At 39.1% G+C, this 144,179-nt stretch overlaps 1 long non-coding RNA gene across 2 annotated transcripts; it reads right to left on the bottom strand.

The window, feature by feature from the left end:
- Positions 1 to 62,259: 62,259 nt before the first annotated feature.
- Positions 62,260 to 130,229, bottom strand: LOC149124657 (uncharacterized). 2 transcript variants are annotated; one of them, XR_016213754.1, is made up of 3 exons: positions 129,841 to 130,228; positions 66,375 to 66,509; positions 62,260 to 62,454 (listed from the first exon to the last, which is right to left on the bottom strand). It is a non-coding gene; the product is annotated as an uncharacterized LOC149124657 (long non-coding RNA). The 2 variants fall into 2 exon arrangements; XR_016213755.1 differs by lacking the exon at positions 62,260 to 62,454 and adding an exon at positions 64,407 to 64,575 and having other exon boundaries at positions 129,841 to 130,229.
- Between the last annotated feature and the right edge of the window lie 13,950 nt (positions 130,230 to 144,179).

Genomic DNA, 144,179 nt, shown 5'->3' with positions numbered 1-144,179 from the left:
AAACAATGACAGAAAGCCAGAATTGGAGCAAGCCAACAGCTGTGCCCTGATTGAAAAAGACCATTCCTTCCGTGTCTTGAACTCCATATTCCAGCCTCAAATTGAAAGCTCACATCAGAAAATTCATGACAAACCATGATAAATACGAAAAATGTGAAAACAGCCAAAGAAACGGAAGAGTCCTTTGTGATATTGGCTTGATTTAGTCCCCAGGAAACAGGCTGTTTCCAGATTCATCCACCCCTCCCAGCTGACTGGCTTTGGAAAACTAATTCAATGCACCTGAAAATCGCTGGCAAACTTGATGTGGGGGAATTAATTATCGTTCCCCTCTGCAAAAGGGTTCCATTTCTTTTTCCAAGACACAAAAACTCATGTTGGTCGTGCTGCCTCTTGAATTCTAAGCATGACAGGCTAATTTGTTGTGTTTTTTATTTCATAATGGATCCGCTGTTTAAACTCTGGTTTGTATTGCGTGAGAATACAAAATTTGGGAAGGAAGAAGGCAAAACCAACTCAGACCCAGAAATCATTTAGGAAATTGCCGCTCAAGAAACCAAAAGTCGGCTGAGGCACCCAAAACAATGACAGAAAGCCAGAATTGGAGCAAGCCAACAGCTGTGCCCTGATTGAAAAAGACCATTCCTTCCGTGTCTTGAACTCCATATTCCAGCCTCAAAAGGAAAGCTCACATCAGAAAATTCATGACAAACCATGATAAATACGAAGAATGTGAAGAAAGCCAAAGAAACGGAAGAGTCCCTTGTGATATTGGCTTGATTTAGTCCCAAGGAAACAGGCTGTTTCCAGATTCATCCACCCCTCCCAGCTGACTGGCTTTGGAAAACTAATTCAATGCACCTGAAAATCGCTGGCAAACTTGATTTGGGGGAATTCATTATCGTTCCCCTCTGCAAAAGGGGTCCATTTCTTTTTCCAAAACACAAAAACTCATGTGGGTCGTGCTGCCTCTAGAATTCTAAGCATGACACGCTAATTTGTTGTGTTTTCAATTTCATAATGGATCTGCTGTCTAAACTATGCTTTGTATTGCGTCAGAATACAAAATTTGGGAAGGAAGAAGGCAAAACCAACTCAGACCCAGAAATCATTTAGGAAATTGCCGCTCAAGAAACCAAAAGTCGGCTGAGGCACCCAAAACCATGACAGAAAGCCAGAATTGGAGCAAGCCAACAGCTGTGCCCTGATTGAAAAAGACCATTCCTTCCGTGTCTTGAACTCCCTATTCCAGCCTCAAAAGGAAAGCTCACATCAGAAAATTCATGAAAAACCATGAAGAATACGAAAAATGTGAAAAAAGTCAAAGAAACGGAAGAGTCCTTTTTGATATTGGCTTGATTTAGTCACAAGGAAACAGGCTGTTTGCAGATTCATCCACCCCTCCCAGCTGACTGGCTTTGGAAAACTCATTCAATGCACCTGAAAATCGCTGGCAAACTTGATTTGGGGGAATTAATTATCGTTCCCCTCTGCAAAAGGGTTCCATTTCTATTTCCAAGACACAAAAACTCATGTGGGTCGTGCTGCCTCTAGAATTCTAAGCATGACAGGCTAATTTGTTGTGTTGTTTTTTTCATAATGGATCCGCTGTCTAAACTCTGGTTTGTATTGCGTCAAAATACAAAATTTGGGAAGGAAGAAGGCAAAACCAACTCAGACCCAGAAATCATTTAGGAAATTGCCGCTCAAGAAACCAAAAGTCGGCTGAGGCACCCAAAACCATGACAGAAAGCCAGAATTGGAGCAAGCCAACAGCTGTGCCCTGATTGAAAAAGACCATTCCTTCCGTGTCTTGAACTCCCTATTCCAGCCTCAAAAGGAAAGCTCACATCAGAAAATTCATGACAAACCATGATAAACACGAAAAATGTGAAAAAAGCCAACGAAACGGAAGAGTCCTTTGTGATATTGGCTTGATTTAATCACAAGGAAAGCGGCTGTTTCCAGATTCATCCACCCCTCCCAGCTGACTGGCTTTGGAAAACTCATTCAATGCACCTGAAAATCGCTGGCAAACTTGATTTGGGGAAATTAATTATCGTTCCCCGCTGCAAAAGGGGTCCATTTCTTTTTCCAAAACACAAAAACTCATGTGGGTCATGCTGCCTCTCTAATTCTAAGCATGACAGGCTAATTTGTTGTGTTGTTTATTTCATAATGGATTCGCTGTCTATTGCGTGAGAATGCAAAATTTGGGAAGGAAGAAGGCAAAGCCAACTCAGACCCAGAAATCATTTAGGAAATTGCCTCTCAAGAAACCAACTGTCGGCTGAGGCACCCAAAACCATGACAGAAAGCCAGAATTGGAGCAAGCCAACAGCTGTGCCCTGATTGAAAAAGACCATTCCTTCCGTGTCTTGAACTCCCTATTCCAGCCTCAAAATGAAAGCTCACATCAGAAAATTCATGACAAACCATGATAAATGTGAAAAATGTGAAAACAGCCAAAGAAACGGAAGAGTCCTTTGTGATATTGGCTTGATTTAGTCACAAGGAAACAGGCTGTTTCCAGATTCATCCACCCCTCCCAGCTGACTGGCTTTGGAAAACTAATTCAATGCACCTGAAAATCGCTGGCAAACTTGAATTGGGGGAATTAATTATCGTTCCCCTCTGCAAAAGGGTTCCATTTCTGTTTCCAAGACACAAAAACTCATGTGGGTCGTGCTGCCTCTAGAATTCTAAGCATGACAGGCTAATTTGTTGTGTTTTTTATTTCATAATGGATCCGCTGTCTAAACTCTGGTTTGTATTTTGTCAAAATACAAAATTTGGGAAGGAAGAAGGCAAAACCAACTCAGACCCAGAAATCATTTAGGAAATTGCCGCTCAAGAAACCAAAAGTCGGCTGAGGCACCCAAAACAATGACAGAAAGCCAGAATTGGAGCAAGCCAACAGCTGTGCCCTGATTGAAAAAGACCATTCCTTCCGTGTCTTGAACTCCATATTCCAGCCTCAAAATGAAAGCTCACATCAGAAAATTCATGACAAACCATGAAGAATACGAAAAATGTGAAAAAAGCTAAAGAAACGGAAGAGTCCTTTTTGATATTGGCTTCATTTAATCACAAGGAAAGCGGCTGTTTCCAGATTCATCCACCCCTCCCAGCTGACTGGCTTTGGAAAACTAATTCAATGCACCTGAAAATCGCTGGCAAACTTGATTTGGGGAAATTAATTATCGTTCCCCTCTGCAAAAGGGTTCCATTTCTTTTTCCAAAACACAAAAACTCATGTGGGTCGTGCTGCCTCTAGAATTCTAAGCATGACAAGCTAATTTGTTGTGTTTTTTATTTCATAATGGATCCGCTGTCTAAACTCTGGTTTCTATTGCGTCAGAATACAAAATTTGGGAAGGAAGAAGGCAAAACCAACTCAGACCCAGAAATCATTTCGGAAATTGCCGCTCAAGAAACCAAAAGTCGGCTGAGGCACCCAAAACAATGACAGAAAGCCAGAATTGGAGCAAGCCAACAGCTGTGCCCTGATTGAAAAAGACCATTCCTTCCATGTTTGAACTCCATATTCCAGCCTCAAAATGAAAGCTCACATCAGAAAATTCATGACAAACCATGATAAATACGAAAAATGTGAAAACAGCCAAAGAAACGGAAGAGTCCTTTGTGATATTGGCTTGATTTAGTCCCAAGGAAACAGGCTGTTTCCAGATGCATCCACCCCTCCCAGCTGACTGGCTTTGGAAAACTAATTCAATGCACCTGAAAATCCCTGGCAAAACTTGATTTGGGGGAATTAATTATCGGTCCCCTCTGCAAAAGGGGTCCATTTCTTTTTCCAAAACACAAAAACTCATGTGGGTCGTGCTGCCTCTAGAATTCTAAGCATGACAGGCTAATTTGTTGTGTTTTTTATTTCATAATGGATCCGCTGTCTAAACTCTGGTTTGTATTGCATCAGAATACAAAATTTGGGAAGGAAGAAGGCAAAACCAACTCAGACCCAGAAATCATTTAGGAAATTGCCGCTCTAGAAACCGAAAGTCGGCTGAGACCCATAAAACAATGAGAGAAAGCCAGAATTGGAGCAAGCCAACAGCTGTGCCCTGACTAAAAAAGACCATTCCTTCCGTGTCTTGAACTCCCTATTCCAGCATCAAAATGAAAGCTCACATCAGAAAATTCATGACAAACCATGATAAATACGAACAATGTGAAAAAAGCCAAAGAAACGGAAGAGTCCTTTTTGATATTGGCTTGATTTAGTCACAAGGAAACAGGCTGTTTCCAGATTCATCCACCCCTCCCAGCTGACTGGCTTTGGAAAACTAATTCAATGCACCTGAAAATCGCTGGCAAACTTGATTTGGGGGAATTAATTTTCGTTCCCCTCTGCAAAAGGGTTCCATTTCTTTTTCCAAAACACAAAAACTCATGTTGGTCGTGCTGCCTCTAGAATTCTAAGCATGACAGGCTAATTTGTTGTTTTTTATTTCATAATGGATCCCCTGTCTAAACTCTGGTTTGTATTGCGTCAGAATACAAAATTTGGGAAGGAAGAAGGCAAAACCAACTCAGACCCAGAAATCATTTAGGAAATTGCCGCTCAAGAAACCAAAAGTCGGCTGAGGCACCCAAAACAATGACAGAAAGCCAGAATTGGAGCAAGCCAACAGCTGTGCCCTGACTGAAAAAGACCATTCCTTCTGTGTCTTGAACTCCATATTCCAGCCTCACAATGAAGGCTGACATCAGAAAATTCATGACAAACCATTATAAATACGAAAAATGTGAAAACAGCCAACGAAACGGAAGAGTCCTTTTTGATATTGGCTTGATTTAGTCACAAGGAAACAGGCTGTTTCCAGATTCATCCACCCCTCCCACCTGACTGGCTTTGGAAAACTCATTCAAGGCACCTGAAAATCCCTGGCAAACTTGATTTGGGGGAATTAATTTTCGTTCCCCTCTGCAAAAGGGTTCCATTTCTTTTTGCAAAACACAAAAACTCCTGTTGGTCGTGCTGCCTCTAGAATTCTAAGCATGACACGCTAATTTGTTGTGTTTTTTATTTCATAATGGATCCGCTGTCTAAACTCTGGTTTGTATTGCGTCAAAATACAAAATTTGGGAAGGAAGAAGGCAAAACCAACTCAGACCCAGAAATCATTTAGGAAATTGCCGCTCAAGAAACCAAAAGTCGGCTGAGGCACCCCAAACAATGACAGAAAGCCAGAATTGGAGCAAGCCAACAACTGTGCCCTGATTGAAAAAGACCATTCCTTCCGTGTCTTGAACTCCCTATTCCAGCCTCAAAAGGAAAGCTCACATCAGAAAATTCATGACAAACCATGATAAATACGAACAATGTGAAAAAGCCAAAGAAACGGAAGAGTCCTTTTTGATATTGGCTTGATTTAGTCCCAAGGAAACAGGCTGTTTCCAGATTCATCCACCCCTCCCAGCTGACTGGCTTTGGAAAACTAATTCAATGCACCTGAAAATCGCTGGCAAACTTGATGTGGGGGAATTAATTATCGTTCCCCTCTGCAAAAGGGTTCCATTTCTTCTTCCAAGACACAAAAACGCATGTTGGTCGTGCTGCCTCTAGAATTCTAAGCATGACACGCTAATTTGTTGTGTTTTTTATTTCATAATGGATCCGCTGTTTAAACTCTGGTTTGTATTGCGTGAGAATACAAAATTTGGGAAGGAAGAAGGCAAAACCAACTCAGACCCAGAAATCATTTAGGAAATTGCCGCTCAAGAAACCAAAAGTCAGCTGAGGCACCCAAAACAATGACAGAAAGCCAGAATTGGAGCAAGCCAACAGCTGTGCCCTGATTGAAAAAGACCATTCCTTCCGTGTCTTGAACTCCATATTCCAGCCTCAAATTGAAAGCTCACATCAGAAAATTCATGACAAACCATGATAAATACGAAAAATGTGAAAACAGCCAAAGAAACGGAAGAGTCCTTTGTGATATTGGCTTGATTTAGTCCCAAGGAAACAGGCTGTTTCCAGATTCATCCACCCCTCCCAGCTGACTGGCTTTGGAAAACTAATTCAATGCACCTGAAAATCGCTGGCAAACTTGATTTGGGGGAATTAATTACCGTTCCCCTCTGCAAAAGGGTTCCATTTCTTTTTCCAAGACACAAAAACTCATGTTGGTCGTGCTGCCTCTAGAATTCTAAGCATGACAGGCTAATTTGTTGTGTTGTTTTTTTCATAATGGATCCGCTGTCTAAACTCTGGTTTGTATTGCGTCAAAATACAAAATGTGGGAAGGAAGAAGGCAAAACCAACTCAGACCCAGAAATCATTTAGGAAATTGCCGCTCAAGAAACCAAAAGTCGGCTGAGGCACCCAAAACAATGACAGAAAGCCAGAATTGGAGCAAGCCAACAGCTGTGCCCTGATTGAAAAAGACCATTCCTTCCGTGTCTTGAACTCCATATTCCAGCCTCAAAAGGAAAGCTCACATCAGAAAATTCATGACAAACCATGATAAACACGAAAAATGTGAAAAAAGCCAAAGAAACGGAAGAGTCCTTTTTGATATTGGCTTGATTTAATCACAAAGAAAGCGGCTGTTTCCAGATTCATCCACCCCTCCCAGCTGACTGGCTTTGGAAAACTAATTCAATGCACCTGAAAATCACTGGCAAACTTGATTTGGGGGAATTCATTATCGGTCCCCTCTGCAAAAGGGTTCCATTTCTTTTTCCAAAACACAGAAACTCATGTTGGTCCTGCTGCCTCTAGAATTCTAAGCATGACAGGCAAATTTGTTGTGTTGTTTATTTCATAATGGATCCACTGTATAACTCTGGTTTGTATTGCGTGAGAATGCAAAATTTGGGAAGGAAGAAGGCAAAACCAACTCAGACCCAGAAATCATTTAGGAAATTGCCGCTCAAGAAACCAAAAGTCGGCTGAGGCACCCCAAACAATGACAGAAAGCCAGAATTGGAGCAAGCCAACAACTGTGCCCTGATTGAAAAAGACCATTTCTTCCGTGTCTTGAACTCCCTATTCCAGCCTCAAAAGGAAAGCTCACATCAGAAAATTCATGACAAACCATGATAAATACGAACAATGTGAAAAAGCCAAAGAAACGGAAGAGTCCTTTTTGATATTGGCTTGATTTAGTCCCAAGGAAACAGGCTGTTTCCAGATTCATCCACCCCTCCCAGCTGACTGGCTTTGGAAAACTAATTCAATGCACCTGAAAATCGCTGGCAAACTTGATGTGGGGGAATTAATTATCGTTCCCCTCTGCAAAAGGGTTCCATTTCTTCTTCCAAGACACAAAAACGCATGTTGGTCGTGCTGCCTCTAGAATTCTAAGCATGACACGCTAATTTGTTGTGTTTTTTATTTCATAATGGATCCGCTGTTTAAACTCTGGTTTGTATTGCGTGAGAATACAAAATTTGGGAAGGAAGAAGGCAAAACCAACTCAGACCCAGAAATCATTTAGGAAATTGCCGCTCAAGAAACCAAAAGTCGGCTGAGGCACCCAAAACAATGACAGAAAGCCAGAATTGGAGCAAGCCAACAGCTGTGCCCTGATTGAAAAAGACCATTCCTTCCGTGTCTTGAACTCCATATTCCAGCCTCAAATTGAAAGCTCACATCAGAAAATTCATGACAAACCATGATAAATACGAAAAATGTGAAAACAGCCAAAGAAACGGAAGAGTCCTTTGTGATATTGGCTTGATTTAGTCCCAAGGAAACAGGCTGTTTCCAGATTCATCCACCCCTCCCAGCTGACTGGCTTTGGAAAACTAATTCAATGCACCTGAAAATCGCTGGCAAACTTGATGTGGGGGAATTAATTATCGTTCCCCTCTGCAAAAGTGTTCCATTTCTTCTTCCAAGACACAAAAACTCATGTTGGTCGTGCTGCCTCTTGAATTCTAAGCATGACAGGCTAATTTGTTGTGTTTTTTATTTCATAATGGATCCGCTGTTTAAACTCTGGTTTGTATTGCGTGAGAATACAAAATTTGGGAAGGAAGAAGGCAAAACCAACTCAGACCCAGAAATCATTTAGGAAATTGCCGCTCAAGAAACCAAAAGTCGGCTGAGGCACCCAAAACAATGACAGAAAGCCAGAATTGGAGCAAGCCAACAGCTGTGCCCTGATTGAAAAAGACCATTCCTTCCGTGTCTTGAACTCCATATTCCAGCCTCAAAAGGAAAGCTCACATCAGAAAATTCATGACAAACCATGATAAATACGAAGAATGTGAAGAAAGCCAAAGAAACGGAAGAGTCCCTTGTGATATTGGCTTGATTTAGTCACAAGGAAACAGGCTGTTTCCAGATTCATCCACCCCTCCCAGCTGACTGGCTTTGGAAAACTAATTCAATGCACCTGAAAATCGCTGGCAAACTTGATTTGGGGGAATTCATTATCGTTCCCCTCTGCAAAAGGGGTCCATTTCTTTTTCCAAAACACAAAAACTCATGTTGGTCGTGCTGCCTCTAGAATTCTAAGCATGACACGCTAATTTGTTGTGTTTTCAATTTCATAATGGATCTGCTGTCTAAACTATGCTTTGTATTGCGTCAGAATACAAAATTTGGGAAGGAAGAAGGCAAAACCAACTCAGACCCAGAAATCATTTAGGAAATTGCCGCTCAAGAAACCAAAAGTCGGCTGAGGCACCCAAAACCATGACAGAAAGCCAGAATTGGAGCAAGCCAACAGCTGTGCCCTGATTGAAAAAGACCATTCCTTCCGTGTCTTGAACTCCCTATTCCAGCCTCAAAAGGAAAGCTGACATCAGAAAATTCATGACAAACCATGATAAATACGAAAAATGTGAAAAAAGTCAAAGAAACGGAAGAGTCCTTTTTGATATTGGCTTGATTTAGTCACAAGGAAACAGGCTGTTTGCAGATTCATCCACCCCTCCCAGCTGACTGGCTTTGGAAAACTCATTCAATGCACCTGAAAATCGCTGGCAAACTTGATTTGGGGGAATTAATTATCGTTCCCCTCTGCAAAAGGGTTCCATTTCTTTTTCCAAGACACAAAAACTCATGTGGGTCGTGCTGCCTCTAGAATTCTAAGCATGACAGGCTAATTTGTTGTGTTTTTTATTTCATAATGGATCCGCTGTCTAAACTCTGGTTTGTATTGCGTCAAAATACAAAATTTGGGAAGGAAGAAGGCAAAACCAACTCAGACCCAGAAATCATTTAGGAAATTGCCGCTCAAGAAACCAAAAGTCGGCTGAGGCACCCAAAACAATGACAGAAAGCCAGAATTGGAGCAAGCCAACAGCTGTGCCCTGATTGAAAAAGACCATTCCTTCCGTGTCTTGAACTCCATATTCCAGCCTCAAAAGGAAAGCTCACATCAGAAAATTCATGACAAACCATGATAAACACGAAAAATGTGAAAAAAGCCAACGAAACGGAAGAGTCCTTTGTGATATTGGCTTGATTTAATCACAAGGAAAGCGGCTGTTTCCAGATTCATCCACCCCTCCCAGCTGACTGGCTTTGGAAAACTAATTCAATGCACCTGAAAATCGCTGGCAAACTTGATTTGGGGAAATTAATTATCGTTCCCCTCTGCAAAAGGGGTCCATTTCTTTTTCCAAAACACAAAAACTCATGTGGGTCGTGCTGCCTCTAGAATTCTAAGCATGACAGGCTAATTTGTTGTGTTTTTTATTTCATAATGGATCCGCTGTCTAAACTCTGGTTTGTATTTTGTCAAAATACAAAATTTGGGAAGGAAGAAGGCAAAACCAACTCAGACCCAGAAATCATTTAGGAAATTGCCGCTCAAGAAACCAAAAGTCGGCTGAGGCACCCAAAACAATGACAGAAAGCCAGAATTGGAGCAAGCCAACAGCTGTGCCCTGATTGAAAAAGACCATTCCTTCCGTGTCTTGAACTCCATATTCCAGCCTCAAAATGAAAGCTCACATCAGAAAATTCATGACAAACCATGAAGAATACGAAAAATGTGAAAAAAGCTAAAGAAACGGAAGAGTCCTTTTTGATATTGGCTTCATTTAATCACAAGGAAAGCGGCTGTTTCCAGATTCATCCACCCCTCCCAGCTGACTGGCTTTGGAAAACTAATTCAATGCACCTGAAAATCGCTGGCAAACTTGATTTGGGGAAATTAATTATCGTTCCCCTCTGCAAAAGGGTTCCATTTCTTTTTCCAAAACACAAAAACTCATGTGGGTCGTGCTGCCTCTCGAATTCTAAGCATGACAAGCTAATTTGTTGTGTTTTTTATTTCATAATGGATCCGCTGTCTAAACTCTGGTTTCTATTGCGTCAGAATACAAAATTTGGGAAGGAAGAAGGCAAAACCAACTCAGACCCAGAAATCATTTCGGAAATTGCCGCTCAAGAAACCAAAAGTCGGCTGAGGCACCCAAAACAATGAGAGAAAGCCAGAATTGGAGCAAGCCAACAGCTGTGCCCTGATTGAAAAAGACCATTCCTTCCATGTTTGAACTCCATATTCCAGCCTCAAAATGAAAGCTCACATCAGAAAATTCATGACAAACCATGATAAATACGAAAAATGTGAAAACAGCCAAAGAAACGGAAGAGTCCTTTGTGATATTGGCTTGATTTAGTCCCAAGGAAACAGGCTGTTTCCAGATGCATCCACCCCTCCCAGCTGACTGGCTTTGGAAAACTAATTCAATGCACCTGAAAATCCCTGGCAAAACTTGATTTGGGGGAATTAATTATCGGTCCCCTCTGCAAAAGGGGTCCATTTCTTTTTCCAAAACACAAAAACTCATGTGGGTCGTGCTGCCTCTAGAATTCTAAGCATGACAGGCTAATTTGTTGTGTTTTTTATTTCATAATGGATCCGCTGTCTAAACTCTGGTTTGTATTGCATCAGAATACAAAATTTGGGAAGGAAGAAGGCAAAACCAACTCAGACCCAGAAATCATTTAGGAAATTGCCGCTCTAGAAACCGAAAGTCGGCTGAGACCCATAAAACAATGAGAGAAAGCCAGAATTGGAGCATGCCAACAGCTGTGCCCTGACTAAAAAAGACCATTCCTTCCGTGTCTTGAACTCCCTATTCCAGCCTCAAAATGAAAGCTCACATCAGAAAATTCATGACAAACCATGATAAATACGAACAATGTGAAAAAAGCCAAAGAAACGGAAGAGTCCTTTTTGATATTGGCTTGATTTAGTCACAAGGAAACAGGCTGTTTCCAGATTCATCCACCCCTCCCAGCTGACTGGCTTTGGAAAACTAATTCAATGCACCTGAAAATCGCTGGCAAACTTGATTTGGGGGAATTAATTTTCGTTCCCCTCTGCAAAAGGGTTCCATTTCTTTTTCCAAAACACAAAAACTCATGTTGGTCGTGCTGCCTCTAGAATTCTAAGCATGACAGGCTAATTTGTTGTGTTTTTTATTTCATAATGGATCCCCTGTCTAAACTCTGGTTTGTATTGCGTCAGAATACAAAATTTGGGAAGGAAGAAGGCAAAACCAACTCAGACCCAGAAATCATTTAGGAAATTGCCGCTCAAGAAACCAAAAGTCGGCTGAGGCACCCAAAACAATGACAGAAAGCCAGAATTGGAGCAAGCCAACAGCTGTGCCCTGACTGAAAAAGACCATTCCTTCTGTGTCTTGAACTCCATATTCCAGCCTCACAATGAAGGCTGACATCAGAAAATTCATGACAAACCATGATAAATACGAAAAATGTGAAAACAGCCAACGAAACGGAAGAGTCCTTTTTGATATTGGCTTGATTTAGTCACAAGGAAACAGGCTGTTTCCAGATTCATCCACCCCTCCCACCTGACTGGCTTTGGAAAACTCATTCAAGGCACCTGAAAATCCCTGGCAAACTTGATTTGGGGGAATTAATTTTCGTTCCCCTCTGCAAAAGGGTTCCATTTCTTTTTGCAAAACACAAAAACTCATGTTGGTCGTGCTGCCTCTAGAATTCTAAGCATGACAGGCTAATTTGTTGTGTTTTTTATTTCATAATGGATCCGCTGTCTAAACTCTTGTTTGTATTGTGTCAGAATACAAAATTTGGGAAGGAAGAAGGCAAAACCAACTCAGACCCAGAAATCATTTAGGAAATTGCTGCTCTAGAAACCAAAAGTCGGCTGAGACCCATAAAACAATGACAGAAAACCAGAATTGGAGCAAGCCAACAGCTGTGCCCTGACTGAAAAAGACCATTCCTTCCGTGTCTTGAACTCCATATTCTAGTCTCAAAATGAAAGCTCACATCAGAAAATTCATGACAAACCATGATAAATACGAACAATGTGAAAAAAGGGAAAGAAACGGAAGAGTCCTTTTTGATATTGGCTTGATTTAGTCACAAGGAAACAGGCTGTTTCCAGATTCATCCACCCCTCCCAGCTGATTGGCTTTGGAAAACTCATTCAATGCACCTGAAAATCGCTGGCAAACTTGATTTGGGGGAATTAATTTTCGTTCCCCTCTGCAAAAGGGTTCCATTTCTTTTTCCAAAACACAGACTCTCATGTTGGTAGTGCTGCCTCTAGAATTCTAAGCATGACAGGCTAATTTGTTGTGTTTTTTATTTCATAATGGATCCGCTGTCTAAACTCTTGTTTGTATTGCGTCAGAATACAAAATTTGGGAAGGAAGAAGGTTAAACCAACTCAGACCCAAAAATCATTTAGGAAATTGCCGCTCTAGAAACCAAAAGTCGGCTGAGGCACCCAAAACAATGACAGAAAGCCAGAATTGGAGCAAGCCAACAGCTGTGCCCTGATTGAAAAAGACCATTCCTTCCGTGTCTTGAACTCCATATTCCAGCCTCAAAATGAAAGCTCACATCAGAAAATTCATGACAAACCATGATAAATACGAAAAATGTGAAAAAAGCCAAAGAAACGGAATAGTCCTTTTTGATATTGGCTTGATTTAGTCACAAGGAAACAGGCTGTTTCCAGATTCATCCACCCCTCCCAGCTGACTGGTTTTGGAAAACTAATTCAATGCACCTGAAAATGGCTCGCAAACTTGATTTGGGGGAATTAATTTTCGTTCCCCTCTGCAAAAGGGTTCCATTTCTTTTTCCAAAACACAAAAACTCATGTTGGTCGTGCTGCCTCTAGAATTCTAAGCATAACATGCTAATTTGTTGTGTTTTTTATTTCATAATGGATCCGCTGTCAAAACTCTTGTTTGTATTGCGTCAGAATACAAAATTTGGGAAGGAAGAAGGCAAAACCAACTCAGACCCAGAAATCATTTAGGAAGTTGCCGCTCAAGAAACCAAATGTCGGCTGAGAGCCATAAAACAATGACAGAAAGCCAGAATTGGAGCAAGCCAACAGCTGTGCCCTGATTGAAAAAGACCATTCCTTCCGTGTCTTGAACTCCATATTCCAGCCTCAAAATGAAAGCTCACATCAGAAAATTCATGACAAACCATGATAAATACGAAAAATGTGAAAAAAGCCAAAGAAACGGAAGAGTCCTTTTTGATATTAGCTTGATTTAGTCACAAGGAAACAGGCTGTTTCCGGATTCATCCACCCCTCCCAGCTGACTGGCTTTGGAAAACTCATTCAATGCACCTGAAAATCGCTGGCAAACTTGATTTGGGGGAATTAATTTTCGTTCCCCTCTGCAAAAGGGTTCCATTTCTTTTTCCAAAATACAAAAACTCATGTGGGTCGTGCTGCCTCTTGAATTCTAAGCATGACAGGCTAATTTCTTGTGTTTTTTATTTCATAATGGATCCGCTGTCTAAACTCTGGTTTGTATTGCGTCAGAATACAAAATTTGGGAAGGAAGAAGGCAAAACCAACTCAGACCCAGAAATCATTTAGGAAATTGCCGCTCTAGAAACCAAAAGTCGGCTGAGAGCCATAAAACAATGACAGAAAACCAGAATTGGAGCAAGCCAACAGCTGTGCCCTGACTGAAAAAGACCATTCCTTCCGTGTCTTGAACTCCATATTCCAGCCTCAAAATGAAAGCTCACATCAGAAAATTCATGACAAACCATGATAAATACGAACAATGTGAAAAAAGCCAAAGAAACGGAAGAGTCCTTTTTGATATTGGCTTGATTTAGTCACAAGGAAACAGGCTGTTTCCAGATTCATCCACCCCTCCCAGCTGACTGGCTTTGGAAAACTAATACAATGCACCTGAAAATCATTGGCAAACTTGATTTGGGGGAATTAATTATCGGTCCCCTCTGCAAAAGGGTTCCATTTCTTTTTCCAAAACACAAAAACTCATGTTGGTCGTGCTGCCTCTAGAATTCTAAGCATGACACGCTAATTTGTTGTGTTTTTTATTTCATAATGGATCAGCTGTCTAAACTCTGGTTTGTATTGCGTCAGAATACAAAATTTGGGAAGGAAGAAGGCAAAACCAACTCAGACCCAGAAATCATTTAGGAAATTGCCGCTCAAGAAACCAAAAGTCGTCTGAGGCACCCAAAACAATGAAAGAAAGCCAGAATTGGAGCAAGCCAACAGCTGTGCCCTGATTGAAAAAGACCATTCCTTCCGTGTCTTGAACTCCATATTCCAGCCTCAAAATGAAAGCTCACATCAGAAAATTCATGACAAACCATGATAAATACGAAAAATGTGAAAACAGCCAACGAAACGGAAGAGTCCTTTTTGATATTGGCTTGATATAGTCACAAGGAAACAGGCTGTTTCCAGATTCATCCACCCCTCCCAGCTGACTGGCTTTGGAAAACTAAATTAATGCACCTGAAAATCGCTGGCAAACTTGATTTGGGGGAATTAATTTTCGTTCCCCTCTGCAAAAGGGTTCCATTTCTTTTTCCAAAACACAAAAACTCATGTTGGTCGTGCTGCCTCTAGAATTCTAAGCATGACAGGCTAATTTGTTGTGTTTTTTATTTCATAATGGATCCGCTGTCTAAACTCTTGTTTGTATTGTGTCAGAATACAAAATTTGGGAAGGAAGAAGGCAAAACCAACTCAGACCCAGAAATCATTTAGGAAATTGCTGCTCTAGAAACCAAAAGTCGGCTGAGACCCATAAAACAATGACAGAAAACCAGAATTGGAGCAAGCCAACAGCTGTGCCCTGACTGAAAAAGACCATTCCTTCCGTGTCTTGAACTCCATATTCTAGTCTCAAAATGAAAGCTCACATCAGAAAATTCATGACAAACCATGATAAATACGAACAATGTGAAAAAAGCCAAAGAAACGGAAGAGTCCTTTTTGATATTGGCTTGATTTAGTCACAAGGAAACAGGCTGTTTCCAGATTCATCCACCCCTCCCAGCTGACTGGCTTTGGAAAACTCATTCAATGCACCTGAAAATCACTGGCAAACTTGATTTGGGGGAATTAATTTTCGTTCCCCTCTGCAAAAGGGTTCCATTTCTTTTTCCAAAACACAGACTCTCATGTTGGTAGTGCTGCCTCTAGAATTCTAAGCATGACAGGCTAATTTGTTGTGTTTTTTATTTCATAATGGATCCGCTGTCTAAACTCTTGTTTGTATTGCGTCAGAATACAAAATTTGGGAAGGAAGAAGGTTAAACCAACTCAGACCCAAAAATCATTTAGGAAATTGCCGCTCTAGAAACCAAAAGTCGGCTGAGGCACCCAAAACAATGACAGAAAGCCAGAATTGGAGCAAGCCAACAGCTGTGCCCTGATTGAAAAAGACCATTCCTTCCGTGTCTTGAACTCCATATTCCAGCCTCAAAATGAAAGCTCACATCAGAAAATTCATGACAAACCATGATAAATACGAACAATGTGAAAAAAGCCAAAGAAACGGAAGAGTCCTTTTTGATATTGGCTTGATTTAGTCACAAGGAAACAGGCTGTTTCCAGATTCATCCACGCCTCCCAGCTGACTGGTTTTGGAAAACTAATTCAATGCACCTGAAAATGGCTCGCAAACTTGATTTGGGGGAATTAATTTTCGTTCCCCTCTGCAAAAGGGTTCCATTTCTTTTTCCAAAACACAAAAACTCATGTTGGTCGTGCTGCCTCTAGAATTCTAAGCATAACATGCTAATTTGTTGTGTTTTTTATTTCATAATGGATCCGCTGTCAAAACTCTTGTTTGTATTGCGTCAGAATACAAAATTTGGGAAGGAAGAAGGCAAAACCAACTCAGACCCAGAAATCATTTAGGAAGTTGCCGCTCAAGAAACCAAATGTCGGCTGAGACCCATAAAACAATGACAGAAAGCCAGAATTGGAGCAAGCCAACAGCTGTGCCCTGATTGAAAAAGACCATTCCTTCCGTGTCTTGAACTCCATATTCCAGCCTCAAAATGAAAGCTCACATCAGAAAATTCATGACAAACCATGATAAATACGAAAAATGTGAAAAAAGCCAAAGAAACGGAAGAGTCCTTTTTGATATTAGCTTGATTTAGTCACAAGGAAACAGTCTGTTTCCGGATTCATCCACCCCTCCCAGCTGACTGGCTTTGGAAAACTCATTCAATGCACCTGAAAATCGCTGGCAAACTTGATTTGGGGGAATTAATTTTCGTTCCCCTCTGCAAAAGGGTTCCATTTCTTTTTCCAAAATACAAAAACTCATGTGGGTCGTGCTGCCTCTTGAATTCTAAGCATGACAGGCTAATTTCTTGTGTTTTTTATTTCATAATGGATCCGCTGTCTAAACTCTGGCTTCTATTGCGTCAGAATACAAAATTTGGGAAGGAAGAAGGCAAAACCAACTCAGACCCAGAAATCATTTAGGAAATTGCCGCTCTAGAAACCAAAAGTCGGCTGAGAGCCATAAAACAATGACAGAAAACCAGAATTGGAGCAAGCCAACAGCTGTGCCCTGACTGAAAAAGACCATTCCTTCCGTGTCTTGAACTCCATATTCCAGCCTCAAAATGAAAGCTCACATCAGAAAATTCATGACAAACCATGATAAATACGAACAATGTGAAAAAAGCCAAAGAAACGGAAGAGTCCTTTTTGATATTGGCTTGATTTAGTCACAAGGAAACAGGCTGTTTCCAGATTCATCCACCCCTCCCAGCTGACTGGCTTTGGAAAAGTAATTCAATGCACCTGAAAATCGCTGGCAAACCTGATTTGGGAGAATTAATTATCGTTCCCCTCTGCAAAAGGGTTCCATTTCTTTTTCCAAAACACAAAAACTCATGTTGGTCTTGCTGCCTCTAGAATTCTAAGCATGACAGGCTAATTTGTTGTGTTTTTTATTTCATAATGGATCCGCTGTCTAAACTCTGGTTTGTATTGCGTCAGAATACAAAATTTGGGAAGGAAGAAGGCAAAACCAACTCAGACCCAGAAATCATTTAGGAAATTGCCGCTCAAGAAACCAAAAGTCGGCTGAGGCACCCAAAACAATGACAGAAAGCCAGAATTGGAGCAAGCCAACAGCTGTGCCCTGATTGAAAAAGACCATTCCTTCCGTGTCTTGAACTCCATATTCCAGCCTCAAAATGAAAGCCCACATCAGAAAATTCATGACAAACCATGATAAATACGAACATTGTGAAAAAAGCCAAAGAAACGGAAGAGTCCTTTTTGATATTGGCTTGATTTAGTCACAAGGAAACAGGCTGTTTCCAGATTCATCCACCCCTCCCAGCTGACTGGCTTTGGAAAACTAATTCAATGCACCTGAAAATCGCAGGCAAACTTGATTTGGGGGAATTAATTTTCGTTCCCCTCTGCAAAAGGGTTCCATTTCTTTTTCCAAAACACAAAAACTCATGTTGGTCGTGCTGCCTCTAGAATTCTAAGCATGACATGCTAATTTGTTGTGTTTTTTATTTCATAATGGATCCGCTGTCTAAACTCTTGTTTGTATTGCGTCAGAATACAAAATTTGGGAAGGAAGAAGGCAAAACCAACTCAGACCCAGAAATCATTTAGGAAATTGCCGCTCAAGAAACCAAAAGTCGGCTGAGGCACCCAAAACAATGACAGAAAGCCAGAATTGGAGCAAGCCAACAGCTGTGCCCTGATTGAAAAAGACCATTCCTTCCGTGTCTTGAACTCCCTATTCCAGCCTCAAAAGGAAAGCTCACATCAGAAAATTCATGACAAACCATGATAAATACGAAAAATGTGAAAAAAGCCAAAGAAACGAAAGAGTCCTTTTTGATATTGGCTTGATTTAGTCACAAGGAAACAGGCTGTTTCCAGATTCATCCACCCCTCCCAGCTGACTGGCTTTGGAAAACTAATTAAATCCACCTGAAAATCGCTGGCAAACTTGATTTGGTTGAATTAATTATTGTTCCCCTCTGCAAAAGGGTTCCATTTCTTTTTCCAAAACACAAAAACTCATGTTGGTCGTGCTGCCTCTTGAATTCTAAGCATGACAGGCTAATTTGTTGTGTTTTTTATTTCATAATGGATCCACTGTCTAAACTCTTGTTTGTATTGCGTCAGAATACAAAATTTGGGAAGGAAGAAGGCAAAACCAACTCAGACCCAGAAATCATTTAGGAAATTGCCGCTCAAGAAACCAAAAGTCGGCTGAGACCTATAAAACAATGAGAGAAAGCCAGAATTGGAGCAAGCCAACAGCTGTACCCTGATTGAAAAAGACCATTCCTTCCGTGTCTTGAACTCCAAATTCCAGACTCAAAATTAAAGCTCACATCAGAAAATTCATGACAAACCATGATAAATACGAACAATGTGAAAACAGCCAAAGAAATGGAAGAGTCCTTTTTGATATTGGCTTGATTTAGTCACAAGGAAACAGGCTGTTTCCAGATTCATCCACCCCTCCCAGCTGACTGGCTTTGGAAAACTAATTGAATTCACCTGAAAATCACTGTCAAATTTGATTTGGGGGAATTAATTATCGTTCCCCTCTGCAAAAGGGTTCCATTTCTTTTTCCAAAACACAAAAACTCATGTTGGTCGTGCTGCCTCTAGAATTCTAAGCATGACAGGCTAATTTGTTGTGTTTTTTATTTCATAATGGATCCGCTGTCTAAACTCTTGTTTGTATTGCGTCAGAATACAAAATTTGGGAAGGAAGAAGGCAAAACCAACTCAGACCCAGAAATCATTTAGGAAATTGCCGCTCTAGAAACCAAAAGTCGGCTGAGAGCCATAAAACAATGACAGAAAACCAGAATTGGAGCAAGCCAACAGCTGTGCCCTGACTGAAAAAGACCATTCCTTCCGTGTCTTGAACTCCATATTCCAGCCTCAAAATGAAAGCTCACATCAGAAAATTCATGACAAACCATGATAAATACGAACAATGTGAAAAAAGCCAAAGAAACGGAAGAGTCCTTTTTGATATTGGCTTGATTTAGTCACAAGGAAACAGGCTGTTTCCAGATTCATCCACCCCTCCTAGCTGACTGGCTTTGGAAAACTAATACAATGCACCTGAAAATCGTTGGCAATCTTGATTTGGGGGAATTAATTATCGGTCCCCTCTGCAAAAGGGTTCCATTTCTTTTTCCAAAACACAAAAACTCATGTTGGTCGTGCTGCCTCTCGAATTCTAAGCATGACAGGCTAATTTGTTGTGTTTTTTATTTCATAATGGATCCGCTGTCTAAACTCTTGTTTGTATTGTGTCAGAATACAAAATTTGGGAAGGAAGAAGGCAAAACCAACTCAGACCCAGAAATCATTTAGGAAATTGCCGCTCAAGAAACCAAAAGTCGTCTGAGGCACCCAAAACAATGAAAGAAAGCCAGAATTGGAGCAAGCCAACAGCTGTGCCCTGATTGAAAAAGACCATTCCTTCCGTGTCTTGAACTCCATATTCCAGCCTCAAAATGAAAGCCCACATCAGAAAATTCATGACAAACCATGATAAATACGAACATTGTGAAAAAAGACAAAGAAACGGAAGAGTCCTTTTTGATATTGGCTTGATTTACTCACAAGGAAACAGGCTGTTTCCAGATTCATCCACCCCTCCCAGGTGACTGGCTTTGGAAAACTCATTCAATGCACCTGAAAATCGCAGGCAAACTTGATGTGGGGGAATTAATTTTCGTTCCCCTCTGCAAAAGGGTTCCATTTCTTTTTGCAAATCAAAAAACTCATGTTGGTCGTGCTGCCTCTAGAATTCTAAGCATGACACGCTAATTTGTTGTGTTTTTTATTTCATAATGGATCCGCTGTCTAAACTCTTGTTTGTATTGCGTCAGAATACATTTTTGGGAAGGAAGAAGGCAAAACCAACTCAGACCCAGAAATCATTTAGGAAATAGACGCTCAAGATCCAAAAGTCGGCTGAGGCACCCAAAACAATGACAGAAAGCCAGAATTGGAGCAAGCCAACAGCTGTGCCCTGATTGAAAAAGACCATTCCTTCCGTGTCTTGAACTCCATATTCCAGCCTCAAAATGAAAGCTCACATCACAAAATTCAAGACAAACCATGATAAATACGAACAATGTGAAAAAAGCCAAAGAAACGAAAGAGTCCTTTTTGATATTGGCTTGATTTAGTCACAAGGAAACAGGCTGTTTCCAGATTCATCCACCCCTCCCAGCTGACTGGTTTTGGAAAACTAATTCAATGCACCTGAAAATGGCTCGCAAACTTGATTTAGGGGAATTAATTATCGTTCCCCTCTGCAAAAGGGTTCCATTTCTTTTTCCAAAACACAAAAACTCATGTTGGTCGTGCTGCCTCTTGAATTCTAAGCATGACAGGCTAATTTGTTGTGTTTTTTATTTCATAATGGATCCGCTGTCTAAACTCTTGTTTGTATTGCGTCAGAATACAAAATTTGGGAAGGAAGAAGGCAAAACCAACTCAGACCCAGAAATCATTTAGGAAATTGCCGCTCTAGAAACCAAAAGTCAGCTGAGACCCATAAAACAATGACAGAAAGCCAGAATTGGAGCAAGCCAACAGCTGTGCCCTGATTGAAAAAGACCATTCCTTCCGTGTCTTGAACTCCATATTCCAGCCTCAAAATGAAAGCTCACATCAGAAAATTCATGACAAACCATGATAAATACGAAAAATGTGAAAAAAGCCAAAGAAACGGAAGAGTCCTTTTTGATATTGGCTTGATGTAGTCACAAGGAAACAGGCTGTTTCCAGATTCATTAACCCCTCACAGCTGACTGGCTTTGGAAAACTCATTCAATGCACCTGAAAATCCCTGGCAAACTTGATTTGGGGGAATTAATTATCGTTCCCCTCTGCAAAAGGGTTCCATTTCATTTTCCAAAACACAAAAACTCATGTTGGTCGTGCTGCCTTTCGAATTCTAAGCATGACATGCTAATTTGTTGTGTTTTATATTTCATAATGGATCCGCTGTCTAAACTCTTGTTTGTATTGCGTCAGAATACAAAATTTGGGAAGGAAGAAGGCAAAACCAACTCAGACCCAGAAATCATTTAGGAAATTGCTGCTCAAGAAACCAAAAGTCGGCTGAGGCACCCAAAACAATGAGAGAAAGCCAGAATTGGAGCAAGCCAACAGCTGTGCCCTGATTGAAAAAGACCATTCCTTCCGTGTCTTGAACTCCATATTCCAGCCTCAAAATGAAAGCTCACATCAGAAAATTCATGACAAACCATGATAAATACGAACAATGTGAAAACAGCCAAAGAAATGGAAGAGTCCTTTTTGATATTGGCTTGATTTAGTCACAAGGAAACAGGCTGTTTCCAGATTCATCCACACCTCCCAGCTGACTGGATTTGGAAAACTCATTCAATGCACCTGAAAATCCCTGGCAAACTTGATTTGGGGGAATTAATTTTCGTTCCCCTCTGCAAAAGGGTTCCATTTCTTTTTCCAAAACACAAAAACTCATGTTGGTCGTGCTGCCTCTAGAATTCTAAGCATGACAGGCTAATTTGTTGTGTTTTTTATTTCATAATGGATCCGCTGTCTAAACTCTTGTTTGTATTGCGTCAGAATACAAAATTTGGGAAGGAAGAAGGCAAAACCAACTCAGACCCAAAAATCATTTAGGAAATTGCTGCTCAAGAAACCAAAAGTCGGCTGAGGCACCCAAAACAATGAGAGAAAGCCAGAATTGGAGCAAGCCAACAGCTGTGCCCTGATTGAAAAAGACCATTCCTTCCGTGTCTTGAACTCCATATTCCAGCCTCAAAATGAAAGCTCACATCAGAAAATTCATGACAAACCATGATAAATACGAACAATGTGAAAAAGCCAAAGAAACGGAAGAGTCCTTTTTGATATTGGCTTGATTTAGTCACAAGGAAACAGGCTGTTTCCAGATTGATCCACCCCTCCCAGCTGACTGGCTTTGGAAAACTAATTCAATGCACCTGAAAATCGCTGGCAAAACTTGATTTGGGGGAATTAATGATCGTTCCCCTCTGCAAAAGGGTTCCATTTCTTTTTCCAAAACACAAAAACTCATGTTGGTCGTGCTGCCGCTAGAATTCTAAGCATGACATACTAATTTGTTGTGTTTTTTATTTCATAATGGATCCGCTGTCTAAACTCTGGCTTCTATTGCGTCAGAATACAAAATTTGGGAAGGAAGAAGGCAAAACCAACTCAGACCCAGAAATCATTTAGGAAATTGATGCTCAAGAAACCAAAAGTCAGCTGAGGCACCCAAAACAATGACAGAAAGCCAGAATTGGAGCAAGCCAACAGCTGTGCCCTGATTGAAAAAGACCATTCCTTCCGTGTCTTGAACTCCATATTCCAGCCTCAAAATGAAAGCTCACATCAGAAAATTCATGACCAACCATGATGAATACGAACAATGTGAAAAAAGCCAAAGAAACAGAAGAGTCCTTTTTGATATTGGCTTGATTTAGTCACAAGGAAACAGGCTGTTTCCAGATTCATCCACCCCTGCCAGCTGACTGACTTTGGAAAACTAATTCAATGCACTTGAAAATCGCTGGCAAACTTGATTTGGGGGAATTAATTTTCGTTCCCCTCTGCAAAAGGGTTCCATTTCTTTTTCCAAAACACAAAAACTCATGTTGGTCTTGCTGCCTATAGAATTCTAAGCATGACAGGCTAATTTGTTGTGTTTTTTATTTCATAATGGATCCGCTGTCTAAACTCTGGTTTGTATTGCGTCAGAATACAAAATTTGGGAAAAAGAAGGCAAAACCAACTCAGACCCAGAAATCATTTAGGAAATTGCCGCTCTAGAAACCAAAAGTCGGCTGAGGCACCCAAAACAATGACAGAAAGCCAGAATTGGAGCAAGCCAACAGCTGTGCCCTGATTGAAAAAGACCATTCCTTCCGTGTCTTGAACTCCATATTCCAGCCTCAAAATGAAAGCTCACATTAGAAAATTTATTGAAAACCATGATAAATAACAAAAAAGCCAAAGAAATGCAAGAGTCCTTTATGATATTAGGCTTGATTTAGTAACAAAGAAACCGGCTGTTTCCGGATTCATCCACCCCTCCCAGCTGACTGGCTTTGGAAAACTCATTCAATGCACCTGAAAATCCCTGGCAAACTTGATTTGGGGGAACTAATTTTCGTTCCCCTCTGCAAAAGGGTTCCATTTCTTTTTCCAAAACACAAAAACTCATGTTGGTCGTGCTGCCTCTAGAATTCTAAGCATGACACGCTAATTTGTTGTGTTTTTTATTTCATAATGGATCCGCTGTCTAAACTCTTGTTTGTATTGCGTCAGAATACAAAATTTGGGAAGGAAGAAGGCAAAACCAACACAGACCCAAAAATCATTTAGGAAATTGCCGCTCTAGAAACCAAAAGTCGGCTGAGGCACCCAAAACAATGAGAGAAAGCCAGAATTGGAGCAAGCCAACAGCTGTGCCCTGATTGAAAAAGACCATTCCTTCCGTGTCTTGAACTCCATATTCCAGCCTCAAACTGAAAGCTCACATCAGAAAATTCATGACAAACCATGATAAATACGAACAATGTGAAAACAGCCAAAGAAACGGAATAGTCCTTTGTGATATTGGCTTGATTTAGTCACAAGGAAACAGGCTGTTTCCAGATTCATCCACCCCTCCCAGCTGACTGGCTTTGGAAAACTAATTCAAGGCACCTGAAAATCCCTGGCAAACTTGATTTGGGGGAATTAATTTTCGTTCCCCTCTGCAAAAGGGTTCCATTTCTTTTTCCAAAACACAAAAACTCATGTTGGTCGTGCTGCCTCTAGAATTCTAAGCATGACACGCTAATTTGTTGTGTTTTTTATTTCATAATGGATCCGCTGTCTAAACTCTGGCTTCTATTGCGTCAGAATACAAAATTTGGGAAGGAAGAAGGCAAAACCAACTCAGACCCAGAAGTCATTTAGGAAATTGCTGCTCAAGAAACCAAAAGTCGGCTGAGGCACCCAAAACAATGAGAGAAAGCCAGAATTGGAGCAAGCCAACAGCTGTGCCCTGATTGAAAAAGACCATTCCTTCCGTGTCTTGAACTCCATATTCCAGCCTCAAACTGAAAGCTGACATCAGAAAATTCATGACAAACCATGATAAATACGAAAAATGTGAAAAAAGCCAAAGAAACGGAAGAGTCCTTTTTGATATTGGCTTGATTTAGTCACAAGGAAACAGGCTGTTTCGAGATTCATCCACTCCTCCCAGCTGACTGACTTTGGAAAACTCATTCAATGCACCTGAAAATCGCTGGCAAACTTGATTTGGGGGAATTAATTATCGTTCCCCTCTGCAAAAGGGTTCCATTTATTTTTCCAAAACACAAAAACTCATGTTGGTCGTGCTGCCTCTAGAATTCTAAGCATGACACGCTAATTTGTTGTGTTTTTTAATTCATAATGGATCCGCAGTCTAAACTCTTGTTTGTATTGCGTCAGAATACAAAATTTGGGAAGGAAGAAGGCAAAACCAACTCAGACCCAGAAATCATTTAGGAAATTGCCGCTCAAGAAACCAAAAGTCGGCTGAGGCACCCAAAACAATGACAGAAAGCCAGAATTGGAGCAAGCCAACAGCTGTGCCCTGATTGAAAAAGACCATTCCTTCCGTGTCTTCAACTCCCTATTCCAGCCTCAAAATCAAAGCTCACATTAGAAAATTTATTGAAAACCATGATAAATAACAAAAAAGCCAAAGAAATGCAAGAGTCCTTTATGATATTAGGCTTGATTTAGTAACAAAGAAACCGGCTGTTTCTGGATTCATCCACCCCTCCCAGCTGACTGGCTTTGGAAAACTCATTCAATGCACCTGAAAATCCCTGGAAAACTTGATTTGGGGGAATTAATTTTCGTTCCCCTCTGCAAAAGGGTTCCATTTCTTTTTCCAAAACACAAAAACTCATGTGGGTCGTGCTGCCTCTAGAATTCTAAGCATGACAGGCTAATTTGTTGTGTTTTTTATTTCATAATGGATCCGCTGTCTAAACTCTGGTTTGTATTGCGTCAGAATACAAAATTGTGGAAGGAAGAAGGCAAAACCAACTCAGACCCAGAAATCATTTAGGAAATTGCCGCTCTAGAAACCAAAAGTCGTCTGAGGCACCCAAAACAATGACAGAAAGCCAGAATTGGAGCAAGCCAACAGCTGTGTCCTGATTGAAAAAGACCATTCCTTCCGTGTCTTGAACTCCATATTCCAGCCTCAAAATCAAAGCTCACATCAGAAAATTCATGACAAACCATGATAAATACGAAAAATGTGAAAAAAGCCCAAGAAACGGAAGAGTCCTTTTTGATATTGGCTTGATTTAGTCACAAGGAAACAGGCTGTTTCCAGATTCATCCACCCCTCCCAGCTGACTGACTTTGGAAAACTTATTCAATGCACTTGAAAATCACTGGCAAACTTGATTTGGGGGAATTAATTTTCGTTCCCCTCTGCAAAAGGGTTCCATTTCTTTTTCCAAAACACAAAAACTCATGTTGGTCATGCTGCCTCTAGAATTCTAAGCATGACAGGCTAATTTGTTGTGTTTTTTATTTCATAATGGATCCGCTGTCTAAACTCTGGTTTGTATTGCGTCAGAATACAAAATTTGGGAAGGAAGAAGGCAAAACCAACTCAGACCCAGAAATCATTTAGGAAATTGCCGCTCTAGAAACCAAAAGTCGGCTGAGACCCATAAAACAATGACAGAAAGCCAGAATTGGAGCAAGCCAACAGCTGTGCCCTGATTGAAAAAGACCATTCCTTCCGTGTCTTGAACTCCATATTCCAGCCTCAAAATCAAAGCTCACATTAGAAAATTTATTGAAAACCATGATAAATAACAAAAAAGCCAAAGAAATGCAAGAGTCCTTTATGATATTAGGCTTGATTTAGTAACAAATAAACCGGCTGTTTCCGGATTCATCCACCCCTCCCAGCTGACTGGCTTTGGAAAACTCATTCAATGCACCTGAAAATCCCTGGCAAACTTGATTTGGGGGAATTAATTTTCGTTCCCCTCTGCAAAAGGGTTCCATTTCTTTTTCCAAAACACAAAAACTCATGTGGGTCGTGCTGCCTCTAGAATTCTAAGCATGACAGGCTAATTTGTTGTGTTTTTTATTTCATAATGGATCCGCTGTCTAAACTCTGGTTTGTATTGCGTCAGAATACAAAATTGTGGAAGGAAGAAGGCAAAACCAACTCAGACCCAGAAATCATTTAGGAAATTGCCGCTCTAGAAACCAAAAGTCGGCTGAGGCACCCAAAACAATGACAGAAAGCCAGAATTGGAGCAAGCCAACAGCTGTGTCCTGATTGAAAAAGACCATTCCTTCCGTGTCTTGAACTCCATATTCCAGCCTCAAAATGAAAGCTCACATCAGAAAATTCATGACAAACCATGATAAATACGAAAAATGTGAAAAAAGCCCAAGAAACGGAAGAGTCCTTTTTGATATTGGCTTGATTTAGTCACAAGGAAACAGGCTGTTTCCAGATTCATCCACCCCTCCCAGCTGACTGACTTTGGAAAACTAATTCAATGCACTTGAAAATCGCTGGCAAACTTGATTTGGGGGAATTAATTTTCGTTCCCCTCTGCAAAAGGGTTCCATTTCTTTTTCCAAAACACAAAAACTCATGTTGGTCATGCTGCCTCTAGAATTCTAAGCATGACACGCTAATTTGTTGTGTTTTTTATTTCATAATGGATCCGCTGTCTAAACTCTGGTTTGTATTGCGTCAGAATACAAAATTTGGGAAGGAAGAAGGCAAAACCAACTCAGACCCAGAAATCATTTAGGAAATTGCCGCTCTAGAAACCAAAAGTCGGCTGAGACCCATAAAACAATGACAGAAAGCCAGAATTGGAGCAAGCCAACAGCTGTGCCCTGATTGAAAAAGACCATTCCTTCCGTGTCTTGAACTCCATATGCCAGCCTCAAAATCAAAGCTCACATTAGAAAATTTATTGAAAACCATGATAAATAACAAAAAAGCCAAAGAAATGCAAGAGTCCTTTATGATATTAGGCTTGATTTAGTAACAAATAAACCGGCTGTTTCCGGATTCATCCACCCCTCCCAGCTGACTGGCTTTGGAAAACTAATTCAATGCACCTGAAAATCGCTGGCAAACTTGATTTGGGGGAATTAATTTTCGTTCCCCTCTGCAAAAGGGTTCCATTTCTTTTTCCAAAACACAAAAACTCATGTGGGTCGTGCTGCCTCTAGAATTCTAAGCATGACAGGCTAATTTGTTGTGTTTTTTATTTCATAATGGATCCGCTGTCTAAACTCTGGTTTGTATTGCGTGAGAATACAAAATTTGGGAAGGAAGAAGGCAAAACCAACTCAGACCCAGAAATCATTTAGGAAATTGCCGCTCTAGAAACCAAAAGTCGGCTGAGGCACCCAAAACAATGACAGAAAGCCAGAATTGGAGCAAGCCAACAGCTGTGTCCTGATTGAAAAAGACCATTCCTTCCGTGTCTTGAACTCCATATTCCAGCCTCAAAATCAAAGCTCACATCAGAAAATTCATGACAAACCATGATAAATACGAAAAATGTGAAAAAAGCCCAAGAAACGGAAGAGTCCTTTTTGATATTGGCTTGATTTAGTCACAAGGAAACAGGCTGTTTCCAGATTCATCCACCCCTCCCAGCTGACTGACTTTGGAAAACTAATTCAATGCACTTGAAAATCGCTGGCAAACTTGATTTGGGGGAATTAATTTTCGTTCCCCTCTGCAAAAGGGTTCCATTTCTTTTTCCAAAACACAAAAACTCATGTTGGTCATGCTGCCTCTAGAATTCTAAGCATGACAGGCTAATTTGTTGTGTTTTTTATTTCATAATGGATCCGCTGTCTAAACTCTGGTTTGTATTGCGTCAGAATACAAAATTTGGGAAGGAAGAAGGCAAAACCAACTCAGACCCAGAAATCATTTAGGAAATTGCCGCTCTAGAAACCAAAAGTCGGCTGAGACCCATAAAACAATGACAGAAAGCCAGAATTGGAGCAAGCCAACAGCTGTGCCCTGATTGAAAAAGACCATTCCTTCCGTGTCTTGAACTCCATATGCCAGCCTCAAAATCAAAGCTCACATTAGAAAATTTATTGAAAACCATGATAAATAACAAAAAAGCCAAAGAAATGCAAGAGTCCTTTATGATATTAGGCTTGATTTAGTAACAAATAAACCGGCTGTTTCCGGATTCATCCACCCCTCCCAGCTGACTGGCTTTGGAAAACTAATTCAATGCACCTGAAAATCGCTGGCAAACTTGATTTGGGGGAATTAATTTTCGTTCCCCTCTGCAAAAGGGTTCCATTTCTTTTTCCAAAACACAAAAACTCATGTGGGTCGTGCTGCCTCTAGAATTCTAAGCATGACAGGCTAATTTGTTGTGTTTTTTATTTCATAATGGATCCGCTGTCTAAACTCTGGTTTGTATTGCGTGAGAATACAAAATTTGGGAAGGAAGAAGGCAAAACCAACTCAGACCCAGAAATCATTTAGGAAATTGCTGCTCAATAAACCAAAAGTTGGCTGAGGCACCCAAAACAATGACAGAAAGCCAGAATTGGAGCAAGCCAACAGCTGTGCCCTGATTGAAAAAGACCATTCCTTCCGTGTCTTGAACTCCATATTCCAGCCTCAAAATGAAAGCTCACATCAGAAAATTCATGACAAACCATGATAAATACGAACAATGTGAAAAAAGCCAAAGAAACGGAAGAGTCCTTTGTGATATTGGCTTGATTTACTCCCATGGAAACAGGCTGTTTCCAGATTCATCCACCCCTCCCAGCTGACTGGCTTTGGAAAACTAATTCAATGCACCTGAAAATCCCTGGCAAACTTGATTTGGGGGAATTAATTTTCGTTCCCCTCTGCAAAAGGGTTCCATTTCTTTTTCCAAAACACAAAAACTCATGTTGGTCATGCTGCCTCTAGAATTCTAAGCATGACAGGCTAATTTGTTGTGTTTTTTATTTCATAATGGATCCACTGTCTAAACTCTTCTTTGTATTGCGTCAGAATACAAAATTTGGGAAGGAAGAAGGCAAAACCAACTCAGACCCAGAAATCATTTAGGAAATTGCCGCTCTAGAAACCAAAAGTCGGCTGAGGCACCCAAAACAATGACAGAAAGCCAGAATTGGAGCAAGCCAACAGCTGTGTCCTGATTGAAAAAGACCATTCCTTCCGTGTCTTGAACTCCATATTCCAGCCTCAAAATCAAAGCTCACATCAGAAAATTCATGACAAACCATGATAAATACGAAAAATGTGAAAAAAGCCCAAGAAACGGAAGAGTCCTTTTTGATATTGGCTTGATTTAGTCACAAGGAAACAGGCTGTTTCCAGATTCATCCACCCCTCCCAGCTGACTGACTTTGGAAAACTAATTCAATGCACTTGAAAATCGCTGGCAAACTTGATTTGGGGGAATTAATTTTCGTTCCCCTCTGCAAAAGGGTTCCATTTCTTTTTCCAAAACACAAAAACTCATGTTGGTCATGCTGCCTCTAGAATTCTAAGCATGACAGGCTAATTTGTTGTGTTTTTTATTTCATAATGGATCCGCTGTCTAAACTCTGGTTTGTATTGCGTCAGAATACAAAATTTGGGAAGGAAGAAGGCAAAACCAACTCAGACCCAGAAATCATTTAGGAAATTGCCGCTCTAGAAACCAAAAGTCGGCTGAGACCCATAAAACAATGACAGAAAGCCAGAATTGGAGCAAGCCAACAGCTGTGCCCTGATTGAAAAAGACCATTCCTTCCGTGTCTTGAACTCCATATGCCAGCCTCAAAATCAAAGCTCACATTAGAAAATTTATTGAAAACCATGATAAATAACAAAAAAGCCAAAGAAATGCAAGAGTCCTTTATGATATTAGGCTTGATTTAGTAACAAATAAACCGGCTGTTTCCGGATTCATCCACCCCTCCCAGCTGACTGGCTTTGGAAAACTAATTCAATGCACCTGAAAATCGCTGGCAAACTTGATTTGGGGGAATTAATTTTCGTTCCCCTCTGCAAAAGGGTTCCATTTCTTTTTCCAAAACACAAAAACTCATGTGGGTCGTGCTGCCTCTAGAATTCTAAGCATGACAGGCTAATTTGTTGTGTTTTTTATTTCATAATGGATCCGCTGTCTAAACTCTGGTTTGTATTGCGTGAGAATACAAAATTTGGGAAGGAAGAAGGCAAAACCAACTCAGACCCAGAAATCATTTAGGAAATTGCTGCTCAATAAACCAAAAGTCGGCTGAGACCCATAAAACAATGACAGAAAGCCAGAATTGGAGCAAGCCAACAGCTGTGCCCTGATTGAAAAAGACCATTCCTTCCGTGTCTTGAACTCCATATTCCAGTCTCAAAATTAAAGCTCACATCAGAAAATTCATGACAAACCATGATAAATACGAACAATGTGAAAACCGCCAAAGAAACGGAAGAGTCCTTTGTGATATTGGCTTGATTTAGTCACAAGGAAACAGGCTGTTTCCAGATTCATCCACCCCTCCCAGCTGACTGGCTTTGGAAAACTCATTCAATGCACCTGAAAATCCCTGGCAAACTTGATTTGGGGGAATTTATTTTCGTTCCCCTCTGCAAAAGGGTTCCATTTCTTTTTCCAAAACAGAAAAACTCATGTTGGTCGTGCTGCCTCTAGAATTCTAAGCATGACAGGCTAATTTGTTGTGTTTTTTATTTCATAATGGATCCGCTGTCTAAACTCTGGCTTCTATTGCGTCAGAATACAAAATTTTGGAAGGAAGAAGGCAAAACCAACTCAGACCCAGAAATCATTTAGGAAATTGCCGCTCAAGAAACCAAAAGTCGGCTGAGGCACCCAAAACAATGACAGAAAGCCAGAATTGGAGCAAGCCAACAGCTGTGCCCTGATTGAAAAAGACCATTCCTTCCGTGTCTTGAACTCCATATTCCAGCCTCCAAATGAAAGCTCACATCAGAAAATTCATGACAAACCATGATAAATACGAACAATGTGAAAAAGCCAAAGAAACGGAAGAGTCCTTTTTGATATTGGCTTGATTTAGTCACAAGGAAACAGGCTGTTTCCAGATTGATCCACCCCTCCCAGCTGACTGGCTTTGGAAAACTAATTCAATGCACCTGAAAATCGCTGGCAAACTTGATTTGGGGGAATTAATTATCGTTCCCCTCTGCAAAAGGGTTCCATTTCTTTTTCCAAAACACAAAAACTCATGTTGGTCGTGCTGCCTCTAGAATTCTAAGCATGACACGCTAAGTTGTTGCATTTTTTATTTCATAATGGATCCGCTGTCTAAATTCTTGTTTGTATTGCGTCAGAATACAAAATTTGGGAAGGAAGAAGGCAAAACCAACTCAGACCCAGAAATCATTTAGGAAATTGCCGCTCAAGAAACCATAAGTCGTCTGAGGTATCCAAAACAATGAGAGAAAGCCAGAATTGGAGCAAGCCAACAGCTGTGCCCTGATTGAAAAAGACCATTCCTTCCGTGTCTTGAACTCCATATTCCAGCCTCAAAATGAAAGCTCACATCAGAAAATTCATGACAAACCATGATAAATACGAACAATGTGAAAACCGCCAAAGAAACGGAAGAGTCCTTTGTGATATTGGCTTGATTTAGTCACAAGGAAACAGGCTGTTTCCAGATTCATCCACCCCTCCCAGCTGACTGGCTTTGGAAAACTCATTCAATGCACCTGAAAATCCCTGGCAAACTTGATTTGGGGGAATTTATTCCCCTCTGCAAAAGGGTTCCATTTCTTTTTCCAAAACAGAAAAACTCATGTTGGTCGTGCTGCCTCTAGAATTCTAAGCATGACAGGCTAATTTGTTGTGTTTTTTATTTCATAATGGATCCGCAGTCTAAACTCTGGCTTCTATTGCGTCAGAATACAAAATTTGGGAAGGAAGAAGGCAAAACCAACTCAGACCCAGAAATCATTTAGGAAATTGATGCTCAAGAAACGAAAAGTCGGCTGAGGCACCCAAAACAATGACAGAAAGCCAGAATTGGAGCAAGCCAACAGCTGTGCCCTCATTGAAAAAGACCATTCCTTCCGTGTCTTGAACTCCATATTCCAGCCTCAAAATGAAAGCTCACATCAGAAAATTCATGACAAACCATGATGAATACGAACAATGTGAAAAAACCCAAAGAAACGGAAGAGTCCTTTTTGATATTGGCTTGATTTAGTCACAAGGAAACAGGCTGTTTCCAGATTCATCCACCCCTCCCAGCTGACTGACTTTGGAAAACTAATTCAATGCACTTGAAAATCGCTGGCAAACTTGATTTGGGGGAATTTATTTTCGTTCCCCTCTGCAAAAGGGTTCCATTTCTTTTTCCAAAACACAAAAACTCATGTTGGTCATGCTGCCTCTAGAATTCTAAGCATGACAGGCTAATTTGTTGTGTTTTTTATTTCATAATGGATCCGCTGTCTAAACTCTTGTTTGTATTGCGTCAGAATACAAAATTTGGGAAGGAAGAAGGCAAAACCAACTCAGACCCAGAAATCATTTAGGAAATTGCCGCTCTAGAAACCAAAAGTCGGCTGAGACCCATAAAACAATGACAGAAAGCCAGAATTGGAGCAAGCCAACAGCTGTGCCCTGATTGAAAACGACCATTCCTTCCGTGTCTTCAACTCCCTTTTCCAGCCTCAAAATCAAAGCTCACATTAGAAAATTTATTGAAAACCATGATAAATAACAAAAAAGCCAAAGAAATGCAAGAGTCCTTTATGATATTAGGCTTGATTTAGTAACAAAGAAACCGGCTGTTTCTGGATTCATCCACCCCTCCCAGCTGACTGGCTTTGGAAAACTAATTCAATGCACCTGAAAATCCCTGGAAAAGTTGATTTGGGGGAATTAATTTTCGTTCCCCTCTGCAAAAGGGTTCCATTTCTTTTTCCAAAACACAAAAACTCATGTTGGTCGTGCTGCCTCTCGAATTCTAAGCATGACATGCTAATTTGTTGTGTTTTTTATTTCATAATGGATCCGCTGTCTAAACTCTTGTTTGTATTGCGTCAGAATACAAAATTTGGGAAGGAAGAAGGCAAAACCAACTCAGACCCAGAAATCATTTAGGAAATTGCCGCTCAAGAAACCAAAAGTCGTCTGTGGCATCCAAAACAATGAGAGAAAGCCAGAATTGGAGCAAGCCAATAGCTGTGCCCTGATTGAAAAAGACCATTCCTTCCGTGTCTTGAACTCCATATTCCAGCCTCAAACTGAAAGCTCACATCAGAAAATTCATGACAAACCATGATAAATACGAACAATGTGAAAACAGCCAAAGAAACGGAAGAGTCCTTTTTGATATTGGCTTGATTTAGTCACAAGGAAACAGGCTGTTTCCAGATTCATCCACCCCTCCCAGCTGACTGGCTTTGGAAAACTCATTCAATGCACCTGAAAATCCCTGGCAAACTTGATTTGGGGGAATTAATTTTCGTTCCCCTCTGCAAAAGGGTTCCATTTCTTTTTCCAAAACACAAAAACTCATGTTGGTCGTGCTGCCTCTAGAACTCTAAGCATGACAGGCTAATTTGTTCTGTTTTTTCTTTCATAATGGATCCGCTGTCTAAACTCTGGTTTGTATTGCGTCAGAATACAAAATTTGGGAAGGAAGAAGGCAAAACCAACTCAGACCCAGAAATCATTTCGGAAATTGCCGCTCAAGAAACCAAAAGTCGGCTGAGGCACCCAAAACAATGACAGAAAGCCACAATTGGAGCAAGCCAACAGCTGTGCCCTGATTGAAAACGACGATTCCTTCCGTGTCTTCAACTCCCTATTCCAGCCTCAAAATCAAAGCTCACATTAGAAAATTTATTGAAAGCCATGATAAATAACAAAAAAGCAAAGAAATGCAAGAGTCCTTTATGATATTAGGCTTGATTTAGTAACAAAGAAACCGGCTGTTTCCGGATTCCTCCACCCCTCCCAGCTGACTGGCTTTGGAAAACTCATTCAATGCACCTGAAAATCCCTGGCAAACTTGATTTGGGGGAATTAATTTTCGTTCCCCTCTGCAAAAGGGTTCCATTTCTTTTTCCAAAACACAAAAACTCATCTTGGTCATGCGGCCTGCAGATTTCTAAGCCTACACTCCAATTTCTTGTGTTTTTTATTTCATAACGGATCCGCTGTCTAAACTCTTGTTTGTATTGCGTCAGAATACAAAATTTGGGAAGGAAGAAGGCAAAACCAACTCAGACCCAGAAATCATTTAGGAAATTGCTGCTCAAGAAACCAAAAGTCGGCTGAGGCACCCAAAACAATGACAGAAAGCCAGAATTGGAGCAAGCCAACAGCTGTGCCCTGATTGAAAAAGACCATTCCTTCCGTGTCTTGAACTCCATATTCCAGCCTCCAAATGAAAGCTCACATCAGAAAATTCATGACAAACCCTGATAAATACGAAAAATGTGAAAAAAGCCAAAGAAACGGAAGAGTCCTTTTGGATATTGGCTTGATTTAGTCACAAGGAAACAGGCTGTTTCCAGATTCATCCACCCCTCCCAGCTGACTGGCTTTGGAAAAGTAATTCAATGCACCTGAAAATCGCTGGCAAACTTGATTTGGGGGAATGAATTATCGTTCCCCTCTGCAAAAGGGTTCCATTTCTTTTTCCAAAACACAGACTCTCATGTGGGTCGTGCTGCCTCTAGAATTCTAAGCATGACACGCTAATTTGTTGTGTTTTTTATTTCACGATGGATCAGCTGTCTAAACTCTGGTTTGTATTGCGTCAGAATACAAAATCTGGGAAAGAAGAAGGCAAAACCAACTCAGACCCAGAAATCATTTAGGAAATTGCCGCTCAAGAAACCAAAAGTCGGCTGAGACAAATAAAACAAGGAGAGAAAGCCAGAATTGGAGCAAGCCAACAGCTGTGCCCTGATTGAAAAAGACCATTCCTCTCATGGGCTTTTCAGCCAGATCCGAGTGCCTTTAGGGCTGATTCTGAGGCCAGAGTGCTATTTAGGACATCCGCCATTCTATGAGTCTGCTGAGTATCTCACTTCCCATGTTGGATCACTCTCCCCTTTATTTATTCTATCGGTTGGTGTTAGCAGATACTAGACTTGTTTATGTGCTCCCTTTGACTCTTAGTCCTTTCATTATGATCAATTGTGAACTGAAATTGATCACTTGGAATAGTGAGATGGCATTGGCACATGCCACCTTGATGGGATTGAATTGGAATCCCCTAGTATGTTTCCAACTCTACCAATTGGGGCAAGTCAGCCCGAGCATGCCTCAAATTATACATCTCTTCCCTCTCTTATTCCCACTTTTATGTTTAACAGGGATCACATTTCAGTTAATTTTCAACACTTAAGAATAACTGTGTGATAATTACAGAATTAAACCAGTCATATTAAGTAGAACAGACAAAAAAAAATACTATGAGGGATAATGTATTAAGTTGTCCATTAGCAGTCAGGGCTATGCTGATCAAGTCACCATTTCTCATAGTGTCCATTTCACTTCAGGAGGTTTCCTTTTTGGTGTTCAGTCAGTTGTCACCGATCAGGGAGAACATATGGTATTTGTCCCTTTGGGACTGGCTTACTTCACTCAGCATGATGTGTTCCAGATTCCTCCATTTTGTTGCAAATGACTGGATTTCGTTGTTTCTTACTGCGGTATAGTATTCTAAAGAATACATATCCCATAATTTCTTTATCCAGTCTACCATTGATGGGCATTTAGGTTGGTTCCAGGTCTTGGCTATTGTGAATTGTGCTGCAATAAACATTAGGGTGCAGACCGCTTTTTTCTTTATCAATTTAAACTCCTTTGGGTAAATTCCAAGGAGTGGGATGGCTGGGTCGAACGGTAGGGTTATATTCAGGTTTCTGAGGAATCTCCAGACTGATTTCCATAGTGGCTTGACCAGTTTGCATTCCCACCAACAGTGGGTTAGTGTCCCTTTTTCCCCACATCCTCGCCAGCATCTGTTGTTGGTAGATTTCTGTATGTGAGCCATTCTAACCGGGGTGAGGTGAAACCTCATTGTGCTTTTGATTTGCATTTCCCTGATTGCTAGTGACCTTGAACATTTTTTCATGTGCCTGTTGGCCATTTGGATTTCCTCTTTTGAAAAATGTCTATTGAAGTCCTTGGCCCATCTCTTAAGTGGGTTGTTGGTTTTGTTTTTGTGGAGTTTCTTGATCTCTTTGTAGATTCTGGTTATTAACCCTTTATCTGTTGCATAGTTTGCAAATATTTTTTCCCATTCTGTTGGTTGTCTCTTCACTCTCCTGACTGTTTCAGGCATGGAAAGCCAAGACACTCTGGCAAAAAGATCTCTGTGAGTGAGATCCCAGTGGAAAGAACAGGTCTTCAAAGAGGGAGGTGCCTTTCTCTGAAGGGAGGAGAGAACCTCCACTTTGACTATGACCTTGTCTAAACAAGATAAGAGTCGGAGAACTCAAGGGGCTTCCATAGCCTTGGAAACTCATGACTGGTGCATAGGGAGATTACTGATGCCATAAACAGGAGTGTCAATTTGTAAAGTCAACAACAGGAGTCACTGTGCACTTACTCCTCATGTAGGATCTCTGTCCTTAATGTGCTGTACACTGAGGCTTAATGCTATAACGAGTACTCAAACAGTATATTTCACTTTGTGTTTCTATGGGGGTGCAAACTGTTGAAATCTTTACTTAATGTACACTAAACTGATCTTCTGTTAAAAAAAAAAAAAAGAAACTATCAATTCCCAACTTGACTCTCACTGGGATTAAACATTACAATTGGTCTGATCTGATTTCATCATCATTTAAAAAAAAATCATCTATTATTTTTCACTTTATGTTTCTGTGTGGGAACAAACTGTTGAAATCCTTACTTAAGGTATACTAAGCTGATCTTCTGTATACTAAGATAATCGAAAATGAATCTTGATGTGAATGGAAGGGGAGAGGGAGTGGGAAAGGGGAGGGTGGTGGGTGGGAGGGACGGTATGGGGGGGAAAGCCATTGTAACCCATGAGACGTACTTTGGAAATTTATATTCATTAAATAAAAGATAAAAAAAAAAAAAAAACATTCCTTCCGTGTCTTGAACTCCATATTCCAGCCTCAAAATGAAAGCTCACATCAGAAAATTCATGACAAACCATGATAAATACGAACAATGTGAAAAAAGCCAAAGAAACGGAAGAGTCCTTTTTGATAGTGGCTTGATTTAGTCACAAGGAAACAGGCTGTTTCCAGATTCATCCACCCCTCCCAGCTGACTGGCTTTGGAAAACTCATTCAATGCACCTGAAAATCCCTGGCAAACTTGATTTGGGGGAATTAATTATCGTTCCCCTCTGCAAAAGGGTTCCATTTCTTTTTCCAAAACACAAAAACTCATGTTGGTCGTGCTGCCTCTAGAATTCTAAGCATGACAGGCTAATTTGTTGTGTTTTTTATTTCATAATGGATCCACTGTCTAAACTCTGGTTTGTATTGCGTCAGAATACAAAATTTTGGAAGGAAGAAGGCAAAACCAACTCAGACCCAGAAATCATTTAGGAAATTGCTGCTCAAGAAACCAAAAGTCGGCTGAGGCACCCAAAACAATGACAGAAAGCCAGAATTGGAGCAAGCCAACAGCTGTGCCCTGATTGAAAAAGACCATTCCTTCCGTGTCTTGAACTCCATATTCCAGCCTCAAAATGAAAGCTCACATCAGAAAATTCATGACAAACCATGATAAATATGAACAATGTGAAAAAAGCCGAAGAAACGGAAGAGTCCTTTTTGATATTGGCTTGATTTAGTCACAAGGAAACAGGCTGTTTCCAGATTCATCCACCCCTCCCAGCTGACTGGCTTTGGAAAACTCATTCAATGCACCTGAAAATCCCTGGAAAACTTGATTTGGGGGAATTAATTATCGTTCCCCTCTGCAAAAGGGTTCCATTTCTTATTCCAAAACACAGACTCTCATGTGGGTCGTGCTGCCTCTAGAATTCTAAGCATGACAGGCTAATTTGTTGTGTTTTTTATTTCATAATGGATCCGCTGTCTAAACTCTTGTGTGTATTGCGTCAGAATACAAAATTTGGGAAGGAAGAAGGCAAAACCAACTCAGACCCAGAAATCATTTAGGAAATTGCCGCTCAAGAAACCAAAAGTCGGCTGAGGCACCCAAAACAATGACAGAAAGCCAGAATTGGAGCAAGCCAACAGCTGTGCCCTGATTGAAAAAGACCATACCTTCCGTGTCTTGAACTCCATATTCCAGCCTCAAAATGAAAGCTCACATCAGAAAATTCATGACAAACCATGATAAATACGAACAATGTGAAAAAAGCCAAAGAAACGGAAGAGTCCTTTTGGATATTGGCTTGATTTAGTCACAAGGAAACAGGCTGTTTCCAGATTCATCCACCCCTCCCAGCTGACTGGCTTTGGAAATGTAATTCAATGCACCTGAAAATCGCTGGCAAACCTGATTTGGGAGAATTAATTATCGTTCCCCTCTGCAAAAGGGTTCCATTTCTTTTTCCAAAACACAAAAACTCATGTTGGTCGTGCTGCCTCTAGAATTCTAAGCATGACACGCTAATTTGTTGTGTTTTTTATTTCATAATGGATCCGCTGTCTAAACTCTGGTTTGTATTGCCTCAGAATACAAAATTTGGGAAGGAAGAAGGTAAAACCAACTCAGACCCAGAAATCATTTAGGAAATTGCTGCTCAAGAAACCAAAAGTCGGCTGAGGCACCCAAAACAATGAGAGAAAGCCAGAATTGGAGCAAACCGATAGCTGTGCCCTGATTGAAAAAGACCATTCGTTCCGTGTCTTGAACTCCATATTCCAGCCTCCAAATGAAAGCTCACATCAGAAAATTCATGACAAACCATGATAAATACGAAAAATGTGAAAAAAGCCAAAGAAACGGAAGAGTCCTTTTTGATATTGGCTTGATTTAGTCTCAAGGAAACAGGTTGTTTCCAGATTCATCCACCCCTCCCAGCTGACTGGCTTTGGAAAACTCATTCAATGCACCTGAAAATCCCTGGCAAACTTGATTTGGGGGAATTAATTTTCGTTCCCCTCTGCAAAAGGGTTCCATTTCTTTTTGCAAAACACAAAAACTCATGTTGGTCGTGCTGCCTCTAGAATTCTAAGCATGACACGATTATTTGTTGTGTTTTTTATTTCATAATGGATCCGCTGTCTAAACTCTGGTTTGTATTGCGTCAGAATACAAAATTTGGGAAGGAAGAAGGCAAAACCAACTCAGACCCAGAAATCATTTAGGAAATTGCCGCTCAAGAAAGAAAATCGGCTGAGGCACCCAATACAATGACAGAAAGCCAGAATTGGAGCAAGCAAACAGCTGTGCCCTCATTGAAAAAGACCATTCCTTCCGTGTCTTGAACTCCATATTCCAGCCTCAAAATGAAAGCTCACATCAGAAAATTCATGACAAACCATGATAAATACGCAAAATGTGAAAACAGCCAAAGAAACGGAAGAGTCCTTTTTATATTGGCATGATTTAGTCACAAGGAAACAGGCTGTTTCCAGATTCATCCAACCCTCCCAGCTGACTGGCTTTGGAAAACTAATTCAATGCACCTGAAAATCGCTGGCAAACTTGATTTGGGGGAATTAATTATCGTTCCCCTCTGCAAAAGGGTTCCATTTCTTTTTCCAAAACACAGACTCTCATGTGGGTCGTGCTGCCTCTAGAATTCTAAGCATGACAGGCTAATTTGTTGTGTTTTTTATTTCACGATGGATCCGCTGTCTAAACTCTGGTTTGTATTGCGCCAGAATACAAAATTTGGGAAGGAAGAAGGCAAAACCAACTCAGACCCAAAAATCATTTAGGAAATTGCCGCTCAAGAAACCAAAAGTCGGCTGAGGCACCCAAAACAATGACAGAAAGCCAGAATTGGAGCAAGCCAACAGCTGTGCCCTGATTGAAAAAGACCATTCCTTCCGTGTCTTGAACTCCATATTCCAGCCTGCAAATGAAAGCTCACATCACAAAATTCATGACAAACCATGATAAATACGAAAAATGTGAAAAAAGGCAAAGAAACGGAAGAGTCCTTTGTGATATTGGCTTGATTTAGTCGCAAGGAAACAGGCTGTTTCCAGATTCATCCACCCCTCCCAGCTGACTGGCTTTGGAAAACTAATTCAATGCACCTGAAAATCGCTGGCAAACTTGATTTGGGGGAATTAATTTTCGTTCCCCTCTGCAAAAGGGTTCCATTTCTTTTTCCAAAACACAAAAACTCATGTTGGTCGTGCTGCCTCTAGAATTCTAAGCATGACAGGCTAATTTGTTGTGTTTTTTATTTCATAATGGATCCGCTGTCTAAACTCTTGTGTGTATAGCGTCAGAATACAAAATTTTGGAAGGAAGAAGGCAAAACCAACTCAGACCCAGAAATCATTTAGGAAATTGCCGCTCAAGAAACCAAAATCGGCTGAGGCACCCAAAACAATGACAGAAAGCCAGAATTGGAGCAAGCCAACAGCTGTGCCCTGATTGAAAAAGACCATTCCTTCCGTGTCTTGAACTCCATATTCCAGCCTCAAAATGAAAGCTCACATCAGAAAATTCATGACAAACCATGATAAATACGAAAAATGTGAAAAGAGCCAAAGAAACGGAAGAGTCCTTTTTGATATTGGCTTGATTTAGTCACAAGGAAACAGGCTGTTTCCAGATTCATCCACCCCTCCCAGCTGACTGGCTTTGGAAAACTAATTCAATGCACCTGAAAATCGCTGGCAAACCTGATTTGGGAGAATTAATTAGCGTTCCCCTCTGCAAAAGAGTTCCATTTCTTTTTCCAAAACACAAAAACGCATGTTGGTCGTGCTGCCTCTAGAATTCTAAGCATGACATGCTAATTTGTTGTGTTTTTTACTTCATAATGGATCCGCTGTCTAAACTCTGGATTGTATTGCGTCAGAATACAAAATTTGGGAAGGAAGAAGGCAAAACCAACTCAGACCCAGAAATCATTTAGGAAATTGCCGCTGTAGATACCAAATGTCAGCTGAGACTCATAAAACAAGGAGAGAAAGCCAGAATTGGAGCAAGCCAACAGCTGTGCCCTGATTGAAAAAGACCATTCCTTCCGTGTCTTGAACTCCATATTCCAGCCTCCAAATGAAAGCTCACATCAGAAAATTCATGACAAACCATGATAAATACAAAAAATGTGAAAAAAGCCAAAGAAACGGAAGAGTCCTTTTTGATATTGGCTTGATTTAGTCACAAGGAAACAGGCTGTTTCCAGATTCATCCACCCCTCCCAGCTGACTGGCTTTGGAAAACTAATTCAATGCACCTGAAAATCGCTGGCAAACCTGATTTGGGAGAATTAATTAGCGTTCCCCTCTGCAAAAGGGTTCCATTTCTTTTTCCAAAACACAAAAACGCATGTTGGTCGTGCTGCCTCTAGAATTCTAAGCATGACACGCTAATTTGTTGTGTTTTTTATTTCATGATGGATCCGCTGTCTAAACTCTGGTTTGTATTGCGTCAGCATACAAAATTTGGGAAGGAAGAAGGCAAAACCAACTCAGACCCAGAAATCATTTAGGAAATTGCCGCTCAAGAAAGCAAAAGTCGGCTGAGGCACCGAAAACAATGACAGAAAGCCAGAATTGGAGCAAGCCAACAGCTGTGCCCTGATTGAAAAAGACCATTCCTTCCGTGTCTTGAACTCCATATTCCAGCCTCCAAATGAAAGCTCACATCAGAAAATTCATGACAAACCATGATAAATACGAAAAATGTGAAAAAAGCCAAAGAAACGGAAGAGTCCTTTTTGATATTGGCTTGATTTAGTCACAAGGAAACAGGCTGTTTCCAGATTCATCCACCCCTCCCAGCTGACTGGCTTTGGAAAACTAATTCAATGCACCTGAAAATCGCTGGCAAACTTGATTTGGGGGAATTAATTATCGGTCCCCTCTGCAAAAGGGTTCCATTTCTTTTTCCAAAACACAAAAACTCATGTTGGTCGTGCTGCCTCTCGAATTCTAAGCATGACACGCTAATTTGTTGTGTTTTTTATTTCATAATGGATCCGCTGTCTAAACTCTGGTTTGTATTGCGTCAGCATACAAAATTTGGGAAGGAAGAAGGCAAAACCAACTCAGACCCAGAAATCATTTAGGAAATTGCCGCTGTAGATACCAAATGTCAGCTGAGACTCATAAAACAAGGAGAGAAAGCCAGAATTGGAGCAAGCCAACAGCTGTGCCCTCATTGAAAAAGACCATTCCTTCCGTGTCTTGAACTCCATATTCCAGCCTCAAAATGAAAGCTCACATCAGAAAATTCATGACAAACCATGATAAATACGAACAATGTGAAAAAAGCCAAAGAAACGCAAGAGTCCTTTTTGATATTGGCTTGATTTAGTCACAAGGAAACAGGCTGTTTCCAGATTCATCCACCCCTCCCAGCTGACTGGCTTTGGAAAACTAATTCAATGCACCTAAAATCGCTGGCAAACTTGATTTGGGGGAATTAATTATCGTTCCCCTCTGCAAAAGGGTTCCATTTCTTTTTCCAAAACACAAAAACTCATGTGGGTCGTGCTGCCTCTAGAATTCTAAGCATGACACGATTATTTGTTGTGTTTTTTATTTCATAATGGATCCGCTGTCTAAACTCTGGTTTGTATTGCGTCAGCATACAAAATTTGGGAAGGAAGAAGGCAAAACCAACTCAGACCCAGAAATCATTTAGGAAATTGCCGCTGTAGATACCAAATGTCAGCTGAGACTCATAAAACAAGGAGAGAAAGCCAGAATTGGAGCAAGCCAACAGCTGTGCCCTCATTGAAAAAGACCATTCCTTCCGTGTCTTGAACTCCATATTCCAGCCTCAAAATCAAAGCTCACATCAGAAAATTCATGACAAACCATGATAAATACGCAAAATGTGAAAAAAGCCAAAGAAACGCAAGAGTCCTTTTTGATATTGGCTTGATTTAGTCACAAGGAAACAGGCTGTTTCCAGATTCATCCACCCCTCCCAGCTGACTGGCTTTGGAAAACTAATTCAATGCACCTAAAATCGCTGGCAAACTTCATTTGGGAGAATTAATTATCGTTCCCCTCTGCAAAAGGGTTCCATTTCTTTTTCCAAAACACAAAAACTCATGTTGGTCGTGCTGCCTCTAGAATTCTAAGCATGACCGATTATTTGTTGTGTTTTTTATTTCATAATGGATTCGCTGTCTAAACTCTGGTTTGTATTGCGTCAGCATACAAAATTTGGGAAGGAAGAAGGCAAAACCAACTCAGACCCAGAAATCATTCAGGAAATTGCCGCTCAAGAAAGCAAAAGTCGGCTGAGGCACCCAAAACAATGAAAGAAAGCCAGAATTGGAGCAAGCCAACAGCTGTGCCCTGATTGAAAAAGACCATTCCTTCCGTGTCTTGAACTCCATATTCCAGCCTCAAAATGAAAGCTCACATCAGAAAATTCATGACAAACCATGATAAATACGAAAAATGTGAAAAAAGCCAAAGAAACGGAAGAGTCCTTTGTGATATTGGCTTGATTTAGTCACAAGGAAACAGGCTGTTTCCAGATTCATCCACCCCTCCCAGCTGACTGGCTTTGGAAAACTAATTCAATGCACCTGAAAATCGCTGCCAAACCTGATTTGGGAGAATTAATTAGCGTTCCCCTCTGCAAAAGGGTTCCATTTCTTTTTCCAAAACACAAAAACTCATGTTGGTCGTGCTGCCTCTAGAATTCTAATCATGACAGGCTAATTTGTTGTGTTTTTTATTTCATAATGGATCCGCTGTCTAAACTCTTGTTTTTATTGCGTCAGAATACAAAATTTGGGAAGGAAGAAGGCAAAACCAACTCAGACCCAGAAATCATTTAGGAAATTGCCACTCAAGAAACCAAAAGTCGGCTGAGGCACCCAAAACAATGACAGAAAGCCACAATTGGAGCAAGCCAATAGCTATGCCCTGATTGAAAAAGACCATTCCTTCCGTGTCTTGAACTCCATATTCCAGCCTCAAACTGAAAGCTCACATCAGAAAATTCATGACAAACCATGATAAATACGCAAAATGTGAAAAAAGCCAAAGAAACGGAAGAGTCCTTTGTGATATTGGCTTGATTTAGTCCCAAGGAAACAGGCTGTTTCCAGATTCATCCACCCCTCCCAGCTGACTGGCTTTGGAAAACTAATTCAATGCACCTGAAAATCGCAGGCAAACTTGATTTGGGGGAATTAATTATCGTTCCCCTCTGCAAAAGGGTTCCATTTCTTTTTCCAAAACACAATAACTCATGTTGGTCGTGCTGCCTCTAGAATTCTAAGCATGACAGGCTAATTTGTTGTGTTTTTTATTTCATAATGGATCCGCTGTCTAAACTCTGGTTTGTATTGCGTGAGAATACAAAATTTGGGAAGGAAGAAGGCAAAACCAACTCAGACCCAGAAATCATTTAGGAAATTGCCTCTCTAGATACCAAAAGTCAGCTGAGACCCATAAAACAATGACAGAAAGCCAGAATTGGAGCAAGCCAACAGCTGTGCCCTGATTGAAAAAGACCATTCCTTCCGTGTCTTGAACTCCATATTCCAGCCTCAAAATGAAAGCTCACATCAGAAAATTCATGACAAACTATGATAAATACGAAAAATGTGAAAAAAGCCAAAGAAACGGAAGAGTCCTTTGTGATATTGGCTTGATTTAGTCACAAGGAAACAGGCTGTTTCCAGATTCATCCACCCCTCCCAGCTGACTGGCTTTGGAAAACTAATTCAATGCACCTGAAAATCGCTGGCAAACTTGATTTGGGGGAATTAGTTATCGTTCCCCTCTGCAAAAGGGTTCCATTTCTTTTTCCAAAACACAGACTCTCATGTGGGTCGTGCTGCCTCTAGAATTCTAAGCCTAACACGCTAATTTGTTGTGTTTATTATTTCATAATGGATCCGCTGTCTAAACTCCTGTTTGTATTGCGTCAGAATACAAAATTTGGGAAGGAAGAAGGCAAAACCAACTCAGACCCAAAAATCATTTAGGAAATTGCCACTCAAGAAACCAAAAGTCGGCTGAGGCACCCAAAACAATGAGAGAAAGCCAGAATTGGAGCAAGCCAACAGCTGTGCCCTGATTGAAAAAGACCATTCCTTCCGTGTCTTGAACTCCATATTCCAGCCTCCAAATGAAAGCTCACATCAGAAAATTCATGACAAACCATGATAAATACGAAAAATGTGAAAAAAGCCAAAGAAACGGAAGAGTCCTTTTTGATATTGGCTTGATTTAGTCACAAGGAAACAGGCTGTTTCCAGATTCATCCACCCCTCCCAGCTGACTGGCTTTGGAAAACTAATTCAATGCACCTGAAAATCGCTGGCAAACTTGATTTGGGGGAATTAATTATCGTTCCCCTCTGCAAAAGGGTTCCATTTCTTTTTCCAAAACACGAAAACTCATGTTGGTCGTGCTGCCTCTAGAATTCTAAGCATGACAGGCTAATTTGTTGTGTTTTTTATTTCATAATGGATCCGCTGTCTAAACTCTGGTTTGTATTGCGACAGAATACAAAATTTGGGAAGGAAGAAGGCAAAACCAACTCAGACCCAGAAATCATTTAGGAAATTGCCGCTCTAGAAACCAAAAGTCGGCTGAGACCCATAAAACAATGACAGAAAGCCAGAATTGGAGCAAGCCAACAGCTGTGCCCTCATTGAAAAAGACCATTCCTTCCGTGTCTTGAACTCCATATTCCAGCCTCAAACTGAAAGCTCACATCAGAAAATTCATGACAAACCATGATAAATACGAACAATGTGAAAAAAGCCAAAGAAATGGAAGAGTCCTTTTTGATATTGGCTTGATTTAGTCACAAGGAAACAGGCTGTTTCCAGATTCATCCACCCCTCCCAGCTGACTGGCTTTGGAAAACTCAATCAATGCACCTGAAAATCCCTGGCAAACTTGATTTGGGGGAATTAATTTTCGTTCCCCTCTGCAAAAGGGTTCCATTTCTTTTTCCAAAACACAAAAACTCATGTTGGTCGTGCTGCCTCTCGAATTCTAAGCATGACACGCTAATTTGTTGTGTTTTTTATTTCATAATGGATCCGCTGTCTAAACTCTTGTTTGTATTGCGTCAGAATACAAAATTTGGGAAGGAAGAAGGTTAAACCAACACAGACCCAGAAATCATTTAGGAAATTGCTGCTCAAGAAACCAAAAGTCGGCTGAGGCACCCAAAACAATGACAGAAAGCCAGAATTGGAGCAAGCCAACAGCTGTGCCCTGATTGAAAAAGACCATTCCTTCCGTGTCTTGAACTCCATATTCCAGCCTCAAAATTAAAGCTCACATCAGAAAATTCATGACAAACCATGACAAATGAGAAAAATGTGAAAAAAGTCAGAGAAACGGAAGAGTCCTCTTTGATATTGGCTTGATTTAGTCACAAGGAAACAGGCTGTTTCCAGATTCATCCACCCCTCCCAGCTGACTGGCTTTCAAAAACTCATTCAATGCACCTGAAAATCGCTGGCAAACTTGATTTGGGGGAATTAATTATCGTTCCCCTCTGCAAAAGGGTTCCATTTCTTTTTCCAAAACACAAAAACTCATGTTGGTCGTGCTGCCTCTAGAATTCTAAGCATGACACGATTATTTGTTGTGTTTTTTATTTCATAATGGATCCGCTGTCTAAACTCTTGTTTGTATTGCGTCAGAATACAAAATTTGGGAAGGAAGAAGGCAAAACCAACTCAGACCCAGAAATCATTCAGGAAATTGCCGCTCAAGAAACCAAAAGTCGGCTGAGGCACCCAAAACCATGACAGAAAGCCAGAATTGGAGCAAGCCAACAGCTGTGCCCTGATTGAAAAAGACCATTCCTTCCATGTCTTGAACTCCATATTCCAGCCTCAAAATGAAAGCTCACATCGGAAAATTCATGACAAACCATGATAAATACGCAAAATGTGAAAAAAGCCAAAGAAACGGAAGAGTCCTTTGTGATATTGGCTTGATTTAGTCACAAGGAAACAGGCTGTTTCCAGATTCATCCACCCCTCCCAGCTGACTGCCTTTGGAAAACTAATTCAATGCACCTGAAAATCACTGGCAAACTTGATTTGGGGGAATTAATTTTCGTTCCCCTCTGCAAAAGGGTTCCATTTCTTTTTCCAAAACACAAAAACTCATGTTGGTCGTGCTGCCTCTCGAATTCTAAGCATGACACGCTAATTTGTTGTGTTTTTTATTTCATAATGGATCCGCTGTCTAAACTCTGGTTTGTATTGCGTCAGAATACAAAATTTGGGAAGGAAGAAGGCAAAACCCACTCAGACCCAGAAATCATTTAAGAAATTGCTGCTCAAGAAACCAAAAGTCGGCTGAGACCCATAAAACAATGACAGAAAGCCAGAATTGGAGCAAGCCAACAGCTGTGCCCTGATTGAAAACGACCATTCCTTCCGTGTCTTCAACTCCCTATTCCAGCCTAAAAATCAAAGCTCACATTAGAAAATTTATTGAAAACCATGATAAATAACAAAAAAGCCAAAGAAATGCAAGAGTCCTTTATGATATTAGGCTTGATTTAGTAACAAAGAAACCGGCTGTTTCCGGATTCATCCACCCCTCCCAGCTGACTGGCTTTGGAAAACTAATTGAATTCACCTGAAAATCACTGTCAAATTTGATTTGGGGGAATTACTTATCGGTCCCCTCTGCAAAAGGGTTCCATTTCTTTTTCCAAAACACAAAAACTCATGTTGGTCGTGCTGCCTGTAGAATTCTAACCATGACATGCCCATTGGTTGTGTTTTTTATTTCATAATGGATCCACTGTGTAAGCTCTTGTTTGTATTGCGTCAGAATACAAAATTTGGGAAGGAAGAAGGCAAAATCAACTCAGACTCAGAAATCATTTAGGAAATTACCACTCAACAAACCAAAACTCGGCTGAGGCACCCAAAACAATGACAGAAAGCCAGAATTGGAGCAAGCCAACAGCTGTGCCCTGATTGAAAAAGACCATTCCTTCCGTTCTTGAACTCCATATTCCAGCCACAAAATAAAGCTCACATCAGAAAATTCATTACAAACCATGATAAATAAGAAAAATGTGAAAAAAGCCAAAAAACGCAAGAGTCCTTTGGGATATTGGGCTTGATTTAGTCACAAGGAAACCGACAGTTTCCGGATTCATTCACACCTCACAGCTAACTGGCTTTGGAAATCAAATTGAATTCACCTGAAAATCACCGGTAAACTTGATTTGGGGGGAATTAATTATCGTTCCCCTCTGCAAAAGGGTTCCATTTCTTTTTCCAAAACACAAAAACTCATCTTGGTCATGTGGCCTGCAGATTTCTAAGCATAACACTCCAATTTGTTGTGTTTTTTATTTCATAATGGATCCGCTGTCTAAACTCTTGTTTGTATTGCGTCAGAATACAAAATTTGGGAAGGAAGAAGGCAAAACCAACTCAGACCCAGAAATCATTTAGGAAATTGCCGCTCTAGAAACCAAAAGTCGGCTGAGACCCATAAAACAATGACAGAAAGCCAGAATTGGAGCAAGCCAACAGCTGTGCCCTGATTGAAAAAGACCATTCCTTCCATGTCTTGAACTCCATATTCCAGCCTCAAAATCAAAGCTCACATCAGAAAATTCATGACAAACCATGATAAATACGAAAAATGTGAAAACAGCCAAAGAAACGGAAGAGTCCTTTTTGATATTGGCTTGAGTTAGTCTCAAGGAAACAGGCTGTTTCCAGATTCATCACCCCCTCCCAGCTGACTGGCTTTCAAAAACTCATTCAATGCACCTGAAAATCGCTGGCAAACTTGATTTGGGGGAATTAATTATCGTTCCCCTCTGCAAAAGGGTTCCATTTCTTTTTCCAAAACACAAAAACTCATGTGGGTCGTGCTGCCTCTAGAATTCTAAGCATGACACGCTAATTTGTTGTGTTTTTTATTTCATAATGGATCCGCAGTGTAAACTCTTGTTTGTATTGTGTCAGAATACAAAATTTGGGAAGGAAGAAGGCAAAACCAACTCAGACCCAGAAATCATTTAGGAAATTGCTGCTCAAGAAACCAAAAGTCGGCTGAGGCACCCAAAACAATGACAGAAAGCCAGAATTGGAGCAAGCCAACAGCTGTGCCCTGATTGAAAACGACCATTCCTTCCGTGTCTTCAACTCCCTCTTCTAGCCTCAAAATCAAAGATCACAATTGAAAATTTATTGAAAACCATGATAAATAACAAAAAAGCCAAAGAAATGCGAGAGTCCTTTATGATATTAGGCTTGATTTAGTAACAAAGAAACCGGCTGTTTCCGGATTCATCCACCCCTCCCAGCTGACTGGCTTTGGAAAACTCATTCAATGCACCTGAAAATCACTGTCAAATTTGATTTGGGGGAATTACTTATCGGTCCCCTCTGCAAAAGGGTTCCATTTCTTTTTCCAAAACACAAAAACTCATGTGGGTCGTGCTGCCTCTAGAATTCTAAGCATGACACGCTAATTTGTTGTGTTTTTTATTTCATAATGGATCCGCAGTGTAAACTCTTGTTTGTATTGTGTCAGAATACAAAATTTGGGAAGGAAGAAGGCAAAACCAACTCAGACCCAGAAATCATTTAGGAAATTGCTGCTCAAGAAACCAAAAGTCGGCTGAGGCACCCAAAACAATGACAGAAAGCCAGAATTGGAGCAAGCCAACAGCTGTGCCCTGATTGAAAACGACCATTCCTTCCGTGTCTTCAACTCCCTCTTCTAGCCTCAAAATCAAAGATCACAATTGAAAATTTATTGAAAACCATGATAAATAACAAAAAAGCCAAAGAAATGCGAGAGTCCTTTATGATATTAGGCTTGATTTAGTAACAAAGAAACCGGCTGTTTCCGGATTCATCCACCCCTCCCAGCTGACTGGCTTTGGAAAACTCATTCAATGCACCTGAAAATCACTGTCAAATTTGATTTGGGGGAATTACTTATCGGTCCCCTCTGCAAAAGGGTTCCATTTCTTTTTCCAAAACACAAAAACTCATGTTGGTCGTGCTGCCTGTAGAATTCTAACCATGACATGCCCATTGGTTGTGTTTTTTATTTCATAATGGATCCACTGTGTAAGCTCTTGTTTGTATTGCGTCAGAATACAAAATTTGGGAAGGAAGAAGGCAAAATCAACTCAGACTCAGAAATCATTTAGGAAATTACCACTCAACAAACCAAAACTCGGCTGAGGCACCTAAAACAATGACAGAAACCAGAATTGGAGCAAGCCAACAGCTGTGCCCTGATTGAAAAAGACCATTCCTTCCGTTCTTGAACTCCATATTCCAGCCACAAAATAAAGCTCACATCAGAAAATTCATTACAAACCATGATAAATAAGAAAAATATGAAAAAAGCCAAAAAACGCAAGAGTCCTTTGGGATATTGGGCTTGATTTAGTCACAAGGAAACCGACAGTTTCCGGATTCATTCACACCTCACAGCTAACTGGCTTTGGAAATCAAATTGAATTCACCTGAAAATCACCGTTAAACTTGATTTGGGGGGAATTAATTATCGTTCCCCTCTGCAAAAGGGTTCCATTTCTTTTTCCAAAACACAAAAACTCATGTTGGTCGTGCTGCCTCTCGAATTCTAAGCATGACAGGCTAATTTGTTGTGTTTTTTATTTCATAATGGATCCGCTGTCTAAACTCTTGTTTGTATTGTGTCAGAATACAAAATTTGGGAAGGAAGAAGGCAAAACCAACTCAGACCCAGAAATCATTTAGGAAATTGCCGCTCTAGAAACCAAAAGTCGGCTGAGACCCATAAAACAATGACAGAAAGCCAGAATTGGAGCAAGCCAACAGCTGTGCCCTGATTGAAAAAGACCATTCCTTCCATGTCTTGAACTCCATATTCCAGCCTCAAAATCAAAGCTCACATCAGAAAATTCATGACAAACCATGATAAATACGAAAAATGTGAAAACAGCCAAAGAAACGGAAGAGTCCTTTTTGATATTGGCTTGAGTTAGTCTCAAGGAAACAGGCTGTTTCCAGATTCATCCACCCCTCCCAGCTGACTGGCTTTCAAAAACTCATTCAATGCACCTGAAAATCGCTGGCAAACTTGATTTGGGGGAATTAATTATCGGTCCCCTCTGCAAAAGGGTTCCATTTCTTTTTCCAAAACACAAAAACTCATGTGGGTCGTGCTGCCTCTAGAATTCTAAGCATGACACGCTAATTTGTTGTGTTTTTTATTTCATAATGGATCCGCTGTCTAAACTCTTGTTTGTATTACGTCAGAATACAAAATTTGGGAAGGAAGAAGGCAAAACCAACTCAGACCCAGAAATCATTTAGGAAATTGCTGCTCAAGAAACCAAAAGTCGGCTGAGGCACCCAAAACAATGACAGAAAGCCAGAATTGGAGCAAGCCAACAGCTGTGCCCTGATTGAAAACGACCATTCCTTCCGTGTCTTCAACTCCCTCTTCTAGCCTCAAAATCAAAGATCACAATTGAAAATTTATTGAAAACCATGATAAATAACAAAAAAGCCAAAGAAATGCGAGAGTCCTTTATGATATTAGGCTTGATTTAGTAACAAAGAAACCGGCTGTTTCCGGATTCATCCACCCCTCCCAGCTGACTGGCTTTGGAAAACTCATTCAATGCACCTGAAAATCACTGTCAAATTTGATTTGGGGGAATTACTTATCGGTCCCCTCTGCAAAAGGGTTCCATTTCTTTTTCCAAAACACAAAAACTCATGTTGGTCGTGCTGCCTGTAGAATTCTAACCATGACATGCCCATTGGTTGTGTTTTTTATTTCATAATGGATCCACTGTGTAAGCTCTTGTTTGTATTGCGTCAGAATACAAAATTTGGGAAGGAAGAAGGCAAAATCAACTCAGACTCAGAAATCATTTAGGAAATTACCACTCAACAAACCAAAACTCGGCTGAGGCACCCAAAACAATGACAGAAAGCCAGAATTGGAGCAAGCCAACAGCTGTGCCCTGATTGAAAAAGACCATTCCTTCCGTTCTTGAACTCCATATTCCAGCCACAAAATAAAGCTCACATCAGAAAATTCATTACAAACCATGATAAATAAGAAAAATATGAAAAAAGCCAAAAAACGCAAGAGTCCTTTGGGATATTGGGCTTGATTTAGTCACAAGGAAACCGACAGTTTCCGGATTCATTCACACCTCACAGCTAACTGGCTTTGGAAATCAAATTGAATTCACCTGAAAATCACCGTTAAACTTGATTTGGGGGGAATTAATTATCGTTCCCCTCTGCAAAAGGGTTCCATTTCTTTTTCCAAAACACAAAAACTCTTCTTGGTCATGTGGCCTGCAGATTTCTAAGCATAACACTCCAATTTGTTGTGTTTTTTATTTCATAATGGATCCGCTGTCAAAACTCTTGTTTGTATTGTGTCAGAATACAAAATTTGGGAAGGAAGAAGGCAAAACCAACTCAGACCCAGAAATCATTTAGGAAATTGCCGCTCTAGAAACCAAAAGTCGGCTGAGACCCATAAAACAATGACAGAAAGCCAGAATTGGAGCAAGCCAACAGCTGTGCCCTGATTGAAAAAGACCATTCCTTCCATGTCTTGAACTCCATATTCCAGCCTCAAAATCAAAGCTCACATCAGAAAATTCATGACAAACCATGATAAATACGAAAAATGTGAAAAAAGCCAAAGAAACGGAAGAGTCCTTTTTGATATTGGCTTGATTTAGTCTCAAGGAAACAGGCTGTTTCCAGATTCATCCCCCCCTCCCAGCTGACTGGCTTTCAAAAACTCATTCAATGCACCTGAAAATCGCTGGCAAACTTGATTTGGGGGAATTAATTATCGTTCCCCTCTGCAAAAGGGTTCCATTTCTTTTTCCAAAACACAAAAACTCATGTTGGCCGTGCTGCCTCTAGAACTCTAAGCATGACACGCTAATTTGTTGTGTTTTTTATTTCATAATGGATCCGCAGTGTAAACTCTTGTTTGTATTACGTCAGAATACAAAATTTGGGAAGGAAGAAGGCAAAACCAACTCAGACCCAGAAATCATTTAGGAAATTGCCGCTCAAGAAACCAAAAGTCGGCTGAGGCACCCAAAACAATGACAGAAAGCCAGAATTGGAGCAAGCCAACAGCTGTGCCCTGATTGAAAACGACCATTCCTTCCGTGTCTTCAACTCCCTCTTCTAGCCTCAAAATCAAAGATCACAATTGAAAATTTATTGAAAACCATGATAAATAACAAAAAAGCCAAAGAAATGCGAGAGTCCTTTATGATATTAGGCTTGATTTAGTAACAAAGAAACCGGCTGTTTCCGGATTCATCCACCCCTCCCAGCTGACTGGCTTTGGAAAACTCATTCAATGCACCTGAAAATCACTGTCAAATTTGATTTGGGGGAATTACTTATCGGTCCCCTCTGCAAAAGGGTTCCATTTCTTTTTCCAAAACACAAAAACTCATGTTGGTCGTGCTGCCTCTCGAAATCTAAGCATGACACGCCCATTGGTTGTGTTTTTTATTTCATAATGGATCCACTGTCTAAACTCTTGTTTGTATTGCGTCAGAATACAAAATTTGGGAAGGAAGAAGGCAAAATGAACTCAGACTCAGAAATCATTTAGGAAGTTGCCGCTCAAGAAACCAAAACTCGGCTGAGGCACCCAAAACATTGACAGAAAGCCAGAATTGGAGCAAGCCAACAGCTGTGCCCTGATTGAAAAAGACCATTCCTTCCGTTCTTGAACTCCATATTCCAGCCACAAAATAAAGCTCACATCAGAAAATTCATTACAAACCATGATAAATAAGAAAAATGTGAAAAAAGCAAAAAACGCAAGAGTCCTTTGGGATATTGGGCTTGATTTAGTCACAAGGAAACCGACAGTTTCCGGATTCATTCACACCTACCAGCTAACTGGCTATGGAAAACTAATTCAATGCACCTGAAAATCAACGTCAAACTTGATTTTGGGGGAATAAATTATCGGTCCCCTCTGTAACAGGGTTTCCTTTCTTTTTCCAAAACACAAAAACTCATCTTGGTCATGCGGCCTACAGATTTCTAAGCATAACACTCCAATTTCTTGTGTTTTTTATTTCATAATGGATCCGCTGTCTAAACTCTAGTTTGTATTGCATCAGAATACAAAATTTGGGAAGGAAGAAGGCAAAGCCAACTCAGACCCAGAAATCATTTAGGAAATTGCCGCTCAAGAAACCAAAAGTCGGCTGAGGCCCCCAAAACAATGGCAGAAAGCCAGAATTGGAGGAAGCCAACAGCTGTGCCCTGATTGAAAAAGACCATTCCTTCCGTTCTTGAACTCCATATTCCAGCCTCAAACTGAAAGCTCACATCAGAAAATTCATGACAAACCATGATAAATACGAAAAATGTGAAAAAAGCCAAAGAAACGGAAGAGTCCTTTTTGATATTGGCTTGATTTATTCACAAGGAAACAGGCTGTTTCCAGATTCATCCACCCCTCCCAGCTGACTGGCTTTGGAAAACTCATTCAAGGCACCTGAAAATCCCTGTGAAACTTGATTTGGGGGAATTAATTTTCGTTCCCCTCTGCAAAAGGGTTCCATTTCTTTTTCCAAAACACAAAAACTCATGTTGGTCGTGCTGCCTCTAGAATTCTAAGCATGACACGCTAATTTGTTGTGTTTTTTATTTCAAAATGGATCCGCAGTGTAAACTCTTGTTTGTATTGCGTCAGAATACAAAATTTGGGAAGGAAGAAGGCAAAACCAACTCAGACCCAGAAATCATTTAGCTAATTGCCACTCAAGAAACAAACACTCGGCTGAGGCACCCAAAGTGATCACAGAAACATAAAGTGAAAAATACTGTTTGAGTACTAGTTATAGCATTAAATCTCAATGTACAGCACACTAAGGACAAAGATCCTACATGAGGAGTAAGTGCACAGTGACTCCTGTTGTTGACTTAACAATTTGACACTCTTGTTTATGGCATCAGTAATCAACCTAGGCTCTTCTCATGAGCTACCAAGGCTATGGAACTGACCTGATAATTTTTACACAAGGCCATGGTCAAAGTGGAAGTTCTCTCCTCCCTTCAGAGAAAGGTACCTCCTTCTTTGATGACCCGTTCTTTCCACTGGGATCTCACTCACAGAGATCTTTCATTTAGGTTTTTTTTTCCCCAGAGTGTCTTGGCTTTCCATGCCTGAAATACTCTCATGGTCTTTTCAGCCGGATCCGCATGCCTTAAGGGCTGATTCTGAGGCCAGAGTGCTGTTTAGGACATCTGCCATTCTATGGGTCTGCTGTGTATCTCACTTTCCATGTTGGATCATTCTCTCCCTTTTTTATTCTATCAGCTAGTATTTGCAGACACTAGTCTTGTTTATGTGATCCCTTTGGTTCCTAGTCCTATCATTATGATCAATTGTGAACAGAAATTGATCACTGGGACTAGTGAGATGGCATTCGTACATGCCTCCTTGACGGGACTGAATCAGAATCCCCTGGTATGTTTCTAACTCTACCGTTTGAGGTAGGTCAGCTTGAGCATGACCCAAATTGCACATCTCTTCCCTCTCTTATTCCCACTCTTATATTTAACAGTGATCACTTTTCAGTTAAGTTTCAGCACTTATGAATAATTGTGTATTGATTACAGTATTCAACCAAAAGTATTAAGTAGAACAAACAAAAAATACTAAGAGGGATAACATATTAAGTTGCTCATCAACAGTCAGGGTGAGGGCTGATCAAGTCACAGTTTCTCATAGTGTTCATTTCACTTTAACAGATTTCCTTTTTGGTGCTCAGTTAGTTGTCACCTATCATGGAGAACAAGTGGTATTTGTCCCTTTGGGATTGGCTTATTTCACTCAGCATAATGTTTTCCAAATTCCTAACAGGGATCACTTTTCAGTTAAAATTTAAACACCTAAGAATAATTGTGTGTTAATTACAGAGTTCAACCAATGGTACTAGAACAAAAAATACTAAAATGGATAAAGTATTACATTGTACATCAACTATCAGGACAAGAGCTGATCAAGTCACTGTTTCTCATAGTGTCCATTTCACTTCAACAAGCTTCCCCTTTGGTGTCAGTTTGTTGTCGCCGATCATGGAGAACATATGATATTTGTCCCTTTGGGACTGGCTTAATTCACTCAGCATGATGTTTTCCAGATTCCTCCATCTTGTTGCAAATGACCAGGTTTCATTGTTTTTGACTGCTGTATAGTATTCTATAGAGTACATGTCCCATAATTTCTTTATCCAGTCTACTGTTGATGGGCATTTGGGTTGGTTCCAGGTCTTAGCTATTGTGAATTGAGCTGCAATAAACATTAATGTGCAGACTGCTTTTTTGTTTGCCAATTTAATTTCCTTTGGGTAAATTCCAAGGAGTGGGATGGCTGGGTTGAATGGTAGTGTTATCTTCAGGTTTCTGAGGAATCTCCAGACTGACTTCCATAGTGGCTTAACCAGTTTGCATTCCCACCAACAGTGGGTTAGTGTCCCTTTTTCCCCACATCCTCCCCAGCATCTATTGTTGGTAGATTTCTGAATGTGAGCCATTCTAACTGGGGTGAGGTGGAACCTCATTGTGGTTTTGATTTGCATTTCCCTGATGGCTAGTGATCTTGAACATTTTTTCATGTGTCTGTTGGCCATTTGGAATTCCTCTTTTGAAAAATGTCTATTGAGGTCCTTGGCCCATCTCTTAAGTGCGTTGTTTGTTTGATGTTGTGGAGTTTCTTGGCCTGAGCCATTCTCCCTCATTGCCCAAAGTAGATAAACTTTGGAATGTATTCCTTGCCCTTGAAACTCAATTGGGTCTCACAGCCTATTGCCTTCATACCCCACCCTGCATTATTTTCCTGGTTCCTAAGGCCCCCACCCAGTTCCTGGAATTCCCCTCCACTGCTGCCCCCTACCCTCATGCCCAGCCTTAGCCCTCCTTAAAAAGGTCTGGCCCCTGGGAGTTGGGGCCTTCATGCTCCATCTTTTACACACGGGCAGTTGGTCACCCACCTCTGTGGATTAATTTTCTCTGAATAAATTCTGTCTGGCTGTAAATTCATACACTTTCTCCTCTATTCTACAACTCTTTGGTGCCCTGTGTGAGGAGGCACCAATGCAGACATTTTCCTAACATCTTATCCCTCTTAAATACAAGTAACTTCATTCCTTTTACATGAGTATGCTAGAAGAAACAATTGTATTTGATTTACTGACATCATTTTTTTCTCACTTCAGTTGCCATGAAACTGGATGAGTTGATTAAGACCAACCAGAAAAGTCTGGAGAAAAATCTGAATCAGGGTGTTATTAAAAATAATAAGACATTAACTCCCAAGGCAGTTGAATTCAGAAAAACCCTTAATTTAAGTATAAGCCATATTCCCAAACTGAGTATCAAAAAGAGAAACTATTCAGGAATAAAACCTGAAGAATGCAGTATATGTCACAATGTGTGTCCCCATTGTAGGCCTGATCAACTACAAGCTGGAGAGAAATTTCATGCTACTAAGGTAGCTGGGAACACTCTCCAGTTCTGTGAACCTCTTAATCAACAGCACAAAATTCAGACCATGGAGCAGGCACTTGAACAAATTGGACAAGGGAAAGTCTTCAAAAGGAAGAATATATTCTGTGAATCTGAGAAGCTTTTTATGGTAGAAACCTGTAATAAGTCAACTGCCACTCTTGGCAAGAAGACTCAAATAGTGCAAGATTTCCATAAGAATTCTAACCTCAGTATACGTCAACAAAGTCCCCAAAGAGAGAATGTTTATAAGTATATTGGGCCTGTGGAACCTGTCATTTACCAATCACATGTTAGAATGAATCATAGACCAAATATAGGGAAGAAATCCTATGCATGTAAACCTTGTGGAAAGTCATTCAGTATTAAATTCTGCCATACCCTCCATCACAGCACTCATATAGTGGAAAACCCTTATGTGTGTAATGACTGTGGAGAAACCACTCACCAGAAGTCAGACCTCATTAGACATCAGAGAATTCACACAGGGTTGAAATCTTATAAATGTAATGACTGTGGGAAGTTCTTTGGCCAGAAGAAACACCTCATAAATCATCAGAGAATTCACACAGGTGAGAAACCTTATGAATGTAATGACTGTGGAAAATCCTTTGGCCAGAAGGCAAACCTCATAAATCATCAGAGAATTCACACAGAGGGTAAGCCTTATGAATGTAATCATTGTGGAAAAGCCTTTGGCCAGAAGTCAAACCTCATAAATCATCAGAGAAGTCACACAGTGGGTAAGCCTTATGAATGCAATGACTGTGGAAAAACCTTTGGCCAGAATTCAAACCTCAGAAAGCATCAGAGAATTCACACAGGGGATAAGTGTTATGAGTACAATGACTATGGAAAATTCCTTGGACAGAAGCCACAACTCATAAATCATCAGAGAATTCACACAGGGGATAAGCATTATGAGTGCAATGACTGTGGGAAAACCTTTGGCCAGAAGTCATACCACATAAATCATCAGAGAATTCACACAGGGGATAAGCATTATGAGTGCAATGACTGTGGGAAAACATTTGGCCAGAAGCCACACCTCATAAATCATCAGAGAATTCACACAGGGGATAAGCCTTATGAATGCAATGACTGTGGAAAAACCTTTGGCCAGAAATCACAACTCAAAATGCATCAGAGAATTCACACAGGGGAGAAACCTTATGAATGTAATGACTGGAAAAGTCTTTGCTGAGAAGTCAAACCTCACAAAGCATCAGACAATTTGTACTGGGGGGAAACCTTATGAATGCAATAACTGTGGAAAAACCTTTGCTGAGAAGTCAACCCTCAGAAAGTATCAGAGACTTCACACCATGGAGAAAGCTTATAAATGAAATGACTGGAAAAGCCTTTGGTCCCATCCTTGCATACCAAGGATAAATCCCACTTGGTCTGGGTGGATGATCTTTCTGATGCATTGTTGGATTCAATTGGCCAGGATTTTGTTGCAGATCTTTGCATGTATGTTCATCAGGGAAATTGGTCTATAATTACTTTCTTTGTTGCACTTTTTTCAGGTTTAGGAATGAAGGTGATGCTGGCTTCATAGAAAGAATTTGGGAGAATCGCCTCTCTCTCAATTGTTTTGAATAACTTGAGAAGAATTGCAGTTCGTTCTTTAAATGTCTGTTAGAATTCAGCAGTGAAACCATCCAGTCCTGGGATTTTCTTTGTGGTGAGGGTCTTTATTACTGATATCATTTCCATCCGGTTCTGTGTGTGTTTAGGTTTTCTGTATCTTTGTTGCTCAATTTAGGTAGGTTTTATGGATGTAAGGGTGGTGGAAAGCCTCTTTGCTGTGATTCATAACTCATAAGATATCAGAGAATTCACACAGGGAATTTTCTACATGACCTTTTTGTGCAAGTTATATCTCATGAAATATTAGAGAATTCACCAAGGGGAGAAATGCATGAATGTAATAAATGTGAATAAGCCTTTGTGATGCAAATCAGACCTCATCAAACATAAAAGAATTCTCATGGGGAGAAATTTTATGAATGTAATGACTCAGAGCCTTTTACCATAATTCAGCCCTCATTGTACATCATCAAATTCATATAGGAAAAACTCCTTTGAAAGTAAAATCCCTTTAATTAGAAGCCATACCTCATAAGACAACAGGGAATTCACATGGGAGAGAAACCTTATGGGTGTAACGAGTGTTGGAAAGCTCTGCCCAAATCTCTCCTTATATCAGAATGCACAACATATATATCTAATGAATGAAATAAATGTGAGAAAGTCATTTCACATAGGTAATGCCTCATAATCCATCATGGAATTTGAACAAGGGAGAGACCTTAACAATATAATGAATGCGGAAGAGCTTTTCTCCAAAATTCATGTAAGTATTGTGACAAAACCTTTTGCTGGAAATCACATCCTATCCAACAGAGACTCATGTAAAGGAGAAAGCTTATAAATATTATTAGTGTGAAAATGTTGTTTGTCAGAAGTCAATGGTACATCAGAGAATTGAAACAGGTGGTTTCTTAGGAGTATAATGATTGTGTAAAAACATTTTCTTTATTTCAGTCTTGTATAGATATAAAATTCACAAAAGGTGATATTCTTTGCATGCTGTAAATAGGATAAAACCTTTAGCCAGGAATTAGACATCAACAGACTTCAGAGAATTCATAAGGAACAAAAGTCTATGCAATGAATTTGGAAAAAGTATTTCTGCTATAAATCAGTCTTCAATTCCCATGAATAGACTCACAAATGAGAAAACATGCATGCATAGAAAAGTTTTGTACCATAAATTATCTCTAGATGGTAAACTAATAACTCACACGAAAGAAAAATCATGAGTGTAATGGAACTGGGAAACCCTTTGCTATAAGGCAGATTTCCAGAAAGCTTAGCAAGATTACAGAAAAGTCTCTGAAAATGTAACATGTCTGAAAGATTTGTTGGCATCACAAAGTGGAGGATAGCTCAAGTGCATGTGTTTTTGTGACCAGGCATCCAAATTGATATCTCTTTTTCTTTGATGAATTCCTTGTTTATTTATTTAACAGATTTAGAGACAAAGGATTCCTGTTCATTGATTTACTACTATAAGCCCACAATTGCCATGGTAAGGTCTATGGAAAAACTGAGTGCTGAGGGCTGTGAATCTGATTCATCACTGATAACACTGAAGACATTGGTTCCTGGTTCTTATGCTGCTATGCATGGAAATGTTTTTCTAATTTCATTTTCAAATAGTTCATTGTTAATATAAAGAAATGCTTCTAATTTTTAAAATTTCATTTAAATAATTTGTGATTAATGTGTACTAGTCATGCATTATTACAGGGTGTAGTGCAATACCTGCACACATTTATGCAGTAAAAACTGATCAAGCTAAGCAACTACAGTTTTCTTAATTTTTTAAAGATTTATTTATTTGAAAGACAGAGTTACAGAGAGAAGTAGCAGCAGAGAGAGAGAGGTCTTCCTCTGCTGGTTCACTCCCCAGATGGCCACAATGGCCGGAGCTCTGCCAATCTGATGCCAGGAACCAGGAGCTTCTTCCAGATCTCCCACTTGGGTGCAGGGACCCAAGGACCTGGGCCATCTTCTACTGCTTTCCCAGGCCATAGCAGAGAGTTGGATCAGAAGAGGAGCAGCAAGGACTAGAACTGGTACCCACATGGGATGCTGGTGTTTCAGGCCAGGGCGTTAGCTCACTGTGCCACAATGCTGGCCCCCAAGCAACTATCGTTTCTAATTCTTCTCCATGATTTGAGACTACCAGCTCCTCTCTTTCAGTTCTTTACACAGAACCTAATATGGTTGAATGTAGTCATCTCATTATATTATGGAACACCAGAAGTTCTTTCTGCCTCTTTGTATTTTGTTACTTATTATCCAATCCCCCTCTATCCCTAGCTGCTTCCCTTCTCAGCCTCTAGTAATCACAGTTCTGTGTTCAGATCCATTATTTTCTTTCACTTCCACATGTGACAAGGACCAGGTGACATTTGTGTTCCTGTTTCTGGCTTATTTCCGTTAATTTAATAATATTTTGTTCTTTTTTGTCTAATGTCTAAATGAAGTTCCCCTGTCCATTTTTTTCATTGATGGACAGCTAGATTGATTTCAAATCATGGCTGCAGTGAACTGTGTTATAGTGGCTGTGTTATGGGAAAATTGCTGTATCTTTGATATGCTCTTCTCCTTTCCTTCTAATAAAATTTCCTTATTATATAAAGCCAAGAGCAAGATAACTCTCAAATGGTAGGTCAATTTTTATCTTTATTTTAAATTTCTGTTATTTATTTGAAAGAGTTACAGTAGATGTAGAGACACAGAGAGGTCCTCCATTAGCTGGTTCACTCTACAGATGATTACAAAGGCCAGAGCTATGCCATTCTGAAGCCTGGAGACAGGAGCTTCCTCTGGGTCTCCCACATGGGTGCATGGGTCCAAGGACTTGGGCCATCTTCTACTGCTATCCCAGGATAGCAGAGAGCTGGATTGGAAGAAGAGCAGCTGGAACTAGAACTGGCACCCAAATGGGATGCTGGCCCTTCAGGCCAGGGCTTTAACCCACTGCATAACAGCACCGGCCCCAATTTTTATCCTTTTTAAGGAATGACCATACTGTTCTCCATAACATTTGTACTAATTTGTGTTTTCACCCACCATATATGGAGGTTTTCTTTTCCCATATGCTCTCTAGCATTTGTTATTTTTTTCATTTTGGCATAAAGATGATATAGTATTGTTCATGTTTTTGTGTATTTTGAAATCAGTTAATTTGTTTACTAAATATTTGATTATTTGAAAGGTGGATTTAGAGAGAGAGGGAAAGACAGAGATAGCTTTCATCTGCTGGCTCACACCCCAGAGAGTTTCAAAGGTTGAGCCTGGGGCATGCTGAAGTCAGGAGCTTCATCCAAGTCTCCCACGTGAGTGGCAAGGACCCAAGTCCTTCTTCCATCTTCTGCTGGTTTCCCAGGTGTTTAGCAGTGAGCTAAATTGGAAGTGGAGATTCCAAACTCAAAGTGGAACTCACATGATATGCTGGCCTCACAGATTGCAGCTTACCCCACTTAGCCACAATGCCAGCCTCTCGATCAATTTAATTCCTCAAAAATAGGTCAGTAATGTTGGCATCTATCTCATTTTGTTTCTTCTCTGTTATTATTCAACTTACTGATGTCTTATTTTTGTTCACATTATTCCTCTCAATTGCTCTGCCTGAGGTGAGTAGGGCTGCTGTGTTGCTTAACTGCAGTGTATGCTTTAGATTGCTCATTTACTGAGTGCATGTCATTCACATAGCACTTCATTGAAGTTCTACTATGTCCCAAATCCTCTTCTAGGCACAGAATTCAGACCACTTTTCTCTTAGGCCTAGATCTTGCCTTTGACATACTACTTGGAATTTAGTAGCTCATGAAATCTGCAGACTGCATAAATTAATGAGTATTGTGAGGGCTGTGCTTTTGTGGAGGAACTTCATAAGAGACCAAAGGAATAAAATAAATCAAAAGTATCCACAGTATATAGAATGTATACTATTTTACAAGTCACAGAGAAGAGGAAGAAGAAGGAAAGTAGTGAGACTAGAAAGTTTGTGGCAAGACTAACAGGCACTGGTCGAGAACTTAATAAGCCCATTAGGAAAGCAGTAAGGTTTCTTTACCTCCCTGTAGACTGCTCTCCAGAGGTGAACAGGGTCCTCTAAACCCACTTGCTGCACACACAAAAACCTGAGTGCTGTATTCTCCCACAGGTGTTGGAGACTGATATTGTGTTCTGATTTATATTTACATAATGGCTAGTGACATCGGGCATATTCACATGTTTTGACCATTTACATTTCTTCTGAGAAATGTCTATTCAGATCCTTGCCTGTTTCTTCACTGTATTTTTTGGAGTTTTTCCAATTTATGTCAATGTTCTGGAAATCTGTAAACATTCAGAGTTTTAATTTTTACTGCCATTCTGTTCATTGTATCTACACTCTGATGTTTACTTTGTTGTGAAGAAGTATCTTAGTTTGATATACTCAAATGTCTCTGTTTTTACTTTTGTTACTATTGCTTTTGGAATCTTACCCAAAAGCTATTGTCTGTTGACAATATTTAGAGTTTCCCTATGTTTACATGGGTTTTGGTCTTATGATTAGATTTTTAATTCACTGTGAGTTCACTTCCACATAGTGTAAGAGATGTTGGAGTCTATTTTCAGGCTTCTACATATGGATAATCAAGTTCCTCTGCACCACTTGTGAAAGAGATTCTTCTTTCTCCAGTTCATTTTAGTTCCTTTGTTAAATATGAGTTGCTGGTAGAAATTTGGGTTTATTTCTATGCTACCTATTCTTTTCCATTGAACTATGTGTGTGTTATTATATCAGTGCTAACACTTCTTTTTTTTTGCAGTTTATTTATTTATTTGAAAGGCAGAGTTACAGAGAGGTAGAGGCAGAGAGAGAGAGGTCTTCCATCCAATGGTTACTCCCCAAATGGCCACAATGGCTGGAGCTGTGTTGATCTGAATCCAAGTGTCAGGAGCTTCTCCCAGGTCTCCATGCAGGTGCTGGGGCCCAAAGACTTTGGCCATTTTCTACTTTTTTCTCAGGCTATAACAGAGAGGGGTATAAGAAGTGGAGCAGCTGGGAAACATACTGGCACCCATATGAGATGCTGGCACTGCAGACAGTGACTTTACCTGCTTTGTCATAGTGCTGACCATTGTAATATGTCTTAAAATATGGTGTGATGTCTCCAGCTTTTTTTATGCTTTATAATATTGCTTTAGCTGTTAAGCATCTCTCATGTTTCTATATGAATTTTAGCATCATTTTTTCTAGCCCTGAGAAGAACATCGTTGGTATGTTGATTGGGATTGCATTCAATTTGCAAATTGCTTTTGGTAGTATGGACATTTTCATATTCTTCTTCCCATTCACAAACATAAGTTTTCTCTGAGACTGTCAAAAAGTCTTGACAAAAATTGGACTTTATTACACAAAAATTGATCACTTTTTGGGATCATTTAAATCCATATTTTTGCACTAATATTTGATAAATAATGAAAAACTTTCTCTGAGCATTTTAGTAGGAGAAATTAAAATATTTATTTTATCAATTTCTTCAAATATTGTTTAGATGTAATATTCAAATATTGTTTAGAGCCATTGTCTGTATTCCCTCTAAATTAGGATCTTTTTGCTTTTTGCCTGTTAAACTTGTCCCTTGATTCAACAACCCTTTTTAATGTAATATAAACTGAAAATGTCATTTCATAAGCTATAAAAAGACAGAGAAGGAAAAAGAAGGGAGGGAGGTTGAGTATATAATTATGTTCTCTGAATTCTTTCTATAAACCATATTGAATCTTTTAAAAGCCAATTAAAATTAAAACTCTAAATTGGACCATTATGGCCAATATTTAAAACAAGTGATTAAGAACTGTAGATGTCTTCAATTTTGATTATCATTCTTATTTAGAATATCTGAAAGAAATCTGGTTTCTCACTTTAAAATATACCAGTGTATTAGAATTCAGTATTAAATGACTTTGTTTAAAAGTGTTATTTAATCTATTGCTTTAAGTGGTAATACTATGGCCATTGTAAAACAAAATCCTTATCATTTTTCATAAAACAGAAAGGGCCTTTAAAACATCATCACTAAAAATATTAAGAGACCTAAAATATAACATTCTTAAAACCCAAGTGATACCATTCAAAATTTTCAAATATGCAGGGATAGTTTGTGTCAAGTAACTAAATAATTGTTAAGTGTATGTATGTAATAGCTTCTATAAAATCTTTTGGCAAGGGCTGGCACTGTGGCATAGTGGGTGAGGCTGCCACCTGCAGTGCTGGTATTCCATAGGGGCATCAGTTCAAGACCTGGCTGCTCCACTTCCTATCCAGCTCTCTGCTCTGGCCTGGGAAAGCACTATAAAATGGTCCAAGTCCTTGGGCCCCTCCACCTGCATAGGAGACCAGGAAGAGGTTCCTGGCTCCTGCCTTCCAGTCGGCACAGCTCCAGCCATGGAGGCCAACTGTGGAGTGAACCAGTGAATGGAAGACCACTCTCTCTGCCTCTCCTTCTCTCTCTGTGTAATTCTGACTTTCAAATAATATAAATAAATCTTTAAAAAATTCTTTTGGCAAATAGATGAAGCTATTTGTTATACATTTCAAATAAATAGCAAACATACTAGAAAAATATATTGAATAAAATTTAAGCAACTCATAGCTATACACAGAAATTTCTTACCATAACAACATAGCAACCACTAAATTTCCAAACTTAATTTTCCACAACTTAGAATCTTTAACTCCAGAAGGAGTACTAAATGGACAGAACATGGCCTATGTATCAGGATACCTAATTCTAATACAGAATTATCCCTGCTACAACTTACCTATGTGACCTTGAGCAATTCACTTTACTTCTCTGGGCCTTGGCATTTAGCATCCTCATGTGATAAAGGAGGCTTGGATAAGATCAGTTGTACTCAAGATAGACTTCAGTGATCTCTCAGTTTCCAAACAGGCACCTTAAGGGAAAGTAAAACTTTAGATCAAAGCTTACACTTTTAAAGATAAATATATTTTAAACTGTTTCTACAACTAGTACAAAACAACACATTCAAATGTGTACCATGCCACTTTTCAATATTTGGGAATAATTAATGCATCATTTTAGAGCATTGTCTTGAGGCCAGTGCTGTGGTGTAGCCAGTAAAGCCACTGCATGCAGAGTGGGCATCCCATATGGTTCAAGACCTGGTTGCTCCAATTTCCATCCAGCTCTCTGCTATAGCCTGGGAGAGCAGTAGGAAGTTGGCCCAAGTCCTTGGGCCCCTGAATCTGCATGGGAGACCCTGAAAAGGTCCTGGCTCCTGGCTTCAGATTGGCATATCTCTGACCTTTTAGGCCATCTGGGGAGTGAACCAGCAGATGGAGGACCTCTCTCTCTCTTCCTCTTGTTCACTATCTGTGTAATTCTGACTTCCAAATAAATAAATAAATAAATAAAACTTTTTTAAAAAATCAAAAGAATATTGTCTTGCACACAGTGAACCACTAAGTACAAGATATTATTAGTAATATTATATTGAAATATTGAAATAAACTAGGCAATAAGCCTTAAGATGCTAATTAATACCAAGAAATATAATCTCAAATTTCTGTGTTCAACAAGGTAGTCTCTTTTTCACTACTAACTTTATACTGAATAAGATATTTTTGTATTTTGTTAAGAGTAAATTTATCGGGGGACAACGCCGTGGCTCACTTGGTTAATTCTCTGCCTGTGGTGCTGGTATCCCATATGGGCAAAGGGTTCTAGTCCTGGTTGCTCCTCTTTCAGTCCAGCTCTCTGCTATGGCCCGGGAAGGCAGTGGAGGATGGCACAAGTGCTTGGGCCCTGCACCCACATGGGAGACCAGGAGAAAGCACCTGACTCCTGGCTTCAGATGGGCACAGCTCCAACTGTGGTGGCCATTTGGGGAGTGAACCAATGGAAGGAAGACCTTTCTGTCTTTCTCACTGTCTATAACTCTACTTGTCAAATAAAAAAATTATTAGTTTTTCATAAAAACTGCAGTATTGAAAAGGTTCTAAAATCCCTCTAATTCTAAATGTCTGTGACTCATTAGCACATATTGCATTCTTTACATCTGGGTAATCATGATAATTCACTTTTAAATGATTAACAGATCTGCTGTTATATATAAACACATCCTTTTCTGAAAATCATACAATAAGCAGGCTGCATACTTTACTTCAAGTAAAACTGCCATATCCAGTCCTACAATTGTAAATAAGACAGTTTCAATTGTTCAGCATTATCAATTATAAATTCAATAGCATAGCAATAGTCATAAGAATAAAGGGGCTGATGCTGTGGCGTAGCAAGTAAAGCTGTGGCTTGCAGTGCCGACATCCCACATGGGTGCCAGTTCAAGTCCTGGCTACTCAAATTACTATCCAGCTTTTTAGGCAAGTAAGACTTACTATCCAGCAGTAGAGGATGGCCCAGGCCCTTGGGCTCCTGCACCTGCATAGGAGACCCAAAAGAAGCTGCTGGCTCCTGGCTTTGGATTGGCACAGCTCCAGCCATTGTGGCCAAATGGGGAGTGAACTAGCGGTTGGAAGACTGCTCTCTTTCTCTCTCTCCTTTTCTGTGTGTGTAACTCTGACTTTCAAGTAAAATAAATAAATCTTTTTAAAAAATGACTAAATAAAAAGGAAGATGAAGATTACAAAAATTGTTTAACTTTTATTTAATAAATATAAATTTCCAAAGTACAGCTTTTGGATTACAGTGGCTTCCCCTCCCCCATAACTTCCCTCCCACCCATAACCCTCCTATTTCCTGCTCCCTCTCCCATCCCAGAATATTACAAAATTGTATGAAGGACATTTGTACAGTAAACAAATATACTGATTTCTAATGTAATATTTGAATACTTGAAGCAGGAAGGCTAAGTGCTTCTTTGCCAAAATAAAATATTTTGTTCAGTGTAAAACCCATTTGCCATCCTAATACACAAAGGGATTTGGGGCAATAAAGAAAAAAGAAGTCCACACATGCAGAAATTTTAAGCAAAACAAAATAGAGAATGTATTTAGTTTCATGTAAATCACCTGAGAATTAATAGTATTCCACCAATTTCCAACAAATATTTTTAACTTTAATGAATGAATGAATTTTCAGTTACATAACAGAAAACTTCTACCCTCTCCCATAAAACTGAAAGAGAAACTTTTTAAAAGTAAAAACGGATGAAAGAATTCTGCAATACATGTTAATGCTAAGTAGCCCAGCAGAATTTATTTAGAAATACAAAACATACACACAGAAAATAAATACATTAAAATCTTACTGAATAGTTCAGTAATAGTGCAGGATCCAATATAGTGTGCCAAAGATTCTGGATTTCCCAGTCACTTTGTATAGGAAATGATTTGCTTTGCTATGTAGCATGTAACTTTAGATTCCTGAACACCTCCACTTTGCTTCTTACCCTGAGTCCCAACAAATACAGGAACACAGCTGTCGAATCATTCATTTTCTGGATTTGGGAATATCAAAGAATTAATGAGTATAGAAAGTTGTACAGCAGAGACCAAGAATATCCAAGGGAGGTCAGGAAAATCAATTGAACAAGTCAAAATACTATGAATGTATACTCCCACAAAGACTAGAACTCGGTGTGCCTGCACTGCAGGTGGAGGATTAGCCTATTGAGCCATGGCACCTGCCTCCAATAAGTCATAACCTGGGATGCAACCAAATTTAACAAGGATACTCAATAGGAATTTTAGAATTCCAAAATACGTATCAGAATAAAAATAAATACTTTACTTGGTACACCTCATTTTAACTATACTATTGTCTAAATTTCCAATTGTCAGATGTACTAAAAAAATCCCAGAAGCAGCAGAGTTGGTCCAACATGATGAGGAATAAAATGAAGTTTTTCAGTTACAACTTGCCTAGAGAAAATGAGAATTTGCAGATCCCAGATTAAAATAACCAAGAAGGCCCAATAAAAGAAAACTCAATGTCTTCATACACTAACATTTATAACCTCAGATTTATTTAACAAAAAGGTGATTATTCCAGCTATATCCCATTAGGTAGCCCAATTTTACCTGCTGAATCCAGTAAAAAAAAAAAAAGCACCTCATGATATATTACTAAAATCATATTGCTATATGCCATCCACCATGTCCACTGTACCTTATACCTAATGTTAACAGATCTGATGAAAATCAATAGATGAATGATGTGTCTTAACCAAGTGTGGCAAGTGTGTTTTGTTCAAAGATTTGTTCAAAGTCAAAATACTATGAATGTATACTGAATGCTCTGTTTTTAATATGTCTTTCTTACCTAAAAAGACATGAGTGCTATTGCTCTCTCTCTTAATACAACTAAGGAGAAGATATCACCAATGCTTGAGTAAAATGAATAGACAGCAGAGCTAGTACAAAATCCCAAAAATCCAAAATAGAAAAACTGGATATGCACTCCTTACACACATCCTGAAGTGGCAATGAAGTAGAACAAATCTAAAATTAGAAAATTCTTTTTTTAAAGATTTATTGATTTATTTGAAAGTCAGAGTTACACAGAGAGAGGCAGAGAAGAGAGAGGGGTCTTCCATCCACTGGTTCACTCCCCAGTTGGCTGCAATGGCACCAATCCAAAGCCAGGAGCAAGGAGCTTCTTCCAGATCTCCCACATGGGTGCAGGGGCCCAGGACTTGGGCCATCTTCTACTGGTTTCCCAGGCTATAGCAGAGATCTGGATCCATATGAGATGCCAGCACTGCAAGTGGTGGCTCTACCCACTATGCCACACTGCTGGCCCCAAAAATTCTTGTCAAATTAAGAACATTTAACCTTTGTTTTAGAATGAATTATTAAAATATCCAAACTGGGGGAATACATAATTTCTTTCTTTAGAAATCAGAAGAGAAAAAGAACACTTAAAGGCTACTGTGACACCACACAGAAAGAATGGAGAATCATGACCTCAATTAGCCTAGGGTCAGAATAAAAGGGAGGGAAATAGGAACAACTGAATTAAGATGAATAAGCTTTGACAGCTGAGAGAATCTGAATGTAAAGAAAAAGCATGCAGTTAACTGAAACAATAGAGATAAGTCTGAGAGGAAAAAACATTGTTAAGACATATTAATGAGGCCAGAGCTGTGGCTTAGTAAAGTAAAAAAAAAAAAATCCAAAATTTGTTTTTAAATTATATAATTAAAAAGGATAAAAAAAGATGTTCAATCTTACATCTCTACAGCATAAGATATACATCAATTTTCCCAGGTTCTATTTGCATTTATTAACAAAGTTTCATGGGTATAATCAGTGTAGTGGCTGCAATAAGTCTTTCTATAAAAATTATTTTTTTTATTTTGACAGGCAGAGTGAACAGTGAGAGAGAGAGAGACAGAGAGAAAGGTCTTCCTCTTTCTGTTGGTTTACCCCCCAGTGGTCCCTGTGGTCAGTGTGCTGTGGCTGGCACACTGCGCTGGTCCAAAGCCAGGAGCCAGGTGCTTCCTCCTGGTCTCCCATGCAGGTGCAGGGCCCAAGCACTTGGGCCATCCTCCACTGCACTCCTGGGTCATAGCAGAGAGCTGGACTGGAAGAGGAGCAACTGGGACAGAATCTGGCGCTCCCACCAGGACTAGAACTCGGTGTGCCTGCGCTGCAGGTGGAGGATTAGGCTATTGAGCCGTGGCACCTGCCTCCATTATTGGGATGCAACTAAATTTAACAAGGATACTCAATAGGAATTTTAGAAGAATTCCAAAATATGTATCAGAATAAAAATAAATAAACACTTTACTTGGTACATCTCATTTTAACTATACTCTTGTCTAAATTTCCAATTGTCAGATGTACTAAAAAAATCCCAGAAGCAGCAGAGTTGGTCCATCATGATGAGGAATAAAATAAAGTTTTTCAGTTACAACTTGCCTAGAGAAATTGAGAATTCGCAGATCCCAGATTAAAATAACCAAGAAGGCCCAATAAAAGAAAACTCAATGTCTTCATACACTAACATTTATAACCTCAGATTTATTTAACAAAAAGGTGATTATTCCAGCTATATCCCATTAGGTATCCCAATTTTACCTGCTGAATCCAGTAAAAAAAAAAAGCACCTCATGATATATTACTAAAATCATATTGCTATATGCCATCCACCATGTCCACTGTACCTTATACCTAATGTTAACAGATCTGATGAAAATCAATAGATAAATGATGTGTCTTAACCAAGTGTGGCAAGTGTGTTTTGTTCAAAGCTTTTCCAAAAACCCCTCAGTCTCAGTTTACCTTCACCTTGAAAAGACACTTCTGAGGTTTACAAATCAGTCCAGCTTCTTTGGGCCTCCCTCCAATGAAAGGGGCTAAAATCCACCAAAATAAACTCTAGGCACTGTCCTTGTGCTCCCAGTGACTTTTTCACTCTAGGGGCTCACAAACCTTCTAAATTCTTTACATCACCTGTGATGTCCATTAGTTCTCAAAGACTATGATGCAAGTAATTTCCCCTCTTGGAACCTTGTTACTAACTGTGCTGTATGAGAAATGAAGTCTCCTACACACCTTGTGCTTACGATTCTCCAAACCATGTTGTCTGCTAGGACTTTGGCCATGAATATAGGACAGCAATACCTGAACATGATTACTGAGATCTCCTTAATAAAGGATAGACTGGGGCCAGCACCGTGGTGCAGTGGTGTAATTCTTTACCTGCAGTGCTGGCACCCCTTATGTGCACCAGTTCTAGTCCCCATTTCCCCTTTTCCCATCCAGCTCTCTGCAATAGCCTGGGAAAGCAGTAGAAGCTATTCCAAGTGCTTTGGTCCCTGCCAAAATGTGGGAGAACTGGAAGCTCCTAGCTCAGATTGGCCCAGCTCCAGACATTGCAGTCATTAGGGGAGTAAATGAGCATATGGAAGACCTTTCTCTCTGTCTCTTCCTCTCACTGTCTGTAAGCACACCTGTCAAATAAATAAATAAATTCTTTATATATGTATTTACATTTATTTCTATATATTTATGTATATAAATATATTCGTATATAAAATATATTATAATTTATAATATATTATATAATATATAATAATTATAAACAGATAATATTATATAATTTATTATATGTATTATATATATGTAATATATATATATATATATATTATTGAGATGACTTCAATAGCCAGAGTGTGGCCAGGTTGAAGCCAGGAGCTTCTCCTCCGATGTGTGTGGCAGCAACCCAGGCACTTGGACCATCTTTCACTGCTTTTTCAATCCATTGGTAAGGAGCTGGATCAGAAATAATTATATATTTAGATATAAATAATAAATTTATATGCAATAATTTTATATAATTATATATTATATATTTATAATAATTATATGTAATTCTATATTATATATAGAAATATATAATACAATATGTATTATAATATATAAATATATAAATATATATATATATATGATGGACCAAAATGTGGCATTCTCCATTTGGCAGAAGGAACAGGCTCCAATATCTACTGTCTATGTCAGTATGTCAGTATAATGCAGGAGGTAACCCCTCTACCAAATAAGAAAAGCTATTTCAGTTCAGCTGGACATCATTCTGCTGACTGTTGACCTTAGTACTGTTAGTCTGGATGCTTTCATTGGTCGCAATCCAGAGACCCAATTTTCCCATAGATATAAACATCAGCAAACATGACAATTTGGTAAGAAAAGCTTAAACTGAGAGTTATGATTAATAACTATTTTAACAAAATTTGTCAGAACCCATCTGATCCAAACCTTGGGCAATTGGAAGCTGTTGTACTTGGCCCACCCATAATCAAAATGGATTCTAAATCCTTTAACTGCAAGGAGAGTATCATAGACATTAATGCTCCAAACTGATCCAGTTCCCTGCTAATGTGTCTGGAAAAGCAGCACAGGATGACTCAAATATTGGGGCTCCTGCACCCATGTGAGAGACTTGGAAGAAGCCCCTGGCTCCTGATATCAGTCTGGCCTAGCCACAGTCATTGCAGCCATTTGAGGAGTGACCAAACCAGGAGGAAGATCAATCTCTTCCACTCTCTCTTTCTAGTGCTGCCTTTCAAATTCATAAATAGATCTTTAAGAAAGTAGATCACTTCGGGGGGACGAGGCAAGATGGCGGAATAGGAAGGGAGCACACTGATAGTCGGGGGAGAGATAGTTTAATAAAAGTGGAGATACTGCAGATTCAAGGAAGACTAGGGGAGGAAACAGCAGAAGAAACTCTTCCGGAATGCATGATTCACAGTGGACCTGCGTGGAGAGCGTGGGAGCCCACAGTTCAGGACACCAGCGGCAGACTCAACACACCAGCACTGGAATGCGAGGTGAGCCGAACCTCAATAGCCCGAGACACCAGCAGGCAAGCAGAGAGAGGAGACTAGAGGGAACAACCCCCGGGGGGGAAAAGTTCACCAGGCTAACTGGAAGAGAGAGAGAGAGAGAGAAAAAGGTGACTGGTACGGACACGGGTTACTCTCTCTCCGCTCACCTCTCAAGGGCGAGCAAGACAAAGAGCAGGTGCCATCTTGGACATACGTCATAAGCAGAGTGACCTCAGGTCTGCACCGGCCCTGAGCCTAGCAGAAAAACCTGACTCTGGGTGGGGCGAATTAACAGGAGATTAGGACCTAGTAAATTTGTGGTGCTACTGAACTGAGACTGTGAAAAAAGAGACGGTGGGGGAGAGAACTCATAGAATTCACATGAGTACTCTCCAGAGACGCTACAATTCCATAACTTTGGCAACCCAGTGGGAGACTGAAGGAGAATCTGAGCCCACCCTGAGGGCAGAACAGATTCCCTGTGTGGTCCTTGGGAAAGAGCTTCCGAACTCTGGCTCCTGTGGGTATATCATTTGCCTGCTAACTACCTCCACCTTCGTTCAGCTGTGGGGAATTACTTCCCTTTTGAATCAAAAAAAGAAAGAAAGAGAGAATGAGAGCCCTATCACGCCTTACCTGGGAGTGTCACCTTTGGCACAACAAACAGAGCTCTCAGGCCACACCCATCTCAAGCCTCTAAGGCTCCATCAAAAACAGACAGTCCACTTAATCTAGAGTCATAGTATAACAAGAAAAAGCACCACAGTGAAGAAACCAAATATCTCCAATATGCCAAATAACAAACGCAAAAACCGAGATAATAGAAACAAGGAAGTCACCATGACGCCCCCAAATGAAAAACACACCCCCATTCAAGATTATGAAGATGATGAGATAGAAGAAATGCAAGAAGCAGATCTCAAAAAATTGATAAGAACATTAAGAAGTTCTCAAAAACAAATTCTGGAACTACAGAAATCCTTAATGGATAAGGTAGAAAATCTCTCTCGTGAAAATGAAATATTAAGGAGGAATCAAAATGAAACAAAACAACTAGTACAACAGGAAACTGTGATAGTGACGAGAAATCATAATGAAGTGAAGAATTCAATAGATCAAATGAAAAACACAAGAGAGAGCCTTACAAACAGAATGGGTGAAGCAGAAGAGAGAATATCAGACTTAGAAGACAGAGAACAGGAAAGGATACAGTCAGACCAAAGAAAAGAAGAGGAAATTAGAAATCTAAAACATATTGTCAGGAATCTGCAGGATACTATTAAAACCCAACATTCGGGTTCTAGGAGTTCCTGAAAGCATGGAGAGGGAGAAAGGATTAGAAGGCCTTTTTAGTGAGATATTAGCAGAAAATTTCCCAGGTTTGGAGAAGGACAGAGAAATCCTAGTACAGGAAGCTCACAGAACCCCTAATAAACATGACCAAAAGAGATCCTCACCACGACACATTGTAATTAAACTCTCCACAGTGAAACATAAAGAAAAGATCCTAAAATGTGCAAGAGAGAAACGTCAAATTATTCTCAGAGGATCTCCAATCAGACTCACGGCTGACTTCTCATCAGAAACCCTACAAGCTAGGAGGGAATGGCGAGATATAGTCCAGGTACTAAGAGAGAACAACTGCCAGCCCAGAATATTATATCCTGCAGAGCCATCATTTGTGAATGAAGGTGAAATAAAGACTTTTCATAGCAAACAGAAATTGAAAGAATTTGTTGCCACTCGTCCAGCCCTGCAAAAGATGCTTAAAGATGTGTTACACACAGAAACACAGAAACACGGTCATCAATATGAAAGAAGGTAAAGGAAGGAAACCAAGGAAGGAAAGCTCACAGCAAAAGATCACAGGGAATTCAAAGCATATATTAGAACTTATCTTTGGCAAATGGCAGGGCAAAGTTACCACTTATCAGTCACATTGAACGTTAATGGCCTGAACTGTCCAGTTAAAAGACACCGATTGACTGATTGGGTTAATGAACAAAACCCATCTAGTTGCTGCTTACAAGAAACACATCTTTCCAACAAAGATCCATACAGACTGAAAGTGAAAGTCTGGAAAAAGATATACCATGCCAACAGAAATGAAAAAAGAGTGGGCGTAGCCATCTTAATATCGGACAACATAAACTTTACCACAAAACCTGTTAAGAGTGACAAAGAGGGACACTATATAATGATTAAGGGATCAATACAACAAGAAGATATAACAATTATCAATGTATATGCACCTAACTACAGGGCACCGGTTTATCTAAAAGATTTGTTAACAGACTTAAAGGGAGACTTAGACCCCAATACAATAGTACTGGGGGACTTCAATACTCCACTCTCAGAAATAGACAGATCAACAGGACAGAAGATCAACAAGGATACAGTAGATTTAAATGACACTATAGCCCAAATGGACCTAACAGATATATACAGAACTTTCAATCCTACAGCTAAAGATTTTACATTCTTCTCAGCAGTACATGGAACCTTCTCTAGGATTGACCACATACTAGGCCATAAAGCAAGTCTCAGCAAATTCAAAAGCATTAGAATCATACCATGCAGCTTCTCAGACCATAAAGGAATGAAATTGGAAATTAAGCAGTGTTAAGAGGAAAGTTCATATCAAGAGGTGCCTACATCAAGAAATTGGAAAGGCACCAAATAGATGAGCTTTCAATTCACCTCAAGGATCTAGAAAACCTACTGCAAACCAGACCCAAATCTAGTAGGAGAAGAGAAATAATTAAAATCAGAGAAGAAATCAACAGGATTGAATCCAAAAAAAAATCACAAAAAATCAACCAAATGAGGAGTTGGTTTTTTGAAAAAAATAAACAAAATTGACACCCCATTGGCCCAACTAACTAAAAAAAGAAGAGAAAAGACCCAAATCAATAAAATCAGAGATGAAAAAGGAAACGTAACAACAGACACCACAGCAATAAAAAGAATCATCAGAAATTACTACAAGGACTTGTATGCCAGCAAACAGGGAAACCTATCAGAAATGGATAGATTCCTGGACACATGCAACCTACCTAAATTGAACCAGGAAGACATCGAAAACCTAAACAGACCCATAACTGAGACAGAAATTGAAACAGTAATAAAGGCCCTCCCAACAAAGAAAAGCCCAGGACCAGATGGATTCACTGCTGAATTCTACCAGACATTTAAAGAAGAACTGACTCCAATTCTTCTCAAACTATTCAGAACAATCGAAAAAGAGGGAGTCCTCTCAAATTCTTTCTATGAAGCCAGCATCACCTTAATTCCTAAGCCGGAAAAAGCTGCAGCATTGAAAGAGAATTACAGACCAATATCCCTGATGAACATAGATGCAAAAATCCTCAATAAAATTCTCGCCAATAGAATGCAACAACACATCAGAAAGATCATCCACCCAGACCAAGTGGGATTTATCCCTGGTATGCAGGGATGGTTTAATGTGCGCAAAACAATCAATGTGATACAGCACATTAACAGACTGCAGAAGAAAAACCATATGATTATCTCAATAGATGCAGAGAAAGCATTTGATAAAATACAACACCTGTTCATGATGAAAACTCTAAGCAAACTGGGTTTGGAAGGAACATTCCTCAATACAATCAAGCAATCTATGAAAAACCCACAGCCAACATCCTATTGAATGGGGAAAAGTTGGAAGCATTTCCACTGAGATCTGGTACCAGACAGGGATGCCCACTCTCACCACTGCTATTCAATATAGTTCTGGAAGTTCTAGCCAGAGCTATTAGGCAAGAAAAAGAAATTAAAGGGATACAAATTGGGAAGGAAGAACTCAAACTATCCCTCTTTGCAGATGATATGATTCTTTATTTAGGGGACCCCAAGAACTCTACTAAGAGACTATTGGAACTCATAGAAGAGTTTGGCAAAGTAGCAGGATATAAAATCAATGCACAAAAATCAACAGCCTTTGTATACACAGGCAATGCCATGGCTGAGGAAGAACTTCTAAGATCAATCCCATTCACAATAGCTACAAAAACAATCAAATACCTTGGAATAAACTTAACCAAGGACATTAAAGATCTCTACGATGAAAATTAAAAAACCTTAAAGAAAGAAATAGAAGAGGATACCAAAAATGCAAAAATCTTCCATGCTCATGGATTGGAAGAATCAATATCATCAAAATGTCCATTCTCCCAAAAGCAATTTATAGATTCAATGCAATACCGATCAAGATACCGAAGACCTTCTTCTCAGATCTAGAAAAAACGATGTTGAAATTTATATGGAGATACAGGAGACCTCGAATAGCTAAAGCAATCTTGTACAACAAAAACGAAGCTGGAGACATCACAATACCAGATTTCAGACATACTACAGGGCAGTTGTAATCAAAACAGCATGGTACTGGTACAGAAACAGATGGATAGACCAATGGAACAGAACTGAAACACCGGAAATCAATCCAAACATCTACAGCCAACTCATATTTGATCAAGGGTCCAAAACCAATTCCTGGAGTAAGGACAGTCTATTCAATAAATGGTGCTGGGAAAATTGGATTTCCACGTGCAGAATCATGAAGCAAGACCCCTACCTTTCAGCTTTCACAAAAATCCACTCAACATGCATTAAAGACCTAAATCTACGTCCTGACACCATCAAATTATTAGAGAGCATTGGAAAAACCCTGCAAGATATAGGTACCGGCAATGACTTCTTGGAAAACACCCCAGAAGCACAGGCAGTCAAAGCCAAAATTAACATTTGGGATTGCATCAAATTGAGAAGTTTCTGTACTGCAAAAGAAACAGTCGGGAAAGTGAAGAGACAACCGACAGAATGGGAAAATATATTTGCAAACTACGCAACAGATAAAGGGTTGATAACCAGAATCTACAAAGAAATCAAGAAACTCCACAAGATCAAAACAAACAACCCACTTAAGAGATGGGCCAAGGACCTCAATAGACATTTTTCAAAAGAGGAAATCCAAATGGCCAACAGGCACATGAAAAAATGTTCAAGATCACTAGCAATCAGGGAAATGCAAATCAAAACCACAATGAGGTTCCACCTCACCCCAGTTAGAATGGCTCACATTCAGAAATCTACCAACAATAGATGCTGGAGAGGATGTGGGGAAAAAGGGACACTAACCCACTGTTGGTGGGAATGCAAACTGGTTAAGCCACTATGGAAGTCAGTCTGGAGATTCCTCAGAAACCTGAAGATAACACTACCATTCAACCCAGCCATCCCACTCCTTGGAATTTACCCAAAGGAAATTAAATTGGCAAACAAAAAAGCAGTCTGCACATTAATGTTTATTGCAGCTCAATTCACAATAGCTAAGACCTGGAACCAACCCAAATGCCCATCAACAGTAGACTGGATAAAGAAATTATGGGACATGTACTCTATAGAATACTATACAGCAGTCAAACACAACAAAACCCAGTCATTTGCAACAAGATGGAGGAATTTGGAAAACATCATGCTGAGTGAATTAAGCCAGTCCCAAAGGGACAAATATCATATGTTCTCCCTGATTGGCGACAACTAACTGAGCACCAAAGGGTAAACTTGTTGAAGTGAAATGGACACTATGAGAAACAGTGACTTGATCAGCTCTTGTCCTGACGGTTGATGTACAATGTAATACTTTATCCATTTTAGTATTTTTTTTGTTCAAGTACCATTGGTTGGACTCTGTAATTAACACACAATTATTCTTAGGTGATTAAATTTTAACTGAAAAGTGATCCCTGTTAGGAATTTGGAAAACATTATGTTGAGTGAAATAAGCCAATCCCAAAGGGACAAATACCACTTGTTCTCCTTGATAGGTGACAACTAACTGAGCACCAAAAAGGAAACCTGTTAAAGTGAAATGAACACTATGAGAAACGGTGACTTGATCAGCCCTCACCCTGACTCTTGATGAGCAGCTTAATATGTTATCCCTCTTAGTATTTCTTTTGTTTGTTCTACTTAATACTTTTGGTTGAATACTGTAATCAATATGCAATTCTTCTTAAGTGCTGAAACTTAATTGAAAATTGTTTGCTGTTAAATATGAGTGGTAATAAGAGAGGGAAGAGATGTGCAATTTGGGACATGCTCAAGCTGACTTACCTCAAACAGTAGAGTTAGAAACATACCAGGGGATTCTGATTCAATCCCATCAAGGTGGCATGTACCAATGCCATCTCACTAGTCCAAGTGATCAATTTCTGTTCAGAATTGATCATAATGATAGGACTAAGAGCCAAAGGGATCACATAAACAAGACTAGTGTCTGCAAATACTAGCTGATAGAATCAAAAAGGGAGAGAATGATCCAACATGGGAAGTGAGCTACACAGCAGACCCATAGAATGGCAGATGTCCTGCATAGCACTCTGGCCTCAGAATCAGCCCTTAAGGCATGTGGATCCGGCTGAAATGCCCATGAATTTCAGGCATGGAAAGCCAAGACACTCAGGGGGAAAAAAAACCTAAATGAAAGATCTCCCCGAGTGAGATCCCAGTGGAAAGAACAGGTCATCAAAGAAGGAGGTACCTTTCTCTGAAGGGAGGAGAGAACTTCCACTTTGACCATGGCCTTGTCTAATTATGATCAGATTTGGTCAACTCAAAAGGCTTCCATAGCCTTGGCAGCTCATGACAAGAGCCTAGGGTGATTAGTGATGCCATAAACAAGAGTGTCAATTTGTTAAGTCAACAACAGGAGTCACTGTGCACTTACTCCTCATGTAGGATCTTTGTCCTTAGTGTGCTGTACATTGAAATTTAATGCTATAACTAGTACTCAAACAGTATTTTTCACTTTATGTTTCTGTGTGGGAGCAAACTGTTGAAATCTTTACTTAATGTATGCTAAACTGATCTTCTGTATATAAAGAGAATCGAAAATGAATCTTGATGTGAATGGAAGGGGAGAGGGAGTGAATAAGGTTAGGGTTGTGGGTTGGAGGGATGTTATGGGGGAAGCCATTGTAATCAATATTCTGTACTTTGAAAATTTATATCCATTAAATAAAAGTTTTAAAAAAAAGAAAGTAGATCACTTCAATAAATTTGCCATTGCTCAGTCATGATGCCTTTTACCACCTTAAGTTCTTTCTCAACAGATTTATTTATTGGAAAGGCAGAAAGAGGAGCTGGTGGTTGTGGTGCAGTGGACAAAGCTGCTATCTGTTACATTGGCATCCTGTGTGTGCACCAGTTCAAGTACCAGCTATTCCATTTCTGATCCAGCTCCTTACCAATGGACTGAAAAAGCAGTGAAAGATGGTCCAAGTGCTTGGGATGCTGCCACGCACATCGAAGGAAAAGCTCCTGGCTTCAACCTGGCCACACTCTGGCTATTAAAGTCATCTCAAAAATGAATTAGGTGGTGGAAGATTTCTGTCTCTCCCTCTCTCTGTAACTCTTTCAAATAAGTAATTAAATATTTTAATATGATAAAAAAGGCAGAGAGACACAGAGACAAAGAAAGAAGGAAAGAGAAGCAGAGAGATCTCCCATCTGCTGGTTCACTTTCTATATGGCTACAACTGTGCAAGACCAGGTTCTCAAGTCCCCATTTAGGTTACAGTTCTCCAAATTAGATGACAGGAATGAAAGAATTTGAGCTATCATCCATTGCTTCCCAGGGATATTAACATGAAACTGATTTGGAAGTGGAGTACCCAAAACTCAGATTAGCACTGCAATATAGGATGTGGGCATCTGTTGTGATGGCTAACAAATTGGAAAACCTAGAGGAAAAATCAACAGATTCCTGGGCATACACAATATACCAAAATTGAGTCATGAAGACACATAGAAAAGCTAAACAAATCAAAAACCAAGACAGAGATTGGATGAGTAATAAAGATCCTCCCAACAAAGAAAAGTCCAGGATCAGACAGCCTCACTATTGAATTCTACAGGACTTTTAAAGAACTAATTCCAATTCTTCTCAAACTATTCAAAACAATTGAAAGAGAGACAATCCTCTCAAACTCCTTCTATTAATCCTGCATCACCTTAATTCTTAAACTAGAAAAAGATACAGTGGAGAAAGAGAACTATCGAAAAATATCCCTGATGGGGGCCAGTGCCGTGGCACACTGGGTTGATCCTCCACCTGTGGAGCCGGCATCCCATATGTGTGCCAGTTCTGGTCCCAGTTGCTCCCCAGAGCTTTCTGCTCTGGACTGGGAGGGCAGTGGAGGATGGCCCAAGTGCCTGGGTGCCTGCACCCACTTGGGTGACCAGGGAGATGCTCCTATCTCTGGCTTCCGATTGGACCAGCACCACCTGTTGGGCCATATGGAGAATAAACAAGCAGATAAAATACTTATGTCTCTCTGCCTCTGCCTCTGCCTCTGCCTCTGCCTCTCCCTCTCCCTCTCCCTCTCTGTAACGCCACCTTTCAAATAAATAATTCTTTTGAAAAAGTCAACAAACAATAAAGGTTGGTGGAGAGGTAGAGAGAAAGGTACCCTAACCCACTGTTGGTGGGAATGAAGCTAGTACAGCCATTATGGAAGGCAGTATAAAAGTTCCTCAGAAATCTGAAAACAAACATACCATATGATCCTGCCATCTGACCCCTGGGAATTTATCCACATGAAATGAAATAGAATATGCATAGGCATGAGTTATCTGTACCCTCTTGTTTAGTACAGCTCAATTCACAATAGCTAACATGGAATCAACCCAGATGTCCATCAACTGGTGACTGGAAAAAGAATATGAGCTATATATACAGTGTAAAATACTATTCAGCCATAATTGAGAATGAAATCCTATCTTTTCTAACTAAATGGATGAACTGGAAACAATTAGGCTTCATGAAAGAAGCCAGTCCCCAAAAGACAAATACCATATGTTTTCTCTGACTGGTGGTAACTAATATATAGACAACAAAAAGTAGCATATGAGTTAAATTGACATTTTGAGATTTGAGTATTGTTCATAGCACTTTTCTGTACTCTTTGATAGAGTATACAACATATCCTCATTGATAGTTCTGCTACTACTTGCTGAATTCTTTATTTTGTAGAGGGTTAAAGCTTGTGATTCTAAAATAAAATCAAAGCATGCAGCTGTAAAAATTAAAAGAAAATAAACCAAGAAGGAGGGAGTTGGAAATATGAGACCAAGGGAAGATAGGGTAGGATGTTATCAGTTTGCTCTTAAATCTGTATATATCAATTACATGAAATTTGTTCACTTAATATGCATTTAAAAACATAAACTTAACACTAGAAGAAAAAGACCTGAGATCAGTGTTTTCTGGATCACCACTAATAAAATTTAGTCTTCATTTATGTCTGACCATATTTAATTTCTTATTTATTTATTTATTTTATAAGAAAATTAATATCACCACTCCTAACAAGTCCATCCTGCTTCATCCATATCTATCAGTTCCCACTCTGCTAATAATTTCTCATGAACTTAAATCCATATCATCTTAAAAAGATGCAATGCGGGGCTGGCGCTGTGGCATGGCTGATAAAGTTGCTGCCTGCAGTGCTGGCAAGCCATATGGGTGCCAGTTCAAGTCGTGGCTGCTCCACTTCTGAACCAGCTCTCTGCTATGGCCTGGGAAAGCAGCAGAAGGTGGCCCAAGTCCTTGGGGCCTTGCACACAAGGGAGAGACCTGGAAGAAGCTCCTGGCTTCGGATCGACACAGACCAGCCATTGCGGCCAACTGGGAGTAAACCAGCAGGTGGAAGACCTCTCTGTCTCTGTCTGTCTGTCTCTCTCTACCTCTCCTCTATTTGTGCAATGCTTTCAAATAAATAAATAAATCTTTAAGAAAAAAACCTGATTCATGTTATTATTTATGTGTTTTAGAGGCTTTGCAGATGTTGCTTACATGTGCCATGAAAACCCATTAAAATGCAAATCCTATAATAGGCAACTCCATGTTCACTAAAATGGTAAAATCCAGTGCATGTGTTGAGAAAAACACACTAGCAATAAATTTCAAAAAGCTGTTAAATATTATAAGTGGCTGTCAAAGAGCTAACAATCTGACAATGACTCATTATGTCATTTATTTAGTACATAATGCTGAGAAAATCAGAAGTATTTGTTAAAACTTCTGCTAAAATGCACTAGATTTATAATTTTTAAATGCATCTTTCCTATATGTAATGCAGTCCTGTGCTACTTTAGAGTATCAGAAATTTAAAATGTTGGACTGGTGCTGTGGTGGAGCAGGTTAACACCCTGGCCTGAAGCGCCAGCATCCCATATGGGGGCCGGTTCAATACTCAGCTGTTCCATTTCTCATCCTGCTCTCTGCTATGGCCTGGGAAAGTAGTCGAAGATGGCCCAAGTCCTTGGGCCCCTGTACCCATCTGGGAGACCTGGAACTAGCTCCTGGCTCCTGGCTTTGGATCAGCACAGCTCTGGCAGTTGCAATCAATTAGGGAGTGAACATCAGATGGAAGACCTCTCTCTTTCTCTCTGGCTCTCCTCTCTGTTTGTAACTCGACTTGTAAATAAATAAATCTTTAAAAAAATTAAGAAATTTTAAATCTGAAAGGTTTTTAAAAAATGTATTTATTTATTGTGAGGCAGTTACAGATATAGAGAGGAAGAGAAAGAGAGGTCTTCTATCCACTGGTTCACCCCTAAATGGCCAGAATGGCTGGAGCTGGGCCGATCTGAAGCCAGGTGCAGAAGCAGGGACGCAAACTGGTGCCCATGGGGGATGCTGGTGCTGCAGGTGGATGTTTACTCTACTGTGCCACAGAGTGGGCCCAACGAAAGGTTTTAGGAAGACATCTTTCATGTAGACTAGGCTGCAATATTGCAAGGTAAGGTTTAGCTTTTATTCCCACACATCAGTATTCATCTTTTAGCAATTATAAATACTGAATATCATACATATATACATAAATATAGATAACTGCAGATTTTGTTGTCATTCTTTCTAATTCTCTTTTTAATGTCTGCTAATAGGCAATCTTATGGGTTCTTATATTGATGTTACCTGTACACAACCATCAGGCATTTCCACTGTTGAATGTGTTTATGTGTACAGGTAGTTTTGTTTGTGTGTACATGAATGCACATTTGATGGAGCTAGCACTGACAGTAATACTGTGAGAAATCCTAACGCTGATTTCAAACTTTCTGTCCTCCGCAGAGATGGCTGTCATTGAAGTAGACCACAGGGCCCCTTTTGCTGTTATGGACTGAAATGTGCCTCCCTAAAACTCAAACACTGAAGTGCTAACCACCAACATGACTCTACCTGAAGAAAGTGATTTTAAGCAGATCAAATGATAGATGTGTCTGTCACATTGAAGAAAGGCTTCTGGAAAAATCAAGCCTATTAGGACCTTGATCTGATATTTTCAACCTCTACAACTCTGAGAAGTAAAATTCCATGATTTAAATCATATTCTCTGTGGTATTTTCTTAGCAAATTAATATATCCTCATTTCTGCCAGCATTTTCTGCTGTCATCTAGAAGGTCCTTGTGATTAGCAGAGAAATATAGAAAATAAAAACTATGATTTTAGATTACCAAGCATCTACTAACACAAAAAAGATATCCCAGAAGCAACTTACTACCATCCTCCAGGACCCAGAAAAAAACAGGAATGGGTCAAGTTGCAGGGCAGTAGAAAAAAGTGAATAATGAAAGATCACAGCAGAAATAAATAAGGAAGGGTTTGGTGCTGTGGTGTAGTGGGTTAAAGCCTTCAGCTGCTGTGCATGCACCTCATATGTTGCTGCTGGAGACCAGGTGCTCAACTTCCAATCCAGCTCCCTACTAATGCACCTGGGAAATTGGTGGAAGATGGCCCATGTTCTTGGGTGCTGGCACCCACATGAGAGACTTGGAAGAAGCATCTGGCCTTTCAAATAAATAAATAAATCTTTAAAAAAAATAGAAGCAGTGTTAGCACTGTTGGAAAAACAGACACATAGTTCAGTGGAAAAGAATAGGCAGCTGAAATAAACCGACTTTTCTACAGGCAACTCCTATTTAACAAAGGAAATAAAACAAACAGGAGAAAGAAGAATCCCTTTAGCAAATGGTGTAAAGGAAAGTGATTATCCATATGTAGAAGCCTGAAAATATACCCCAACACCTCATACACTATGTAAAAGCAACCCAAGGCGAATTAAAAGTCTAAATATAAAACCCCAAACTAAGTAAACCTATGAGAAACTGTAAAACATTAGCATAGACAACACTTTTGGGTAAGATTCCAAAAGCGCAAGTAACAAAAATAAAATATACAAATTTGAGAATATCAAATTAAGATACATCTTCACAACGAAGTAATCAACAGAGTGAAGATACAATGGACAGAATGGCAGAAAACATTGAAAACTGTGAATATGACAAAAGATTGATAGCCAGAACATCCATATATACAACTGGAAAAACTCCAAACAAGAAGCAAAATGTGCAGTTAAGAAATGGGCAATGATCAGAATAGATGTTTCTCAGAAGAAGAAATCTAAATGGTCAAGACATATATGAACATGCCCAGTATCACTAGCCATTAGGGAAGTGTAAATCAAAACCAATAGCAGACTCCATCTGTGGGAGAAGACAATGCTTGGGTTTTCATTTGTGCAACAAGTGGGTTTAGAGGACCCTGTTCACCAGAGTCTACATGGAAGTAAGGAAACCTTAATGTTTTCCTAATGGGCTTGTTAAATTCTTGACCAGTGCCTATTACCTTTGCCACAAACTTTCCAGTCTCACTACTTTCCTTCTTCTTCCTCTTCTCTGTGGCTTGCAAAAACAGTATACCTTCTATATACTTTTGTTTTGTTTTATTCCTTCTGCCTCATCATGTTCCTCTAAGAAATCACAACCCTCAAAGTATTCATTCATTAATGCAGTCTGCAGTTTTCATGGGCTACTACTACATGGCAAAGTACTAAGTTAAAGGAAAGGTATAGGTCAGGAACTGAGCAAAGTTCACAATGATGAAACCACTGGGGAAATGAACCTGATGGAAGACCTCTCTCACTCTCTCTCTCTCTCTCTCTCTCTCTCTCTGCCTCTCTCTCTGCCTCTCCTTCTCTCTCTGTGTAACTCTAATTTTCAAATAAATAAATAAATCTTTAAAAACTAACTAAATAAATGTGGGGAGCAACTCGGACTAGACTAAGTTACTCAAATTAAGACTTATTCTATGCATCTGCTCTCCCACAATATGGCGCTGGGAGAGGAGTAAACAGCTTCTACGCAGCTGCCTCTCGCCAACTTGAGTGATGACCTGCAGGAGCTGATCCTGCTCCTGATTGGAGGAGAGCAGTGTACTCGGCGTGTGGGTAGCAGAGTTGGGATTGGTGGAAGAGGACTATAAAGGAGGAGAGAGACAACATGCACCAGGAACATCTATCTGAAGGAACACCTGAGCAGCCCCCGAGGGAGCCGGCCGGCGGTGTGCCGCTCCCCCATGGAAGTGGGAAAAGTGGCAGGGGGAACCGCCCTTCCACGGAGGTGGAAGGGTCGGTAGCCAACCCGGGAAGAACGAACAGCAAACCCGGGGAGGGCCGAGCAGACAAAAGAACAACGCAGTGTCCTGTGTGTCATTCCTCCATGAAGAGGGGGAGCGACATAATGGTGCCGTGACTTGGATATGAAGCTTAGGAGGCATAATGGTGCCGTGACTCAGATAGGAAACCTAGGAGGGAAGAAGCAGGAAGAATCAAGTCCTCCACACATCAAGTTTTCTAGGCAGACAGCTTCAGAAAGCCGAGAAAACATGCTATTTCTGTTTGTAAAAATGATATTCGATCCTCTGGCTGAACAAAAAGATTGTGCTTTTCTGCAAAACCACTTTGACAGTGATTTTTTTGGTTAAATTTCACCCGAATTCCACAACACTTTGCCCCAATATGCCTGGTTGAAAGCAGAAATATCTGGTGTGTTGTGCCTATCTCAATCCCAGATCTTTCTACAGCCTCTGTGTTTGATTGTGTTTTCTGGGCTTTATCTATGGACTTTACGCTTTTGAATGCACTGTAGCATCTAACTTTCAGTTTTCTGCTGTCTAAGGATTGTCAGTTCCACTTGGAGTCAATTCCTCCCCACATTCGAGTTTTCTATGCAGAAAGCTTCAGAAACCTGAGAAAACATGGTATTTATGTTTGTAAACATGACATTGGATCCACTTGCCGAACAGAAAAATTGTGCTTTTCTCCAAAACCACTTTGAAGGTTATGCTTTGGTTAAATTTCACCCGAATTCCACAACACTTTGTCTGGCTATGCCTGGATGAAAGCAGAAATATCCGGTGTGTTGTGGCTATCTCAATCCCAGATCTTGCCTCAGCATCTATGTTTGTTTGTGTTTTCTGGGTTTTATCTTCGGACTTGATGGTTTTGAATGCATTTTAGCATGTAACTATTTTTTTCTGGCAGAAAACACTAATTGGTTCCACATGGAGTCAAAAACTCCACACGTTGATTTTTCTAGGCAGAAAGTTTCAGAATCCCGAGAAAACATGCTATTTCTGTTTGTAAACATGACATTGGATCCACTTGCCAAACAGAAAAATTGTGCTTTTCTCCAAAACCAGTTTGACGGTGATGTTTTGGTTAAATTTCACCCGAATTCCACAACACTTTGTCCGGCTATGCCTGGATGAAAGCAGAAATATCCAGTGTGTTGTGGCTATCTCAATCCCAGATCTTGCTACAGCCTCTGTATTTGTTTGTGTTTTCTGGGCTTTATCTACAGCCTTGATGGTTTTGAATGCATTTTAGGATGTAACTTTTTGTTTTCTGCTGGCAAACGCTAATTGGTTCCACATGGAGTCAAATCCTCCATACATTCGAGTTTTCTATGCAGAAAGCTTCAGAAACCCGAGAAAACATTTGTGTTTAAAACTTGACATTGGATCCACTTGCTGAATAGAAAGATTGTGCTTTTCTCCAAAACCACTTTGACGGTGATGTTTTGGTTAAATTTCACCTGAATTCCACAACGCTTTGTCCGGCTATGCCTGGATGAAAGCAGAAATGTCCGGTGTGTTGTGGCTATCTCAATCCCAGATCTTGCTACAGCCTCTGTGTTTGTTTGTGTTTTCTGGACTTCATCTATGGACTTTATGCTTTTGAGTGCATTTTAGCAGGTAATATTTTGTTTTCTGCCAGCAAATGCTAATTGGTGCCACATGGAGTCAAATCCTGCATACATTGGAGTTCACCGGGCAGAAAGCTTCAGAAACCCGAGGAAACATGCTGTCTCTGTTTGCAAACATGACATTGGATCCACTTGCCAAACAGGAAGATTGTTCTTTTCTCCAAAATCACTTTGGTGGTGATTTATTGGTTAAATTTCACCCAAATTCCACAACACTTTATCCAGATATGCCTGGTTGAAAGCAGAAATATCTGGTATGTTGTGGCTATCTCAATCCCAGATGGTGCCTCAGCCTCTGTATTTGTTTGTGTTTTCTGGGCTTTATCTACAACTTTATCCTTTTGAATGCATTTTAGCATGTAACTTTTTGTATTCTGCCAGCAAATGCTAATTGGTTCCACATGGAGACAAATCCTCCATACATCCGAATTCTCTAGGCAGACAGCTTCAGAAACCCGAGAAAACATGCTATTTCTGTTTGTAAACATGACATTGGATCCACTTGCCAAACAGAAAGATTGTGCTTTCTCCAAAATAACTTTGACGGTCATTTTTTGGTTAAATTTCACCCGAATTTCACAACACTTTGTCCAGATATGCCTGGTTGAAAGCAGAAACATCCAGTGTTTATGGCTATCTCAATCCCAGATCTTGCTACAGCCTCTGTGTTCGTTTTTTGTTTTCTGGGCTTTATCTATGGACTTGATGGTTTTCAACGCATTTTAGCATGTAACATTTTGTTTTCTTCCGGCAAACGCTAATTGGTTCCACGTGGAGGCAAATTCTCCACACATCGAGCTTTCTAGGCAGAAAGGTTCAGAGACCTGAGAAAACATGCTATTTCTGTTTGTAAACATGACATTGGATCCACTTGCCCAACAGAAGGATTGTGCTTTTATACAAAACAACTTTGAAAGTGAATTTTTGGTTAAATTTCACCCGAATTCCACAACACTTTGTCTGGATATGCCTGGTTGAAAGCAGAAATATCCAGTGTGTTCTGGGTATCTCAATCCCAGATATTGCTACAGCCTCTGGTTTGTTTGTGTTTTTTGGACTTCATCTATGGTCTTGTTGATTTTGAATGCATTTTAGCATGTAACTATTTTTTTCTGGCTTAAAACTCTAATTCGTTCCACATGGAGTCAATTCCTCCACACATTCAAGATTTCTAGGCAGACAGCTTCAGAAAGCCGAGAAAACATGCTATCTCTGTTTTTAAACGTGACAATGGATAAACTTGCCAAACAGAAAGATTGTGCTTTTCTCCAAAACCAGTTTGACGGTGATTTTTTGGTTAAATTTCACACGGATTCCACAATGCTTTGTCCGGGTACGCCTGGTTGAAAGCAGAAATATCTGGTGTGTTGTGGCTATCTCAATCCCAGATCTTGCTACAGCCTCTGGTTTGTTTGTGTTTTCTGGTCTTTATCTACGGACTTGACACTTTTGAATGCATTTTAGCATGTAACTTTTTGTTTTCTGCCAGCAAACGCTAATTGTTGCCACATGGAGTCAAATCCTCCACACATTCAAGTTTTCTAGGTATAAAGCTTCAGAAACCTGAGAAAACATGCTATTTCTGTTTTTAAAAATGATATTGGATCCACTTTGTGAACAGAAAGATTGTGATTTTCACCAAAACCATGTTGACGGTGATTTTTTGGTTAAATTTCACCCGATTTCCACAACACTTATTCCAGATATGCCTGGTTGAAAGCAGAAATATCCAGTGTGTTCTGGGTATCCCAATCGCAGATCTTGCTACAGCCTCTGTGTTTGTTTGTATTTTCTTGGCTTTATCTATGGACTTGACGGTTTTGAATGCATTTTACAATGTAACTTTTTGTTTTCTACCGGCAAACTCTAATTGGTTCCACATGGAGTCAAATCCTCCACACATCAAGTTTTCTAGGCAGACAGCTTCAGAAACCCGAGAAAACATGCTATTTCTGTTTGGAAACGTGACATTTGATCCACTTGCCGAACAGAAAGATTGTGCTTTTCTCCAAAACCACTTTGATGGTGATTTTTTGGTTAAATTTCACCCGAATTCCACTACACTCTGTCCGGATATTCCTGGTTGAAAGCAGAAATATCCGGTGCGTTTTGGCTATCTCAACCCGAGATCTTGCTACAGCCTCTGTGTTTGTTTGTGTTTTCTGGACTTCATCTGCGGTCTTGTTGATTTTGAATGCATTTTAGCACATAACTATTTTTTTCTGGGAAAAAATCTAATTGGTTACACATGGAGTCAATTCCTCTGTACGTTCGAGTTTTCTAGGCAGAAAGCATCAAAAACCTGAAAAAACATGCTTTTTCTGTTTGTAAACATGACATTGGATCCACTAGCCGAACTGAAAAATTGTGCTTTTCTCCAAAACCAGTTTGACGGTGATTTTTCGGTTAAATTTCACCTGAAGGGCACAACACTTTGTCCGGCTATGCCTGGATGAAAGCAGAAATATCCGGTGTGTTGTGGCTATCTCAATCCCAGATCTTGCTACAGCCTCTGTGTTTGCTTGTGTTTTCTGGGCTATATCTATGCACTTGATGGTATTGAATGCATTTTAGCATGTAAGTTTTTGTTTTCTGCCAGCAAATGATAATTGCTTCCACATGGAGTGAATTCCTCCACACATTCGAATTTTCTAGGCAGACAGCTTCAGAAACCCAAGAAAATATGCTATTTCTGTTTGTAAACATGACATTGTATCCACTCTCCGAACACAAAGATTGTGCTTTTCTCTAAAACAACTGTGACGGTGATTTTTTTGGTTAAATTTCACCCGAATTCCACAACAGTTTGTCCGGATATGTCTGCCTGAAAACAGAAATATCTGGTGTGTTGTGGCTATCACAATCCCAAATCTTGCTACAGCCTCTGTGTTTGTTTGTGTTTTCTGGGCTTTATCTACGGACTTTATGGTTTTTAGTGAATTTTAGCATGTAACTTTTTGTTTTCTGCCGATAGAAGTAAAAAGGGAGAGAATGATCCAACATGGGAAGTGAGATACACAGCAGACCCATAGAATGGCAGATGTCCTTAACAGCACTTTGGCCTCATAATCACCCCTTAAGGCATGCGGATCCGACTGAAAATCCCATGAGAGTATTTCAGGCATGGAAAACCAAGACATTCTGGCAAAAAAAAAAAAAAACCTAAATGAAAGATCTCCCCGAGTGAGATCCCAGTGGAAAGAACAGGTCATCAAAGAAGGAGCTACCTTTTTCTGAAGGGAGGAGAGAACTTCCACTTTGAATATGACCTTGTCTAAATATGATCAGAGCCGGTGAACTCAAAGGACTTCCATAGCCTTGGCAGCTCATGACAAGAGCCTAGGGTTATTACTGATGCCATAACCAAGAGTGTCAATTTGTTAAGTCAACAACAGGAGTCACTGTTCTCCTCATGTACTCCTCATGTAGGATCTCTGTCCTTAATGTGCTGAGCATTGTAATTTAAGGCTATAACTAGTACTCAAACAGTATTTTTCACTTTATGTTTCTGTGTGGGTGCAAATTGTTGAAAACTTTACTTAATATATGCTAAACTGATCTTCTGTATATAAAGAGAATTGAAAATGAATCTTGATGTAAATGGAAGGGGAGAGGGAGCAGGAAAGGGGAGGGTTGTGGGTGGGAGTGAAGTAGTGGGGTGATGCCATTGTAATCCATAAGCTGTACTTTGTAAATTTATATTCATTAAATAAAAGTTAAAAAAAGGAAGAGCACCAACAATTATACTGATTGGCAGTGATAAGGCACAAGTAATCCTTATGTTAAAAGAAACATGTACTTGCTGTTTAAAATGTTACTGCCATGAAGCAATTTGTTATTTTAAGAATGCTGTGAGTCAAGTTGCAAAATACCACAGAAAGATGCAAATGCTGTCACTAAAATCTACCCTATAGAAAAATACTTGGGTGATGTCAACTATTGTTCTGTTGCTACAAATATACTTCATGGTACTTCATATTGTTAATTTCACTAGAACATATTTTGATGTTATACACTGAAAATTCTATAGAATATATTCTTCTTGTAACCAGGGTATTTTTGTCCACAGCTGTGTAGAAAAATGAATATGATACACATTTATTATACTATGTCTTTATAGTAATTATTACAAAAGACACCTCCCAGTTTCCAAATATTCATGTAGTTCTTCCCTAAAATGCTTCTTGGCATTCAGTGAACATAACACCAACATGATTTAAAAAGTTATATTATGAAGAAGCCTCAGAGCTTCCTGTTGGAGATACAGGACCCAGGCAAAATTTCATAGCAAACCATCAGACTTGGGAATATTAAATGTTGTGATGTGAGTTAGTCTGCTGCTTGGGAAATACCATATCTAATACCAACATGCCCAGTTGCATGATTGATATTCTGCATATTCAAGGCAGCATCCTGCTAAGATGTCTATGAGGCAGTAGTTGGCGCATAAGCACTTGGATTCCTACCACCCACACATTAATAAAGGATGGAGTCCTGTACCTGAACATATATGTTGATTTCTTCTGATTTAACTTTGCATGGAATTAAATTCTTCCCTTCTCATCAAGGTTATTAACATTTGATGTTGAACAAATCCACAGATATGTGTAAGCTCTCCTCCATTAGAAAACAATAATAGGGATCAGGGGCAAAATTGCAGAGTAGGGAGGGAGCTTGCTGCTCTATTCTTGGGGAAGATAGTTTTTAAAAAATGGAAAGAGTGCAGATTCAGGCAAGAGTTTTGGGTAAAAAAGCAGAGGAAGCTCTACACATTGGAGGGACAAAGTGGACCTACATGGAGGGATTCACAACTCAGAACTCCAGCAGCCAAGAGCCTCCACATCAGAGAGGAGAGTGTGGTAAGACCAGACTGCATAAGCCAAATCCATGGGTGAGAAAGCTGCAGGAAGAGCCTAGAGAGAATCTGACTTGGAGCCAATTGGGGGATAATGTACCTGCCAAACTAGAGGAGGAAAAAAAGAGGGGGCACATTTTCTCTGGCCATAGCACCCTGCAACTGCAACATGTAAGAAAGTGATATAGAACAAGTGCCCTTTTGACACATATGACAGCTGTGCTAGCTTGTGTCAGCATCTTGAAAGCAGTCAAGCAGAGAATCCTGATCTGGTGGGGAGATCTGGGAGTATGCTGCATGAGACTGTGTGAGGCTTCTGTGTTAGGACTGTGTAAATACTGAGCTGTGTGGGAGCACTCAGGTTGTCACTGGGACTTTGAGCAGTCACTGTGGGAGGCTCCACACAATCGGCATTCCCTGGTTACCAGGCAAGGGTCATTGCTGGAGAATCCAAACTTATACTGAAAACTGCACAGATCCTTTGTGTGGTCCTTGTGGCAATGACAACAAATAATATACCCTCTGGGGCTAGCACCCAGCTACTGGTCTTATTTGAGGAGAGGAGCTCAGATGAATCTACACCAACAGACAAGAAGAAACCTCCATTCTAATAAAAAAAAGAGATTTAAGATGCCAAAATTGGTGTGTCACTTCAGACACACCCTTCACTCTGAAACAATGAACAGAGCTCCCTGGCTACAATCACCACAAGCCTTTAGGTATTTCCTGAAAGCAGACAATCTGATAATGAACACAGACATAGTCCACAGATAAAAGCTGCCACAGCAAAAAAAAAAAAAAAAAAAAAAAAAAGGAGTATCTCCACAAATACTAAATAACAAATGCACCAAACAAGAATATGGAAGACAAAATGATGACTCCCAAAGAACACAACACTACAATAATAGATTGTGAAGATGATGAGATTAAAAAATATTCAGAAATAGAATTCAACATATTGATCACAGGATTGCTTAAAAGTAATCAGAAGAAAATGCATGAACTAATAAAATCTATACATAACATGAAAGAAATTTTCTCCCATGAAATTGAGAACATAAGGAGAAATCAAAATGAAATCTTGGAAATGAAGAAGTCAATAGAGCAAATTAGAAAATGCAGTGGAAAGCCTTAACAAAAGAATCTGTGAATCAAAAGAAAGAATATCTGACTTAGAAGACAAAAAAAGGGAATCATTCAGAGAGATCAAACATAAGAAGAAATTAGAAAGTTAAAATACACTGTTGGTAAATTATAGATAGTATCAAATGACCCAACATAAAAGTTCTAGGAATTTCTGAAGTTTTGGAAAGAAGGGATGGATGGGAAGGCCTTTTTAGTGAAATAATAACAGAAAACTTCCCTAATTTGGAGAATTAAAGGGACATTTAAGTACAAGGAGCACATAGAACTCCTAAAAGATATGACCAGAAAATATATTCACCATGATAGATTATAATCAAACTTTCCACAATAAAACATAAAGAAAAGATTCTAAAATCTTCACAAGAGAAACACTAGATTTATTTCAGGGATCTCCAGTCAGACTCAGAGTGGACTTCTCATCAGAAATCCTACACGCTAGGAGGGTATATCACTGTTATAAATGCATATGCACCTAATTACAGGGCACTGGCTATTTAAAACAAACGTTAAAGGAACAAAAGGGAGACATAGATTCAAACATAATAGTAACGGGGGACTTCAATACCCCACATTCAGGGATGGACAGATCCACCAGACAGAAATTCAGCAAGGAAACAGCAGAGGTAATCAACACTATAGACCAAATGGATCTAATAGATATCTACAGAAATTTTCATCTTACAGTTCCAGAATACATATTATTCTCAGGAGTGTATGGAACTTTTTCTAGGATTGACCACATACTAGGCCATAAAGCAAACATCAGCAAACCCCCCCCCCCAAAAAAATCGAAATCATACTACGCTTCTTCTCACACCACAATGGAATGATGCTGGAAATCAGCAACTTAACAATCTCTGAAACATATGCAAACATATGGGGACTGAACAATATGCTCCAGAATAAACAGTGGGTCATAGAAGAAATTAAAATTGAAAAAAAAATTTCTGGAAACAAATGAAACAACAATAAAATATCAAAACTTATGGTGTACAGCAAAAGCAATGTTAAGAGGAAAGCTTGTAACAATTGGTGCCTATATCAAGAAACTGGAAATACACCAAATAAATGAGCTATCAACGCATCTCAAGGATCTAGAAAATGAGCAAACAACACCCAAAACTAATAGGAAAAAAGAAATATCAAAATTAGAGAGGAAATTTAAAAAATGAATCCAAAAAACAATATAAAAGATCAGCAAAATAAAGAGTTGTGGCCGGCGCCGTGGCTCAATAGGCTGCCTGCAGCACGCCGGCTGTGGCGGCCATTGGAGGGTGAACCAACAGCAAAAAAGGAAGACCTTTCTCTCTGTCTCTCTCTCTCACTGTCCACTCTGCCTGTAAAAAAAGAGCTGTTTTTTAAAAAAAATAAAATTGACACATAATTGGGCAACTAACCAAAAAAATGCAAATTAATAAAACTATAGATGAAAAAGGAAATGTAGCAACAGACACCATAAAGTGAATAACAAGAAATTAATACAAAGAGCTGCATGTCAACAAGCTGGAAACATAAATGAAATGGACAGGTTCCTGGAAACAAACAACCTAGCTACATTGAGCAATGAATACATAGCAAACTTAAACAGCCAAATTTCCAAGATGAATATTGAATCAGTAATAAAGACCCTCTCAATAAGGATGATGGCTTCACTGCTGAATTTTAACAGACATTTTAATTAGAACTAATATAATTTCTTCTCAAGTTATTCAAAACAATTGAAAGAGAGGGAATTTTCACAAAATCTTTCTATGAAGCCAGCATCACCTTAATTTCTAAACACGCAAAAAGACACAATAGAGAAAGAGAACTACACACCAATTTCCCTAAATCAAATAGATGCAAAAATCCTTAATAAAATTCTAGTCAATGGAATCCAACAACACACATCCAAAGATCATTCACCCAGACCAAGTGGAATTTATCCTTGGTATGCATGGATGGTTCAATATTTGCAAATCAATCAATGTGATACATCACATTAACAAATTTAAGAACAAAAACCAAATCTCTATATGTAGAGAAAGCATTTGATAAAATACAACACCCTTTCATGATGAAAACTGAGCAAATTGAGTACAGAGAAAATCTCTTGACACAATCAAGAAAATTTATGACAAAAATACAGTCAGCATCCCTTTGAATGAGGAAAAGTTAGAAGCATTCTCACTGAGATCTGGAACTAGACAAGGATGCCCATGCTCAACATTGCTATTCAGTATAATCCTGGAAGATTTAACCAGAGCCATTAGCCAGAAAAAAGAAATCAAGGGACACAAATTGGTAAAGAGAAAGTCAAACTATCTCTATTTGCAGCTGACATCTCTATTTGCAGATGGATCCAAAAGACTCCTCCACGAGATTATGTGAACTCATGGAAGAGTTTGGTAATGTAGGAGGATATACAACCAATACACAGGCGTTAAAACAGCCTTTGTATACACAGACTGTATACACAATGGCATGTTTTAGAAAGAACTTCTCAGATCATTCCCATTCACAATTGCATGGAGTAAATTTAACCAACAATGCCAAAGATCTTTATGATGTGAATTATAAAACATTAAAAAAGAAATAGAAGATACAAAATGGAAAAATATCCATGTTCATGAATTATAAGAAGCAATATCATCAAAATGTCCATTATTCTAAAAGCAATTTACAAATTCAATGTGATACCAATTAAAATAGCAAAGACATTCTTCTAAGATCTAGAATAATGATGAAGAAACACAGGAGGTCTTGCATAGCTAAAGCAATATGATAGAACAAAAACAAAGCCAGAGGCATCACAATACAAGGTCTCAAGACATGCTTCAAGGCAGTTATAATAAAAGCAGCCTAGTAATGGTGAGAAAAAAAAAGATGGATTGACAAAACTAACAAACAAACAAGCAAACAAAAAACCACCAGAAGTCAATCCAAGCATCTTCAACCAACTTACATTCAACCAAAGAGCATAAACACATCCCTGGAGTAAGGACAGTCTCTTCAGCAAGTGGTGCTGGGAAAACTGGATTTCCCCATGCAAAAATATGAAGCAAAACCCCTACTTTACACCATACACAAAAGTCCATTCAAAATAATCAAAGACATAAATCTATGAACTGATAACACCATATTATTAAAGAACATTGGGGAGTGCCAGCAAAATAATTGGCTCAGGCAAAGAGTTCTTAGAAAAGAAACCAGAGGCACTGCTAATCAAAGCCATAATTAACAAATGGGATTACACTCAGAAAGTGAAGAGGCAACTGATAGAATGGGAGAAATTATTTGTAAACTATGCATCTGATGAAAGATTTATAAACAGGATATATAAAGAGATCAAGAAACTCCACAACAATGAAACAAACAACCCAATGAAGAAATGGGCCAAGCATTTAAATAGATATTTTTCAAAATAGGAAATTGAGATGGCAAAGAGATAAATAAAAAAATGTCTAGAATCACTAGCCATGAAGGAAATGCAAATTAAAACCACAGTGATGTGGCTGGCACTGTGGTGCAGTGGGTTAAATCCCTGGCCTGAAGTGCAGGCATCCCATATGGGTGCCGGTTCTAATCCCAGCTGCTCCTCTTCCTATACAGCTCTCTGCTATGGCCTGGGAAAAATAGAATATGGCCTAAGTCCTTGGGAATCTGCACCCATGTGGGAGACCCTGAAGAAGTTCCTGGCTTTGGATCAGCACTGCTCTAGGCATTGCAGCCATCTGGGGAGTGAACCATCAGGTGGAAGACCTCTATCTCTGTCTCTACCTCTCTTTGTAACTCTGTCTTTCAAATAAATTCAATAAATCTTTAAAAAGAACACAGTGAGGTTTCACCTCATTCCAGTTAGAATTGCTTTCATACAGAAATCAACAATCAGCAAATGCTGATGAGAATGTGAGGCAAAAGGTACCCCAACCCATTGCTGGTGGGAATGTAAACTTGTAAAGCCACTATGACAGACCATTTGGAGATACCTCAGAAATCTGAATACAGACCTACCACAGGTCCCAGCCATTTCACTCCTGGGAATTTACCCAATGGACATGAAATCCGCAAATGAAAAATGTTATCTGTACCTCGATGTTTATTAAAGCTGCATTCACAATAGCTAAGACATGGAATTGACCTAAATGCCCTTCAACTAAAGACTGGATAAGGAAATTATGGGATATATACTCTATTGTATACTACACAATGGATAAAAACAATGAAATCCATTCATTTGCAACAAAATGAATGAATCTGGAAAACATACTAATACCACATGTTTTCCTTGATCTGTGATAACTAACAGAGCACCTAAAAGAAAATCTGTAAAATTGAGATTGACACTTTGAGAAGCAATGATTGAACAGCTTTGGTCTTGGCTGTTGAGAAAGAGTTTTTTTTTTTCTATATGTCATACTATTTGTTGAACTCTTTCTTAACATTGAGTTAATCTTGTGTTTATTTTTTTATTTAATAAATGTGAATTTACAAAGTGCAACTTTTGTATTGTTGTGGCTTCCCCCCAAACCTCCCTTCCTCCTGTGACCCTTCCCTCTCCCACTCCCTCTCCCATCCTGCTCTTCATTGAGTTTCATTTTCAATTACCTTCATATACAGAAATCAACTTAGTATATACTAAGCAAGGATTTCAACAGGCTGCCTTCACACAACCGCACAAGGTATAGGGTATTGTTCAACTCGTAATGTTGTCTTTAAGTTTCATAGTAAAGCACATTAAGGACAGAGATCCTACATGGGGAGCATGTACCCAGTGACTCCCATTGTTGATTTAACAATTGGCACTTTTATTTATGATGTCAGCAATCATCTGAGGCTCTTGCCATGAGCTGTCCAGGCTATGGGAGCCCCTTGAGTTCACCAACTCTGAACTTGTTTAGTCAAGGCTGTATCACAGTGAAGGTTTATAAAGTCAATTGACAATAAATATCATTAAGCATAATGTTTGGAATAACACAGGAAGGAGGAATTTTGTAACTGTGAAGCTCTATTGTCCTGCATACTTTCCTACAGATTACTTCTAAAGATACAGTTTAAAATTGTGGTATGGGACTTCAAATCCCATCAAACTGGGTAGTAAAAAATGTCATCTTAATTGTTAAAGTGAACATATTAAGTGTTAAATTGATAATATAGATAGGATTACATGTTAAGTGGATAATATAAATAATATGAAATGTCTGGTAATAATAAATGGAATTAAAAAGGAGAGAATATTCCAACATGGGAAGCAGTACACAGAGCAGACACATAGAATGAGAATCACATTAAATAACACTCTGTCCTCAGAATCAGCCCATAAGGCATCCTGGTCAGGTTAAAGTCGCATGAGAGCAATTCAAGCATCAAAAGCCAAGACAATGTGGTAAAAAATGTTCTACATAAAGGATCTCTGTGAGAGAGACCCCGGTGGAAAGAAGTGGCCATAAAAGAAGGATGTACTTTTGTCTGACAGGTGGAGAGTACTTCAACTTTGCTTGTGGACTTGTCTAGATACTGATACTGATTTTGGATACAGAGGCTACTATAGCCTTTGTAGCTTCTATAACCTAGGCAGCTCATGACAAGAGTTTTGGGTGATCACTGATATCATACAAGAGTGTTATTTGTCAAATTAACAACAGGAGTCACTGTGCACATACTCTCCATAAAGGACTTCTGTCCGCAATGAATTGTATTATGAGAATTAACTGTAAAACTAGTTCTCGGTTTGTGTGTGTGTTTGTCTGTGTGTGTTTGTTCGTATGTGTAAATTGTTGAAATCTACTTTGTAAAAGTTGGTCTTCTATGTATAAAGTTAAACAAAAATGTATCTTAAAGTATAATGGAACTTGGAATGAGCAAGGGAGGAGGACTGGGGTGAGAGTGGAGGAGGGAGGGCAGCATAGTGAGAAGAATCACTATATTCCTTAAGTTGTACTGATGAGATTTGTACTCATTAAATAAAATGTTTCTTTGAGATATAAAAAGAAACAAGAAGAATGATTTGTATGTTTCCTGAGTAATTGTTTCACTCTCAAGACAAAATGCATGATGCAAAAGAATTCATCTTCAACCACACACTAACAAAGTGGAACTCTAGTGGTTAAATTTTAGGGTTGCAAACTCATATTTGAAAGTCAGGTGTTAAAAATAGATGAATTCTTATTTCAGCTCAATTCACAATCGCTAGAACCTGGAATCAACCCAAATGCCCATCAACAGTAGACTGGATAAAGAAATTATGGGGCATGTACTCCATAGAATACTATACAGCAGTAAAAAACAATGAAATCTTGTCATTTGCAACAAAATGGAGGAATCTGGAAAACATCACGCTCAGTGAATTAAGCAAGTCCCAAAGGGACAAATATCATATGTTCTCCCTGATTGGTGACAACTAACTGAGCACCAAAAAGGAAACATGGTGAAGTGAAATGGATACTATAAGAAACAGTGACTTGATCAGCCCGTGTCCTTACTGTTGATCTACAAGTTAAAACATTATCACTTTAAGTACTTTTTTGATCTACTTAAAACTATTGGCTGAACTCTTTAATTAACACACAATTATTCTTAGGTATGTAAATTCAACTGAAAAGTGATCTCTGTTAAATGTAATAGTGGGAATAAGAGAGAGAGGAGATGTACAATTTGGGACATGCTCAATCGGACTTGCCCCAAATGGTGGAGTTAGAAACATGCCACGGGATTCCAATTCAATCCCATCATGGTGACATGTACCAATGCCATCTCACTAGTCCAAGTGATCAACTTCAGTTTACAATTGATCATACTGATAGGCCCATGAGTCAAAGGGATCACATAAACAAGAGTAGGGTTTGCTAATACTAACTGATAGAATTAAAAAGGGAGAGAATGACCCAACATGGGAAGCGGGATACACAGCAGACTCATAGAAAGGCAGATGTCCTAAACAGCACCCTGGCCTCAGAGTCAGCCCTTAAGGCATTCGGACCTGCTGAAGAGCCCATGAGAGTATTTTAGGCATGGAGAGCCAAGACACTCTGGCAAAAAAAAAAAACCCTAAAGGAAAGATCTCTGTGAGTAAGATCACAGTGGAAAGAATGGGGCCATCAAAGAAGGAGGTACCTTTCTCTGAAGGGAGGAGAGAACTTCCACTTTGACCATGGCCTTGTTGACATAAGATCAAAGTTAGTGAACTCAAAAGGCTTCCACAGGCTTGGCAACTCATGACTAGAGCCTAGGGAGATTACTGATGCCTTAAACAAGTGTCAATTTGTTAAGTTAACAACAGGAGTCACTGTGTACTTACTCCTCATGTAAATCTCTGTCCTTTATGTGTTGTTCAATGTGAATTAATGCTATAATTAGTACTCAAACAATATTTTACACTTAATTGTTCTGTGTGGGCACAAACTGTTGAAATCTTTACTAATATAGACTAAATTGATCTGTACATAAAGATAATTGAAAATTAATCTACGTGAATGGAATGGGAGAGGCAGCAGGAGATGGGAGGGCTGTGGATGGGAGGGAATTTATGGGGGGAAGCCATTGTAATCCATAAGCTGTACTTTAGAAATTTATATTTACTAAATAAAAGTTAAAAATGGATAAATTCAAATGTGGGAACAGGTTATATGATGATTATTTTTTGCTTTCCCTTTGTTTTCAATTCTGATAATTATACTGTATTTCTAAACACACATCTGCTTGTTACAGATACATGTATAAAATATGGAAAACATGATGCTATTCTACTTTAAGATACTTAAACAAGAAGCTAATATTCATATGGCAACTTATATTTAATCCATCAAAAGATATTTGCTGTGACCTAATCAAATAATTAGTGTGTTATTCATGGGTAATATTCCAGAATTCAGAAAACTACTATAGTATATTTACTAGAATAAAATAATGAGTCTTACTGTGGGTGCATTTAAATTCATTGCACGGAGCAAAAGTTCCAGTCTCTGGGAATTAATCCAAAACTCTTGAAATCCATTTCTCTATACATTCATTTGATGATCTATCAACTCTATTTATTGCTCTGAGAGTCAGTTCTTAACTTTCTCTGTTCGCTAGTTTCTTCTACAAATCATGCAAGATATCAACACAAGAATTACATAGAGCCTCTACTGCCACTGTTGTTCTTCTCTAACAGGGAATGGCCATGGCTAATCTGATCTTCAGTGGGAGTAAGACAGTGTACTGGTATTAGGCCCACAACCTCTCCCTGGTTTCCTTTATTGCACAGATATGATTTTCCCTGTTCAAATTCCTGTGTTTTCTCTATACTGCCATTGTCCTAAGTGATATTCTACAAATGTGGGAACCTTAAACTTGAGCTTCTAAGCCTAGGTTACCTCATCTCAGAGCTCAGAAACTAGTACATGATGAAAAAATAGGTCTCAATTTCATATTGCTTGAGATAAAAATGAAATTTTAGGGATTAATGAGCTAGCTCAGCACCACGGACTTTGTGAGTTTATATGTCCTTTCCTGGAATTTGCTCTCTTTGTTCATCACACACCTCTGCCAACAGGAGTTGTTCCTTCTGGGAATGGAGATATAGTTTCCAAGGGAAACTCCAATATGAGAAAAATTATGAACATCATACTCACCAAAAATTGGCTAATCATAAGCCACTCCTTTGTCTGACTCTTCTGAGTCAATAAGGAAGCTATAGTGATTAATTTGTCCTGAATACAGAAGATTATATAGTCCAAGTGCTATAAATAAAGGGAGTGATGAGCAAAGAGTGAGTCTAGCTAATTAAAATAACCTCAAGGATTATTAACTGAATTTAGCCTTTTCTTTTTAAATATCTAATTATTTGAAAGGCAGAGAAATGAAAGACAAAAACAGAGAAACAGACACATGAAGCATCTTTTTCTTGGCTCACTTCCCAAGATGCTAAAATAAACAGGTTTTGGCGAGGACAGAGCCAGGAGCAAGTAATTCTATTTACATCTGCTATATGGGCACATTCCAAAGCATTTGGGTCATCTTCCATTGCCTTCCCAGGTTCATTGATAGAATATACACAAAGTAACACTACAATAGAGGAGGCCAGCATTGCAAGCAGTGGCCAATCCCATTGCAAACCAATGTGTGCCACAAACACTAGTCATTTCAGATCCACCATTAAAAATATTTAGTCATATACCTCTGTTGCCTCATCATGTATTTTTCTATTAATTCAGTTCATAATTTTATTGTTTAAAGAGACAAACAATATACATCTTGAAGTTTTAGACATACCCATTAGATAAGAGAGGAAATCAAAGGGATACAAATTAAAAAGTGGGAATTCAGATTATTCCTATTTGAAAATGACATGTTTCTCAATATAGGGAAGCCAAAAGAGTCCACTAGTAGATGATTAGAATTCATAAAAAACTTTGTTAAAGTAGCAGAATATAATATTCACACACAAAATTCAGTAGCCTTTCTATACACAAACATTGCCATGGCCAAACATCTAAACAGAAAGATTTCCAATAAACAACCTAAGTATCCATCTCAAGAGTCCTAGAAAACAAGAATAAGCCAAATACAAGATGAAATTAATAGCATAGGTCATAAATGGAATGTTAACATTAAAGATAAGCAAAATAAAGATTTTATTTTTAATAGAAGAAACAATCCTTTCGCTAGGTTATAAAAACTAGGTTCAAGTAATAAAATCAAAGAAGGGGAAACTACAATGCATATCACAGATATAATAGGAATCACTGATTTATATTAACAAGGATAAATGAAAAAATTTAAAAAATTGTTTATTTGTGGATACATATAACCTACCAAAACTGAGCCGAGTAGATATAACATATCTGAGAATCCAGATCTCCCATGGGGTTGCAGTTTTGGGTGATGATCATTGTGAATGTTGTTCTTTAGCTGCAGCCAACATGCTCTCCATGCAGGATGTTGGTCATAGAGGAAGCCACCTGCTAGCAGGAGGTAGGAAGTACACAGTGACCTTACTTTCTGCTTGCTGTCACTGCCAATCTACAAATGCCCTTTAGAAGAAGCCTATTGGCAAGCCAGTGGTGGTTACAAAATAGCAGAATAGGGAGGGAGCTTATTTCTCTAGCACAGGGGAAAATAGTTTTAAAAAAGTGGTAGTCTTGGGGAAGAGTTGTGAAAAACAGGCAGAGGAAACTCTACTACATGGAGGGCATGGGTACCCATGGCTCAGGACTCCAATATCCAAGAGCCTATGTACCATTGCTGCAAAGTGAGGTGAGACAAGATGGCAATAGCCTGAGACTCTGGTGAAAAAGCAGAAGGAAGACCCTAGAGGAAGTGAGGTTTGAAGCTATGTGAGGGAAAGTGCACCTGCCTAACTAGAGGAGAGAAAAAAAAGGAGAGTATGAACACATTTCTCTCTGATCACCTTACAAAGCCATACAAGCCAATAGAGCAGGCACCAATTTGGACATACATAACAGCTGCATGAGCTCATTTCTGTGCCTGGCAATCAGCTGAATGGAGACTCCTGACTCCAGTGGGGAGAAATAACAGAAGGTTAGGAGCTTGTGAATGTGTGAAGCTTCAGAACCAGGACTGTGGAAAAAAATGAGTGTGTGTGGAAGAACTCATGGTGTGGATGACACTTTGAGCAGTCTCAGTGGGACACCACAAGCTCCAGAAGTCCTGGACACCTGGTGAGAGTCATTGCTGGAAAATCTTAACATTTTTTTATTTTTTACCTTTTTTATTTTTTTAACATTTTTAACTTTTATTTAATGAATATAAATTTCCAAAGTACAGCTTATGTATTACAATGGCTTCCGCCCATAATGTCCCTCCCACCCACAACCCTCCCCTTTGCCACTCCCTCTCCCCTTCCATTCACATCAAGATTCATTTTCGATTCTCTTTATATACAGAAGATCAGTTTAGCATACATTAAGTAAAGATTTCAACAGTTTGCTCCCACACAGAAACATAAAGTGAAAAATACTGTTTGAGTACTAGTTATAGAATTAAATTTCAATGTACAGCACACTAAGGACAAAGATCCTACATGAGGAGTAAATGCACAGTGACTCTTGTTGTTGACTTAACAAATTGACACTCTTGTTTATGGCATCACTAATCACCCTAGGCTCTTGTCATGAGCTGCCAAGGCTATGGAAGCCTTTTGAGTTGACCAAATCTGATCATAATTAGACAAGGCCATGGTCAAAGTGGAAGTTCTCTCCTCCCTTCAGAGAAAGGTACCTCCTTCTTTGATGACCTGTTCTTTCCACTGGGATCTCACTCGGGGAGATCTTTCATTTTTTTTTCCCCCCCAGAGTGTCTTGGCTTTCCATGCCTGAAATACTCTCATGGGCATTTCAGCCATATCTAAAACCTTAAGGGCTGATTCTGAGGCCAGAGTGCTGTCCAGGACATCTGCCATTCTATGGGTCTGCTGTGTAGCTCACTTCCCATGTTGGATCATTCTCTCCCTTTTTGATTCTATCAGCTAGTATTTGCAGACACTATTCTTGTTTATGTGATCCCTTTGGTTGTTAGTCCTATCATTATGATCAATTGTGAACAGAAATTGATCACTGGGACTAGTGAGATGGCATTGGTACATGCCACCTTGATGGGATTGAATTGGAATCCCCTGGTATGTTTCTAACTCTACTGTTTGAGGTAAGTCAGCTTGAGCATGTCCCGAATTGCACATCTCTTCCCTCTCTTATTCCCACTCTTATATTTAACAGCGGCCACTTTTCAGTTAAGTTTCAACACTTAAAAATAACTGTGTATTGATTACAGTATTCAACCAAAAGTATTAAGTAGAACAAACAAAAAAATACTAAGAGGGATAACATATTAAGCTGCTCATCAACAGTCAGGGTGAGGGATGATCAAGTCACCGTTTCTCATAGTGTTCATTTCACTTTAACAGGTTTCCTTTTTGGTGCTCAGTTAGTTGTCACCTATCAAGGAGAACAAGTGGTATTTGTCCCTTTGGGATTGGCTTATTTCACTCAGCATAATGTTTTCCAAATTCCTAACAGGGATCACTTTTCAGTTAAAATTTAATCACCTAAGAATAATTGTGTGTTAATTACAGAGTTCAACCAATGGTACTAGAACAAAAAAAAAATACTACCATGGATAAAGTATTACATTGTACATCAACCGTCAGGACAAGAGCTGATCAAGTCACTGTTTCTCATAGTGTCCATTTCTTCTAGCTCCTCTGCTGGTAGGTTCACCAAGCGAATTCTTCTCTCGGGGGTCCATATTGGTCGTGCCACACCCTGTGGAAAAAAACAAATGGCGCCTCATACCCTTCTGAGTAAGGGGAATGGGCATTTTCATTGATTGTCCTGTAAATCCTTCCACATTACCCACTGTATTGATTCCTTATCAGCTGATTGAGCGTGCATTTCTGCAGGTGTTTTGCCGTTCTTTTTCTTGTTCAAAAAATTAATTGTATAAAGAGCTAAGGCCAAAGCATCCTTATGGGATGTGGCCATTTCCCCTATTCCCCCTTTTTGTTTAATTATTAAATTTTTTAAATATAAATGAGTGCGTTCTACCACAGCTTGCCCTTGTGGATTATATGGAATACCGGTAATATGGGAGATTCTGAATTCTTTCAAAAATGCAGCAAAATGAGCTGATGTATACGCTGGGCTGTTATCCATTTTGATCACATGAGGAACTCCCCAGGCTGCAAAAGCCTGCAAGCAGTGTTGGATTACTTGTTGTACTCCTTCTTTATTCATGGCTGTGGCCATAACTATGCCTGAATATGTATCTACAGTGATATGCACACAGCTTTGTCGCCCAAAAGAAGGGATATGTGTAACGTCCATCTGCCAGATATGTCCTGGTTTAAGGCCATGGGGATTGGCTCCCGCAGGAATCTTTGGAACTATGGCAACAACGCACTTTTCACAGGACCTAATAATACGTTCTGCTTGCTTGCGGGGAATATTAAATTTAAAACTTAAAGTGTGGGTGTTAACATGCCATTTAGAGTGATATTCTTTAGCTTGTTCCAAAGCGGTACATGCAAGCAAGAATCTTGAGTAATGATCGGCCATCATGTTACCTCGAGTAAGTGGGCCGGGTAAATTAGAATGTGCTCTTATGTGGCCTATGTAAATAGCATGCTCTCTCTGATTTAATAACCCCTGAATTTCGCTTAAATAAGAATAGACTGAGGAGTATTTAAGAATAAGGCACTGTGTAGCAAGCATCTGAACTGCATTCACCACATATGCGCTATCAGACAAAATATTCATTGGTGCACTCTCTCTGCATAATACTGTCGCGATAATAGCAAATTCTGCATGTTGTGGAGAAGGGGATGCTGTTAAAACAAAATATCACTGATTGCCAAGTATAGCTGCTCCTGTTCCGCCTTTAGCTCCATCTGTAAATATGGTAACTGCCCCTTGAATTGGATCCCTTCGCACCTTCTGCACCCGTTTTATTGAAACCTGTGTGTAGAAGTTAACAAATGGATGGTGAGGGTAGTGATTGTCAATCTCTATTTGTAGAATGAGAACTATGTATGCCCATTGCCAGCATTCCCTTGTAAAGGCTTCTACTGCCTCTTGAGCAAAGGGAACTACACATCGCTTTGGAATCTTCCCTGCCATTTCTGTCACCTTTTTTATTGCTGTTAATATCAAATCAGCCACTTGGGTGTATAGTACATGCGATGCATGTGAATGTGGGTATATGAACAACAAGGGTCCTCCTTGCCAAATGACTGCGAAGGGATACAGCTGTTCCATAAAAATTAATATTTCTAGGGCTTGTTGCAGATCACATCTTTCCATCTGCATTGCTTTAATTTGTTTTTCGATTTTCTGTAACGTCAAGTGGGCTTCTTTTGTCAATCTATGAGGGGAATCAAGCTGGGCATCTCCCTCTAAAATATTGAATAATGGCATCATAACTTCGGTGGTTAATTTACAATAGGGCCTCAACCAATTTAAATTGCCACATAATTTTTGGAAGTCATTAAGGGTCTGCAACCCATCTATTGCAATTTCAAATTCTAATGGAGTCACCTTTTCAGAAGTTACTTTAAGCCCTAAGTACTGTACTACTTCCCCTTTTTGTATCTTCTCTGGTGCTACTTGTAACCCAACTTTTTCCAAATATAATAGCAGCAGCTTATATTCTTCCATAAGGTGATTTTCACTTTCAGCCGTTATTAACAGGTCATCCATGTAATGTAAAATTTGTACTTCTGGGCACTGTTGTCGAACTGGCTCCACTGCCTGATCAACATATAGCTGGCATATGGCAGGACTGTTATTCCTTGGGGAAGCACTTTCCATTCATATCTTTTGTCAGGACCTTGATGATTAATGGAAGGTATGGTGAAAGCAAACCTCTGAGTGTCTTGTTCATGTAGAGGTATGCTAAAAAAGCAGTCCTTCAGATCGAGTACTATTAATGGCCAATGCTTTGGGATCATAGTAGGAACCGGAAGTCTGGGTTGTAATGCCCCCATGGGTTGCATCTGCTGATTAACAGCCCGTAAATCATGCAACAACCAGTATTTCCCCAATTTTTTCTTTATCACGAATATTGGTGTATTCCATGGGGAGGTTGATGGTTGCAAATGGCCTGCCTCTAATTGTTGTAACACTATATCATTTACCGCAGCCAGCTTTTCCTGGGTAAAGGGCCACTGTGGTATCCACTTTGGCTTGTTGTCCAGCCATGACAATGGCAGCGGCTGCATCTCAGTGGCCCCCACGAAAAACCCGTGTCCTGTCTTTTAAAGTCGCCTTTGAGCTGGGCTAGGTCTCTTCTGCCTTCTCCTCTGGAGCCCATTCCTCTCTCCTGATACCCCTTTTCACACATAATATGCCATCCTGGAGAACTCTCCAACTGGTCTTCATTGGTTAATGTCAGTCCCATTTGTTCCAAAATGTCTCTTCCCCATAATGTGATGGGGAGTGCACTAACATAAGGTTGCACATTTCCCTTGTTCCCTTCTTGATCCTGCCAACAAAGCACCTGAGCACTCCTTGATGGTGTCATGGCCGCACCTAGGCCTACTAAAGTATTATCTCCTGGCTGAAGGGGCCATGACTTCGGCCAATCATTTTCCGAAATTATACTTACATCTGCGCCCGTATCTAGCAGGCCCTGAATCGACTTTCCTCTAATGGTTAAGGTCCATAGGGGTCGATCTGCTAAAGACATAGATAAGGCTGCAAATTTCTCCCCTTGGGGTCCACGAACATCCTGCACTCCAGTCATAATCAGCATCTGAGCCACAGGTTCTTCTGGCTTAATTTGTACAATGCCCTTTGTGGATTGTAGCAGAACCTTTAACTCATCAAAGGGTAATTGGACAACTCCAGTAATGACCATTAGGCCTCTTAAAGCATTTGTTGCTTTTCCTATAATTATTCCAAGTCCCTTCTGCCCAGCCGAAATTGTTTCTGCCATCACCTCTATGGCTTGTGCTCCCATTTGAGGTGTTAGTACCGAATACCCGGTGGCTCATAACTCTGAGCAGTAAATACTTGGTTTCTGTATCGTTGGGACCGTGGCACCCACCGATTGTTTTGGCCCCGGGGTGCAGGGGCACACATTCCATTTTTTGGCTGTTGTCCATATACACCTGGTCTTTTTATGGGGCCCGGCTCATTTGGCACCCTCAGGGGATTGCCTGCCCTATGCATTTTAGAGTATCATTCACTGATCCAATGGTTCCCTCTTCTACAGCGTGGGCAAAGGCCTGGTCTTCTCGAGTTCTCCATGCCCTGCTGATCTCAGGCTTGAAATTTTGCCCTACACTCCATTAAATGCCCTTCTCTACCACATTTAAAGCATTTTCGTCCCCTCATATCTTGTCTAAATTGTCGGGCCATTGCTACTGCAGCATGTGATCCAGAAGCCACATCATCCATGACATCCCTACAGATTTTCAAAAAGGTAGGGATGTCCTTATGCTGCCATGGCCTAAGAGCTTCACGACATGTTTTATTTGCCTGTTCATACGCCAATCTTCTGACTAAGGGCATAGCTTCCTCCACAGTTTCAAAAATATTTCCTGCTGCTTCCATTAATCTGTTCACGAAGTCAGCGTAAGGTTCGGTAGAGCCCTGCACTATCTTAGTCAAGCTGTGTCTTATTTCACCTTTTCTGGGTACCACCTTCCAGGCTCTTCTTGCTATCTCTCTTACTTGTAAAAGGACAGCTGTTGGTAGTCGGGCCTGATCATCGGGATTGGCAAATCGCCCATCTCCATTTAACATTTCCTCATCCCATGTTTGATTCCCTGCTCTATAGTTCTGCTTTGAGTGTTCTCGAGCAAATTCTCTATAAGTAGCTAACCATAAGAGGAATTCACCCCCGCCTAACACCGCCTTTACTAAGTTCCTCCAATCCTCGGGTATCAGGCCTTGCTGTCCTATGTTATCAATGATTGCCTGTGTAAAACTTGCATGGGGACCATACAGTTGTACTGATTGTTGCAATTCTTTAAGTAATTTGTGATCAAGAGGCGTCCAACCCCTATTTCCTTGCTGATCTTGAATTACAGGAAACACCTGGCCTGGTCCCTGGTATTGCTCCCAAGCAGGTTTTTTTTAATAAACAGCTCCCCTTTGCTTGCTTTCGGTTCTTGGCCTTTCTATCTCTTCCTGCACTCCTACTCCCTCCATCACTCCTTCTTCCTCCTCCCACTCTTCTTCAATCTCATGTGGAAAAAAAGTGCTTTTCTTTACAGGAGGAACCTTTGGCAGTACTAATGGGCGATACCGGGGTGGCGATTCATCCTTTATGGTTGAATTTGTCAGCCTTGTAGGGCCAGGATATATTCTTGGCATCTCTCTCAGGGGCGAGGTTCCCTCTTCAGCTTCCTCCCCCCCCCATAGGCTTCCTGGCTCTCTAAATCCTTCTTTGGTTTTCTTCTCACCTGTTCGTACAATAGCTGCTTGCCTGGCTGCCCTGCCATAATTCTTCCTGCAACTCACTCCCCTCATTAAGCAATAATTCGATCCCTTCCATGGGGTCCTGGAGTGCCTGATCAACAAGTTGCCACAGCTTTAGCACTTCTATCGATTCCCCAGCTGTGTGCAATTGCCGTCCCACCTGTCTCCACTGCTGTAGAAACCAGGGGGACGTCTCTACGACTGCTCTTACAAATGCGTGAAATTTCCTCCCCCCTCATTTCCCTCACTTAGAAGAAAAGCTGCAAGGAGGTGGGGAGTAGGGAGAAAGAGAGGAACCACATTCAGCCCATAATGGATGATCTTTAGGGAGAAATAGAGGATGGTGCCCAGCATGAGGAAGAAGATGTAGCCAGTGGGCAAGGAGTAGCCAAAGAACTCCATTGTCTGTACCGTCACGACATGTTGGAGCAGCGGGCATAGTGGAAGACTGAGTCTCCCGGGCGTCCCCAGTAAATGCCTCTTTCCTAGCTTCTATTTTTCTTCCCCCATGGCTTTTTGCCTGGGTTCTTGCTAGCTTCTCACTGGCACTTTTCATCCAGCTTTTTCCCTACACTCTCCCTATTCTCTCTCTCTGGTATTTTCCAGCTTCTTCCCCCTGTCCAGATCTGAGTCATGGCACCATTTGCTGCTCCTCCACACGCGGAGGAGCCGCACCGGACTGGACGCTTGTTGTTCCCTTTTTTTACAAGTCTTTTCTATAGTAAAGTAAGAGTAAGCAAACAGCGAACTCCCAAAGCAAGAATGAGTACAGAGAAATGAGAAAGAATGAAGCAACGAACTTCCCCATGAACATTCCAACGCACTCTCCAACCAACCCACACCACCGTGCCATCTCTCTTCTCCTTTATAGTCCTCTCCACCAATCCGTGCTCTGCTTGTCCACGTGTTGAGCATGCCGTTCTCTTCTATTGAGAGGATGAATCGGCTCCTGCGGCTTCTAGTAGTCAAGATGAATCAGCTGTGTAAAAGCTGGTTACTCCTTATCAGTGCCATATTATGGGAGGCAGGCTTCGCCTTCTGCAGGAGACAGATTCTGCCTCCCACAGAGGGTAAAGGAAGAAAACATTGCAGTAAGGGATCACAGGAAGTTCAAACTATATATTAGAAATATCTTTGGGAACATGGCAGGGCAAAGTCACTACTTATCAGAGCTGCACTCTCTAGAGATCCCAGTGGAAAGAACAGGTCATCAAAGAAGGAGGTACCTTTCTCTGAAGGGAGGAGAGAACTTCCACTTTGACTATGACCTTGTCTAAATATGATCAGAGTCGGAAAACTGAAAAAGCCTCCATAGCCTTGCCAACTCATGACAAGAGCCTAGGGTGATTACTAATGCCATGAACAACGATTGCAATTTGTTAAGTCAACAACAGAAGTCACTGTGCACTTACTCATCATGTAGGATCTCTGTCCTAAATGTACTGTACATTTTGATTTAATGCTATAACTAGTGCTCTAACAGTATTTTACACATTGTATTTCTGTGTGGGTGTAAACTGTTGAAATCTTTGCTTAATATATGCTAAATTGATCTTCTGCATATAAAGATAATTGAAAATGAAGCTTGATGTGAATGGAAGGGGAGAGGGAGTGGGAGAGAGGAGGGTTGCAGGTGGGAGGAAAGTTATGGGGGGGGGACCTTTGTAATCCATAAGCTGTACTTCAGAAATTTATATTCATTAAATAAAAGTTTAAAATAAAAGACACAGACTGGCTGAATGGATTAAAAAACAAAACCCATCTATTTGCTGCCTACAAGAAACATCTTTCCAACAAAGATGCATGCAGACTGAAAGTGAAAGGTTGGAAAAAGATATCCCATGCCAAAAGAAACCAAAAAAGAGCTGATGTAGCCACATTACTATCAGAAAAAATAGACTTTAACACAAAAAATGTTAAGAGAGACAAAGAGAGTCACTATATAATGATTAAGTTGTCAATTCAACAGGAAGATGTAACTATTATCAATGTATATGCACCTAATTACAGGGCACCGGTTTATTTAAAAGATATGTTAAGGAACTTAAAGGGAGATTTAAACTCCAATACAATAATATTGGGGGCTTCAATGCTCCACTTTTAACAATGGACAGATCAACCAGAAAGAAATCAACAAGGAAACAGCAGATTTAATTGACACTAGAGAACAAACAGATCTAAGAGATATGTACAGAAATATTCATCCTAATATTACAGATTACACATTCTTCTCACTAGTGCATGGGACTTTCTCTAGGATAGACCACATATTAGGCCAAAAAGCAAGTCTCAGCAAATTTAAAACAAATCAAAATCATACCATGCATCTCAGACTGCAATGGAATTAAGCTGAAAATCAGCAACTCAGGATTCTCTAGAGCATAAGTAAACACATGGAGAATGTCAGCATGCTCCTGAATGAACACTGGGTCATAGAACAAATCAAGAGAGAAATCAAAAACTCTCAGGAAGCAAATGAAGATAACAACACAACATATAAAAACGTATGGGATACAGCAAAAGCAGTGTTAAGAGGAAAGTTTATAGCAATAGGTGCCTACATCAAGAAATTGGAAAGGCACCAAATAAATGAGCTATCAATGCATCTCAAAGATCTAGAAAAACCACAGCAAACCAAACCCAAAACTTTGGGACAAAAGAAATGATTAAGATTAGTGAGAAAATCAACGAAATGAAATCCAATAAAATTACAAAAGAGAAGCAAAATGTTGAAAGGATTTTTTGAAAAAAAAAAATTGACTCACCATTGGCCCAACTAACTAAATAAAGGAGAGAGAGGACACAAATCAATAAAATTAGACATGAAAAGGAAATGTAACAACAGACACCACAGAAATAACAAGAGTCATTATAAAGTTTTACACAGAGTAGTATGCCAGCAATCAGGGAAATCTGTCAGAAATGGATAGATTCCTGGACATATACGATCTACAAAAATTGAAGCAAGAAACATAAAAAACCAAAAACACCCCTAACAAAGTCAGAAATTGAATCAGTAATAAAGGCCCTCCCAACAGAGAAAAGCCCAGGACAAGAGAGATTCACTGCTGAATTCTATCAGACATTTACGGAAGAAATAACTCCAATTCTTCTCAAGCTATTCAAAACAATTGAAAGAGAGGGAATCCTCCCAAATTCTTTCTAAAAAAAAAGCCAGTATCACTTTATTCCTAAACCTGAAAATGATGTAGCAGAGAAAGAGAATCACACACCAATTTCTCTAAAGAAAATACAAAAAATACTCAATAAAATTCAAGCCAAAATAATCCAACAACAAATTAGAAAGATCATCCAACCCAACCAAGTGGGATTTATCCTTGTATGCAGGGATGGTTCAACATTCACAAATCAATCAATGTGATACACCACATTAACAAACTGCAGAAGAAAAATCATATATTATCTCAATAGATGCAGAGAATGCATTTGATAAATTACAAAACCATTTCATGATAAAAACTCTAACCAAATTGTGTATAGAAGGAACATTCCTCAACACAATTAAGGCAATTTATGAAAAACCCACGGCCAGCAACCTATTGAATGGGGAACAGTTGGAAGCATTTCCACTGAGATCCAGTTCCAGACAGGGATGCCAAATCTCACCATTGCTATTCAATATAGCACTAGAAGTTCTAGCCAAGCCATTAGTCAAGAAAAAGAAATTGAAAGGGGCACAAAAAGGGAAGGAAAATGTCAATGTATCCATCTTTGCAGACAACGTGACTCTTTATTTAAGGGATCCAAAGAACTCCACTAAGAGACTATTGGAACTCATAGACGAACTTGGCAAAGTAGCAGGATATAAAATCAATACATAAAATCAACAGCCTTTGTATACAGACACTGCCAGAACTGAGAAATAACTTCTAAGGTCAATCCCATTCACGACAGCTACCAGAAAAAGCCAAATACCTTGGAAAAAACTTAACCAAGGATGTCAAACATTTCTATTATGAGAATTACAAAATCTTAAAGAACTAGATGAGGATACCAAAAAATGGAAAAATATTCCATGCTCACTGATTGGAAGAATCAATATCATCAAAATGTCCATTCTTCCAAAAGCAATTTACATATTCAATGTGATACCAATGAAAATATCAAACACATTCTTATCAGACCTAAAAAAATGATGCTGATATCCATATAGAAACATATATTGAGGCGCAGGAAACCTCAAATAGATAAACGAGTCTTATACAACAAAAACAGAGCTGGAGGCATCAGAATGCCAGATTTCAAGACATACTACAGGGCAATTATAATCAAAACAGCATGGTACTGTACAGAAACAGATGGATAGAAGTATGAAGCAAGATACCTATGTTACACCTTACACAAAAATCCACTCAACATGGATTAAAGATCTAAATCTATGACTCAACACCATAAAATTATTACAGAACATTGGAGAAAGTCTTCAAGATATAGGCACAGGCAAGACTTCTTGGAAAAATCTCCGGCATAGGCAGTCAAAGCCAAAATTAACAACAGGGATTACATCAAATTGAAAAGTTTCGGTACTGCAAAAAAAAAAAAAAAGTCAGCAAAGTGAAGAGGCAGCTGAAATAATGGGAGAAAATCTTTGCAAATTATGCAACTGATAAAGGATTAATAACCAAAATCTGGCAGCTGCCACAGCTCACTTGGCTAATTTTCCACCTGTGGAGCTGGCACCCTGGGTTATAGTCTCAGTTGGGGTGCCAGGTACTGTCCCAGTTGCTCTTCTTCCAGTCCAGCTCCCTGCTGTGGCCTGGGAAGGCAGTGAAGGATGTCCCAAGTGGTTGGGCCCTGCACCCACATGGGGGACCAGGAGGAAGCATCTGGGTCCCTGCTATGGATCGGCACATTGCACCAGTGTAGCAGCCATTTGGGGGGTGAATCGACGGAAAAGGAAGACTTTTCTCTCTGTCTCTCTCTCTCTCACTGTCTAACTCTGCCTGTAAAAAAAATAACCAGAATCTACAAAGAGATCAAGAAACTTCACAACTGCACAACAAACAACCCACTTAAGAGATGGGCCAGAGCCTAAATAGATATTTTTCAAGAGGAAATCCAAATGGCCAACAGACACATGAAAAAATGTTCAGGATCACTAGCCATCAGGGAAATGCAAATCAAAACCACAATGAGGTTTCACCTCACTCCAGTTAGAATGGCTTTCATACAGAAATCAACTAACAACAGATGATGGTGAGGATGTGGGGGCAAAGGCACAATAACCCACTGTTGGTAGGAATGCAGACTGGTAAAGCCACTATGGGTACAGTTTGGAGATACCTCAGAAATCTGAATGTATCCCTACCACATGACCCAGCAATTCCATTCTTTGGAGTTTACCCAAGGAGAATTAAATTGGCAAATAAAAGAGCTGTCTACACCTCAATGTTTATTGCAGCACAATTCAGAATGGCTAAGACATGGAATCAACCTAAATGCCCATCAACAGTAGGCTGGATCAAGAAATTAAGTGATATGTATTCTACAGAATACTACACAGTGGTAAAAAAAATGAAATCTGGTCATTTGCAACAAAATGGAGGAATCTGGAAAACATCATACTGAGTGAAATAAGCCAGTTCCAAAGGGACAAATATCATATGTTCTCCCTGATATGTGACAACTGAGCATCTAAAAGGAAAACTGTAGAAGTGAAACTGACACAATGACTTGATGACTTGATGACACAATGACACAATGACTTGATCAGCCCTTGTGATGACTGTCAAGGAACAGCTTACTATTTTATTAATTTTAGTATTTTCTTTTTCTACTTAATACCATTGGTTGAGCTTTTTACTTAACACAGAATTATTCTTAGGTGTTTAAATCAAATTGAAATAAAAAATAAGAGTTGGAATAAGAGATGGAGGGGATATACAGTTTGGCACATGCTCCCAGGTACTTACCCCTAAGGGTAAAGCTTAAAACTTGCCATGGGACTCGAAATATTAAAAATTGGCATGTACCAATGCTACCTTACTAATTAAAGTGATCAGTTTAATTCCATAACTGATCATAAAGAGGATTAAGTGTCAAGGGAGCACACAAATAAGACCAGTGTCTGCTAATAATTGCAGAATTAAAAAGGAGAGAACAATCCAGGATGGGAAGCAGGTCACAGAGCAGACTCTTAGAATGACAAATGCCATAAACAGAACTCTGGCCTCAGAATCACACCTTAAGGCATTTGGATCTGGCTAAAAAGCACATGAGAGTAGTTCAGGCATGGAAACACAAGACATTGTGGCAAAAATGACCTTAAAGAAAGACCTCTATGAGTGAGATTCCAGCAGAAAGAAGCGGACATTAAAGATTGAGGTACCTTTCTCTGCAGGGAGGAGAGAACTTCCAGTTTGATTATGAGCTTGTATAAATAATGTTGGACTTTGTGAACTCAAGAGGCTTCCATAGCCTTGGCAGCTCATGAAAAGAGCCTCAGATGATTACTGACATCATAAATAAAATTCCAAACTGTTAAATCGTCAACAGGAGTCACTGTGCACTTGCCTTCTATATTGGGACCTGTGTACTTAATGTTTTTTACTATGAGAATTAACACTCTAACTAGTTCTCAAACCATGCATTATACTTTGTCTTTCTGTGTGGCTGCAACCTGTTGAAATCTTTACTTAGTATAGAGTTGATCTTCTGTATATAAAGATATTTAAAATGAATCTTAATGAAGAATGGGATAGGAGAGGGAGTAGGAGATGGGATGGTTTGTGGGTGGAATGGTGGTTATAGAGCAAAGAGTCACTATAATCCAAAAGTTGTACTTTTGAAATTTATATTTATTAAATAAAAATTTTCTATAATTATAATATATCTGAATAGAGCAATACTGACTAAGAACATTAAATCAGGAATAATGTGTTCAAATGAAAGATCAGCAACAAATATCTTCATTCATAAAATCTACAAAATTAAAAAAAATAACACCAATCTTTTGAAAAGTTAGAGAGATAACTTTTCCAAACTCATCATATGAGGCCAGCTGGTAAAGCCATTATGGAAGTGTGTTTGGAGATTCCTCAGAAACCTGAATATAACCCTACCATACAACCCAGCCATCCCATTCCTTGGAATTTACCCAAAGGAAATTAAGTTGGCAAATAAAAGAGCTGTCTATATCTTAATGTGTATTGCAGCTCAATTCACAATAGCTAAGACCTGGAATCAGCCTAAATGCCCATCAACAAAAGACTGGATAAAGAAATTATGGGATATGCACTCTATAGAGTACTATACAGCAGTAAAAAATGAAATCTGTTCATTGGCAACAAAATGGAGGAATCTGGAATACATCATGCTGAGTGAAATAAGCCAGTCCCAAAGGGACAAATACCATATGTTCTTGATCGGTGACAACTGACTGAGCACCTAAGAGGAAACCTGTTGAAGTGAAATGTACACTATGAGAAAAAATGACTTGATCAGCCTGTGTCCTGACTGTTGAAGAACAACTTACTATTTTGTTCCTTTTAGTATTTTTTGTTCTACTTAATGCCATTGGTTGAACTCATTAATTAACATGCAATTATTCTTAGGTGTTTAAATTTAACTGAAAAGTGATATCTGTTAAATATAAGAGTGGAAATAAGAGAGGGGGGAGATGTACAGTATGGCCCATGCTCATCAGACATACCCCTAGTGGTAGAGTTAGAAACATGCCAGGGGAGTCCAATTCAATCCCATTAAGGTGGCATGTACCAATGCCAGCTCACTAGTCAAAGTGATCAGTTTCAATTCATAATTGATCATAATGATAGGATTGAGAGTCAAAGGGATCACCTAAACAAGACTAGTATCTGCTAATACTAAGTGATAGAATTAAAAAGGAGAGAACAACCCAAGATGGGAAGTAACTCATAGAATGGCAGATGTCCTAAACAGCACTCTGGCCTCAGAATCAACCCTTAAAGTTTTAGATATGGCTAAAAAGCCCATGAGAGTATTTCAGGCATGGAAAGCCAAAACACTCTGGCAAAAAAAAAAAAGACCTAAATGAAAGATCTCTGTGAGTGAGATCCCAGTGGAAAGAGCGGGCCATCAAAAAAGGAGGTACCTTTCTCTGAAGGGAGGAGAAACTTCCACTTTCACTATGGCCTTGTCTAAATAAGATCAGAGGTGGTGAACTCAAGAGACTTCCATAGCCTTGACAGCTCATGACAAGAGCCTCGGGTGATTACTGACGTCATAAATTAGATTCTCAATTGTTAAGTCAACAACAGGAGTCACTGTGCACTTACTCCTCATGTAGGATCTCTGTCCTTAATGTGTTTTACTATGTGAATTAATGGTAAAACTACTACTAAAATAGTACTCTATTCTTTGTGTTTCTGTGTATGTGCAAACTGTTGAAATCTTTCCTTAGCATATACTAAATTGATCTTCTGTATATAAAAATAATTGAAAATGAATGTTTTTTTGTTATTTTTTTTAACTTTTATTTAATGCATATAAATTTCCAAAGTACAGCTTATGGATTACAATGGCTTCCCCCCGCCATAATGTCCCTCCCACCCACAACCCTCCCCTTTCCCACTATGAATCTTGATGTGAATGGGATGGGAGAGGGAGTGGGAGATGGGATGGTTGTGGGTGGGAGGGAGGTTATGGGGGGGAATGCCGCTATAATCCAAAAGTTGTAGTTTGGACATTTATATTTATGAAATAAAAGTTAAAAAATAAACAAACTTAAATTTAATTAAGGGAATTATAAAAATTTTTCTATAATAATAATAACATCTCTGAATAGAGCAATCCTGAGAAAGAACATTAAATGAGGAATAATGTGTTCAAACGAAAGATCAGCAACAAACGTCTTCATTGCTTAAATCTACAAAATTAAAAAAAAAAACACCAATTTTTTGAAAAGTATTATACAAATTGTTAGGGAGGTAACTTTTCCAAACTCATTATAATGAGGCCAGTTTTTCCTAAAGTGACCTGATAGATGCAAGATCCCAGTTTATCTCTGATTCTCTTTTTTCAAATAAAAACTTACAAAGCAGAGTCCCTGCTGAATATAATGCAACACTGTCATCCTAATAGAATTTATATTAGAATATAGGTGCAAAATTTGATAGTAATTGAATCCAGTTTGGAATCACAAAAAATAAAAATAAATAAAATGGTCAGATATCATAATCAAGTCAGATGTAACATAGGAACAGGGAAAATGTGAATGTAATTCATAACTACAATAATTCACATCAATCAAAAATAAACATCAGTATAATAAACTAGATGCAGAAAACATTTTGTATAAAATTATACATTCACTTTTGAGAAGTAAATTGAGCAGAACACTTATAGATTGCATATACTTCAATTACAAAACCCTTGCATTTGAGGAACCTGAGCCAAATTCTATTGAATGCCAACAAAATGAAAGCATTTACCCTATAATTGGAACCATAAAATGATGCACATTTTTTACTTTTATATTCAATACTGCAATGTAAGGTCTAGGCAAAACAAAAAGAAAAGGGAAGGAAATAAAAGACACAGATATAGAAAAGAAGAAATTGAAATTATTTATTTTTCCAGATGATTTTATTCTATTTATATGGAAATGCAACGAGTTCAACAACAGGCCACCTGAACTGGTAAATGACTGGTAGATTTGTAGGATACAAAGTAAGCACAAAAAATCAGAATAAGTTTTATATACCTATACTATTGTGAACCCACTGAGAAAATAAATTAAAGAAGAAATTAAATTCACAATAAGAAATAAAATACCCTGGATAAATTTGATTGTGATGTAAAATGCCTCTACAGCAACAATTCTAAAGTCATGATAAAGAATCTGAGATCAAAAAGACCGCTCATATTCACAGATTGAAATACGTTCTAATATTTCCATATTATCCAAGTTAATTTACAGATACAATATGCCTTCCATCAAAATCAATGGAATTCCTCATGTATCTAGAAAAATAAACCTAAACCTCATATCTTCACATATATTAAAATTGTTCCACATAGAAAAGTAACTCTTGAGAAACAGAACACGTCTGGGGTCACAACAAATGAGTTCAATACATACCATAAATGTATGGTAAACCCTGGCATGAAAACTGATGAATAGACCAGTGTAAGAGGATAGAGGCTCCCAAAAAGAAATACAGATACATACAGACAATGGGTCTTTTACAAAGCTAACAAAAATACACTGGAAAAGGTATAGTCTATTCAGTAAATTGTCCAGAGGCAACAGGATATCCATATGGACATGACTAAACCCAGGTGACCACCCCTCTTTTCCTATACAAAGTCAACTGAAAGTGAGTCATGGATGTAAATGTAAGAACTGAAACTTACAAAATATAGAGAAACTATAAGACATTGACATAGCAATGGCTTCTTGATAAGATATCCTAAGAACAGGCAATAAAAAACTAATAGAGAAACCTTATATCAAACTAAGAAGATAATTCACAACAAAGAAAACAACCATCCGAGTGAAGATAAAACCCCTCTTAACTCCTATAAAACCAGCACCACTTTAATTCTAAAACCAGGTATATGTACAAAGCAAACTAAGACCAATGTATTTGATAAATACAGATGCAAAAAAAATCCTCAAAATACTTGCTAATCAAACATAACAACACATTAGAAATATAATTCACCCAGACCAAGTGGGAATGCACTAGATAAAATATGTCCTTGATATAAACCTTAAATTGGGAATAGAAGGAATGTTCATGACCACATTCAAGGTAGTTTATGACAAACACAGAGCCACCATCAAATTGAGTGGGTAAATTGGAAGCATTTCCACTAAGATCTACAAGGATGCTCACCCCCAAAATTGCTATTCAATATAGTTCTAAAAGGCTTACTGAGAGCCACCAGCAAGCAAAATCCAAGCAAAGGGATACAAATAGGAAAGGTTGAAGTCAAATTATTACTGTTGATAGAAGATATGATTTTATATATAGGGAAGCCAAAAGACTCCACCAGGAGACTATTGGAACTCAAGAGAGTTTGGTAAATTTGCAAGATAAAATCAATACACAAAATTCAATAGCATTTGTATAAAAAGACAATGCTATGGCTGAGAAAGGACATGCAAGATCAGTTCAATTCACAATAGCCAAAGAAATTGGACTAAATTTAAATAAAGAGGTCAAATATCTCTACAATGATAATTACAAAACATTTTTAAAATAAATAGGAGAACATAAAAATGGAAATATCTGTCATGTTCATGGATTAGAAGAATTAATAGAATCAAAATGTCCATACTACTGAAAGCAATTTACATGTTCAATATGATCCCAATCAAAATAGTAATGACATTCTTCTGAAAAAATGATAGAAAAAATGATGTTAAAATTCATATGGAAGCCCAAGAGATCCTGAATAGCTAGAGCAAACTTAAAGAATAAAACAAAGCCAGAGGCATCGCAATATCAGATTTCATGACAACTACAGGTCAGTTATTATCAAAAAAGCCTAATACTGGCACAAAAATAGACATGTAGACCAATGGACTGGAGTAGAAATTCCAGAAGTTAATACACTCATGTACAACCAACCGATCTTTGACAAAGGAGCCAAAATCAATGCCTGAAAAAAAGGTACTCTTCAACAAATGTTACTGGAAAACTTGGATTCTGCATGTAGAAGTATGAAACAAGACCACCACCTTACAATTTATACAGAAATGAACTATAGATGGATCAATGATATTAAACAATAACCTGATAACATCAAATTACTAGATGAAAATATTGGGAAACTCAGCAAGACATTGGCATACACACGGAATTCTTGTTAAATACCCCAGAATGATAGGCAATCAAAGCAAAAATAAACAAATAGGATTGCATTAAGCTAAGATGCTTATGCACTGCGAAGGAATTGCACAACATATTGTAGAGGCATCCAAGAGAACAGGAGAAAATATTTGCAAATCTTGCAATGGTTAAAGGTCTAATATCCAGAATCTACAAAGAGTTCAAGTAATCCAGAACAACAAAAACAACAAAAATCCTGTCAAGCAATGGGCAAAGGACAAAACAGACATTTTTGAAGGATGACATTCAAATGGTCAACAGAAACATTTAAAAATGCTCAGCATCATTAGCCATCAGGAAATGCAAATCAAAAGGATGATGAGGGTGAAACCTCACCCCAATTAGAGGGGCTATCTTTCAAAAATTATAAAACAATACATGTTAGCAAATATATGGGTGATGAAACACTGTAATCCACTGCTGGTTAAATTGTAAAAGAGTGCAACCATTATGGAACACAGTCTGGTAATTTTTCAGTAATCTGAAAATTGTTCTACCGTATACACAGCCATCCCACTCCTAAAAATTTACCCAAATGGAATGAAATCAGCATAAGGAAGACTTGTCTGCACCTTATGTTTATTGCAGATCAATAGCTAAGATCTGACATCAACCTAGAGATTCATCAACTGAATAATGGTTAAAGAGAATGTGGTATATATACACTATGCAAAACTACTCAGCTATATAAATTAATAAGATCTTGTCTTTTACAACAAAATATATGCATATGGAAGCCATTATTCTCAGTCAAATAAACCAGCACAAAATCAACAAATAAACAAAGCACAAATAAGCAAAGCACAAAAATGCAATGTTGAGTTTTGTTATTGCTTACAATCCTTGTCTATACTCTCGATAAACAGTGATTTTTCTACTTGTTCCATTCAATTCTTTATTTGGTGCAGAGTTAAGCTTGTGATTATAAAATAAATCAAAATTATACAATTATAGATATAAAAAGGAAAAAATAAGAGAGGAAGGAGGACAGAGGGTCCGAGCATGGGCAAGAGGGAGGTTAGGGTGGGAAATAGTATGCTCTTAAGTCTGTGTATATGAAATACATGAAATTTGTTTACCTTATACGAATAAAATTATTTTAATACCCCAGTAGACTGGGATAAAGTATTTGCCAATTCTGCATTTCATGAAGAGCTGAAATACAGAATACATATGAAACTGCTGAAATTATGCACAAATATATCTAAGAATTGGGAAAGGATCAGAACAGGCATTTATGTAGAGAAGAAATACCCATGGCCAACAAAAATGGGAAAACATGCAATATAATTATTATATAGGAAAATGCAAGTCAAAATATACTAGGTGTCACCTCACTAACAAATGCTAGTGGGGTATGAAGAAAAGAAAACTTTAATAAATTATTGGAGCCTGCACTGTTGTGTAGCAATTAAAGCCGCCACCTGCAGTACCAAAATCCCATATGGGGACTTGAGTCCCAGTTGCTCCACTTCTGATCTAGCTCTCTTCTGTGGCCTGGGAAATCAGTGGAAGGTGGCCCAAGTCTTTAGGCCTCTGCTCCCACATGGGAGACCCAGGAGGAAGCTTCTGGTTCCTGGCTTTGTTTTGGTCCAGCTCTAGCCATTGCAGCCATTTGGGGAGTGAACCAGTGGATGGAAGATCTCTCTCTCTCTCTCTCTATCTGTAACTATGACTTTCAAATAAATAAATATTTTAAAATATAAGATATTGATGAGAATGCAAGTTAGCCTGAGCATTATGAAGACTTAGTATGGCCATCCCTCAAAAAATGAGAAGGGATAAACCTCTCCAACCATTGTGTATGTATCAGAAGGAAATTCAATCCGCATGCAAAAGAGATTTCTGCTCTCTGTTTTGACTACAGCACTATTAATAGTAGTAAATATTTGGAACCAACCTAGGAATTTATCAATGTGTTACAGGTTTTCCAATCCTAATTCAGTGATTAAAAAGGATTGAAATATTATTTGCTTCAAAATGGGTGGAACTGGAGATCCTTAAGTGAAGTAAGACTGGCATAGGAAGAAATAAATCTCACATGTTCTCTGATATATGGGTTTCTAAAAAATGGTGGATATAAATATAAATGGTTTTAATTAGGATGGGAAGATTCATTACTGAAGATACTGGGTGGTAGGATAACAGATATAGAAACAGAGTTAGAAAGAACGAACCAGTTGCAGTGTTCCATAATATGGTGTTGTGACTTTAGTTCATGATAAGATACACTGTATAAGAAATTGGAATGGAGGAGCTTGTAGGCCTTTAACACAAAATAAGCAAGGAAAATCCTCATTTTCTAGATTGATTAAATTATGTTGTGTGTGTACTCAAATGTTGCACTGTATCCTGTAATAATAATATACAAGTAGTGTTAATCAAACACTGAGCAAAATTTTAAAAATCAGAAATGTCTCTATATTCTATCAATGAACTATCTGCAATATGTGATTAACCAAACTACATCATTTACAAAGCATAAGAAAGTAATAAGGCAATAATCTCCAGTCCTGCTAAGGATTATTTAAATAATCTTAAAATTTAAAAATCAAGGTTGCCTTTCCCATTGAACTTTCTTCTGATCCCTTGCATGACTTTCTGATATTCTATGAATGTCATTGTTGCAAAGCTAAACTTGAACCTAAATGGAAGAATAGTTGTAAGGTTTTAATATGTATTTATTTACTTGAAAGGAGGAGGGACAGTAGTGGGTAGATCTTCCATCCACTAGTTCACTTGTCAATGTTTGCAAAACCTGGGACTGGTTCCAGTTTAATCTAGGAGCCAGGAACACCTTTTGTATCTCCAATGGAGGCAGAAGGTACATGAGTACTTAAGACATCATCAAATGCCCCTCAGATACATTTTAGCAAGAATCTGGATTGGAAGTGGGGAATGGCCAGGACCTGAATGAGGAAGATAAATATGAGATGAGGGCATCCCAAGTCGTGGCTTAACTCACTGCTCATGACCCCATCCCTTTATACTATTTCATGTATTCTTTATACTGTTGTCAAATTACAGGCATGATGTTCAAACTTGGATCCATGTATTTCAGTTTAAAAAAAGGCTTAGGGTAACTGTTAAGATTAATAAAACTGTATTCCACGATTGAGGACCCGGGTGCATTTCCTGATTCTGATCCTAACTCCAGCTTCCAATTAAAGCAGACCCTGGGAAGTCATGATGGTGTCTCAAGACATGTGGTTTGTGCCACCCACATGGAAAACCTGAAGTGAGTTACCTGCTCTCAGGTTTAGATCTGATCCCTCCCTGGAAGATGTGAGCATTTGCAAAGTGAACTTGTGAATAGGAGCTCTTTCTCTCATTCATTGTCTCTTGTTTTCTATCAAGTAAATTAGAAAATAATTCATCAGACATAAAGAGCAACTTAGTCTTGGAAGTCATCCAAGTAAAGACAAGACTGAAAGCAAATGGAAGTATAGCAAAATATTTGTATTCTTTATTCCAATGTAACCTAACAGATAATATTATCATTTTAATAAAAACTTAACAATGAACAGTGTTGTTACAGTTTCTGATCATTAAAAATAATGACAGACATTATATAAACGATAGGAGTAAAGAGTTGAGAGCATTCTTTTATAAGATATCTGAGCTTCCAAAGAAATAGTGTTCCAAACCAATTTTATGTGCTAAATACATTACATTTTTGTCAACTTAAGATACATATGTACAGATTTCAAAAGTAAAATAGAATGAAGATATAAAATGATTAAATAGAAAATATGCAGAAACATGGTCCATTATAACACCATTACATTGAAGCCTGGAAAAGCAATATGCACTTCAGGTTAATCAGGATTTGTGTCAGAAAATTTAAAAGGGTTACACAGTGAGATGAGCAGATCATTTTCTATGAGGATAGTACAATGTTTCATATCAGTGTTCATAGATAGAGCATCAGAATATTTAAGAAAAATGCTTACAAAACTGCAAGGATTGCCCAGTGTTTATCAGAACAAATAAACACAATGGTATAAATACCCAACTGGGGTAATTAATAGTTATCCATATGTCATTGTGAAGATACATCAGCTAACACTAGATGGAGAAAATAAATAAATCAGGTCACTTCAAGTGTTGAAAAGGCACAAAAATCAGTATATATGGAAGAAAAGATAGACAATCCATTTTAACTATCAATATTTCCTACAGAAGCACAGTCTATACACAATCTATAACATGACAGCATTTTGCCATAATGTAACAAAAAAGGCCAAGAATTAGCAGATGAGGAATAAAAATCAAGAAAGATATTGTCACAAATACCAAACAAAGCTAGCAAAACTCATGGTTTAGAGAAACAGAAAGTAAGCAAACAAAAACATCAAAGAACCAGGACTTTCCTCTTGGGGGCAGAAGTAGAAGAGATTGGGAAAATACCTGAACTGACCAAGGCCCCTATATTTTCCTGAATATTAGTTCTATGGATGTTAACATTCTTATTCAAATTTAGCAGAAAACAAAGATGTCAACAATTGTCTTCCTTTCAGGTTTTATTACTGTATATTAGGGATCTATGCAAGAGTATATATGTCTAACATGAAACCATGGCACATAATTTCTAAACTGGTGTCCTAAGTGCAATTAAAAGGAAACAACCTATTTATCCCACAGTATCAAGGGACACCAAACTCAGGTTCCCAGACTTTGGGGATCACTCTCAGGAGATGCAGACTAAGGGGATTCACTCTCAGCAACTAAGACAAACCTCAGCAGCCAGAACATTTCATTCTGAGAGTTCCACACTTTTTACTTTTCCCTCCCAACAGTTTGCATTGGCTCCCTCCTCCAAGGTCTTAATTCTCACCAGAAATCAAACACTTAAAATCAGTTTAAGTCTGTGACCTGTGCAGTCATTTTCGTGATCACTAACACCAAATGTGTGTTGTTTGCTTAATATCAAACAACACATCTATAACACCTATTACTTACCAATTGTTCAATATGTTCAATTCTGACATAATATAGAGTTAGTAGACATAACGGATTAAGATTTTAGTGTAAACACATCCCAGGCATATACCAATGAAAAGCATGTATTTGATTTTCTGGCTCCAGTCAAAATTATGAAGTTATCCAGAGATCCCCTCTAAAGCTTTCTTACTTGCATGAGCTTAGCTATGGCCTGAAATTTGTGTATTAGACAGGATCATAGCCACTCATATCACCCATCAAATATCTGAGTCTTAAAATCAAAGGTACAGGCATTGAAGAGAAAAGAATTTTTTTTCTTTTACCAGTCACAAATGAACTCTCAAATTTATAAGCCATTTTATAGCCAGCAGAATCTGATATTCTGAGATATTCTCAAGTGCTACAAGCTATCATTTGACTAAACCAAATTTGGATGTATAATGAAACTACTATGTGTTCAACAGTTTCTTTGATTCTCAGTTCTCACACCAGTTAGCTTGGGGTTAGGGAGTGAAGAATGATTGGCCTTTACAAAGATATTACTCTCCACACAAGGGTGTGAAGGCATTTAATCCCAATTAGGAGAGATTAATCATTGGGAACAGGCGGGACCCTAATGAAGTGATTAGGCTAAATCAATTCATGTGATTATTGAGTGACTGCTTATTCCCAGGTGTGTGCTATAGAAACTACTTCATATTTGAACCTCCTGCAATTTCATTATTCAGTCATATGGTCTCTGTGCCACCCAAACCTCTGCCAACAAGATGACCATCAACAGATACTGCCCTCTGACCTTGGACCCAAACCATGAGACAAATGCCATTTCTTTCTAAATTACTGAGTCTGTACTATTCTGTAATTAGCATCAAACAAAACCTGACTCAGAACCTAGGAAGAGCTGTGCTGACAGGATTGAATTGTAAACTAGTGACCTCATTTCTCAACCAAAGGATATCAGATCACATGTGGAAGTTCATTTCTCCATGTGGATTCTGTAACCACCATCAATCTGGAAAGCTGTGAGGCCCCAGGGTTCACACAAACCATTTTCCTTTAGACACAGGACAGGACACCAGGGTCCTGGCTACTGGCCCAGCTCACCTCCTGTGACCATAGAATACTGGTCTCTGACACTCACCACTTTCCAGCTTCCAACGAGTCCCAGCATCCTCCTGAGGGCTCCTGAGTGTGGTGAGGGAAGTTCACAGAGCAGCAATGGGTGAAACACCTGAGACTTCTCTCAGGAACAAACCCAGAAAGCCTAACATTGGGATGCCAGAAAAGAAGATGCTGTGTGGTTCAGCAGTGTTGCCTTTGAACACCTGATTTTAAAGTCTGCCCTAACAATGAGCATGCATGACATCAGAGAACACACAGCCAATCCAAATGCTCCTAGCATGAGGGCCATAGCTTGGGGTTGTGGCAGGTGGGGGCAGAGAGGAACTCTGCTTGGTCTCAGGTCTGAAACTGCCTCATCTTTGCAGCTTGATCCTCCCAACAGCAGGGGCCGCTCTCACCTCCCTGATGATCATGACATCAGAGCACTGTCCCTCCCTCCTTTTTCCAGGACCCTATTAAAATCTTGTGACCCTTGGACTTTCAATAATGGTCTCACATGTAACAGAATGCTGAATCTTTCCGGTATTCTGGGTCTTTATATTATTTATATGATTGGCTCTTTTTTTAAGGTCATTTGACTTTTTAAAAAAAAATGACTCCAGGACTATTTTAAGATACTAAAAAATGCATTACATAGATTGACCTCTCTTTCTCTTGTTTCTATTACAGATATTCACTTGTAGTTCTGTATTCTGTAATTTAATATTGTTGTCTGTTTCGTTCTTACTGGCATGTCATAACACATTGGGTTTATATATTGATCTTATACACAGTAATCCTGCATAATTCTCTGGTCAGTTTTTATTTGTTTTGAGTTTTATGGGATTATCTCCATATATAATAGTTTAATTAACATGTATTGATGGTTTTGCTGCTTAAAAGCATATCCTTCTACATAAAATTTTCTGTTTTTTAAATTTCCTAACTGCACATCTAGGACATTGTTGAAGACAGAAAATACAAGGAGAGCGGCTTGTGCAGCTGTGTTCCGAGGGAAATAGCTTTCAGTGTTCTATGACAATTATGCTTTATATTATAGGTGCATTGCAGCCCATCTTAGTTATAATAAGTAATAACTATTTTTACTGCTTTACTCACAGTTTGTTTTTGTGATTAGATGCTTAATTTTATTCAAAACTTTTCATCTTTTAATTGCAGTTACCATGTGATTTTTTTCGTGTTTCTCTTCCACATGAATTATTCACATGATTTATTTAGAAATGTTAAACACCTTGGCATCTATGACTCTATCTTGCTTTTTTATTGATCTCTTGTGATTTCATATTTTGCTCTATATTAACATTTTGCTTAAAATATTTGTACCTCTTTTTATAAAGATATGTGTCGCTCCCCCTCTTCATGGAGGAACGACACCAAACCCTGCCTAGGCTTCATATCCGAGTCACGGCACCATTATGTCGCTCCCCATCTTTGTGGAGGAACGACACAGGACCCTGCGCTGTTCTTTTGTCTGCTCGGCCCTCCCTGGGTTTGCTGCTGGTTCTTCCTGGGTTGGCTACCGTCCCTTCCACCTCCGTGGAAGGGCGGTTCCCCCTGCCACTTTTCCCCACTTCCACGGGGGAGCAGCACACCGCCGGCTGGCTCTCTTGGGGGCTGCACAGGTGTTATTCAGATAGATGTTCCCCCTAGATGTTCCTGGTGCATGTTGTCTCTCTCCTCCTTTATAGTCCTCTTCCACCAATCCCAACTCTGCTACCCACACGCCGAGTACGCTGCTCTCCTCCAATCAGGAGTAGGTCCTACAGTTTATTGGTTGAACTGGAGGCAGCTGTGTAGAAGCTGTTTCTCCCTTCTCGGCACCATATTGTGGGAGAGCAGATGCATAGAATAAGTCTTAATTCCAGTAACTTAGTCTAGTCCGAGTTGCTCCCAGTTGCTCCCCACAGATATGTTCCTTAAGTTCCTTTTTAGTTCATGTCTTGATCTGACTGTGCCATCAATGTAAAAGAAATTAAATCATATTCCATATTTATTACCACTGTTTATGAATCTGGGAAATTGAGGAGTGTTTTACTGCCTTGAATATGAGGGAAATTCTACAAATCTAGGCCAGAAATTTTGCTTTTCAAATTTGTTCATTGGTTAGTTTGATTTTTCAAACACTGAGTCAACTTATTTTGTTTATATAGCAGATTCCTATGTTATTGAAAATTTTTGATAAATTTATTTCATAATGTGGTGGCTCTGGGTTTAAGTTTTTTTTAAAAAACTTATTTCTATGCATTTCAGAATATTCTTTAACTGTGTTGCTAAACTTTATTAATTTGGTCAAGAACAATGCTGTTTGGATTTCTGTCAATGGTTATCTGTGTTGCATATTTTTACTTTTTCTTAAGATTATACTAGTCTTTATTAATTCTACTCATTTTATAAAAATATTAATGTATTTGAAAGGAAGCGTTACAGAGAAGCAGAGGCAGAGAGAGAGAGATGTATTCCATCCCAGATTTACTCCCCCAAATGGCTGAAATGACCAGAGCTGGGCAAAGCTGAAACCAGGAGTCAGGAGACTCTTCTGGCACTCACATGTGGGTGCAGGGGCCCAAGGATGTGGGCCATCTTCTACTGCTTTTCCAGGCCATAGAAGAGAGCTGTATTGGAAGTGGAGCAGTTGGGACTTGAACTGGCATGCATATTGGATGCCAACACTGCAGACGGCAGTTTTACCTGATACGCCACAGTGCCAACCGTTTGCTCATATGTTTTAAAAACACTTTTCCTTTATTATTTGTTTCTGTTGTACAGTCTTACTAAAGGCATTATATTGATGATGTTCTCCATTTTCACTATCCTGTATTGCTGTATAGTTCATCTGAGATCTTAAGAAGGATGTCACGATGATTAGGTCTCTGTCTTCTCACATAATATCTTGAGCCTATAAATTTATCTGTGCACTGATTTATATGACAGCTCCTCTATTTCTTTCTGTGTTTGCCAATCCTCCATCACTCTGCCAACTATTTGCCTCATGATGTCTCAAGCCCTATGTGCCTTCCAGCTATGCCAGACTTTATGTATCTCTGATCTTGCTCCTGAAACCTTGTAATCTTGCATTTAAAAATCTTTGACATCCAAGCCTGCTCTTAGTAGCCTATCCTTGTGCCTGCAGCAAGGGCTGGCTTCAGGGTCTCCATCCCTTTTGTTTACACCACATCTTTCCTCAAGTGGCTCCTACTGTGCTTGTATCTTATGCCAATCCACATGAGTCTCCAGCTCCTCTACATGTAGCCATTATCTTCTCCTCACATACTGACCTCTCTGATTCATACAGTCCATCTCAGGATACCTGCGTCTCCATTCCTTTATACACATTGACTTCACTCCTAATTCCGGGTTATTGCTGCATTCCTCTAAAGAAGGCTAAAATTCCCAATTCATTTGCAATATTTGTCTCACTGTTGCAAATATATTGAGAATTACTGCCTGGCCTGAAAGTCGGTTGGTGGACAATCAGTTGAGAAATCACAAAGATATTCACTATCAGTACAGCTGCAGTGTCCTTTCCATTTTTTTTTATCTCAATCCCAGATCTTGCTACAGCCTCTGTGTCTATTTGTGTTTTCTGGACATTATCAACGGAGATTACTGTATTGAATGATTTATATCATCTTTTTGTTTTTTGCTGGAAAAAGCTAATTGGTTCCACAGGGAGTCAAATCCTCTGCACATTCGAGTTTTCTAGGCACAAAGCTTCAGAAAACTGAGAACACATGATATTTGTGTTTGTAAACATGGCATTAGATCCACTTGCTGAAGAGAAAGATTGTGCTTTTCTGAAAAGCACTTTGACGGTGATTTTCTGGTTTAATTTCACCTGAATTCCACACCATGTTGTCCGGATATGCATGGATGAAAGCAGAAATATCTAATGTGTTGTGGCTATCTCAATCCCAGATCTTGCTACAGCCTCTGTGTTTTTTTTTTTTTTCTGGATATCATCTACGGACTTTACAGTTTTGAGTGAATTTTAGCATACAAATTTTTGTTTTCTGCTGGCAAACGCTAGTAGGTTACACATGGAGTAGAATCCTCCACACATTCATTTTTTTTCCTGGCAGAAAGCTTCAGAAACCTGAGCAAACATGATATTTGTGTGAGTAAACATGACATTGGATCGACTTGCTGAAGAGAAAGATTGTGCTTTTCTCCAAAACCACTATTACGGTGATTTTTTGGTTAAATTTCACCGAATTCCACACCACTTTGTCCGGATATGCCTGGATGAAAGCAGAAATATCTGGTGAGTTGTGGCTATCTCAATCCCAGATTTTGTTACAGCCACTGCGCTGTTTGTGTTTTCTGGACATTATCTACCAACTTTACGGTTTTGAGAGAATTTTAGCATGTAACTTTTGGTTTTCTCTTGGAAAATGCTAATTGGTTTGACATGGAGTCAAATCCTTCACGCATTTGAGGTTTCCTGGCAGAAAGCTTCAGAAACCCAAGCAAACATGATATTTGTGCTTGTAAACATGACATTGCATCCATTTGCAAAAAAGAAAGATTGTGAATTCCACCAAAACAACTTTGATGGTGATTTTTGGTTAAATTTCACCCAAATTCCACAGCTTGTCTGGATATGCCTGCTGAAAGCAGAAATATCTGTTGTGTTGTGGCTATTACATCCCAGATCTTGCTACAGCCTCTGTGTTTGTTTGTGCTTTCTGGACATTATCTACGGTGTTTATGGTATTGATTGAATTTTAGAATGTAATTTTGTTTTCTGCTGGCAAACGCTAATTGGTTCCCATGGAGTCAAATCCTCCACACATTCGAGTTTTCCTGGCAGAAAGCTTCAGAAACCTGAGCAAACATGATATTTGTGTGTGTAAACATGACATTGGATCCACTTGCTGAATAGAAAGATTGTGCTTTTCCCAAAACCACTTTGACGGTGATTTTTTGGTTAAATTTCACCCGAATTCCACACCACGTTGTCCAGATATGCCTGGATGAAAGCAGAAATATCTCGTGTGTTGTGTCGATCTCAATCCCAGATCTTGTTACAGCCACTGTGCTGTTCGTGTTTTCTTCACATTATCTACCAATTTTATGGGTTTCAATAAATTGTATCATCTAACTTTTTGTTTTCTGCTGGCAAATGCTAATTGGTTCCCATGGAGTCAAATCCTCCACACATTCGAGTTTTCTAGGCAGAAAGCTTCAGATACCTGAGCAAAGATGATATTTGTGTTTAGAAACATGACATTGGATCCACTTGCCGAAGAGAAAGATTGTGCTTTTCTCCAAAACCACTTTGACAGATATTGTTTGGTTAAATTTCACCCGAATTCCACACCACATTGTCCGGATATGCGTGGATGAAGGCAGAAATATCTGCTGTGTTGTGGCCATCTCAATCTGAGATCTTGCTACAGCCTCTGTGTTTCTTTGTGTTTTCTGGACATTATCTAAGGACTTTATGGTTTTGAGTGAATTTTAGCATATAAGTTTTTGTTTACTGCTGGCAAACGCTAGTAGGTTACACATGGAGTTGAATCCTACACACATTCGAGTTTTCCTGGCAGAAAGCTTCAGAAACCCAAGAAAACATGATATTTGTGTTTGTTAACATGACATTGGATCCACTTGTAAAAATCAAAGATTGTGATTTCCTCCAAAACCACTTTGATGGTGAATTTTTGGTTAAATTTCACCCGAATTCCACAACACTTTGTCTGGATATGCCTGGAGCAAAGCAGAACTATCTGGTGTGTTGTGGCCATGTCAATCCCAGATCTTGCTACAGCCTCTGTGTTTGCTTGTGTTTTCTGGACATTAACTACCGACTTTACGGGTTTGATAGTATTTTAGCATGTAACTTTTGGTTTTCTGCTGGCAAGCACTAATTGGTGCCACATGGATAAAGATCATCCACACATTCGAGTTGTCTAGGCAGAAAGCTTCAGAAACCCGAGAAAACATGCTATTTCTGTTTGTAAACATGACATTGGATCCACTTGACGAAGAGAAAGATTGTGCTTTTACCAAAAACAGATTGATGTTTTTTTTTTTTTTTTTAAATTTCACCTGAATTCCACAACACTTTGGATATGCCTGGATGAAAGCAGAAATATCTGGTGTGTTGTGGCTATCTCAATCCCAGATCTTGCTACAGCCTCTGTGTTTGTTTGTGTTTTCTGATCATTATCTACAGACTTCACGGTTTTGAGTGAATTTTATAATCATACTTTTTGTTTTCTCTGGCAAACGCTAATTGGTTCCACAGGGAGTCAATTCCTCCACACATTCGCGTTTTCTAGGCAGAAAGCTTCAGAATCCCAAGAAAACATGGTATTTCTGTTTGTAAACATGACATTGGATCCACTTGCTGAAGAGAAAGATTGTGCTTTTCTGAAAAGCACTTTGACGGTGATTTTTTGGTTAAATTTCACCCGAATTCCACACACTTTGTCTGGATATGCCTTGTTGAAAGCAGAAATATCTGGTGTGTTGTGGCTATCTCAATCCCAGATCTTGCTACAGCCTATGCATTTGTATATGTTTTCTGGACTTGATCTAGGGACATTAGGTTTTGAGTGAATTTTAGTTGTAACTTTTTGTTTTCCGACATCAAACGCTAATTGGTTCCACATGGAGTCAAATCCTCCACACATTCGATTTTTCTAGGCAGAAAGCTTCAGAATCCTAAGAAAACATGATATTTCTGTTTGTAAACATGACATTGGATCCACTTGCCGGAGAGAAAGATTGTGCTCTTCTCCAAAACTACTTTGACAGTGATTTTTTGGTTAAATTTCACCTGAGTTCCACAACAATATGTCTGGATATGCCTGAATGAAAGCAGAAATACCTGGTGTGTTGTGGCTATCTCAATCCCAGATCTTGCTACAGCCTCTGTGTTTGTGTTTTCTGGAAATTATCTATGGACTTTACGGTTTGGAATGCATTTTAGCATCTAACTTTTTGTTTTCTACCAGAAAATGCTAATTGGTTCCACATGAAGTCAAATCCTCCACAAATTCAGTTTTCCTGGCAGAAAGCTTCAGAAACCCGAGCAAACATGATATTTGTGTTTGCAAACATGACTTTGGATCCACTTGACGAAGAGAAAATGTTTGCTTTTCTCCAAAACCACTTTTACAGTGATTTTTTGCTTAAATTTCACTCGAATTCCATAACACATTGTCTGGATATGCATGGAGGAAAGCAGAATTATCTAGTGTGTTGTGGCTATCTCAATCCGAGGTCTTGTTACAGCCTCTGTGTTTGTTTTTGTTTTCTGATCATTATCTACAGACTTCACGGGTTTGAGTGAATTTTATAATGGGACTTTTAGTTTTCTCTGGCAAACGCTAATTGGTTCCACATGGAATCAAATCCTACACACATTCGAGTTTTCTAGGCAGAAAGCTTCAGAAACCCGAGGAAATATGATATTTCTGTTTGTAAACATGACATTGGATCCACTTGCCGAAGAGAAAGATTGTGCTTTTCCAAAACCACTTTGACAGTGATTTTTTGGTTAAATTTCACCCGAATTCCACACCACTTGTCTGGATATGCTTGGAGGAAAGCAGAAATATCTGGTGTGTTGTGCCTATGTCAATCCCAGATCTTGCTACAGCCTCTGCATTTGTATGTGTTGTTGGACATAATCTAGAGACGTTAGGTTCTGAGTGAATTTTAGCATGTAACTTTTTGTTTTCTGCCTGCAAACGCTAATTGGTTCCACATGGATTCAAATCCTCCACACATTCGTTTTTTCTAGGCAGAAAGCTTCAGAATCCCGAGAAAACATGATATTTGTGTTTATAAACATGACATTGGATTCACTTGCCGAAGAGAAAGATTGTGCTTTTCTCCAAAACCACTTTGACCATGATTTTTTGGATAAATTTCAACCGAGTTCGACAACACTTTGTCCTGGATTTCCTGGATGAAAGCAGAAATATCTGGTGTGTTGTGGCTATCTCAATCCCAGATCTTGCTACAGTCTCTGTGTTGGTGTGTGTTTTCTGGGCATTATCTACGGACTTTACGGTTTTGAATGCATTTTAGCATGTAAGTTTTTTTTTCCCGCTGGCAAACACTAGTATGTTACACATGGAGTTGAATCCTCCACACACTCGATTTTTCCTGGCATAAAGCTTCAAAATCCCGAGAAAGCATTATATTTCTGCTTGTAGACATGACATTGGATCCACTTGCCAAAGAGAAAGATTGTGCTTTTACCAAAACCACTTTGATGGTGATTTTTTGTTAAATTTCACCCAAATTCCACAACACTTTGGATATGCACGGATGAAAGCAGAAATATCTGGTGTGTTGTGGCTATCTCAATCCCAGATCTTGCTACAGCCTCTGTGTTTGTTTGTGTTTTCTGATCATTATCTACAGACTTCACGGTTTTGAGTGAATTTTATAATGGGACTTTTAGTTTTCTCTGGCAAATGCTAATTGGTTCCACATGGAGTCAAATCCTACACACATTCGAGTTTTCTAGGCAGAAAGCTTCAGAAACCCGAGGAAATATGATATTTCTGTTTGTAAACATGACATTGGATCCACTTGCTGAAGAGAAAGATTGTGCTTTTCCAAAACCACTTTGACAGTGATTTTTTGGTTAAATTTCACCTGAATTCCACACCACTTTGTCTGGATATGCCTGGAGGAAAGCAGAAATATCTGGTGTGTTGTGCCTATGTCAATCCCAGATCTTGCTACAGCCTCTGCGTTTGTATGTGTTTTTGGACATTATCTAGTGACATTAGGTTTTGAATGCATCTTCGCATGTAACTTTTTGTATTCTGTATGCAGACACTAATTGGTTCCATATGGAGTCAAATCCTCCATACATTCAAATTTTCTAGGCAGAAACCTTCAGAATCACGAGGTATATAATGTTGGTGTTTGTAAACATGACATTGGATGCACTTACAAAAATGAAAGATTGTGATTTCCTCCAAAACCACTTTGATGGTGATTTTTTGGTTATATTTCTCCCAAATTCCACTCCTTGTCCGTATTTGCCTGGATGAAAGCAGAAATATCTAGTGTTTGTGGCTATCTCAATCCCAGATCTTGCTACAGCCTCTGTGTTTGTGTTTTCTGCACATTATCTACGGATTTTACGTTTTGAGTGAATTTTAGCATATAAGTTTTTGTTTTCTGCTGGCAAATGCTAGTAGGTTCCACATGGAGTCGAATACCCCACACATTAGAGGTTTCCTGGCAGAAAGCTTCAGCAACCCGAGAAAACATGATATTTGTGTTTTTACACATGACATTGTATCCATATCCACTTGCCGAAGAGAAAGATTGTGCTTTTCTCCAAAACCATTTTGACAGTGATTTTTTCGTTAAATTTCAACCGAATTCCACAACACTTTGTCTGGATATGCCTGGATGAAAGCAGAAATATCTGGTGTGTTGTGGCTCTCTCAATCCCAGATCTTGCTACAGCCTCTGTGCTGAGTATGTTTTGATGTGTCTGTAGGCCATTTGTATTTATTGCATCCTTTGAAAAATTTCCATTCATGTCCTTTTCCCATTTCTTAACTGCATTATTTTGTTGAAGTTTAGTCTCTTAAAATCTTTATAAACATCAAATTTTTGTACCTGAGTGAGTGCAAACAAAAGCGCTCCACAGATTGATAAAATTTGATGGTCCTTTATTGCCAGTGGTGGAGAGTGGGCTCATGCCCTAAAGAACTCTCGACCCTGATGCCCAAAGCAACAGGGTTTATAAAAGCAAAAACCCCAAAATCAGGAGGGGAATTCATGGCTGCTAGGAATAGGGGGGAATACATGATTACTGGTTATTGGTTACTGACCTAAAACCTATGTGAAACTAGTATCAATTATAAGCTAGTATCAATAATCTAGTATAAATAAACTAGTATCAATTATAATATTGACAATACCAGTTACAATCTTAACAATTCCAATTATAATCTTGACATTAATCCAGATATTGGTTTTAATCATGTAGGACATAGACAAATTACATTTTTATCATTAACCCAGGTGTAGTCTATCCACTTCCAAGCTTGAGTGATCATGCTAGGGGGTTTCTGTGCTCTGCCAAGTGTGATGTAGTGGACTGCTATTATTCAACTGTTTTAGATCATAGTTTCAGACCAGAGTCTCATGGTGTGTGTGGGGGGGCACCTTCCCAGAATGGAGTCTCAAGTGCTCCAAAATGGAGTCCCTACTGTCAAGGTGTTACTTCAAGATATTAACCCTTTATCAGTTACATAGTTTGCAAATATTTTCTACCACTCTTCACTTTGCATAGTGTTTCCTTTGCAGCACAAATCTTCTAAGCTTGATGTAATCCCTTTTGTCTCTTTCTGCTTTTATTGCCTGTGCTTCTGGGGTCTTTTCCAAGAAGTCTTTCCTATGCCAATGTCTTGCAGAGTTTTCCCAATGTTTTCCTCTAGTAATTTGTTGATATCAGGTCATAGATTTAGATTCATGATCAGTTGTGAGTTGATTTTTGTATGGGTGTAAGTACAGGTTTTGTTTCATATGTCTGCATGTTGAGATCCAATTTTCCCAACACTATTTGTTGAAGAGACTGTCCTTTCTCCAGGGATTGATTTTAGCTTGTTTGTCAAAGACTAGTTGGTTGTAGCTGCATGGATTAATTTTTTTGGTTTATATTTTGTTTCATTGGTATACATGTCTGTTTTTATTCCAGTCCCAGGCTGTTTTGTTTGTAACTGCCCTGTAGTATGTCTTGAAATCTGGTCTTCTGATACTTCCAACTTTTTCTTGTTTAATGTTGCTTTAGTTATTTGGGGGTCTCTTCTGTTTCTACACAAATTTTAGCATTATTTTTTCTAGATCTGAGAAGAATGTTCTTGGAGTTTTGATTGGGATCTCATTGAATCTATAAATCGCTTTGGGTAGTATGAACATTTTGATGATATTAATTTTTCCAGTGCACAAACATGAAATATTTTTCCATTTTTGTGTGTGTTCTTCTATTTCTTCCTTTAATGTTTTGTAATTTTCATTGTGAAGATCTTTCAAATTCTTAGTTAAATTTATTCCAAGGTATTTAATTTTTTAGTAGGTATTATGGTTGGTATTGTGCTTACAAGTTCTCAGCCTGGACTCATCAAATACAAATATATTTAGCTTACCCAATTCCCAAAGGATTCAAAGTTCACTTTTTTGGTACATTATAAAAATTGTAAAAGGAGTTGTTAATTATCCATCCCAGATAATAATTCCTTTCAGATCATTCATAGAAGGATACAATTATAAATGTGGATGTTAATTATAAGTGTAGGTGTTGATGAATCCGCCATAGTTTACTGTGGTATTTTTGGTTAAATTTTAAGTCATTCCTGATTACAAACTGATGAGTATCATAGCATTTGTGGCAGTGAAGTGTGTTCATAACTTACATTCCTACTTTCTCTGAATTCTGAATGATTCAAGCTGGACATGGAAAGAAGTCAAAATGTAAGCTTTCTAGCCCACAGAGTTGTTGGTCTTGGTGCTTAGCAACAAAGATTGCCTTCCATTGCCCTAGTACATTACATTGCATCCTTACCTAGTCACTTACAGAGCACAGGTTTTTTGCTAAATTTACAAAAATTTAAAAAGGGCAGACAAGAACTCATGTTCTCTCATAGGCATCCTAGAAAAGTGCTAAATAAAGAAAAGGGGGGGTGGTAGCTCATTGCCTCTTTCCAATATCTCCATTCATGCAAGTCATTCATAAATCCCACATAGAGGAACAAGTGAGCAGGGGTCAGGAGCAGTGCTCTAATATTTAGGCATTTTACTTTGTGGAGGGGGTTGTATCCTTGTCAGCCTACATTCAAAAAAGATACTCTGTCGCAGGAAAACAAGAAGACTAGGAAAGTCAGCATACCCAAATTGTTTCTTTTAATTTTAAAGACTCTCTTGTGTCCAACTGTGGTCACTATGTTAAAAGGAATATTTAGAAGAAAGTGAAAATTTTGAATGTTGAGCAAGGAGTTGCTCTCCTATGACACGGGTGAATCTATTGTAAGAACAATATGCCTGAGTACATTCTTATAGAATATTTCTGCAGTGGTTTTTGAGCTCTTACAGATTTGAGTTTTACAAAATGATGCCAAATCATTATATTTACTTGTTTACTCAAGAGACACAAATATTTTCCTTTAAAGTGAAGAAGCAAATTGTAAATGTTGAGAAGCAATTAATTCTGGTATGTGGTAATTTGCAGTAACCAGTAAGGATGGCTAAAATGTATAAAAAAGTATATATATATATATATGTATATGTATACATATATGTACAAATTTAAAATGCAAACCAAGAAGTGAAAAATGTTTTTCTTACTTTAAAAATGAACGTTATAAATTCTCTCCTTAAAATATATTTCACCAGTGATGTGGCTCACAAGGCTAATCCTCCGCCTGCAGTGCTGGCACCCCAGGTTCTAGTCCCAGTTGGGGTGCTGGTTCTGTCCCAGTTGCTCCTCTTCCAGTCCAGCTCTCTGCTGTGGCCCAGGAGAGCAGTGGAGGATGGCCCAAGTGCTTGGGCTCTGCACGCACATTGGAGATCGGGAGGCCATGGTGGCCATTTGGGGGGTGAACCAATGGAAGGAAGACCTTTCTCTCTGTCTCTCTCTCTCACTGTCTAACTCTGCCTGGCAAAAAATAAATAAATAATAAATAAATAAATAAATTTTGCTTTGTACACTCTCAGTTCTTACTCTGAAGATGTTAAAGTGTATCACATTTTTATTGAGAAGCAAAGAAAAAATTTCCATTTTAGAACATTAAACACATACAATTTTAAATTTTGCTGAACAGTTTGTAATAGTTGAATTTGTATTTTTAAGCATAAATATGTTTTCTTCTTGATGTATTTTGACAGATATATTATTTTAAGGGTAGTGGAATGTATGAGGTAAATGATCCAACAGATTTGTTTTCATTAGATCAAACTTTCCATGAAGTACCTAAACTTAGAATGAGTTTAATATCACAACACTATTTACATTCTCTGTAAGAAAAACAAAGGACATTTGTCCCTAGATTTCAGATCACAGAATGAGATAGTCCAATTTATTTTTGGTTCTCAGTGATGTATTGCTGTGTTTTATAACACCATGCATTCATGAAAAATAGATTTTTATTCAAAAGTTCACATTTGTACCACATTTTTTTTTTCTGTAGGCCTAAAATTTTTCTAAAGGTCAATCTTTCTATAAAAAAGTTCATATGTGTTGCCTGATGTAATCAATTTCTTTTTTTCTGGATTTATTTTTATTTATTTGAAAGACAGAGTTACATAGAGAGGTAGAGACAGAGAGAAAAGTCTTCAATCTGCTGGTTTACTTCCCAATTGGCTGCAAAAGCTGGAGTTGAGCTGATCTGAAGCCCAGAGCCAGGAGTTTTTCTCAGGTCTCCCACACGGGTACAGGGGCCCAAGGACTTGAGCCATCCTCTGATGCTTTCCCAGGTGCATTAGCAAGGAGCCAGATCAGAAGTGGAGCAACTGGGACTCAAACCAGCACCCATATGGGATGCTGGCACCATAGGCTGGGGTTTTAACATGCTGTGCCACAGCACTGGCCCCTGTAATCAATTTCTAAAGTATATACACTGACAAGAAGAATTACACAAAGTACACTCATCTAACAAGGCATATCTTTGTTAAATTTAAAGACAATGGCTTTACCTGCTACACCTAATGCTAGCCTCAAGTATTTGGTTTGGAGCAATACTCATCTGCAGTTTCCATAGGTTTTATCATAAAGTATCATTTGATAGTAAATCCTTTTAGTGAATATATGAAATAGATCAAACCTTGAATTTGTGAAAAAAAATGGCTGCCATTCAGATCATGCCAAGTCTAAGGCTTTGCCACTTCATGATTATATATCCTTGGGCAAACCAGTTACTTACCTCTTCATGCCTCAGTTGCATTTTCTTTAAAGTTAAGATAACAGGAGCTATCTCCATTTTTCTGGAAACATAAAATTCTGGAAACATCACCTGGTATAAAATAAATGTTAGCAATTATTATTATTATCTATTCACATTTTCCTAAATAAAGGTATTTAAATATATGTGCCTTTATGCTTAATATTATAGTGTACACATTTAGATACATCTCAAAATTTATTTGAAATTATATACATTCAATTTTTCTAAAACTTCATATTTTGCTTGACATGGTAACTCAAACTAGATTCAATTCCTTTTAATTTGATGAGTGAGCCATTTCTTATCTAATTCCCTAGATAATGTAACTTATTCACTCATTTGTGCTTTGTGATGATACCTGCCTCTTTTTCAAAACAGTAACTAAACTGCATCATTTTAGGTCAAAAATAAATCAATAGAGTAAATTGGTATT

This window comes from Oryctolagus cuniculus, chromosome 9 (assembly GCF_051225735.1).
Source record: "Oryctolagus cuniculus isolate XC-2025 breed Fujian yellow rabbit chromosome 9, ASM5122573v1, whole genome shotgun sequence".
NCBI classification, from domain to species: Eukaryota; Metazoa; Chordata; class Mammalia; order Lagomorpha; family Leporidae; genus Oryctolagus; species Oryctolagus cuniculus.
This window is presented reverse-complemented; position numbering and strand designations above follow the sequence as displayed.